General features: G+C 42.4%; 4 protein-coding genes across 5 annotated transcripts; 2 read left to right on the plus strand and 2 right to left on the minus strand.

Moving 5' to 3' along the window:
• Window positions 1-9,845: 9,845 nt before the first annotated feature.
• garre1 (granule associated Rac and RHOG effector 1) lies at window positions 9,846-29,100 on the plus strand. 2 transcript variants are annotated; one of them, XM_070908049.1, is made up of 14 exons: window positions 9,846-10,349; window positions 17,558-17,770; window positions 18,451-18,591; window positions 18,837-18,932; window positions 19,286-19,447; window positions 19,755-19,913; window positions 21,710-21,807; window positions 22,753-22,878; window positions 23,270-24,396; window positions 26,128-26,293; window positions 27,108-27,245; window positions 27,589-27,664; window positions 28,283-28,516; window positions 28,562-29,100. In XM_070908049.1, exons 1-14 carry the CDS (start codon window positions 9,846-9,848, stop codon window positions 28,676-28,678), a joined length of 3,357 nt encoding a protein of 1,118 aa, XP_070764150.1. In that variant the 3' UTR covers window positions 28,679-29,100. The 2 variants fall into 2 exon arrangements, with proteins under 2 accessions (XP_070764150.1, XP_070764157.1); XM_070908056.1 differs by having other exon boundaries at window positions 28,565-29,100.
• Window positions 29,101-30,692: 1,592 nt separating this feature from the next.
• Window positions 30,693-31,881, minus strand: ss18l2 (ss18, like 2). Its single transcript, XM_070909077.1, has 4 exons — window positions 31,746-31,881; window positions 31,339-31,415; window positions 31,067-31,151; window positions 30,693-30,958 (listed from the first exon to the last, which is right to left on the minus strand). Exons 1-4 carry the CDS (start codon window positions 31,812-31,814, stop codon window positions 30,899-30,901), a joined length of 291 nt encoding a protein of 96 aa, XP_070765178.1. The 5' UTR covers window positions 31,815-31,881; the 3' UTR covers window positions 30,693-30,898.
• Window positions 31,882-32,961: 1,080 nt separating this feature from the next.
• On the minus strand, window positions 32,962-40,846 carry lsm14ab (LSM14A mRNA processing body assembly factor b). Its single transcript, XM_070903098.1, has 10 exons — window positions 40,576-40,846; window positions 39,566-39,729; window positions 38,834-38,984; window positions 37,772-37,966; window positions 37,496-37,576; window positions 36,659-36,835; window positions 36,238-36,394; window positions 35,678-35,704; window positions 35,111-35,351; window positions 32,962-35,019 (listed from the first exon to the last, which is right to left on the minus strand). The coding sequence occupies exons 1-10, from the start codon at window positions 40,697-40,699 to the stop codon at window positions 34,996-34,998; spliced, it is 1,341 nt and encodes a 446-aa protein (XP_070759199.1). The 5' UTR covers window positions 40,700-40,846; the 3' UTR covers window positions 32,962-34,995.
• Window positions 40,847-41,514: 668 nt separating this feature from the next.
• Window positions 41,515-118,606, plus strand: LOC139283797 (transcription initiation factor TFIID subunit 4-like). The gene is made up of 15 exons (XM_070903838.1): window positions 41,515-42,880; window positions 44,881-45,029; window positions 52,304-52,453; window positions 53,975-54,127; window positions 54,930-55,052; window positions 55,623-55,712; window positions 56,658-56,867; window positions 61,418-61,493; window positions 62,584-62,698; window positions 68,965-69,134; window positions 74,288-74,418; window positions 77,396-77,521; window positions 81,656-81,712; window positions 95,121-95,243; window positions 118,330-118,606. The coding sequence occupies exons 1-15, from the start codon at window positions 41,515-41,517 to the stop codon at window positions 118,501-118,503; spliced, it is 3,213 nt and encodes a 1,070-aa protein (XP_070759939.1). The 3' UTR covers window positions 118,504-118,606.
• Window positions 118,607-124,327: the final 5,721 nt, after the last annotated feature.

Genomic DNA, 124,327 nt, shown 5'->3' on the forward strand with positions numbered 1-124,327 from the left:
GGTATGGATTTGTTTTTGCTGCCTCATAAAGCAAAATGATGTTATGGAATCGTATGGATGTTGAATGGGGGGCCAGTACAGTTTTGACTGACATTAAAATCTTTTTAACATGTCATTTCAGACTTTGAAGGAGGCATTCATGTTAAAGTCATTGCCTTCCTTTTGTTGAGTTGTGCAGACTTGTACAGCTTTCATTGAAACAACCCTGAACGTACGATATCTGCCACAGCTGTGTCACTATGGAAATACGTGCTTTGCTCTGCAAAATTCCTGTCTCTGTGTAAACTCATTCTTCGCAATAGCTTATTCAACTGTGTGCCTGAATGGTCATCACAGTTAGTGGACTAAGGCTCCAGTTGTTGTTTTTCTTTCTCTTTTTTTGTTGTTGTTAGTGTTTGTCAACATGTGACCAACATGACCAGGAGTGACACTTTACCATAGTCTAACACTGAATCCGGATGCATGTGTGAGGAAGTCGACTTACAGTCACAAGATTACTGTTTGCGCTTGCCTGGGGTGGAGTACAGGCCTGGCCTGTGCTTTACTGGCTCTGTCTCCACAGACCTGAATGACATTTCCTTCAACAAAGGAGCTTTCTAGTGTTTCTCTTGCTGCACAGTTTTAGATTATACAGATGAGTGAGATGAGGAGTCTCTGCTGGGGGAAGGGGTGAGTTAACCCAGGCCATGGTGTTATTAGAACCTGAGAATTCTAATGTTTAGTATATTGATTTTGTTTTACCTTCTTTCAGATTGGACAGACAGATTAATTGATTTTTTTGTTCTTTTTAGTGTGTGTCTGTGGCCACTAGCAATTTAATCTCTGAAGTTTGAGATTTTCACAAAGTTACCTTCCTCAAGATGATCTCAAAGAAACAACAGGTTATAGGAAGGAAGCTAAATGTTACCTTCGGTTTGTAGCTTCTGCTAGGCCACCGCCTTACAGAAATATTCTTAGTCATTTATTGCTTGGTTATACTTACTTCAGTGTATCTCAGAGATCTCTCAGCATTTTCATGCTCCGGTACGCCTTCATGACACACAAACTTCCACGACAGGGCTCAGTCATAAAGCTTGGTAGTTAATGTGTAGAATCAAGTGAAGGAAGTGTTTTTTTTTAATGGCAGTGATGCTTTGTGAGTGAAATATTTTTAAACTATGAGGCTATTGTAACCTTTTTTGGACACATTGGCTTGGAGCCACTTTAGTCTAAGTTGTGTGACTTAGTATACTGTATTTTGAAGTACATGGACATGAAATTAGACATCATGACAGAAATAATATTTACAGGATAAGCCAGATACCGTTCATCAAAAATAAGAATAATATTGTTCTGTGGAAATGAATGCCATGTTGTCCACCTCTGCCCTAAGAGTTAGAAGCAAAGGATGGTTTGGATACAGTTCAGTCATTGCGTTAGATAATATCCACCTACAACAAGTTTTGCCGGCCCATGCATCAGAGAGATGCTGGCTTGTTTGACTTTGTATTGTGTGACAGGATTTTCATTTGAATGCACAAAACTAACAACACTATTTGCACTGGTGTGCGGCAGAGACAGGGGGGTCTGTTTTTCTGTAACAGGGGGTGTTTCAGCTCCACATCTAGTCCACTGCTGTTTCATCCACTGCTTGGTTAGCATGGCTTGTTTTGTACACTTAAACCAAATAGGCCATTTTTAAGGCAGAATTGAATAAGATGCAGCTAGTGGGTTCACAGATAAGGGGGACAGGGCTTGTAGTATGGGAAATCTCACCCTTGTCTCCTGGGAAACCAGTTTAGCCTTAGTTTGTGGTCAGCTATTTGTCCCTCCGTCAAATGTTCCCAGTTAGATGCATGAATGCTCGTACACTAGAGATGATCAAATAGAACAAGAATCAAGGTTACCACAAAACTCTAATATAATGTGATACTTGTCTCTCTCAATCCCTGCATGAAATATTTTGCTTGTGCTTTTCCACGAGGAGGTCGGAAGTCAAGGTCAGCTACCCAAAAGTGAAAAGTGGTGCTGATAGAGCTTTGATATGCTGTTCAAGGGCACTTTAGCAGTGGCTTGAACCAGGCTCCACTGTTTTAACTGTGTATGATTCCTTATTCCACCACCCTACTCTACCCTGTTGATATCATACCTGTTAATGTACGCTACACATACTCTCTTCAGGTAGTCAGGAGACCTTTCTTTCTCTTCTGTGCAGAAGGTTGTTGGTTTCTGTGACTTGTAGTTACTTGAAGTACTTTTTGGCTTGATTCTCTGGTGTTAAAAAATACCGAAACAGTTTTGCTGTTTTGCGTGACCAAGCCTGAATTTCTGACTTCTATTGCACCTACATATCCTGTCTCATTGTGCCTAAAGTAGAAGAATAAATTTTTACTCTTGTCCTGGCTAAAAATACAGCACCCTGGTGGCTGGCATGCAGCACAGCCTGCATGCTCAGTATATAGCCTGCTCAATATAGGCTGAGGGAAGCATTTTCATCCCCACAGGTTGCCACCAGCCTTTCATGAATGGAACTGACGTCAGAGCCTTTCATCACTGCGCTCACTTGTTGAAACCCACTGGTTGGACACGCTAAACACACTCTATTGTACGCTGCTATTCTGGAGAGGATATCTGAGCTAATTCTGTTTGCTTACAGTGGAATACTGAAAGGCATGTATGCTTTGTGCAAAGGCATCAAATCAGACGGAACTTCGTATTTAGTGGCATTCATGTGTCCATTTAGAAGTCCATTATCATCTTGTTTCCCCTGGTGAGACATAAATGAATTGGTAAATTAGTTGTATTTTCTTTCTTAGGGTGTTGGAACATATTATTTGACAAAGGCACATGTTGAAATGTGTGTTTGCTTATGTGACACAGACCTGTGGGGCCCTCAAGTATGTCCTTTGTTAGAGTGGCTCGTCTGCTATTTTTATTGGAGCCATAAGCTACTTACAATGTCTGTTATGACGGCACAGGTTAGCCTAATATTATCCAGCCTGTTCAGCCTCTTGACTGATATGAGTATTAGTTTTTGTCCTAACTTACTCAACAGTGGGTTGCTTCAGCAACGGGGAAAGTTTCACTACTGCTTTAGAAAGAGTAGAATCTGCCAAAAAATACAAATCTAGCAGAATTGGCTATGATTTCACAGAAAAGTGTATATGCACAGCTTTTTATGATAACTTGAGTATCAAAGTAAATGTATTTTTGGTTCCAAACCCTCATAACAAAAATGGGACCAAAACAGGATTAGTTGTGGGAACAAAACCAAACATTACCCTCAAACGACCAAAACCTGCAGCTGCCTACAAAATAATTCCAGGAGAAACACTATATTGATGGCAGAAAATCTATTCTTGCAGTTAATATTAAATCTTAGCCAAGACCCTTTATTTTTCTCCTCCTCTCACTAAGTCATGCAGCTGCATGTGCGAGAGTGTGTTTTTTCTGTGTGTTGGTATGAGGAGACCAAGGCCTGCCACAATACTTTCCTTGTGTTCTGTGGGCAAGAGGAGCCTGGCTCAGCTCCTGTCACACAGTTGGTCACGGCACTTGTCCTGTCATTTGGACTGACCTCCTCGACCTGTCTGCTGATTCTCAGACTTTACTGTAGCTTATCTGCTCTGAGGAATGTCTTCAGTGAAGCTTCTACTACCAAATAAACGCTCTGAGTCTCGCTTTCCAAAACTCAATTAATTCCTTTATATATATATATATATATATATATATATATATATATATATATTTATTTTACACAATGACATGATATTTTGAGGAGGTGTTTTTCAGTGTAGGGTTGGTTTTCCTGACCTGCTTTTTTGTGCTCATCTGAACCCACATTAAGAGGGTTCTGGGGAAATGCATTCCTGTGCTTCATTGGCAACAGATGTAGGGGAGAACATTTTTTTTTCTTTGAGCTGAACCTTTTGGAGTGTCTAAAAACAGTGCGGTGTGGACCGTAGGGCAGCTGTTTTGCCCATGGAGGCTGAAATAGACTTCATGAGAGAGCTAATGTCGGGCCTGTGGCTGGAGAGTCAGAGGGCCTGTGTTTGCCTCACACTGGCAGATGGATAAGGAGCTGTCAGCATGGGTAACAGCTGCCCCATCCACCGCTATTAAGCTACCTAGCTGTGATGTGACAGTCGCACAAATAGGGCTGCAGATCCAAAAGTAACTGCTATTGATATAATGAGTGTCAGTATCCTGAAGGTTACAGAAGTGGGCTTGTGACCAGAAGGTTGACTGGTTTATTCTGTCAAATCTTTTGGGAAATGTGTGTGGGGAAAGTGAATGAAATAAAAGGCAAATGCTTCTCAACAGCTGGTGTGAAGGTGCCTTTGAGCAATGGTACTTACATGCTCGAGTGGAGCTGCTCAGTGGCCAGTGGTAGAAGAGTGCAGATGTACTGGGCACGGTCTCAGGTGTAAATATGTTTCTCATAATGACAGCAAAGTAGGTTGTTGTGGAGAAGTTGTATGTACGCTCCGTGTAGTAAAACAAAAACAACATTCAGAGTTGTTTTGGGGCATCTTGGAGCTTGTTGCTAGAATGCTACCACTTTAAAAATGCCCCCCTAGTTGTCTGTTGATAGCCACAGTTGTTTGCCCGGAGGTTTGCCCAGACAGGTAAATCATACTTGGTACTATGATTTACTACATGCCCCTACCCAGCGGCGTACTTGGTTTGACGTTTTTGTTGCTGGCGACAGGGAGCTTGCTCCAGGAAACCTTAACCCCCTTCCTGTTGAGGCAAAGCAGCTGACATGTACGGTGAGTGGGGAAGCAGAGCTAACATTAGCCCGAAGCAGCCCCTGCTGGAGGAAGGACATTAAAGTGGGCTGGCACAACTCCAGTGCATCCGGAGGGACTCTCCTATCACATGTGTTTGTTTGGGTGCAATCTGTAATACAGTGTGCCCTGCAACGAGAGGCTGGGAGCCAGCAGGCCTCATTAATATTGATGCCACGTCTGCTTCTCTTGTGATAACCTCTGCTTACTGAGTTTTGCGGTCAGGAAGGAAATGTAGACCACAAACACTCTCTAATAACATTACATAGATAAATTATTTCTGCCTGGAACAACCGTGTAACAAAGCAAGTAGCCCACAATTTTATCCCCCAAAAAATCTGGCTTTGTTGTTCAGGCTGAATGGACTGTGACTCACTGCACTTCATCAGTTCCCACTTTTGTTATTCACTCTGAGGAGCGTGGAGCCATAAACTACATCAAACCAAGATGAGGTTTTCACTCTCAGACAAGTCCAAATCCACAGAACTAGTTGAAACCACATGCCATGTCTCAATACCATATTATGTACTAATATCATATAGTACAAGAACAAAAAAGCTAAATGTTTTTTCAAAGATTAAATATTTAACTTTTGATCTTTCAAACCACCTTTCTAAAGCTGTCTCACCACTGGCCACACAATTAGTTTGAATTATTTCCAGCTGTGAGCAGGTCCTCCATGATGCACATATTGTATTTCATTACTCTTCCCTGTTATTTAGTTCATCACTGTGAAAGTGTGAGAATTAGGGTGGTTAGCCTCAGGCTAGCTAAGCTCAGGTTTCCTGTTTACCTCGCAGAAGCTAATATCCTATTAACTGTGTCAACTAGCAGGCATTGTGGGGCACCTGGCAGGTTCTCGCTGTGGCTATAATCCCTGGGATGTAGAGGTCTGCACTGTTGTACTAGTTAGCTTCTCTGAAATTGCCACTGAGTAACAGGTAAACAGTTTGCACCCAGCAAGGGCTTCAAAATGGAAAACTTAAACTACTTAACGAGCTGGTAACATGCTGTACCTTGAATTTATCTGCCCAGTTTGTTGGTTGATGGCGTATTTTTGTGCACAGTGCAGAAAACCTTCTTTTTTTTTTTTACTCCTGATTGTCACTAAAAGGCTGAGAGGTGAAGGTGGACAACTGCCAAATGTTGATCTGTGGTGTGCTATTCCATTGAGGATTTTATAGCACAGCTACAGTGATGATTGGTAGCAGATTGAGTCCATTGGTAATTGCTTACAGAGGGAAACACAAGGGGATGAATCAGGGCAGCCTGGTGTGACTGAATGAATGGAACTGATGGTGGAAACACAGAATTTTATATGGTTATGACTTTGAGAAAGAAACTGTATTTAATGTCATGGCTGACCCACTTGACAAGGTCTGTATCTGTGGCAATACTGATCTGGCATATTGGATCCCTAGTATATAGAAAGATCTTGAAAAAAAGTTTACTACAGTAAGCCAACACCCAACCTCTGATGTGATTTTATAATTGAACTAGTTCACACAGCAGCTTTTATTTTGTAGAAATCACCAAGCTTTGTTTAGAAAAACACTGGGGTGAACGTAGCTGAGCTTTGGAAGATGTAAACAAGCTACGGTGGCAGTTGTTGTTGCAGAGCCCATGAGCAAGATGAAATCCCATTGGCTTTCGTGTATTGCATGCTTATGTCTGTGTAAATAGATAACCCTCTTAATATTAATATCTTGGATATTAACACCTTGTCTGTAGTTTAAGGGTTAAAAAATAAAGGGGAAGCACATCTCACTAGCTTCGCTTGGCTCTGTCTTTCCACACACGGCCAGGGACAGATGAGGGTGGGCTGAGTTTTTGCCGGGCGTACCCCTCTGTTTGTGAAAGGAAGTGAGGTTTGAAGGTCAGGAGAGTGTTGGTGGGGATGCATAATGGAAGCCACGCATTTAAGGCCACGACGCAACTGCTTAGCGTACAATGACGGCAGGCTGGGTAGCGTTGTCTAGTCCTTTCCACAAGTTGCTTCCTGACTTATCCCAAAACACAGAAGCTTTCAGCATGGTGCTACAAGATAACAGAGTCTGAATGTTCCACAGAATGATAGCCATGCTGTGTCGGGGGCTGTGTATCTAACAGATTAGTCTGTCATGTTGATGTTTGGTGTCCCATTGAGTGTAATATCATCATGACTGCGCTATGTAGAGCCCTAGTGGCACTGAAGTTGATACAGACAAAGGACCAGGTTTAGTGATGGTCTGTTTTCTTTGAAAAGCTACACTACCAGCCTAAAGTGTAACACAGACTCAGAATATTGTGTTCAGTTCCCCTTTAAATTAAATGTTTTTTTTTTGTTTTTTTTTTTACCTAAAAGTTATTATAGACATGTTTTTCCCCTTTTCCAATGTATGTTTATTTTGGATGGTTGGAAATGGAAAGAAGGCAAACAAACTGACACCGATTTTAAAGTTCGTGTCAACTTTATTGACACAGGCAGTTTTTTTGTAGTTTGCATTTTACCTTTTTAGGTAATTGCAGATCAGTAGTAGTATTTTGTCCCCAACTGTGTTTAGTGTTAAACATGTCTTTCTGAAATCTGCAGTCACCAGCTGACCTTTGGCTGTCTTAGAGTTAGATTATACTTGTAGTAAGAGAAGTGAGGCCAAATTCCCCTTGATGTTGACAATGTAAAATATTATATTCATAATCAAGTGAAAAGGCCAGAGGGAAAAGGACAAGTCATATAATGCTTGGTTACTGAATGAGAGTATTGTGACTCCTACTATGTGTAGCTCAACAGACCCTGCAGTGTCTTCCAACAGTGGCTTCTTGCAGGAATTTCTCTCTGCAGCTGTGTTCAGCTAAACCAGACACTGCCAGAGATTCTTTTCAGAGTCGCTCTGTGTGAGGTATGGTGTTAGTAATCGTCTAGAAATGTACAACTTTCAACCACAGCTCTTTACCAAACTGCAATATAATATCACCAAGTTTGGAGAAATGTGGCTAAATATTGTCCTTCCATTCAGAGCAGGAAATTAACTTTATATCTGTCACTATAACAGTTGATGCATCCCAAAATATTATAGATGTCACAATTTATAGTTGGGGTTTGATGTTATCACTGTATTGATGTCTGCAACTGAGCAAAACTAAAACAAGTAATTGTGTAGCTTGCACTTTCTAGTGTAAAAAACTGGAGTAAAGTCTGTTAGATATCAGTCACTCTAAAGTTTTTCTCCTTTTTATATAGTTACACCTGCGCAATAGTAGAATTGAAGGGGATGTGTTTGAGACTTCTCTAAACCACATTTGTAACTTCAACTTAGTTTGTTACTGATTATGTTGGCCTTGGTGCAGCATGTTACATGTACGTGGAGGGCTCTGCTACAACGATTGTCTTGTCTTGCATGTTTTTGTCCGCTACAGTATACACATCTGCTTTGTTAACCACTTGTTCTGTGTTCTCCTTTGAGAAAAAATCAGAAACCAAAAGGGAGAAATTTATATTGAGTTATTTCACACTGGAATTTAAATAGTAAAGATTTTCTGGTGACCGTGAGGTTGTGACTGCATACCACAGATCAGCCCAAAGAAAATAAAATGGTGCCATTTCTGGCCAATGGTCAACCCCAGTAGATCAACACAGAGTTTGACCACACTTATAAATGTGATGACTCGAGCTCCAACATGTTGGTCTTGTGTTCTCAAGTGGTATAATATAATAATAATAATAATAATAATATGATTATATAAATGACAAATATGCATATCGTTTCTCAGAAAGCTTTTATTAGATTCATGATGCATGTTATCCGATTTTTGTATTGCGAAATAATTCCTATTGTGAACTTTCTCACTTCTGCTTCAGTCAGCCAATAAGATTTTTATACTGGAAAATGAATTATTGCGAGACCTAGGCATGTTCAGGCTTGTCATCAAAACTTTAATGAAAACCTTACATACAGTGATTTGCCAATCATTTTATGAAAATCTTACAAGTGAAGTAGCTGCATATCTATTGGTCATGTTTTGAACTGCAATTTGTTTTGGGGTGTAACAGTAAAGCAGTTGAAAAGAAGCTCATCCTTCCTCTTTGACATGATGTTGACCCTCCTCTTCTGTGTCTCTGCCCTTTCCTCCCTTAGGAAATGACCTAGAGGCCTTACAGATACATTTGTGCTTTTGTCGCTCTAATCTGCATCCGCGGAGAACGGCGAGATCTGGAAGCACACTTGTTTCCGCGGTGAGTAATATCTACCTCAGCCAGCAGACAGGGGAGAAACCAGGAAGCTGCTGGAGACTTCAGGCAGACAAGAGCGATCAGCTGGCCACTTGCTCACTGTCTGCAGAGTCCTGCTTTGTGAAGAGGATTTGAGACGGACTGGATCTGTCTGCCCTCCGCCTCCCACAGCTCCTCTACCAGCCAGCGCACAAGAACCAATACCACATCCTCTGATTCCAGCATTTATTTACTTTTTTTTTTTTTACTACTGTCATTTGTCCTCCGTGCTGTTGACCAGTGTATCATTTTCCTTGGATTCATTTTTCACTTTTGCTCTCAGCTTTTAAAAGGTTTTTCTACTTTTATTAGTGCAGACTGGTATTGGTTTATATATGTACATACGTGTGCGTATATACTCTATATACTGTATGAAGAAGGATTTTTTTTTTTTCCAATTCTGAAGGAAAGTTAATGCACTTTAAAACTTGGCCGTAGTATCACTTTAATTAAATCAAGGAGTGTTTTTGACTTTTCCTCCCCTATTGTTATGATCATTTTGTTTGAAGCTGGAAACAGAGAATCTGGAGGTGTGTCTGTGCTGTTTTTTAAGCTGGGCCTGAAGTATCTGCAGCAGGGCTGCATGTAAGCATTTCACTCAGCCTGCCAGTCTTTTTGATCGCCCACCGACCTCACCCAAGTCTGTGCTGCCTCTCTACAAGGCACACTGAGATGAGCCTCTGGCAGGTGGAATCCTTGAGCTGTCTTTTTACGTAACTTGAACAGTTTCAGGACCGTTGGGGTTGGTGTTTTTGTAAAGAGGACAAGAGCACTTTGCGGGGAAAGACGAACTAAAAACAGCAGCTTCCGGTGCTGTTGCACCACTTATGTATTGTTGTAGTGCGCAGGAAAGTAAAATGGACTACAAGCGTCGCTTTTTGCTCGGCGGGTCCAAGCAGAAAGTGCAACAGCACCAGCAGTACCAGATGCCTGAGCTGAGCCGGACCCTGAGCGCCTCCCTGGCCTCCTCTTGCTCGGCCTCTTCGCCCATAGGCACCGGGGTGGGCATGCCTGGCAGCTGCCACCCACCTCCTTCTGGCGCCACTACCGCGGTTGCAGACATCCAGCAAGGCATCTCCAAATATTTGGATGCCCTCAACGTGTTCTGCCGGGCCAGCGCCTTCCTCACAGACCTGTTCAGCAGTGTGTTCAGGAACTCTCACTATTCCAAAGCAGCTATGCAACTGAAGGACGTGCAGGAACACGTCATGGAGGCGGCCAGCAGGCTGACTGCAGCAATAAAGCCTGAGATCGCCAAGATGCTGATGGAGCTGAGCGCCGGGGCCGCCAACTTCAAAGACCAGAACGACTTCAGCCTGCAGGATGTTGAGGTAGGTGCTCACACAGAATCACACACCATCTCACTATAAACACTTGTATGTCACAAGTATGTCTTATTGTGTTGACTTAAGTAAAATGAAAAAAAAAAAGAAAAAGTTATTGACATTCAAGTGTACTGTTTGCTCTCTTGGAAATAATTAGTTAAACTCACAACCTGAGGCGGTATAGTTAAGCACCACATACTTCATCATATTGATTCACTCATGACTTGTCTTCTAGCAGTAGTGCTAAGATGGTTAGCTGGCTCCGTGAATCAGTGTTTCCTGGCTGCAATAGGATTCTCACGCCCAGTGTTAAGCTGGTGTCAGGATCTGAGGGTGAGGTGTGAAAAACACTGAGGATGTGAGAAGAAAAGTCATCTTTTGTCACACCATCTTTCCACAGCACTGAATTTGCTGATGTGTAAAATGTAAAACATTGTGGCTGAGGTGTTTTTCATGTGAGGATTCGGAGACTGATAAACCAAATCACCAAAAGGCTCAGCTGTGATGTAGGAATCATTTACTCTCTCTGTCTCAAATTCATTTTCTATGTCCCTCTCTTCTACACCGTTGTTTTTGTCCATTTGTCTTTTGTCACACCTGATCAACCGAGAGAGTTTTAGCTTTCCCTAACAGTCAAGAGGCGCACACACACGCACACACCTGTGTGTGACCATTAATCCCAGACTGGTTAATCTGCGGTTGTCACCGTTCACACAAGAGCTGGGTCTGCTTCTGCTTTGTATCTCATCTTGTATAAATATATCCGCCCAGCAGAGTTGAGGACTCTATGAAAGGGGAAAGAAAAGAACATGAACATAGAGAGGAACAGACCTTATGGCTGAGAAAAGTAATCCTGTAGTTGTTATAGAAACCCCTGTTCACCCTTTACTACTAAATCTAGGCTGCAACAGACCCACTTTAAACCCAGGTCAGAGGGTTCGTGAAGCCTGGTTGGATAATGCATGTTGACACTGTCAGACCTCAAACGTTGGTTCATTTCAGGTTACAGCATCAGTCTGAAATGGGCACCTGCAAAAGATCTGGACACAATGATTCAAACATTAAGAGGTGCTCTTTCTTTGTAGTAATAATGAGTGATTGGTAATTGTGATGTAAAATCTCAATTACAGTATTTATTTGAGTAATTCCAATTGGCATTTTTTCTATAATTGTGCTTCCCTAAGAGACATGTGGTGCCATTAGCATCGAATAGCTGTATTTTCAGCTGTACACCACACCCAAGCAGCCCCCAGCCTAAACCCCATCCTTCCTTCATGGTTACTACATATACACATTTATCCTCCATGTATTACACAGCTGTGAGCCTGTGGAACTCCCTGTGTGGCTCTTCACCCCCTACCCCACAGATTAGGAGAAGACGTCTTTAGCTGTTGTCTTGTGGCAGAAAATGTAGAGACTCACAATTAACTGATTGTAATTTCATTGTGACTTGAGTTTGGTAGTTAATGGGATTTTTTTATTCAGTGATAACATTTAAAAGACAGAAAAGTTCACGACAGATATTTGCTGCATATGGAAGTGAATAGTGTAAGATGCGAAGACAACAAAACACATTTTTACATTGTACACATTTTAACATGGGAAAGCTCCTCCTCTTCTGGCCTAAAATCTTACCTCCATCTTGCCTCAAGTTTATTTGTTTGCTTAAATTTAGACTCCCTTTGTTGATTCCTCTTTGCTACACCTGTATTTCTCTATTTCACCCGTCAGTCTTCATATTAGCTACTTAGTACAGAATTATGAATGCTTTTAAGACTTTAGACAAAGAAAGCTTTCCATTATATCTGATTCTGTGGCATCTGTGACAAAACTGTAGCAAACTCTGTATAGGTGAAACACTACAATATAAAGCAGAAATAATGCGGATTATCAGTGTTTCCATAATCCTTTAGCATGTAGCAGGGAATGGGTACATGGCTGTGGCGAAGACACTGGAGGACCTCAGTGGATGTGGCTAAGCCCTAAACAGGAAACACTTTTGCACCGCAGTCAGTAAATCTGACTCTCTGTGGTCTTGGATATGCACAGATGAATATTAGAGGAAGCCCAAGTCTGTGAAAGTTTAGACCGCATGGCTTGGCACTCACACTTGCTGTCTGGCCCCGGGCATAAAGGGTACATTTGTTAAAGCAGAGAAGGAAAAGCATTAATACTTTACTTTACAATGGCCTTATTTGAGTGTGTTAGTTGTATTAACCTCCAAGAAAACACTGCAGGTACACAATAATATTATGTTGGTAGAGTGAATGTGCCAGTTACATGAGAACAAAAATAGTGGGGTTAAATGGCACAGTAAGTGGGTTCTTTTGATTCCCATAAGACGTTTGTATTCATAGCACAGAACATGATGACAGTAAAAGTAATATAAATCGTAAAACAAGTGCTGATAGTGAAGAAGTGAAAAATATCAGTTAAAGCTGATGAAGTGATCAAAATGTTGTTCACGTGCCCCTATAATTAACTTAATCTGCAACAGGCTTTATGATTTTGCGATGAGTCATCTGTGGCCTAGGTTTTAACTCAAGTAGAGCTTTGCTTTTTGAATAAATATCGGCTCTACTGTTTTTGTTTTTGGTTGAAGAAAGTTCTGTAAACTTGTTTAGACCTAGCTTGTAGTAAGTGCTGCTAATTGAGCCTGTCCCTTATGATGTGATGTATTTGTGACTGTAAAAGGGATTTTTCCTTTGTCTGCATGAGTCGAGGAATGCTGTTTGGCAGCTTGATGTATTATGAGGTCTTCAAAAAGAACCAAATGCATTTCTGAGTTAGGGGAGTTGTGGTATGTGAAGCTCCCCCCCATTGTTCCTTCTCCTCTTTCTTTCTTTTGCCCCCGCCCCCCTTTTTTCCTTTGCTTTTTGTTTTCTTTTTTATAAAGAGCCCCCAAAAGTTCAGGTCAGTGCAGTCTGCAAAAAAAACATTTTTTTTTTCCAAAACAGAGCCTGGCTCCCTGGCTGCTCAGGGTCACCCCACTGCCAAATATGCATGGAAATGTCACGATTTGTTTAGAGGCCATTTGCCGAGCTTGTAAGTTTAAACCACAGAGAGAAAACCAGAGGCAGACGGAGACGTCCCCACGACCAGAGAGACCTTCATGGCTTCTCTAGTCAGACAACTGCATAAGCTCTCCCAGCCAACCCCAGTGCACACTTGAAAAACAACCCCTTGGTCTTCAGCTGTTAAAAACACTCTTGGTGTTTTGCTTTTTTTTTTTTAATACAGTTGCTGGTTTCTTGATGTAATGTGGTCATATCATATGAGGGCTTCATCTAATTGCAGTGACACATATGATGTATTTATTGTTGGAGTTATTTTCATTGGGGTTTTTGACTTGTGTATTGTGGAAAGAGACAAAATTGGAAAGGAAAAGACATGAAAAGCCCTTGTGAGAAGAGGCTATGATTTTGAACACAGTTAAGGCAACAGACAAGGACAACATTTAACATAGTTGATGACTTTGATTTCAACGTATGAGCTTTCCACCTCTCTGCTTCTGACCAACCTCATGAACATTTGTATGGCAGCCACTCCACTGGGCACCTTTTTTAGGTACGTGTTTTACCCCGACCATTAAATCCTTTTAAAGAAGAGACCCCCTTTAACCAAATTAAGATATTTAATTTCTAGATTTTTTTTACACTTGCTCATTCATCATATCCAGAATGGCCTCATAGTGCCACAGTAAAAGTATTTTCAGTTTGTAGTGTATCAACATATGTGACCAGTTCTGAGGAATTCAGGGCTCAAGACAATTGTGACCTTCCTTTTTCTCTAGAATGATTGTGTAAAAGGGAATACCCAGAAAAAATAAAAATAAGAAGTAGTGAGCCAGCAAAAGACAAAGATGTACCATTGAAATTAACCAACCATGGTAGGCTTTTTTCACACTACATCAGACAGCGGTGCAACATGACCTTACCATCTGGTTATTATAACAGCCTCACACTCCCTTTCCCTAGAAGAGGTCTAGATCTCAGGAACACCCCTCTTCCTAGATTCGGTGCACTGGTGCAGGTGTTCTCAGAAAATACAAGTATAAATGTTGATTGATTCACGTTTCGCCTTGTTTGGGCTTGAGAGGGGCCCAACGTTGGCTTGGCTCCGCTGCACTCGTATTTCTCATATTTTCCATGACTGTGTGGGATACTGCACAGCCAATCACATGTGTTATCCATTATCTTGTGCTGTAGCCATGGCCTCATTTTTTCTCCCTCACTTGGTTATTGTAGACAACTTTGTAACACTTTGAGTTTGATCTCATTGTCAGCTGGTGTTCATTGGTCTTCATTAGGATACACTTCAGGTGATATGAGTTTGCATTATTTGGCTGTATGTGTTGTGTCCGAGCTTCATTATCAGGCTATATGTGTCTTCTGGTGTTTGTCTACTTTGCCTACACATTTAAATCCCCTTTAACTGACTGAGTTCTGATTAGTTGCTCAACGTCAACAGCTGGAGCTGGAGTTTCTCGTCTTGTGCACACTGGATCTGGGCCTGTGTTTATCAAGCCTCCCAGAGTAAGCTTGGAGTAGGTACGATGGGTCTAAGGACATAGACTTGCATTTTACAGCTGTTGTTTTTATTAGTCATGCTAGTGGCATGGCTCTAGTGATGGTTATGTCGGTCGGTCTGTGTTGGTTGGTCCGCCACTTTGGTCCTGACTGAAATGTCTCGACAACTATGTGATGGATTTCCGTGAAATGTCAAATATTGACTTTGGTGATACTTTTGATTTTTATTTAAATATCTCGACAACTATTGGATGGATTGCTGTGAAATTTGTCCAATATGTGGTTTATTAAGATAGTAAACATGATGCCTGCTAAACAACAACATTGTAGCATCATCATTGTGAGCATGCTGACGATGGTATTAAACTCAAAGCACCACTGCTCCTAAATAGAGCCTCACAGAGCTGTTAGTGTAGCTGTACACTCTTAGTCTTGTTTCTTTTGAATCCAACACACAATATTTTCATATTGGTAGCATAATAAGGAACTGCTGAAATAAAACCACATGATATTTTGACCTTATCACCCATCACTAGTCAGGATCTTTTCCCTTGCATATGTGATGATCTGTGTTTTGGGATTGGCTCTCCCTGCTATCACAAGCAAGAGAAAAACTTCATAATTCTACCTTTTGTTTATCCACTGACTCAGCAAACATGTTTATTAGTGTAATCACATGTACAGAGTACCATCAATGTCGTCATTACATTTTCTGCCAGACAAGGCACTGTTTCTCCTGTCTCTAGTTGCATTTCAGTACTACTTTGTTTTAGCAAACACGCGCCCCTTGTTAGCTAACTCATAGTGGATATACCGAACTGCAACACAATACTGAGAGAAACAAGAGAATAGAAATGTTAGGAGCGATAATACACAACAAAGTGATCAGTAATGGACCAGTTTGTGGCTAAAAATGATAAGTCGAGTGGTATTCCCTCCTATGAGTCCATTTTTTTTGTATGTTGGGACCCCTCAGAGTGCATGTTTGTGCTTTATATGATCCCAATTTAACTAAGAGAGAAGGGGAATGACATACAACAAAAGTCTCTGGCCAAATTGGCCATGTTGTGATTCCAGTATATTGTATGTGTCTTAACCACTAGGCCACCGGGGCCTCCCAGTATCCGTTAGTTTGATGGAAGTGGAGGTGTCATGGTTTTTAGTCATTTCCGCACTTTAGTCTTGGTTGTGTGTGGTGTTGAAGAAGGAAAGTTGCTGTGTCCCGTTGTTCCTGTCTACCATCAGAAAGCAGCAGCATATTTCTGTCTTTACAGCTCAGCCTCCCCCTTGAGATATTTTCAGCAGGTACCTGAAAAAGAAAACCCTGTGACCGTGGCGGACCCTGTGGTGTCCTGTTTCTCTTATTTTGCAAACCGGACAACAAACCGCCTCTAAAAGTGAACTATTCTCTCACCGAACAAACACACACTCAAACACACATACAGTCAATTCTGTAGGTGTGTGCGAAGTGTCACCCTGAAATATTTGTTGTTTGTATGAATGTTTAATCAATGTTCTAATATTATAATTTATTATATTCTTATGTAATTTTTCTGCTTTTTCTTGATTAGATTAGAAAATAAAACTTGAAAATTTGCAATGTACTACTTGATTTGAGCAAATTACTACTCAATTTAAAGAAAGTTAAGAAATCAACAGAGCCAGTGTGATAAGGGAGATGAGTCTATGTAGGTAAAAAATGCTTGATAAACCTGTGATAAATATTGAATAAACTGTGACAAAGGCAATGAGAAAGCTGTAAGTACGCTATTGAACCACAAATCCATATCTTGGCAAGGATTGTGTTTTTCAAGTAGTTTCCGTTCCCCTGGGATGCTACTGTTTTTGTTTTTTTTTGTCTACCGAGAAAAATTTTGTACTTTTTTCCCCACATTAGAAGTGAAAAGAGATGCAAGGATTAATAAACGGAGGTAGATGGATCTATAGCATGAAACATTGCTATCCTGGCTGCAATTTTCCAGTCTTTTAGTACATACACAAAACTTTCCTCTCATAGACACACACACACTGACCATACATATTCAATTCAACATATTCTGTCACCACTGTCTCTTGCTTGTAAATACAAATACACATTGCACTCATTCTCAGATGTTTGATATCTGTTTACAGCACACAATTTACCACGAATGCAAACACACGCACAAGTTTAGTTTAGCTAAAATCTGCCCTATCGAGATGTTTTATTTTGAAAGATGTTTTTGTGAATGGAGAAAGTAGATTATGTTGTTACTTGGCATATACCACAACGGCTGCACGTCCCGTCGAGCCTCTGTTCTTAAGGTATGGAAAAGGAAACGATAACGAGCTTGAGTTTTGCATTTTCTTTTTAGCTTCTTTGTTGCTTTTTGGGTGAACAGGCCTGGAAATGTACAATATATCAGAGGTAGGGATAACTTGTTAGTGAGGCAGCCAGTCATTATTTCGAGGTCCTGTTTATATTGGAAAACAGTATTTTGTAGGTGAACGAGCACAAGAAGTTGGTTATTGAGAGTGTTAACCAATCGCTGTGGCATGTGGACATACATGTTAGTTTCCAAGCCTGCGGGCATCCATGTTGTTTGGTGTCTCAAACATCCAGACTGACTTACTCAAGCATGTTGATGATGGATGTCCCTCAGAATGAGGTATGTTGTAACAGTAATCTCTGTCATGTCTCTCCAGGTGCTGGGTCGGTGCTTCCTCACGGTGATGCAGGTCCATTTCCAGTTTCTATCGCAGGCTTTGCAGAAGGTCCAGCCCGTGGCTCAGTCCTGCCTGGCAGAGGCTCTTGCCCAGGCCCAGGAGCGCTGCGCCAACGCCCGCTCCCAAAGCTCCGACCTCGGGCCTCTAACAGAGCTGGAGGAAGCCTCCCGCTCATGGAAAGGTGCAGCTCAGGTATGCAGCAACAGGGCGCCCCAGGACCCGTCTTGGTCTGGGCCTTGGAAATATGGGGTTTCTCTGTGTGAGGTGAAAAGTGGACTTGTTAAACATTCCTGAGAAATGCCAGCCATTTATGATTTCCAGCCTCAATTTCCTATTTCCTCATTTTTGGGCTGCAGTTTGTCTGTGAACCTGAAATGTTATGTTCTGCACCCCTCTAAACCCCAACCCATGTAAAGGAGGCAGTTTTGTAAGAGGACTTAACTAATCCTCAGGCTAATCAGTCCCAGTGGCCTATTTTGAGCTTTGTTGTATAAAGTGAGGCAGAGAGGAGAATAGTGGGTTGATTGATCTGTTAAGCCCTGGCATGCAGAGTGTTAGCCCTGGAGGGGACTAGGCCTGGATAGATTCTGGTAGAATGTGCTGGGGGGGCGTTTAGGCAGAGGGAGGCTGCCAGGAGTCTTTTTCAGAAGCTACACGCATGCTTTTTATCATCTAAAAAGTTGTATTTCCCAGTGTTTGACATCTATTTTGTACAAACTTTTATGATTTCATACGACTTTTGCAGTATTCTAAGAAACCTCTCCCCTAAAACACCCTTTTTTGGTGTTTCTGGCATTTCTCTGTGAGATCGTGTTGTAGTTGGGTTGATGTTCCTGCTGTCACTCTGACCCAGTACTCTGCTGTGCCCTCAGGCCATGGCGAGGCTGAGAGAGAGGGGCCGGGACGGCTGCCTGGCAGGCATCCAGGTTCAGCAGCTCTTCTGCTCCAACAACACCACCATCCCTGAGCACCAGCTGAAGGAGCTCAACATGAAGATCGACCATGCTTTACAGGCACAGTAACACCCTAAAGACCAGGGCAGGGACTGTTATTACAGTCGCTTGTAGATTTAGAAAAATCCTGAGATGTTTTAAGAATGAAATGGGTTCCCACTTTTGCATTCAAAGTAAACAAAGTTTTTTTAAGTAACACCTTACCTTTATATAGATTAATGAAATTGCAGTACCAGGGAAGTGTAACATCAAAACAGATTGTTCTTAATGATGAAAGCAATGTTGATGGCATGTTTTCTCTCCAGGCCTACAAAGCAGCACTGGAGAGCCTGGGCCATAGTGAGTACGCACTGAAGGCCGGCTTTCATCTTAACCCCAAAGCTGTGGAGGCAGCCTTACAGGTGGGTTCCCTCCTAAAAAAGAAAAAGTCAATAGATATCTCTAAAGATTGATAGAATGATGAGTAGAGAGGGGTGATCTACAATCATGTGATAGGACAATACATTTTAATTTATTGATACTTTAAATTTGACATATTCTCCATATGGGAACTGGTTTTCTTTTACTCTTGTTTAATTATAATATTGCACTGTTTATATATTAGGTTATATGATATGATTACGTGTGTGTGTGTGTGTGTGTGTGTGTGTGTGTGTGTGTGTGTGTGTGTGTGTGTGTGTGTGTGTGTGTGTGTGTGTGTGTGTGTGTGTGTGTGTGTGTGTGTGTGTGTGTGTGTGTGTGTGTGTGTGTGTAGAGCTGCTGCAGTGAGGCGGAGGCCCAGCAGGCAGGCAGGATGCAGACCACCTCCCAGCCCATCCAGTGCGAGCTGCCCACCATTCCTGTACAGATCGGCTCACATTTCCTCAAAGGAGTGTCCTTCAACGAGTCAGCGGCTGAAAACCTCAAACTGAAAACGGTATGGTCCCTGACTCGACTGGCCAGCTTCTTACTACTTCTATTGGTTACCCAAGTTGCCCTGACAGTTACAAAAAAGGACTACCCCGTTTTCTTTCACAATTTTGTTCTGTGTCGCTTTCAAAGGCAGCCACGTTTTCTGGGTCAGTAGTTTAAAGACATTTTCACTGTTTGGAGTGATAACCTCAGCAGATACATGGACTAGTGAAAGCTGTATTTGCTTTTTTTAGTAGCATCTGTAGTGTAACATCAGCAGACAGTGATGGTGGACTGCTTTGTTGATGGCCCACCCTGTTCTGTCTCCTCAGCACACGATGCTGCAGCTCATTAAGGAGGCGCTGGGCCAGAACGGAGTGACCCCCAGGGACGACTCTCCCGTCACCGAGGTCCTCAACCAAGTCTGCCCATCCAGTTGGAGAGGAGCCTGCAAGACGGCTGTCCAGCTGCTGTTTGCCCAGGCTGGTCTGGTGAGTAGACATGTGAAAGACCAGGGTTGCTACAGTACAGCTGTCATTTATTGTATTAATAGTATGATTTTTCACAAATTTTCAAGTATTTGTAAATAAAAATGAGAGAAAAAGGAAATAAAAGGTTTTTTTTCTTTACTACAGATCATGCTCTGGATTTTCCTTTCTACTTTTTTTTTATTTTTTTATGAACAAATGTTCCAATGTGAAAAATGCACCAGAAACACTAACGACATCTCAGATAGTTTTTCTCTGTTCTTGTAACAGTCTTTCATAAAGGTGTACTTTTGTGTTTGTGTGAGAGATATTACGCTACACAATAAAAAACACTCCTCATTCAGTATTTTGTTCTTCCTAACATCCGTCACCACGGTGTGGTTGATACTACAGAGCAGTGGAAAGGAGGCAGCATGCTGACGTGAACAGGCCTGTTGTACTTCACTGACACTTCTGCTTAAGTTACTGAGTCCTCTCCTTTTGTGCATCTGTGGGTTTGGCAACTTGCATCCCATTGTTTGTCAGATTTGTAATGGAGATGAGGAGATCTGTCCGCTTGCTTTGAGGCAGCCGAGAGGTGTAAACAAACACCAGAGAGACACAAAAGGGAAGAAACATTCCTGCAGCATCTGGGTGAAGGATGGGCTCGCCTGGGCGGGTTTGCAAGCAGACCCCCCCCCCCCGTTGAAAAGGAGAGTCATGGGTTGGGAGGATCAGCAGCAAGACTCTCCTCAGAGTAACACCAGTGTGTTTATGCTCCGGTGTTTATTTCCTCTGTGTGGTCTGCCCTGTTTTTGTGTGTCAAGCCGAGGGAGTGTTCCCATCCAGCCCTGCTAGCCCCGTGCTAACTGTAAAACAATCCCTGGATGATGGATGAGCGCTTTGCATTGGCTCCTTATCTGAGCCTATGGCCACTGAGTCCAGAATAGATCGCACAGCAGCGTATGATGGACACACACGCTCACACACATAGTATCTTCCCCACGCTTACATTTACATACTCATACACACTCTGTCATGCACTATTCATACCTCCCCACGCTCAGTCTTTCTCCTCCCTATTTTCTTTCTTTTACCCTCATGCAACACACACAGTAAGAATCATCCCATCTGTTCCGCTGTCATTCCTGGGTACATTATTCACCAGCGACTCCCTTTTTCCTGCCAGTCATGGCATTCGGAGTCCAGCAAAGAAGTTGACCTTGTATATTTTGCTGCTGTTCCTCCTCCTCCTCCTCCTCCTCGCTCCCAATAACCTTGTTGTATGTGTTCCAACATGGCTGACAGGCTGTTTGTGTGTATGCGTGACTCTCTCACATGGGCAGTCCGGGTTTCCGAGGATACACCTGCTTTTATAATAACAATAGGGTAACTTCCTGCAATACAGGAAATGGACTCCTCCCACCTTCCCTCCCTCTTTGTGACCCAGCTGCGTGGGTCTCGAGGAGCCAAGGCCACTTTCAAAGAACTCGCAAATACATTTGACCAGCAGCAGCAGGAAGGAAGGCTAGCCTGTTTGTTGTCACTGGCTGATTGAATACATTCAGCTTCCTCACCTTGAACCACCTCTCTCTGCTTGGTGGGAAATGAATGTCCAGTGAAAAAAGTATTTTGCTTTTTGCTGTCAGTTTTCTTGAGTTGTGTTACACTGGGAGAAATTGATCCCTCCCACTATCGTATACTATAACCTTTTGTGGATTGCTTGCACAAGTAGAATTCACAATAAGGAAATAAATGGCTGTGAAGAAAATCTTTCTGTCTGGAGATGGTCATGCAGGTGTGTTTCTGTGTCCCAACAGGTGGTTGTTGATACAGCTCAGATTGAAAACAAGGAGGCCTATGCTCCACAGATCACTCTTGAGGGTTCCAAGGTGGTGGTCCAGGTTCCTTCTACATGGTAAGTACATCAAGACACTTTGTTTTTAAAGAAGTAGATGTCCAACTGTGCCCCAATTGTATTGTTTGTCTCAGACAATTAAATGTTTTTTTTTTTTTTTATGAGAAATATGAAACTTATGCAAATGTCATTATTATCCAGGTACAGTTACATATACCAATATTTCATCATGTGGTTTTGTGCATCCAACAGGATGCAAGTGTAGCAGAGTGAACAGACGTTATAAGAAGTTATATATGTAATTCTAATGTACACAGTCAGAGATGGGTGGTTTACACTGAAAGGCTTCCCCTAAAGAGGATATGAAACTGTCGCCATCTTAGGTTCACAACACAATGAAGAGGAATGGAGAATCTGGTTAATACACTGGATTTATTAGACTAAGTACACAAAGCTGTTCAGCACCTTTTAAATATAGTGTTAACCTACTTCAGTAGTATATTATTAAACTGTGGTACTGGCATTAGCACATCTTGAAATAGAAATGTACGCGTAATGGGTAGCTCTGTGCTGGGTTATTGCCATATTTGTACAGTTATATAGCCTACATACATTCATGATGAAGAGCTGCCCATTAAAACAGCATTATACCTCGTACCTCTCTTGGAGCAGTTAAGTTGGACATACTGGCAGATCTTGCAGCAGGTTATTGGAGAAAAGCGAAAGCATTTGTCTTCATTTTAGTCGCTATTTGTGGTTGGACAGTGTGAAGTTTGAATTAGCATCCAGGTAAAGAGGTGTGTGTTTGATTTCTAACTCTGAGCAGCTGAGATGTGGACGGGCAGTGAGCCACAATGAATACACTAAATCAGTCTGTGAGCTGTTTTTGGCTCTTCTTTTCTTGTTTATGAATATCAAATGTCACATATTCATCTCTTCAGCAAATGCACTTAGTTCATGTCCTATCCTGCCATGTTGTGCGTGTGTGTTTCTGTACATGTTCAGGTGTCTGAAGGAGGACCCAGCGACGATGTCCTTGCTCCAGCGGAGCTTGGACCCGGAGAAGACACTTGGTCTGGTGGACGTACTCTACACAGCAGTGTTTGACATCAACAGGTGGAAGGAGAGAAAGTGAGTGAATGTTAGATAACAATAAATAACCTCTTAATTTGCCAACAAGTCCCTTTACCAGGTAGCTCTCTGTACAGGTGGTCGGTGTACTATCTGTTGAGATTTAGGTGGTTAAAGGGAACCCAAACTAACCGGTGCGTTTACCTGGTTAGTTTGGTACATTTGGGCTGGTGTGAAAGCTGTCAATTGAACCCTGGTGCGGACCAAACCACCGGGCCAGGCAGCTTGAAAAGGAGGGTATTGCCATTGCTTCCAAGCAGACTCTGGTGCGGTTTGTTTGTGCTGTGAAAGCAAATGGACCAGCACCCCATGTCAAGTGAATTCAGATTACTGTATTAAGTAGTTTTAATACTAAATAATTAAATACTTGTTTTTCTCTTCCCTTCAAAAGAGATCAAGCCTTGCCCACTATTCAGATACAGCTGCAGCGGGAGAGCCCAGACTACAGTGGCCAGACAGACCTGCCTCCAGGCACCAGCTCCAAGACCTCCAGTGGATTGCCCAAAACAATATCCAAGCTGACTTCAAAGTTTACCAAGAAGGTCTCATCCAGCTCTAATAGTGGGGGCAGTTACTCCATCCCTAGCACCCCGTCTCGCAGCATGCTGACAACCAGTAGCTCTGAGGATAAGGCCAAGAGCCTGTGCCACAGTGACGGGAGGCTGCAGAGCATCCTGCAGATGAGCAGCCTGTCCTGCGCCCCTGACTCTACCTTGCAAGGCCAGCTGGCCAACGGCTTGGTGTCCGAGGACCAGGGGATGAACCTGCCGACTGACCAAGAGATGCAGGATGTCATCGACTTTCTCTCAGGATTCAACATGGGCAAGTCCCAGCAGGCTTCGCCCTTGGTCAAGAGGAGGAACTCTGTGGCGTCTGCAAACCCCGCTGAGCTGAAGCCCCCGAGTGGACCTCCGTCAACTTCCCAATCTATCTCTCACAATCCTCTACAGCCCCCAGCTCAGACCCTGCCCCAGCCTCAGCCTCATCCCCAGCCTCCAACATCTGTGCAGAAGCAACAGCCTCAGCCACAACCACAGCCACCTCCTCCTCCGCAGCAACCCCAGCAGCCCCAGCAGCCTCAGCAGCAGCAGCCCCCTCCTCCACCTCAACAGCCCTCCCCACAGGCCCTGCAGTACTACCAGCACCTCCTGCAGCCCATCAGTCAACAGCAGCCACCTCCTCCTCAGCTTCCTCCTCAGCAGACCCCACCCCAGGTCCTGCCACAGCAAAGAGTGGCAAGCAAGTGGCTCGGCACCTCTGGGCAACAGCCTCCACCTCAAGGCCCCCCAGCAGGGCTGTCACCCCTGGGTCCAATCGGGCAGTGGGGCTCTCCTGGCCTGCCAGATCTGAGCTCAGATCTTTACAGTCTGGGTCTGGTCAGCACCTACATGGACAGTGTCATGTCAGAGATGCTGGGTCAGAAGCCACAGGGGCCCCGCAACAACACTTGGCCCAACAGGGACCAGAGTGAAGGAGTGTTCGGAGTCCTGGGAGACACGCTTCCCTTTGACCCAGCAGGTGAGATCCACTCACCTCAACAGGTTCATTAAAAGAACAGTACCCCCCCAAAACAAAGAAATGTTTGCTCCACATGCACAAATGTGGTCCGTATCACATGCATGCGCCTGGTTTTTATGTGCGTGGGTTTTGAGACTAATCAAACGGCATAAAGGACCTGGTGAGTCAGTCGTCTTTAAAACTTTCGCAGTAAAGAGAGCGCGAGGGCAGATAACCTTCAAAATGTACAAACAGCTCATGCAACGTAGTTATTGTTTTCAGTTTACACCCAAAAATCTTGGAAGTTTTGCCAAATTTAAATACCTATTGTTCATTTAAATAGCTTGCAAGAAGGCTATAAGGGCGAACTGACTGTGTGTTTGGTCATCCCGCAGCTTTAAAAGAGTCGCAGCTGACACCAGATGAGATGATTTTGGTTGACTGTGGCTCAATAATGTTTTTTTTTTCTTGTCGTCAGTCACATTGAGTTTGGGATTCACGTAATACTAAATTAGGTAGTGTCATTGGAAAAAGTGCATTTCATTCATTTTCTCTGAATCATCATCCCCTGTATTGGATCTTGTACTTCTTTCAGGAAAGGTGTAAAAGGCTCCAAGCACCGTTTTCATAAAGTTGTGGCCTGTCATCTCTTTTGTCATGAAGAGATGCCCAAACAGGAGTGTTGGTCTGGACCTCCCCTGCTTCTCAGTCAGACTGTTATGTCAGCAGTGTGTGTGTGTGTGTGTGTGTGTGTGTGTGTGTGTGTGTGGGGGGGGGGGGGGCAGGCCAGGCCAGGAGCTCTGCTGACACCATTGTTTCATTATCAAACAAACCGTCAGAGAAGCAGCTTAGCAATGTTTTTATGACTTGCAATGCAGTTATTAGTTAGTCATAATACCAGGAGACTAATGTTCAAAACAGGGTTGGGGTTCCATCCAGTCCAGTTGAAACCATTAAGATGCTTGCAGTGGGTGTCCAGCTGACACATTAAAAGTTGCTCATCTAAATTCAAATCTTGATTGTCCCATAAAATAATATTTGTGTGCAGTCTTCAGTTGATAAAAACATTAAGGGAATACTATATAAAGATTATTATCCTGCACAAGGCAATGTCATTGCATTAAAGTAAAGCAGTGTAATGGTGTGGGGGGGATAAATGGTGTCCCTGCTTATTTTTGTCTTTGCTCTCTTGACATCCCTTCAGAGTGCTTTGGCCAAAGTTCCAGGAAATAATCAGGATTGTCACAAGCTTGCCAAGTCCGCATTACATACAAAAACATGTTTGTTTATTAGGCTTTATTCAGTGCATTCAGTACGTCAGACATCATGAAAAAGTGTGCTAAATGTCAGTACTCAATGCTGCTAGTGAGTGTATGATAAATTATCTATGTGATAATATCTGTATACCATCGTGTAACCATTAGAGATATAGACCACTTTGGACCCTGATCAGAGTAACACAATCAATGTGGGTCAGATAGTATGAGCAGCTGTTTTCCCCTGCATGTAGCTACGACTGTAAGTTGACGGTTTATGCTGATTTGAGCTTGTGTCGGTTGCTATTTTTACAGTGCAGCAGACTCTTTTGATTGCAGTCGAGGCCTATTGTGCAGAGTTGACTTTCGCCCATTGTGGTTTTCTGCTATGGTCGACAGTCTGGCTAAACAGATTGAGCTCCAGGGAGCCAAAGAGAAAAGCTGAGGGTGTCAGAAACTCATAGATGTGTTTATCCTCCCTTTTTTGCATGCGCAGTTGGCTCTGATCCGGAGTTTGCACGTTACGTTGCCGGTGTCAGTCAGGCCATGCAGCATAAACGGCAGGTGCAGCACATCCGTCGCCCCAGCAACCCGCGCAGCAACTGGCCAATGCCTGATGAGCAGCACAGGACTTGGTCCCACCCAGAGTACTACAGTGAGGGGTAGGTATCTGTGCATGACATCTCCTTCATCACTGATCCACTGCTATACAGAAGAAAATAACATTCCCAAGGGTTCCCTGCCTTACAAATCTGATCTGGAATATGAATAACAAGATACATGCACAGACACACATGTATAAAATCCCTGAGCCATGTTTTAGGATTTGTTTTGGGCAACAGTATTGTGCTGAACTGTTGCAGGGTTATTTAAAGCTTAGTTTCATCATAGTGCACTGTAGTGGTGAGCAATGTTTTGATTAAATTATTAATGTGGCACACATCATCGATATATGAGGCATTTACCACGTCAATCATGACTGCTGTCATTTAATTCAGCCCACAAGTGTGAGACTACACCATCTTCCTTAGCGACTAATCTGAGAAAGTAGGCAGACGTAAACAAGCGGCCATTACTGTAGTGGCATCTCACTTGTAAACCCAGTGTAAGAATGTTGTAGTTTAAGGAAAGGATTTCACTTAATAACTTTTATACAGCGCTTGCCATGAAATCGGACCAAGAGATCCTGTAGATGCTGCCATTTGATGATATATAATCATCAAATGCTACTGAATCAACAGTTAATGTAACCAAGATGTCCAAAACCTAAACTTTTCAACCAAACGAAGGCCACTAATAGATGTCTTGTAAATCACCAAAGTATAAAGCAGAGAAGTCAACTTTTGCAATTTCACACAGATATAGATTTGTGTCATCAAGGAGTTCAGACATCATCTAATAAATTTTAACCTATGAATACCTTTTAAATACCGAGTATAACGGGAACAGTGCTAACACCTCTGGTTGTATCCTCAGGGAGGCTGTAAACAGCAGCTGGTCAGCCAATCAGGGAGACTCTGCCAGCTCCAGCGATGAGACGTCCTCAGCCAACGGTGACAGTCTGTTCTCCATGTTTTCTGGGCCGGACCTTGTAGCGGCAGTTAAACAAAGGAGGTAAGTCCCAAACCCATCAATCATCTCATTTTCTGTCTTTCTAATGTCAAAGACAACATTCAAACTGCACTGAAAGTTATCATACAATGCAATCAACTGAATTTCTTTAGTTTTTGTTATGTCAACCAAATTGTCTTTTTTCACATCCCTTTTTAATACACACTTGTTAATATTTATTGCATAAAAGAGGATGTGCGAGTTTGGCTGCTCTTCATACCTACCGTCTCTCCATTTTACTCATCATCACAGTAGAAATGCCTGCTGCAGCTCGGCTGTGTGAGAAACACTCTAGCTGTAAAGAAAGTGAGTGCTGTTAAGGTTCAATGTTAATGTCTGTTCTCAGAAAACACAGCTGTGGTGAGCCGGAGGTGTGCACCCTGCCCTCACCACCACTTCATCATATTGGCGATGATAACCAGGTAAAGTATGAGCCCCCCCAGTGTTTAGAGCTAGTGTTGACATCCTGCAAACATCCTGCAAACATCCTGCAAACATCCTGCAAACTTTCTGCAAACATTCTGCAAAGAGACATTTTCCTTCATTGTTCAAGGCATTTCTGAGTTGTCTTGAACTTTTAGTTATGATGATTTTTTTTTTTTACTGGAAAAATGAAACCAAAATCTTAGCTTACACTTTGTTTATATGACTAGCTCAGCAGAGGAACAGTTTTAACTTTACATAGGGTAACTTCAATGGTCACTGATGTGATCAAACTGTCTTTCTTGGCACAACAAAGTGTTGCAAAATGAAATTAGGTTGTAAGTTGATTTTTTTTTTACATTCGGAATTATTTTTCCTGTGTGAGATGCATAGCTTGTTTTTCGTGTCACATTGTGCTAGTCTGTGGCTGCATTTTACCAAATGTATAAACTCACACGACAACCAATTAAATAACTGTAGGACACCTCTGGAATGCTTTCACAAATTAACCCAAAGACTGTTATGAGAAATTTTGGATTGGTAAGATCTTGTTGTGACTTTTTGATTGGATATCGACCTTTTCAAATGTGCTGATTGCCGCCCGCTGTGTTCCACAGGACAGCAAAACTAAAACCTGGCCTCCCAAAGCGCCATGGCAGCACTCCACCCACACCCACACCCACACCCACACCCACACCAACACCATGCCCAATCCCAGCTCTTCCTTGTACCAGATGAACATCCCTCCTTCATCCCAGTGGAGCGACTCCATGCAGATGCTGCAGTCTCCCGTGTGGTCCACTGCCAGCGACTGCTCCCCCTCTACCGGCATCTCCTCCGGTTTTCCCTTCGCCCAGCAGCAGCAACAGCAGCAACAACAGCAGCAGCAGCAGCAGCAGCAGCAGCAGCAACAGCAACAACAGCAACAGCAGCAACACAAACCCATGACCAAGGGCTTTAAATCCTTCCCCCTCAAACATGAGCACAGGCCCTCCTACCTTCACCAGTACTGATCGCAGTCTAATGTCAAACAAGTCAGCGGTGAAGTGCCGCAGAGGGCCTGTAGCTCTGTTAGATGAGCCACTGAGTGGGCTGAGCTGCAGCCATTACAGTCCACACCCACTGAATTGGAAGATTTCAAAGCCCTCAGAGGCAAAATTAAGTATACACACTGGCTCAACATTTTTGTATCAATATTTTTCCATGTTAAACATCCCCATTTGGAAAAGAGACGTATTTTGAAGTTTTTTGAACTGCCATGTTTTAACTCCGAAAGGTGCATGTGTCATGCTGGCAGCAGTTAGCCTAGTGGTTGTTTCTCTGTCTGTTGAGCTGACGTCTCCTCAGACAAGAGCTGGAGACGTGCACGGCCGTCACCCACTTGCTTCTGCGGCTGCTGTGTCTGTCTGTGTGTCTGTCTGTGTGTCTGTCTGTGTGTGTGTCTGTGTGTGTGTGTGTGTGTGTGTGTGTGTGTGTGTATATATAAAGGAGGGGGATTACAAGGGGGCAGGGGCTTGAAATGCTCTCATTTTGCCCATAATAAATATACTGTGTCTACATAGCTGTAACTGCCAAATCTCACGCAAGATGACTCAGAATACAGCTACCATCTACTGTTTCATAGCTTGTAAAATACTGAAGTTGAAATATAAATATTTAGTTCTTTTTATTCAGAGGCTTTGAGCAGGCTCAGCATAAATATAGTAAGTCACTGCAGAGGTGTAATTTGAGAGAAATACACTACTTTTTCAACAACTGACCAGAGTTAAGAATTATAGCAGTAACAATGTGCCATGTTGGTATTGATAGCACTTGCAGAATATTATTTCCAACCAAAGCGTTGTTCAGAAGATGAATGGTGCTGAAGAGATAAGAGGCGGTCTGAGATTATAGAGTAACGGTGAAGTTCCACGCCCTATTGGATGAGGGCATTAGGGAACATCTTCACACCTGGAAGCGCATTCGTTTCCTCCTCTCTAATTGGCGGTTGTTTGCTCCAGATTGACACTAACTCCCATAAACCTAACGTTTCTTCTGTTTAATAATACAATATTTTTCTTGTACAATTATTGACAGTATTAATCTTATTTTTGTATTTTCTTACATGTTATACCATTACTGTATGTTAGTATTCTTGTAGGCATATTACATAAAACATTATTTTCCACCTCCCAATATGTGAAAAAGCACATTTTTTTCCTACAGAGATGAACTACACCATCCATCTATAAAGGTTACCAAATATGCCATGCTAAACACTAAAACATTGTGTGATGAGGGTGTTTTCGAGCCCTTGTTTCTTTCAGTTTCTATGGCAATGGGCTGTATTTAAAAGCCCAGAATGTTATCTTTTTGTGATGTTTGCGGATGCCAATGTTGCCTGTATTTATGAAATGACACCATGTTTTCAGAAAACTAACATACTTAACATGTTTACAGAGAATTGTTTGCTGTATATACATATAAATATATATCTTTTTATAGTTACTGTGCTTTGCACAATCAAGATATAGGGTTTGTTGCTTTTTGTCTGTGTTCTCTCCCTAACTGTTGCAGCCTTTTTTAAAGACATCCTTACAGACCTTGGACTGTAACTGTTAGCTTCTCAGCTGTGTCAAATGGTTTACTAGTGGCTTCTACATAAGAAAAAAATAGTAATAAAAACATGTTGCCCTGATAGAAGATATGAAGGGGACTGCTTGGCTTATGTTGCTTATTGTTCTCGAGCTGGCAACTGAATCTTTCCAAGTGTACCAGCAATGCAAAAAATGAATAAAAATGACTAGCAATTCGAAATGCTGTCTTTGTAGTTTTTCTGCAGAAAAGTTGATTGCTTTCCTCCTTGAATGTAAAGATGTTTGAACTGTCCTCAGCTCCTGCTGAAAAATATCCATTTAACTGGGAATCCCGTCCACTGATAAAATGTGGCCTCTGAACTGATGGATTTCAAAAACTGACACCAAAAACAACTTTCAAATATAAAAAGTATTTTTAATGTACATTTCATTTTATGTAATACAACTCCGATGACACAAAAGTGACATTTTGAATTCACAGAATTTTTCAACATTAAAATTCAATTCAGCATTATTGAACTGAAACAACAGCTATCATGGAATGGGTAACATCGCTGAAAACAATAGCTATAATAAATATATTTTGCTGTGATGTAAAAATCCTTCTTAACCACATTAATGTCAAAGAGTTGACTCCACTGAGAGAAGCTGCCAGCATCATTTCCCTTCATGCCCGTTCACAGTTGGAGTAGAGGCTGAGGTTGCATTGGGTGTGGACTGGAAACAGAAACAATAACAGTGTATAAAGAATAAGCGACTGGTCAACGAAACACGTAACTGTGTTAACTGCAGTATTTACTCATGAATTGTATGGTTAGTCTTTACATTTGAAGAGGAAGGCATGTTGTCCGGGCTGGCATCAGCTATAGTTGCCAGGTAGACTATGTTGCGGTGCAGGATCTGTTGGTATCTGTTGGAAAAGCACAAAAAAAACCCCAAAACAAAGCAGTTCATAATACCCAGTGGAAAAGAGAAGCACATGCTCGTGTACGCAGAACACAACTCAAAACAGTGTGCAGACACATGCTGCACCACTGCAAATGCATTATGCATTACCAGTTAACTGTATTACTGGATTAAGGATTGTTTTGACTTACTGTACACACTCCACTGCCCGTCCTTTCTGCATGTATTCAGTGATGCATCTAATTAACTGGTCGTTCTCATCCAGCAACTGGGACAGACGAAACAAAAAATGAACCAACTTGACTAACACACAGCAGCTAATAAAATTACATTTTATAGCAGGCTTTAACCATCGGTTATCGAAACAATAAAGCCACTGCGTGCAACACCAAGCATTTTCAGTACTAAATGAATGGTGGTGGTCGGCATGCATGAAGCCAAGATGATTGGAAACAAAGAGTGAATGAAAGGACAAACTCGTGAAGTAACGCTAACTAACTAGTGGCTAACAGCTAACGCTCGAGCCATGTACGAGAACGAGAGCTAACAGCTCGGGCTAGTTGGTCGCTTCGTTAAATATCCTTTTCGGGTGTCTTACCCTCTGTATTGTTTCTTGGTTAATCTTCGCCTTTCCTCGTAGTTTCTTTGGCACAAAGACAATTGACATTTTTGTGTAGTCGCAGTTGGTTTGCCACTTGTTTGTTTACAACAGAATGCTTCTTCTTTTGCACCTCGTCGTCTTCTTCTTCTCTCTTATAGATCGACCGCCGTGTCATTCTTGTTGTATTACCGCCATCTTCTGGGGAGTTGCAGAAAAGCAACACTGAACAAAAAAAACCATACTTGCTTGTTCCATGTTTCCTTTATAGGTGTCGCCTGTTATTTAAGGATAGTTATAATCAAATGTTAACATGGGGAAACTATCAAATCAAAACTCAATGGATGTTTTTTCATATTGTAGATTCTTTTATTTAACCTACCCTGTCCCAACTTCACTCTGTTCATTGTCCACAGAAGATTAATCCTAGTGTTTCAGGTGACCCCCCCCTGGCCAAAATATTACATATACTCTGGAAATACACTTAGCAGCACACCCTATCCCCAGAGGATAACTTTTTACATTTTGAAGACTCTGAACTGTCCACTTGTGCCACCCTCAGGCCAAAATGTCAAAACTGACCAAGGACCAGCTGTGACCCCTCATAGGACCTGAGACTATTATGACTGTACTCCATTTAGGTGAGCTAGTTGCAGGCTGGCATGCCTTACTGGGACAGTTATGACAAGTCAAAAAATCCTGGTTAGAGATTTCTTGGTCACTCTGGCTGAGCACAGTGGTGGCAGCATCATGCTGTGGGGCTGCTTTTCAGCAGCAGGGACTGTGGGACTGGTCAGGGTTGAGGGAAGGCTGAACAGAGCAAAGTGCAGAGAAATCCTTAATCAGCTTCCAACAGGACTATAACCTAATCGAACATTTCTGGAGAGACCTGAAAATGGCTGTCCACCGACGGTCCCTTATCCAACCTGACAGAGCTGGAAAGGATCTGCAGAGAAGAATGGCAGAAAATCCCCAAATCCAGGTGTGCCAAGCTTTTCGCGTCATACCCAAGAAAACTCCAGACTGTAATTGCTGCCAAACGGTCTGAATACTTACGTTGATGTGATATTTCAGTTTAGTCTTAAATCTGCAAACATTTCAAGTGTAGATTGATGACAATTTTAGCATAAGGCTGCAACATAATGTGGAAAGGGAAGTTAACATTTCTGTGAAAATTCAGGAACATATGAATTAAAAAACAAACATCAGACATGGATATTGTTCAACTCTTTATTTTACGTAAAAACTCAATTTTGCTGATATTCTCAAGAAAACAATTCCTGGTGTACAATTCCAGACTGACTGGAAGGAGTAACAAACATATGAAAACATCAGTTTTTAATAGTTGAGTAATACTTTTAGTCTCAAATTCAATATCGCTGGTCATCGTGAAAGCCCATATAAAGTGATGGTTCCTACGGCCCTCATGCAGTGATCAGCAATCTGTGCAATATCCAGTTAAACAGCACGTTTTCGACTGGGCTGCTTTGCTTCTAGACAACCACAGCTACTGAGAAGGATCTAGTTTCACCTTGTAGTGCTATCAATACTTTTGTCAAAAGGTAACCTTTAAGTTAAAGGGAGAGCTGTAAAAAATTGACCACTTTGAAGGCAAAAGTACTCTGACGTCCCTAAAGTACTAACAAATGAGAATAAAATATCCCACCTCCCCCCCAACACACTGGCACCACATCCAGTTGTTGTCCCTTTTGTTCACAAGTCAGTAAAAAAAGAAATTCACTCCAGAGAACAATCACATTGACAACAATGCAACAAGAGGAGCTACAAACAAGCCAGAGGGCTGATGATGATCAGAAATGTTGCCATGTGTATTGAACAGACGTTTCGAGACATCATTCAGTCCATTTACAATTACAATTTCCCATTTTCAGTAAACAATCCATACAACACTGCAAGTGCTTTGATTAGCAGTGGAAACAGCGGACTGTGGAAAAAAACAATGCTGATGACAACTAAGACAACTCAAAGGATGCTGACAACAAATAGAACATGCTTTAACAGATGGCTCAGTATGTTCTGGACATATGAAGGTAGATTCAACAGGTACTAAGATGAGAAAGACAGGTACTAAGATGAGAAAAACAGGTACTAAGATGAGAAAAAAATGTACTTATGGACTGTCAATTATTTTAGCTCAAGCTAATGCTTACATGTTCTTTTTGGCAAAACAGTGGAGCATTTTTTATCCAAATCTAATTCTGACTGAATGAACCCAAGGTTTTCCTCTCCTAAGAACTCTAAAGGCATTCGCCGTAATGGATGTTCCTCTTTCACAGCCACAAATCATGGGAATGCTCTTTGATCAGTCAACTACATAAAAACAGACCCGGTCAAAAAAAATCTACAGTCAAATACTTCTAAAGCTAATGCTGTAAACCCCATATATCAATATCAAAAAGGCTGGTTCCTACTGATTGCCTGCCATCATTAACGGGCCTGTGGACGTCCAGCTACAAACGTAAAGCAGAAACAGAATTCATCTGATGTGGGAGGTTTGAGGGGTCAAAGTATGATGTAACTAGTCTAAACACTGAATGCACATTTCTAAAAACTAAAAGTCTGTCTGGCAAGCCACAGTATGCAGAGGGGCACCAAGCAGAAGATGAGCTAGATATACATTCATTCATTACAATTTTCAGTTCAGATTTTGTTTCTTTCAGTTGGCTTTGAGCTCACTACTTCATTGAAAATGAATGGATGTCCGAAAGAAAAAAAAAAGCAACAACTTTCCCTGCAAACTGGGTAAAAATACTGAACACATGGCAACCAAACTAAATACGTCTGAGCAGAGAAACATACGGTGCAACAGGCAATGCAGTGAATTTTGGTGCCAACATACGTCATAATATCAAAAACTGAAAGAAAATAAAAAATAAAGCTATGGATCACATGAACTGTAATCCACTCACAGTATCAGCTTTCAATATCAAAGACACCTTCAGTAAGAAATTAACTTGATTGATGCAAAAATACAGAATTACTCCAAAGCAAGGTATTTACACATGTTCTTGTCAATCTGATGACTGGGCCAAAAAACAAAAAGCCTAATTCTCAGAGTGGAGAAAAGGGAGCTGCACTCTCACCCCCTGATGTAAAGCAGTCAGCTGGTGCTGGTGACTGAGAGGATGTCTTCATTCTTTCTGTCAAATGTTGAGACCAAACTATTTCTTCAACAGGAATCATTTCATGATGGGGGGCTACAATTCTCTGTGGATCCACTGCTGCAGTACTATGCAGCCACCTTGTTATCCTTCTGGAAAAACAACAACAACAAAAGTTTACATCAGCCATCAATCTTCATCTTCTTCCACATACTGCAAGGAAGTGTCTACTGATAGATTTACCCTGTATTCAAAATCGGAGAAATCCCGGCCTCCTCTGCCACCTCTGAACCCGTCTCTGAACCCAGGTGGAGCACCCCGGGGTGGCCCGAAGGAACCTCTGCTCAGCGGTCGCCCTCTGCCTCCACGGGGCCCCATGAATCCGCGGCCACGGAAACCACCTCTTCCTCGATTGTGCCTCAGAGGGATGCCGAATGTCTCAGAATTCATTCGCCGCTCTTCTGCCCAGGTCGACCGCCGCTCCCTGACACACACAGATGATCAGGATCCATGTTTTTGAGTAACACACATAAAATATGAGACATACAGGGGAGGCTCAAAAATCCAAATATGTGTAATGTTCCGCTCTGTGTCCGTGTAACATGTAAGAGCCTTGATAGTATACTTAAGAAATTTAAAAAGTAAATAAAACACTGAATTAATGTTGCCATGATCAAGTCAAAATCCTAAAAGTGTTTAGTGTGTATTCACATTCTTATTCTATAACTTTATAATAACTTTCATTCCGATGTTTGGTGCCATTCAGCTGCGGTGCCTCCCTCTACACAGCAAAGAAAATGTGTGACTTACTTTGAAAATCCTCTCTCACCCCCTTTACTGAAAGAGATGAAAACAAATGTGTTTCAGTGTATTCATAGAGTACAATTCACATGTTTAAATACACATATTAAAGCTGATGTTTGTTGTATAAAGAGACATAGGGAGTTTAGAGACAATAACACTTTCAAAAACGGAGCCCCCTGATTTGTTTCAATAACACTGACGGAAGCGTTGGCAAAAAAAAATGCAAGGTAGTCTGGCAAAAAGTTGATCCTGACTTAACTTTTGTTGCAGCGCAGTCCTGCGTCATCTGGCAAAACACTGTGTTGGCAAATCACTCGAGCAAACACGTGTCCAGGCAGAATAACATAACTTTTTTTTCACAATTATAAAATCCCATCTGCAGTCTGATGAGCTTTCAAACTGGACTACCTGTTTCGTATACAACCTTTTTTTTTTTTTTTTTTTTTTTTAAATGGGTAACTGTACCGAGACAGACCCATGCAAGTCTGAACATTTAAGCTAATGAATTTAGCCCACCAGTGTCTTACAAATGAACAACAATTTTAATAGTGGACATATTGAGGTACCTTAAATCACCACAGGACAGGTTATCAAAGAAGGACTTGGACTTGTCATAGTAGGTGTTAATCACAGCCGCCTCCTCCTCCTCAGTGGTCCCCTCATTAGGCAGATGTTCTGAGTCACCAGTCTCTTCTCCATTCACCGCCTTTTCAGTCTTGTCATCTGTAGTTATATTGAAGGAATTTGTGTAAACCATTCAAGACATTAAAGACTGGGTCACCTAATAACATTATGGTGGCAGTCAGGGCAGGGCAAAGGGACTAGTATCGCAGTATCACTGTAGGCAATTACACTGTCAGAATGCATTGATGGTGATTGGATAAACCAAATTCAAACAGACCTTTAAAAATAGCAACAATTGCACCATTTAGTTCTGGCAGGTTTCCTGTCGTTGCCCTTTAGGACTCGAGTATGTTGAAGCCATACCTTTCAGTTTGAGCTTGTTCTGGAGCTCTTTGTCAATCTCATCTTTGTTGAACTGGGCGTTGGCAGTTTCAAAATCAAAGTCTTCTTCAAACTTCATGGGGCCATCCCTACGTACATTTACTCTGCCTCTGCTGCGGTTTCCTCTTCCACGGCCACGGCGGTTGGACTGAGCACCAGCTGAGAAATAACAAGGGAAAACTGAAATCCAGCAATGCGCCAACAAGCATCATCTAGGCAGACTGTGCAGTAGTTGGGACAGTGCTGCGTTAGCTTTATACAATTAGCACATTATATTTAAAATGAAACCATGCCTTTAAGATTTAAGTGCAGACTATCTGCTTTAATTTGAGGATATTAACAGTGTACGAACTGATGCCCTTTCAATATCTCATCCCCCAATGGGTGCACAAGTTCACATGAACTCAATATAATATTTGGTTGCAAATCTTTTGCAGTCAGTGACTGGCTGTAGTCTACAACCCTTAGACATCAGAGGACAACCGGTGGCATTCTTAGTAATGTTCAGCCAGACCTGTAGTCTGGTCTGCAAAGACCTCTAAAGCAGATTGTCAGCACTTTAACCTCATTGTTCCACCACATTCAATCCAATGTGCTAGAGCACAGAAACCGACAAGTGAACATCATGTCAAAATATGTTTAGATTGCACTGTAGATACCTGAGGTGATGAAGATGACAATAAAATGATTTAATCACAGTAAAACCTGTGTCCTCAACAAGTTCAAATTAATACAACTAATGAAAACAAACATTTTAGTGGTTTTAGTGAATTATGTGTGTTAATGGATATCATTAAGTAATGGTGTAAAACTACTCACCAGCTTGACGATAGTTGGGATCCCGGTTTTCATGAGCACCGTGTTCATTTTCTGGCTGTGACACCTTCTGAACCTCAGGAGCTGAACAGCAAAACACACTGTTTACCCTCAGTTTAACTCAAGGTTACGACTCAAACAAAGCACTACATGCATGAGCACACAATGGTTAAACAACTTGATTAAAAAAATACTTTGACTACTTCAGACACAGTCTAGATTCAACAAACGTTTATCTTTGTGGAGATGAACCATTACAAGCCTAGCAGGTAACCTCACCTTTTCTCTGCTCCAGGAGGTCTGGGGGCTTCTGGCTGCCAGCAGTGGTACCTGTGGGTCTGGGAGCTGCCGCCCCTGTCTGACTCCTTGGCCCTACAGGTGCAGGTGGCGCTGGGGCAGCTGATGGTGGGGCCTGCTCCAGGGCGGGACTTTGTTTTTTGGACTTTAAAGGGTCCCGCTGGGGACTAGTGCGCCCTGCAGAAATCAGAAAAGTGAGATTCAAACTATATGATGTTCATAAATGCAGAGGCAGCATGGTTTGTCTTACAGCAGCTGACAGAGGCAACAAGAATTTGATGAAACACCATGACATACAACACGTGATATGAATGTGGCAAAATACCTGGAAATAATTCATGGAACTCTGAGCAGGAAGGTATTTCTAGTTTATTGGCAATGGACAACACTGACATTGAATATCTAATAAGGCCAATGTCTGCTCAATGTATTTGTAAAGCAATCTAATAGTTTGACAACAAAGACAGAAATGCAATCTATATATTTAGTAAGAAAATCCTTGACATATGCTGTTATATATGCCTCCTTCTTTAAGTTTCAGCAGAACACTTTATTGGAAATATGTTGTATAATTATCTCCACTAATCCCAGTTCAACACATAATGGGTTCAGGTATACAGCAGGAAACTCAAAAGATGTCATGCTGCTGTGCTCTGTTCAAATCAACATGAATCAGGCGTTGCTCCCAATTTGCCTGAGAAACAGATGGCTTGCTTACAAGGCCTGTTTCAAAATTGATCAATTGTTTGAGTAGTCATTAGACTTTTTTTTATTTTTTTATAGATGATATTTGTGCTTCCATTGATTCACACAAGCATTAACATGTTACGCTAATGAAGTTCAGTGGGATGAGCTACAGCTTGCTAGTTTTGAGTTCTCACAGTTAACAATTTGTTGCCTTTAGTTTTGTTTATTTTACCTTAGTTAAGATCAATCATATCATTGTGTGCAACCAGGAACCATTTTCACAGCTCTCTCTTGTGATGCATCCTGTGAATCCATACAGTGAGCAGACACTTATTTTGAACAAGAACTTGTCCTTACCTCCTGCTCCAGCAGATCCAAACTGCTGAGCTGCAAGGGGTGTAACACCGAACTGGCTGTAGCCGGGGGCAGGCGCCCTACTGTATGGACCATAGGACCCAGCCGACTGGAATGATGTTGCTGCTGAAGCATCGCTGGATCCAATTGATGACTAAAAAAAAAAAACACAGTAAACTGAAAACCCATGACAACATTGACTGTCAAAGACAGCACTATCACACAAATTCACAGGGGATAATAACCTTTTTTTAATCCATTAATTTCAGACCACTGGCACGGATAAAATCATAATGCATTAGACATGAATGTGCAATTGTAGTTCTGAAATATTAATGATTCCAGCCCTGATACTTACTGAGAGACTAATCAAATGGAATCAAAATTACTGTTGTTAGATACACCTGTGCCTTTTCTGCTGTGACAAGTCAAAATGTGTGCCATGAAAAGGGTATTTTTGAGCCTGAGCAAGTATATATACACATTATTATAGTCATAACCCTACTATTAATAACACGACATAGCAGCGATGGCTCTCCTCTACTCAAATATCCCAGTAAGCCATGACAGCGGGACAGTGAGCCAACAAGCCCAATGCATGAACCCCAAAGAAATGACATTGAGATTGTAATTAACCAAATGTCCATTGGGTTTTTATTAAATATACAGAATATGTGACAAACTGCCATACATACAGCCACTTCATAGTACAAAAATGCATACAAATCAACTTACTTGGACTATGGCAGGGTCCTGAGGCAGGGAGCTAGTGGCTTTGGGTGGCTCACAAACTGTTAGGTCTTTTATATCACTTCCTCGGAAGATGATGTACTCAAACACTTCGTCCCGGGGTGGAATAGGCCTATCAGTGGGCCGGTCCTCAGTGCCGAAAGAGCGAACTGTTGGGAAAATTCAAATGACTTTAGACTATCAAGTATTTTAATTGAGGCTGAGTAGATTTGTGCTTTGTTGTATATCCTCACACTGCAAAATATATACACATTTAACAGTTATTGTATATCACAATATTGTGTACTTTTTAATACTATGAATAGTGATATACAATTGTATTGTTAAAATGTATTGCATTTCATCTCAATCTATTCTTATCAAGGAAATGTTCATAGTTCAACAAAAAAACTACTGTAAATGCGCCACAGTTTGACTAGAAGGTTAATTTTCATCCATTCTTCCTTGCCAGGTGTTAAAAAGGCATCCAACAATACTATGCAATAACCATGCCAAATTTCCCTCAGAGTGACTGTTGAAGAACCAACTATTACTTAACAAAACAAATTGACTAGTCATTTGTCAGATTTGTAGGGTTAGGCTAAATGCTTGACGTTATAGAGAATTAAAATGAGTTTGTTATCTGAGATCACTAAACACACGTTCAACATAAAGACTCAAATTGTAACTTAGCTGATAACCCATACTTTAAACATACACAAGACATGTTTGATAGTAACAAGGGATTTACTACCTATTATACGGTATGCCTCTGAGTAACGTTATTCAGCAGTAAGGGCCACATATTTAACGTTAGCCCAAACACAAGGTAAACAAAGGAGTATTAACTACTGCACCACTTATGCTAGCTACTACCGCTAGTTGGCTACAAAGCTAGCTAGCTAATATAGCTAGCTGCGCTGAAATGAATTTGTTTTCCATCCGTTAACACTACTGTAAGCTATGGTATAACTCTTTCTGGGTACTGTAGTCCACCTCTTGGTTACTTAACTTACCTTTAGCAAGAGCTACTGTCGAGTTTTCAGTGTCAATGGTGTACAAAATTCCTTCATAGCGAATTTCGGCCTTGGAGATTAGGCTAATTTTGCTGCCAATGTACGGCGTCCCTCCTCCGCTCATGTTTGTCCTCTGTCTTTAATAACGCACTTACTTCCACTGAATCTGTTTTCTGTCAAACGAGAGGTCAGATGTGTTATTTTCAGAGCTGTAGTTTTAAAGCTACATTACATGAATAAGTAAGTTACACCGTGAGTCAGACTCGCTCGTTTCTGATCTGATTTCTACCACGACATGGCCGTTTTCATTTTACTTCGCCCGCCGCTAAGGATGTTGGGAGAAAGGCTGTGCCTTATTCATTTAAAGTTGCCTCCTCTTCCTCCTACTGCTACCCTTTCCTATAAGTGACAAAGAGTTGGCTGAGACATAGTAAACTCAGTAATAATAAGATTGTACATGCAGTTCATCGTTCATTTGTACGATTATTTGAAGGAAGAAGATGAGTCAAATTATCATAGGATGCTTAATAGAGGTTTGAGATGCAGCCATTCTATCATATCGCGATATTACACAGGCTTGTCTTTTCTCCACCCTGCCCCATAATGCCAGGTAATACATTTTCAGACGTAGAAAATGTATATATGCCGCATAATTTGTTTTTGACACATCAAATTTCCCGATGTTTCATTATAACCCCTGCAATTTAGACACCTACAAAGTATGTCACGGGTGCCACATATTCTACTTTGGAATTGGTAATTAAACTAATACAACAGTTCTTCATTATACCTCATTAAATTAGACTCGAAGAAAAATCATGAAAAATACAACTAGGATGCCCCCCTCATCTAATGACGTCAGATTCATTCCCACAATGCCTAGTAACACGCAGGCGCACTGTACAAAAAAAAATAGAAGACAGCTATCTGTGATCAGAGATGGCGGGCGCCTCCGACCCCCTGGAAGATATGCTCTTTTCAGAGGTGGATGAAAAAGCTGTGAGCGACCTAGTGGGCTCATTGGAGTCACAGCTTGCTGGCCAGAGCAACCCAGCAGGTAAAACAGACGAAAACGGAGGCGCTGGCTCAGTGGCCCCCGTTAACCATCACTTAGGAAAAACGCTACCAGCTCCAGTGGGCACCACAACACTGGAACAACAACAACAAGGACGGCGTAATAAACCTGAGATGCGCCAGGAGATCAACTCTAAAGACGCTAACCCTGACAAAACTGTCACGTCTCCTCCTCTGGGCTGTACCCCTTCCTTTGGCGAGCCTTCCACCACTTCGGCTGCCGGTGTGAACGCCACTAGCAGCGGTTCGCAATCACATGGAGCATCCATCACAACACTGACTGCATCTGGTCTGTCAACTTTGGCATCTACGCCAGCCAGCATCAGCACCACATCCAGCCGGGGGTCTAAGGTTACCCCGGGCACAGGTGAGACGTCGACAGAAGCAAACCCGCCGAGAAAACGCATAACCACACCACGGAGGAGCGCTTCGGCTCGGATAAAGAGTTTGAACGGCGCATCTGTAGCGACGAGGAGGAACAGCACCACGGCGGTGGCTGAAAACGTTAGCCCCGTGGAGCCCAGTGCAACTACACCAAACTCTACTCGACCGGCGACAGCCTCTATCAACACTTCGACTTTCACCTTGTCTAAAGCTAGCCTCCCTGTAGGTCAGTCGGCTATTGCGCTCGACCGGGGGACTCCTACCATTGCTTTGCATAGACTCCCGAGTCATATTGTAGCGAGCATAGCCCAGAACGGCAACGGCACCAGTGTGTCGGCCTTGGTCCAGCAGGGCGCTCGCGTAGGACCCGTCACCTCTTCAGCTTCACAGGAGAACCACAGCAAAACGGTCACAGACACTGGGGCTTCCAAAACAGACGATTGCCAGTCCAAAATTGTAATGTCAAGCCAGTCTTGTGGTGTCAATTCTGTAATAAACACTGTCTCCCCAACACCCTCTGTTGTCACACCAACAACAACTACAGCAGCAGCTACAACAACCACAACAGTCACCCAGCCTGTGAGCTCTGCCGCAGCTGCTGCCTGTGTTACAGGGGGGGCAACAGGTTCTGTATGTGGAACTGGTCAAACTACATCAGTGACCACCGCTGTCAGCATGGTCAGGCCCATGGCCCCCTCTCCAACACCCGCTGTGGCCACCTCTGCACAGTCTCAACCCCGTCCTGGACTTACAGCGCCTCAAAGGATCGTAGCCCCCCAGCTGATTGTCAGACCACCTCAACAGCAGACGACCATTCAGCTGCCCCCCGGGTTTACCATCCCGCCTGGTAAGGTTTGCAGGAGGGGGAGGAGAGCAGCAAGAAGGTGCCATTTACGCCTGTGTTAATATAACCTTACCTGAGACTGATGGTACAGTGTTTGTTTGACTGTCTTCAGTATGAGGAGGTTGTGTGTGTGACATCCTGTTCTTGTACCCTGTTTGTCTGAATGTGTTGGGGAAGCTTTCCAAGTTACCCTGCGTACATATTGAATATGCCATAGGATGGTGCCTGCTCCTGAGGTAAAATATACCTTTTCATATATGCTTTTATTCATAGTAGCTGTACTGTGAGTTTAAGCATGGGTGGCCCCATGGGGAGTCAAACACTACACCCAGCAGTGTTAGCTCTAGGATGTGCCCCCTGAGCCGTGCAAATGATTACATTTACAGCAAGCATCCTTAACAGCACCATAACATGACATTAACACCACAATTGTGAGATTAATAATAATAATAATAATAATAATAATAATTAAGACAAAATGTACATGAAGATTGCAGTGAAACTGTGTCAAATGAAATGTATCTGTACATTTTAATAATGCTTAAGTGTTTGACTTAAGTCTCTATAAGACATCAAACTTGTGATTTTTTGCTCACAGGAAAAACTCTGTAAGGACTGTAATGTGGCCATGCTGTCGCATGTATAGCCCATACTCATATAGACCTCATGAGTTCACTCTCAGGAGAAGACAGGGCTCTTTCCAATGAAATCATGTAATGTGGCCACCAATGTATTCACACACCATATGCCCTTAACAAAATGCCACATCCATATTCAGGCATTTGAAGTTTTTCATCTGCAACATAGTGTGGTGAAAGGCAGCTACTCTTATGACTGTCATGTTTCAAACTTAGTATTTTTCCTAATAGCCTTTCCAAGAATAATAATTGATTGTACCTGGCAAAGGAATATCAAAAATGCCGGGGAATATGTCTTTACGTCAATGCAAACACATCAGCAACTTGACATGTCCACTAATAGTGCATACAGACAGTTAAATATGCACTGTGGCTAGTACAGTCCTACAGTACCAAGAGTCCTTCAAAGTGTACAGAATCCCATTAGATGATTCAAGACAACATTATGGTGGAACTACTTTCTGAAAAGTGACACATGGTTAAAATACAGTGGCTTTTACTTTTTGATTAACATTACTGCTGCCCAAGAAAAGGCAACTTAATAAGTGGAGACCTGTTGCCCTCCACACAGAATTTGTTTTTGTGTTGTTCTTTGGTTACTGTAAGTAAAGTTGGGAATGCACATGGAAATGTTTTTGGGCAACTCAAGATGGGGAAGCAGTTTTGTTTTTAATCACTACAGTGCCTTGTTGTTAGAAAACAAACTAACTAGATTTTGTTTTATCCTGTAGGTCACTTTATTTCTGGAAACTCTGAGAATTACTGATCTACATTGTTCCAAGATTATAAATCATATCAAAGTCCTTATGTAACTCAGATTGTAAACATTTACGGTTTCCCAAATAAACTAGGAGAAGAGTGTTTCCCCCCCACCTGTTAAAAAACCAAATCAGGTTGGGGAATTTCCCACAGATCTGCCAAATGGTGCAACATTTTGGTATCCCTAATTTTGCTACCCCATTTGTCAGGTAGCTAATCTCTATGAAGCTCCTATTCTGTCATTTAGTAAGAATCGCAGGTGACACAGTAGACAGTGGTCAGGAGGGTTTCCTCACCTCAGGGATGACCTGACATGGGCCACTTCACAAGCGTGGCATTATGATACGGCAGTCCTTTCCTTTTAGAAAGAGTCCATGTAATTAGCTCATGATCACAGCTTCAACTTAATTCCTAAACCCTAGGCTGTCATTTGTGCCTTTCTCTGATATCCAGCACGGTGTAGCTCTGTTCTGGGAATGTTAATTTGAGGAAGTTTCATTGTAAGCAGTGTTGTAGTGCAATGAAATGAAACAGTTAACCCATGGTTAGGTCTGTTTCAACCTTGGTAGTGTTTTCCTCTGATGAATGTTCCCTGTGATTCTTCAGGGATGGTGTTGGTACGCACAGAGTTGGGCCAGCTCGTGATGGTTCCTCAGCAGGCTTTGGCTCAAGCTCAGGCTCAGGCACAGAACAACATCTCTCCACGACCTGCCACCCCCACGACAGGAGCGTCCTTCAGAGTAACAACTCCACAGGTGAGACTCTGCTCATGGTAGCTGCCACCTGTAGACTTTCAGTAGTATGACCACAGCACACAGTGTTACTGCACCATGGTGTTTCTTTACAGCTCCTTAACCTGGAACAATGGGTTTTGTTTCATTTTTGTTCCCAACCACAAAACAGACAATGGATCATCTGATTTGTGTGTCCACACGTACATCACACACAATAGGCTTTACTCGTGAAACATTGCTATGCAGAGATTTAATCTTAACTTGAGGATTTTAATTTGGATAAGAAAACATCAGTGTTCTGTGCCTGTTTCTGAATTAGATGTGGGGTTATTTTATTTTTCTCATACTCATATTTTCTTTTTGCAAATAAGAGACTAATGAAATTGACGGTAACGACTTAATAGTCCATTACTGTTAAGTGCACGTATAATATGAAAAACAAAATTTGCTCTATATAACCATTATTTACTATCTTTACTGTGATAAATACATCAAAATTCTGATTTAATATTGACTTCACATCAACACTGAATAAATGTAGCCATTGTTTTTTACAGCATTCGGAACATTCACAAGTGTTCACTCTGCGTAAACTCCATTGACGCAAGCCCACCTGGCAAAAATATATCAGACGTGCAGAGACAATTCCTTCTGGTGTAACCAGAACAAACAAAGGATCAGAAATGAAACATGGTTTATGTAGCAGATACGATTCATTAAAAGAAATGAAAGGGTCAGCTCAGATTCTGTGGATTAGCACAAAGCATTATATGTGAATAATTATTTGGGCTCGGTATTGGCAGATACTCAATATTATAGGACTGTGAATTAGATCAGGGCCAAAGACACTTTATCATCACATCCTACGCACATAACATATTTAAAAAAACAACTCTGTGAAAAATGCATTGTCAGAAAGCTGCAATCAGGGAAGTTTTTTCTTAACTCAGGAAAAGCGGACATTTTGGAGATACATGGTTTTCACTGGACTGTTATGTGGATTGGATTCTTGTGGGACACCATGTTTAAAGTTTGAAGATGAGGAAGAGTTATTATCCAGGACAACAGGAAATTGTTTGATCACACTATGGACAGCTCCTGGTGCTGAAATTCAAGGTTGGAGGTTTACCTTTATTGGTTTTATACAACACAGAATTGCACATTGAAAGGTTGTTGTAGTCCCCTCCACGCTACATACACAGAACATGTATAAACAGATATTCAAATATTTGAATTATGATATAATTTAACAATGAAATAGAATATGATATATATAAGTATATAAAGTTTGCACTAAAGGAAGAAACAAAAAGGAGAATGAAATTAAACTTGTAAATAAAATTTGATGAACAGAAAAGAAAGATGGACAGTATAATGAAAAATACATTTAAACAGGTTAGAATCATATACGTACACATACATGTCAGCCAATGGGGCACCCACAGATGGGCTGGGCAAAGTCATTTTAAGACATTTCAGTGAAATGCAACGTCACATTTCATCTTCATTTTTTATGGACACAAAAGTGATTCAGTCCAGCCAAACTTCTCAATTAATTCGTTTTTATAGTGGTGTTTAATGAGTTATTAAGTATTTACAAATCTCATATGTATATGGTTTTATTATTGTTCTCTATTATTGTTTTTACATTTTATTTTCACTCTTACATTTCAAATACACTTGCGGTGTGTGTATACAACACTCTGTGAAGTGGTTTTGGAGTAGGCCACATTGAATGGGTGCATTTGGGTTAGGACCTCCTAACCTTGAGCTTGAGTGCTGCCCCTTGGATGGACTTCTCGTGTTTGTGGACCAGGTACGATGCCACCCATGTCCATTGTTGGACACTCCCCTTCATGATTGGCCTGAATCCACGTGGCCATGTGCCCAGCCCATCTGTGTGTGGTTGCCCCACTGGCTGACATGTATGTGTATGTGTATGTATATGATTGGTTGTCTTTTACATTTTTTCCAACCTTTTTTTTTTTTTTTTTTACTTCATACCCATTATATTGTTTGAGTGTTGTGTGATGTGGTGTGTTTTGTGAAGACCCTGATGAAGGCCACAAGTCAAAACGCGTTGGTCTGACAATAAAGTTGTTCTTTGTACTACAAGTGTTGCTGGAGTTTTGACCTCTTGAGACTTTTTCCCTTCTCCACGCACCTTGGAAGTAGGTGAAGTTGTGTCCGAAATCCTTACTCTGCTTCTGCAACCTTTGCTGGTACTTTACTGAAGTTGGCGCTGCAGAAGGGCTGCCTTTCATATGATACTAGTTCATGTGCAATTTCAGGCATCTAGTGATAGTATGGAAAGCACCAGTTCCTGGTTATTCATTTGTATTCTATGCAATGCAAAGGGCATCAACCTCAGACCTCCTTGTATGAGAGCAACCATGACTGAAAGTGTGACACTGTACAGGCACACGTCCTGCATGCTTCAGTCCTTCCAGCTCTGCAGAATATCTCTCAATGTTAACGCCACAGCTGGTGACCTTTGTCAACACTAATCCCACTTATTAAATTGGAGAAACCTTGATCTAATTATGTGTGGATACACACCTCATTAAGTGAACAGCTTTAGACCCTAATTGGGATGTGATTAATATGTGAAACTGTGCAGTTATAAAGAATGAATATTCTTGATTATTTTACGTATAGATCAAACTGAGATTAATAGGTGAATTAATGTCTCAAGGCTCCTTAATGACTCCATGGGGTCCTCATCAAAATTTAAAGAGCCACTGAATCATTAATTGGAATTTGCTTATTATCACCTGTGGATACATCATTCATGTAAAAACCTGAGCTTGTGCTGCTGGATCCACACCTTTGGAACTTAATTGGCTTTAATGATGAGGTGACTAGATAGTTTGTCTCTCACAGTTTCTCTGTAAATCAAGTGGGACCGCTGAAATGATACGGATAAATATTTCTTCTGATGAGAGCATCTGAACCTCTCGTGACTTCTGTCTTTCTTATTGACCTCAGAACATACAACACTGACATAACAGAAGGGTTGATATGTTCACATCGGCATGTTTATAGTAGGCATACGTTTTCATGATATAAAAAACATTCTGTGACTTAAATATTAATTTTGTCTGCAAGGCGTTTAAAACTGATTTGTTATGATACATTTGATTCCTTTCAAATACATTGCATTGCATTTAATCCTGTTTGCTATATTGTGAATTGGGATTGAGCATTGTTGTTCAGTTCACTGCAACAGTTGAGATAATGTCAATTAATCTACAGTATTGTCTTGATAAATTGATGAATTGATGAGTCATTATTCATCCAGATATTTAGTTCACTCTCACGCAAGATGAAGAAAACCAGAAAATATTTAAATTTGCAGAGCTGGAACCAGTGAGTTTTTGGAATTTTTGCTTAAAAATATATAAACACTTACAGTAATAGATGGTTAAAATTGCTCCAGAATAATTTTCTGTCAATTGTCTAATCAATTAATGGACTAATGATTTTAGCCCTAATGTCAGGTTAAGTTGTCAGTTACAGAAAAAGTGCAAAATACACCTAGAATCCCAACTCAGAATGTTTTGAATACTCAACTTTGACCTGGGTTAAGTTTTAAAGTGTCAACAGTTAACTGGGAGGAAATGTTGGCATTTGTTTGTGCTATTGGCTGCTATAATAAAGTCAGTGATTTTACAAACTGCTTGAGACAGAAGCTCGCTATTCTTAAAAGGCTAAGTGCAATTTTTTTTCTCCAAAAGTTACCAACTAATTTCTTCCAACACACTCTTTGTGCAGGCCTCTCAAGGCTGGAGTAAAGAGGCCCTCTAAAGATCTGAGGCGCCTGTTCATCATATCACTAACTGCGAGGACAAAAGACTGACACTAGAGGGCAGCATTTCTTTTTTTTTTTCAATTGGGTCAGACTTTCCGCTGTGTTTCTACTTTGCACTTATGAATTCAACTGTTTCTTCTTTCTCTAACATTTTGTACTCAGGGCTACAGTAAGACTCTGTTCATCCTATTTTATGAGTATTACAAACAGTATCTATGAATGCAAAAAGGAAACAGATTAAAATGTGGCATTAGTAGTATCAAATCTGACAATACAGCCCACAGTATCAAGCACATGCATGTATAGCAGTGTGAAGTGGATTATTGTGGGTGTGCCATACTAGTGTTTGGTATACCCATCATACAGCAGTAGTATTACACTCTGCTGTATAGTGGGTAGTTTTATGTTCTCAGGCAGTATTACACGACAGACTGAGCTGTCAGAGGCAGAGTAACACATTTCAAAACTGTGGTGAAAAGTGTTTTTTTATTATTAAAGGAAGACTCCACCCTTTGTTACTCTGATACTTCCTGCTGAGACGTCCCATTGGCAGGTGTAAATGTCCTTCTCCCAGACAGAAGTCCGCATCAGTTACACAACAGCACCCCCCGCCTCTGTACTTGTCGCCAGCCACCCTGTATCCATCCTGATATGAACCCCTTTCAAAAGAGAGTTGCAGATTGTCATCGCCTCTCACAGTCACGCTGATGACAAATTAGTGGGCCGCGGCGTTGCCATCTCGACAGGAAAAACAGTAGCGGGGAAATGAAAGGGAATGGTGTTTATTCCCAGAGCTCAACCCCTCTGTCGGCCTGTCACTCTTCCCGTGACCCTGAGGGGAGAAACGGAAGGCATCCTGAGCTTCCTTCCTTCCATACCTGTTAAATCATTCATCATCCAACTGCCTGATTATTTTAAAAAGCTAACAAGGCTTTGGTTCTTGCGTGTGTTTGTGTGTGTGTCTGTCTGTGTGTGGGAGAAGGAAAGAGAGTGAGCAAGAGAGAGGCATCGCTAGCGGTGGGATGCACCCCGTGGCTCTTACCAACCCCCTTTGCCCCCACCACCGCCCCCATCCCCTCTCCCCTCATCCCTCATACACCCGCTTCCCCCCCGACTCATCAGTACAACATTCTTTTGCATCCTACAAAACTTTTAGTGGAGGGAAAACTCCCTCCTCCTCTGTCTTATCCTTCTTCTTCTGCTCTACTCTTTGTCGTGACCTTTCATTTTAGAGTGATGGTGAAAATGGGTGATAATGATGATTAGAGGACATGCAGCTGATTTTGATGAATTTGTAGACAGTGTTGTTTTTGTCTTTTTTTTGGCATTCATGTGTCTGTTTGTGTGTTTTCATTTGTGTGCAAGACAAGTGTAGTATATCATATGCTTGAATGTGTGTGTGTGTGTGTGTGTGTGTCTATTCCCTTTGTTGTCTGTGTGTCAGTGCTTGTGTGTGAATGCTTCGGCCTGTTTGTGAATGGACGGCTGTGTGCCAGAGGTCGGGGCAGAGGCCCTCTTGGGTTGTCTTGGCCCATAGACAGGATAGCAGCCAGGAAGTGTGTATGAGTGTGGTGCATTTTTCTGTATGTGTGTATGTGTGTGTGTGTGTGTGTGTGTGTGATGAGCCACTTGGCATCACCGTGGTTTTGTGGCGGTTGGCACTCACCGCCAAGCCATCCCATTTGCTCTTGTGCCTTTAATATGCTAATAAACAAACCTGAGTTATGACAAATCTCAGCCACCTATACGTATCTTTTTTATAAATACTGTTAATCTTTTTTGTTTCATAGTCCACGCTGTTTATTATTTGTGTTTGCACAGTCTTTATTCATATAGAGAACCTGCAGTGTTTCCATACTATTCCACTTTGAATACATATCTCTGAGTATATTGTTCCAATGCACTACTGGAAAATGTACTTTCCTTTGTATACATACTCAAACCTAACTATGCACATTTTGGTACTCAGGTTGAAAGAGATAACCAAATAAAAATGTCACACCGAGAATCAACCCTAGACATCTTGCTTATTTAGCGCATGAATTAACAATGAAATGAAAAATGCGTTTATTGTCTGTAATGTCATGACTTCATTCGTTTCTGCCCTCATGAGTAGTAGTGTTAGTGGCCGGTAGTAAAGGAAATTCTCCTGGAGAAAAAGTAAAACACCACTGGAGCATAGCAATGCAGTGGTGGTCAGACCTGATATAGATGCAATAATGAAAATGTGGCAGTCAGTAAAAGGTTGACTGACTGCTGTGACCGACTGTTGGGAGTTTATTGTTTTGGTTATAAAATGTTTATATAATGTTAAAATGTATCTGCAATGTAGAGTTGATGGGCCTTTGCTGTAACATCCAAATCAGGTCTCTTATCCTAAACAGCATCAGGAATAGACACATAGGCATATTTTCTGGTGGAGTTGGGTCTTTGCAGATGGTTTCTTGTGCTAATTGCTTTATTAGTGCATTAGTCATACCAATTATTATGTTGTCTGCAGATTCATTCAAACAAATGGAAGTTAGATGAGCTGATTTATCACTGGGAAAATAGTGATCCAAGCCACTTTATTCAACCTCTACAAACGAATCATCTTATGTCTGTATTACATAGTAAAACACTGAGGCCTTAAACGCAAAATTCTGTCATGACAATGGTTAACAGTTATCATGAGAGAGTTGCCAAAGGCCTCAAGAGTCAGTACGTACCCGTCCGTTTGGACATATATATAAAACCATGCTAAATCATGCTAAAATCATGCTTTGTAAAGTTTTCTGTTATTTTTCAGCATTTAGCCGAAAAGAAGCAGCCTTGCATGTACACAGCCAATCAGCTGCTGCTTCCTCTGCCTAGTAAACCACCAAGTTCCTTATAGACTTGACCTGTGGGTCAAATTGTGCTAAAAGTCAATGCCGAAAATCATTTACAGTGATTTTTCCACTTTGTTTTCCAGCAAAGCAAGTGGCTTTCAAAGTTTTCCCTATCAGTAAAACCATCCCTACATTAGGTTCTGTATAGGAAAATGTCTGATTGGTCTTGTTGGTATGTGGACACACATGTCCACGAGACCCCAGTAGTACCCACTGCTGCCTGACCAAAGATGCTCTTCTCTGATTCAGTCTTCAACGCCACCAACATGCTGCCCCCTTCTTTCTTCTTTCCTGCTGTCATGACCTTTCCTCATCTGTCTGCAAGGCACGCTACTGCTCTTTTCTTCCTCTGTTGCTCCGTTTCTCTCATGCTGTCCCAGTCTTTTCTCTGCCCTCCGTTCACTTCCTCTTCATTCTTTCTTTCATCTCAGAAACTGGCATCGACTCACCTTTGCTGTTTTTCTTTCTTTGTGTGTTTTGAGGTGCCTTGTATTCATTTATCTCCCCTGTTTCCGCTCCCTCACCCACTTTCTTTGATATCTTTCTGCTCTGTTTCCCTGTTTGTCTCTGTCTTCTGTCTGCCTCTGTGTGTTGCTCTCTTTTCTTTCCTGCAGTCTCCTGTGACCTCTCAGACCACCAGGCAGTGTTCTTTGACCCCGGCCAAGATGGTACCGTCTGCCTCTCCCACTCCTTCCAGCCCTGTCCTCCAGACCTCCTCCTCTTCCTCTTCTTCCTCCTCCTCCTCCTGCCCTGCACTCCGCCCAGTGAGATAACCCTCCTTACTCGCCTATTTTTCAGTCTTCTGCCTCACATTTTCTTCCTTTAGCATCCCTGACGAGTGATGCCAGGAAACAGTGTCGTGGCTTAGTGGTAGTCTAGAGGTTACACAGTAGGTTGCGGTCCAGGTTGGAGAATCTGGGTGGGGCTAAAATGAAGATGAGACCTGTTTCCTACACCTCAGTTTTTGTCAGAAGAGAAAAGGCGACCCCAATACTGTGCCATATGTTTGAAAAAAATCATTTAAAAATGATGGAAGATGATAGAAACGTTTGTTGTTGGCTAACACACACACACACACACACACACACACACACACACACATATGTTTGTAATTAACCATGACAGCTACATTATTGTTATAATTTCTAATTATCCTAAGCATTTACAAAGTGGCTGCTGGATGTAATCATTCAATTTTTAAAGATACAGTAATGAACAACGAGTAACTTTTCCTGCAAAATATATCTATAGAATGAATAAATCCATTTATTTTCAAACATTATCTTGCAAGCAAGTTATTTGTTTGCAGAGAAAAATAGCTGAAACAAGTGTAGCTGCTGGGTATCGCTGCCCTGGCTACACATCATAACATCCTGTGCTGTACACTGGCACTGGTGGAGATAATATTTTAAGTTAACCTCTCCCATTTCTAAGGAACGGAGGCTCTGGAGGCTCTGATCAGACCCAGTGTTTTACTATCAAAATACTGTGTGTAGAGATTGTATCTAGATCCAGTTGTGATGCAGTGCAGATTGTATTTCCCTGCTCATACTGTGTTTGAATGAATCTGAGGAGAAACAGTGATCTTTAAACAGAAAACATTCTGTATACTCTACATTTGTGCTGGGAGTAGAGCCTTGTCTAGGCTTCAGACTTCTGTATTTTGGCTCACACTACACTTTACAACTACATCACATATGTGTACGTACATGTGGCCTTGCCCCCGTCCATATGTCGTTTGAGCAATCAGACCCTTATGTGTCCTCTATGCATTTTTGGGTGCATTCACACCTGTATTTAGAACTGTCCACTTATGATTACATCACATAAGATGTATTTTATTGCCAAGTGTGAACAGGCCCGGAGAGATTTCAAAGAGGTGATGAGGGCTTTAGAGTGAGAGACTGCTGATGGCACCTCATCTGTTGAGCAAAATGTGTGTTTTGGATGTGAGATATTTTCTAGTCATTCATCCCCTCACGTATCATGAGAAAGTAGACAATAGGTGGCTAATGTTTGGAATGACCAGCAATAAATCTTGATGGGAGGTTTCACTTGTCAGGTAGGTGACTATTAAGAAAAGCTTTGATGGCCTCCTGTCTTTCCCAGCCTCTGTCTTGTCACCACCCCCCCCCCTCCTCCTTGTCTGTTAAGCGATGTCCACCGAAGTCAGGACACCAGATGTGACAGGAGCGCTGTGGCGCCTGCCTCCTGTTCTCTGTGGCCTTGCTGCGAGCGAGGCGTCACGTCCTGTTTATCTCTCTGTCTCTTCCTTGCTCTTCCAGAAGGGCCCCGTGGCGCCGGCCGTGGCTGTGACGGCTCCGCAGCAGACCCCCGTGGTTATGGCCCCCCAGGCCCCGGCCCAGGCTGCCTCCCAGCCAGTACAGCCTTCGCAGACGGGCATCGCCGCGGCCCCCGGAGCTCCTGTCGTGTCCCAGGTCAGTTCTCTCTGCCGCCCTGCCCCCCCTCCTCACCGCCCACACTCCACCCTCAAGGGCGCAGGCACTGTCACAGCTGCCAGCAGGCTGGCTGTGTCACAAGCTCATCCCCAGACCCACAGCCTCACCGCCTCACACAGCTGGCCATGCACCAAGAGTCTCACACATGCCCACACACGTTCGCACTACATTCACACAAGTGCATACCAACCCAAGGACATACAGACGCAGACATAAAGGCACAGACCTGCCATGAACACATATATGTATACACATTCAGGGACTTCTAGATACAGCCATAGATGCAAACACACAATTCACACAGAGATACAGAATCTCACACAAAGACTCTCACATCTCCTTATAAGCAGGCCAGAGAGTTTGTCGCCACTGGCAGTTTGAGTGGACAGGTGCCATGTCTCATTTGGCTACAAAGATGACTGGGCAGCATGCTAAGTGTGCACTATGCTCTGATTTGTCACTGATGCTTGTCAGCTTCTTTATCAGTCCAAGTGATTTCATTCTGTACCATCTTTAAATATTAATAATAGAAATGCAGCACAAATACAAGGCCACGTCTTCTCTGCGGGATTTGACCCAACACCTTTCTTTTAACATCAAACTCTGGTCCTTTATTGGCACTCATCCCAGACAAATAACAGAAGAAAATAATTTCTTTAAATGTCGATTAGAAATAAGATCTGTGATCCTAAGTCAGTCGGTAATTTATAGCTCGAGCTGCCAGTTGTTTTTTTTGTTTTTTTTGCACAGAAGGTAAATAATGTTCTCTTATCTTCTGCAGGAAATGCAAGAGAATGTCAAGAAGTGTAAGAATTTCCTGGCCACACTTATCAAGCTGGCGTCCCACAATTCTCCGTCCCCTGAGACTTCCAAGAACGTCAAGGCCCTGGTTCAGGACCTGCTGGTGAGCTTCAGAAACCAACAAAGAAACAAACACTGTTCTTATGGACATCATGGAAGTATTGTGTGTGTGTGTGTGTGTGTGTAGTTAAGAATGTTTTGGACACTATCAATTACATTAGTCCAGAACATGTTCACTCATGTTTCAGCAATTTCTTTAGACTAGCTTTTTGAAGCTAAATTTACAGAAACTGCCAGTTTCCTGACAGGTGCTTCTTTTCTATAGCTGGACTATTGTAAGACCAAATTTCTTACACATCTGATTGACTGGATCGTTTCTTTTCAAGTGTGACACTTTAATGTGTTGTTGTATTGAATATTCGAAACCTGTAGATGGCAGCATGAAACTCTTTCCAAAACCCTCCTCTCTCTATCATGAGTTTTCATCTTATACACAGTTATGCATTAATGAGCAGCACCCTGAGGTGCCAGGATGGGAGTTGTTGAGTGGTTGATCAGCAGCTCCGGTGATGAGATTTCATCTCGTTGTGTTCAAGTCACCGTGGTGTACTTACCTTTCTGTCTGGCTTCTCTTGTAAAGTGATGTTTGTACTTTTACCCTTCATCTTAACAGGATGCCAAGATTGAACCGGAGGAGTTCACCAGCCGGCTGCAGACTGAGCTTAAGTCGTCTCCGCAGCCTTACCTGGTGCCCTTTCTCAAGGTGTGCTTCTTCTAAACCTCTCTAAGCTAGCTTTAAAACTTCCTACACTGACTGAAGCAATTATTCCCTGAACTGGATCCCTTACTCTGACCCCTAAACTGCTCCTGAAGCCAGTTCCCTAAACTGGTGGCTTTAAATGGCCTTTCCACCCACTTCTTCTAAATTGGCTCCCTAACAATTAACCCCAAGCTTGCCATCTACACCTGTCTCATAAAGTAGTACTCTTTACCGGGCCCCTTAGCTGCTTTCTAAATTGACCCCTAACATAAAATTGCCTCCTGAACTGCTCCCTAACCTGCCCCTTAAATCATCCCCTAACCTGGCTCCTTAAGATGGCCCTCTCGTATATTTTCCTAAACTGACCCCCTAAAGTAGTCCTTTCCCTGGCAGCAGGGCCAGTGATGGCTAGGCCTGACAGTAGAATGATACACACACACACACACACACCCCTCTGGCCTGACTTCTGACTGTGTGTGACAGTGGCCCCCGCAGCCGTCCCTGCCAGTAGCCAGCAGGTTTCTCCAGCCATCCGCGATGAGCGTCACATCAAGGCGCCCGACCACCCAACCCGGCCACAAACACATGTTGTCATGCAATGTTAGGTCGCCTACGTCAAAAATCTGCCTGAAATAGTCTGTACGGAGCAACGTCAGCTCCTCAGCTCGGCTGTGACAGCGGGTTATCAGAAATGGCTGATGGACATGTTTCATGTATGGCGTATACAATATTATCCATACCGTAGGTTCATTATCCAGAAATCAAATCAACCAGTGTCACTGTAGAAGTGAATGTTTTTTTTCAACATATAAAACCACACGAATCATTGTGTGTACAGGTATTGTCTCATGTCTCAGCAGATGTTTTGCAGCTGTGTGTTGTATTTTCTCACGCATGTTTGCTTTTCTCTTTGAATATAAACTCTGGCCTCTCTCTGCCCGTCAACAGAAAAGCCTCCCGGCCCTGAGGCTGTCTTTGCTGAATAATCAACAGTCCCTGATCCAGCCCCCGCAGCAGGGAGTCAAACCAGCACCCTGCGGCACCCCTCCTGCCATCGTGGCTGGGCCAGCTGTCCGCGTACGCCACCCTAACAGCGTCAGCACCACCACGGCTGCCAGTGCTCTGCCTGCTGGGACGCTCGGACATGCAGCTGCCATGGTATGTACGGAGCGGACCAGCTGGAATAGAGTCCAGTGCAGACACAGTTATCACATTGTTTACATTTACAGTTTATATGTGAATTGAATTGAAGTCCAGAGTGACTCACACCGATAGTGATAGCACGAGTAGAATAAACTTCAACTGTTCTCGGGTCACTAACGTTATAGTTACATTAAGTAAATGTGTGCCTGTATGTACAACTCTATCATTACAGTGAAGTACATCATGTTATATGTTACAGAGCAGTTATTGAATGTGTAAATGTGCAATGTGTGTGAGGATGGAGAGGGTAAGAGCCATAGTGGTCAGGTAATAGATGTGACAAATATTTACCCACAATATTCCTACATTCAATAGAAAAGTGCTAGAATGTGATGGATGCAGACCTGCGGGGGGTGGTGTGTGTATGTGTGTGTGTGTGTGTGTGTCGATGGGCCTTATACAAGGCTGAATTATCAGGCTGGAAAGTGTCACTGTGCCATGGCTGGGAGTCACACAGCCAACAGTGAGTTAGAGTCACACCCAGCTCACAGACTCGCTGAGGAATCACTCTCTGTTTAAAACAGGAGAAGTTTCAGGAAAGAAGGACGGGGCTTAGTTATCTAAACAAGATCATTATTGTAAACTTACATATTCACACCTTAGTGATGCTCAGTTTGACTAAACTGTTCTACTGGCCACTGATCAGAACAGATGGTGGTCGAGCACTTGGCTCAAGGGCACCTTGAACAGCTGATTAGAAGTAGTTGACGCAGGAACTTTACTGTTTACAGAACTTTATGCAAGGTGATATATAAATAAAGTTTTAGGCCAACAAAATGTCTTGACCTGCTATTAAGTATAGCAGAAAAAGATAATTTAATTATAATGGCCACACAATCATTGCAGCTCTACCCCAATCATAATTATGATTTTGTTATATATTTTGAAAAAATGTACTTCAATTATTCTGCTTTTCTAATTCTATATATCATCATTTTAATAATTGGATTTGAAAATGTTCAACTTTATGGTGGTAGTATCAGAGAGAAAGAGTGGCAGACAGCAATACACAGCACTGTCCTCCTGCTCTTACACATTTGACCTGGACACACTGAGATGAAAGGGTTAAATACGGCACGTAGACTGCAACAATTTCGTCTGGATTGTCTCATTTTTCTACAAACAAAAACTCATGCCATCAGAATAACTTATTTTATTATTATTATTATTTTATCTTATATTTTATTCACATCCAAGTTCTACACATTTGGGCTATAAGGACACTTTCTCCTGTTTTTTTTCTCCTGGGTTTATAGCCTTTCTATCCTCTGGTTAAAAAAACACACTCTACTCAATAACCTACTTAGGCATGTCATGGGTCCTACATATTCTACATATGCAGTATTGTATAGCGACTCTGACGTTTTTTTATTGATTTATTTATTCAAGTGTCCTGCGCCAAATGATGCCTGGCCCATAAGGGCTTACAAGATGCTGATTCCTAACAATGAAACTCATCCTCAACAACACCAAGATCACAAGAAACACATAAACGCTGTTCTTTAGGAATATCTTTATATTTGCCAGCGGTAACCAACTCTTAACTGAGCGCACAGGGGCCTCTGCCTTCTCTCTAAATTCAATTGTATATATGGTTCTGTGTAGTAATCTTCTTTGACCAAATCTCCTCCATCCATTGTTCCATAGATCTTTAATAGTTTTTGTTTGACTATATTCATGTTACACTGCAAATTGTTCCTGAAAAAGAAATCTAAGTCAGAAAGAGAAAACACTGTGGCGACCAAGTTTAAGATCTTTTTGGTCAGCTTTTCCTCTGGTAACTGGACCAGTAGTACCCAAGGTTGTGAGCAGGTCATCCAGTGATGGTGTGGGGGGAGGGTTACAGCTGAAGTTAGGCCAAGTAACCTGCAGGGTCCAGCACTGGACACCAACAGCCTCTCTCGACTCACAGCAGTGTCGCATTACCATGCGGGTGTGTGGGTCTACATTGTAAATGACGTGTTCACACAGAGCACAGGCCGTCTATGGATGGGTCAAGTGAGGTCAGACTCAGATTGGTCTGGTCCAGGCAGAGGGATGGGCGAGCTAGAGGGTGCTCTCTTTCTCTTTTGCATTTCCCTCTCAGTCTTTCTCTCACTCCTTCCCTCTCTTCTTTTTCTCACCATTTTCCTCACTAGTTTTTTTCTCTCACTTGCTTTCTCTCTTTCCCCCCTCTGCTCCCTCTCCATCTCTTTCCAACAGTTTCTCTCACTGTATCAAACCCTGCATCGCTCTCTCATCTCACTCCCTCCCTCCCTCCCTCTTCCCGTTAACCGTTGAAGGGTGAAGCGAGGTAACTAGGTCAGCCCCGGGTCAATTTTAAAGCAATGTGGCGGCCGCAGTCTATGTCCAGAACATGCCTCTGGTCTCTCTCTCTCTCTCTCTCTCTCTCTCTCTCTCTCTCTCTCTCTCTCTGTCTCCATCTTTCTCTCACTCTGTCTCTCACACACACACACACACACACACACACACACACACACACACACGCATAAAACACCAACATAAGCTATCACACAAAACATTAGTAAATGATCGCCCCTGGCACATCAACAGTCTGAAACCAGACAGCTAGTTGAATTAGGCTAAAAAAAATCTGCTCTTACCACAGTTGTATGGGTATAACATTTCTTATAGTAGTTTGGAAAATTCTTAAATTTAAATGTAATAAATGTATTGTAAAGTGTAGCTATAGTCACTTATAGTCTATAGATGTGGAGTTATATAATGAAATGTTTCTTCTATAATTACACTTACTGCACAAGGGTATACAATTATGCGTACTGATTTTCAAAATATTATTTTAAAAAGGAAAATACATTGTAACTGGAGACAGCAAGACAGGGTTTGGGTGTAATGTGATTACGGCTTGCTTTGTATTGCAAGAGATCTCAGGTACGACTATGTCTTTTTCAAAACAGAAAATCAAATACATTTGTATATAAAGTGAATGGACTTGGACATGAATGGAGAGAAGAAATTAGGCCACATCACTATTTATCAGTTTATTCTTCATTGCAACCATGTGTATAAATGTCCACATGTATAGCCTTATTACATGTGGACATATGTATGTTAAGAGGCAACAGTTATATTTTCAACCCTGTTCTTCAAGTAATATAACAATATCAGAAGTCCTGGGGAGCCAACAAAGCAAAATATAAATAGCTGCAACCTCATAGGCTACAGTACATGTGTGCAGCCATTGACTGTTAGCCATAGTTAAGCTGCAGTGTATATGTGTGCTAACATGTTACATGTAACATTTGAAATATTAGTAAGATAACTGTAAACAAACAAGGTAATTGCAGACATGATTTGCCGCCACCTCCAGCCTTAAATTCAGTTTTTCTGGGTTTGGATTTCTGTGCCATGACTTTACAGCACCAACATATATTGCTTTACACAGAAAGAGCATGCAGTCCTTACAGCTAGTGCTAATAGTTAAGAGTTTCATTGAAGAAGCAGTGGTCTTTTCGTAGAATACTATCGCTATTGATACCACCAGCATTCAAAATATACTGAATATATATGTATATATATGTATGTATGTATATATATATATATAGATATATATGTGTGTTTGAAAGACAAATTATTTTGAAATGAAAGACCAGCAGTGAGTTCACTTTCAGTGTCTTCCCTTTTACCCTCTGATTCCCAAACTTTCTACCTGACTTTTTTCCTTTTAACTGGTTCGCTGGCTGGCCAGAGGTGCTAGCTATCTCTGCCTGTGCTGAGTGTATTTTTTTCCCCTCCCACTCTCGCAGGCCCCTGCAGTGGATCTCTGGGAAAAATGGCCTCTGTCTTTTTTCAGTAGCTTGAACAGTAATATAGCATGTGTCAGGGAATGGAAAACAAGGCTAAAAAATATGCAGCAAGAAGCAAACTGGTAGGAATGGATGGCTGAGCCCGAGGCCGGGCCTGTGGCTGCTACCAAGGAAGGAAGTGACTCTAATAGCCCAGCACAGCTCCCCCAACCCCTCCCTGCTCCCCTTCTTCTACCACTACTACTTCTCCTTCTTCTAAACTACTTTTTCACTGCAGTCTTGACTTCCTATTGCCTTTGTCTTATCTGGAAATGCAGGCAAATGTAGGTCATGTACAGTGACAGAAATCCATCCTCCTTGTGCATTTAAATTGATCTCCACAGTCCCACTACAGCGTGTATGGATTGTAGAATCCATCATCCTTGTATCTATTCTGCATCTATCCTACATTACTACCGTAGATATTTTTTGATATGTTACAGTAGAATAGAAATCAGTACACAAAACTCAAGTGGCTCTCGGCCAGCTTGTCTTCTTGCAACTAACTAAGTCTGAAAGGGGAGCAAAAGTTTATTTCCCCCCGAACGATTCCTCTTGGGGATGATGCAAAAGTGGGGAAGTGGTGCAGCGGGCATTCACTTTCGTATTTTTTAATCTCCCCTCTCACTTACGAACTGTTTAATTCTTTGAAATGCTACTTTAAAGTACTTAATCTCTATTTGTTTTTGGCCTCCTCAGGGTATCAAGACAGCAGGCGCTGTCGGTGGCCAGGTCCGAATGCCCGTGGTGATCACGCAGTCTGTCAGAGCACAAGGTAGGACATCTGCAGGCCTTCTTCGGCCACGTTTGATTAAATCTCCTGGACCCAATCACATGCACAGTATCTGCCGTTTTTAATTCTAGGCATTCTTTGGTTCACGTCTTTCTCAGAAAAAGATATTTTGAAATTGTGCAAGTATAAAGTAAGTTCAGTGAATTTCTGGTGAGTTTGAGTTTTCCATCCTCTGTGTCTCCCAGTAAGGCTGCACGCTCGGCCAGACGTTTCAAGATTTTCTAACTCGGCCTGACCTTCTGGTGAAATAAAGAGCCGGTGAAATAAGTTAAACAAAGATAGCCATTAGTGAGACTCTAAATGTTCTCTCAGTAGGCTGTAAGATGTGTAAACAGGCAGGAGCCACAGAGAGAACAGATGTTTTTTTCCTGTCTGGTTATAAAGCCTTCTCAAACATTTGCGCTGCTGCTTACTCACTCTGATTCACAAACACTCTTCCCACAGAAGCCCACAAATATCGCCCCAACACCAACCGGGCGTAACGCTCCCCTAAGAGAGCTGTGTGCTTTCAGGTGGTGTGTGTAATGTGTGTACGTGTTTGTACCTGTTTTTGCTTGTGTGCGTGTGTGTTAGTGTGTGTGTGTGTATGATCGGAGGTGCATACAAATTTGATCTGCCCCCTTCCCCAAGATTGCCTGCAGTGAAAGATCTGTAGGTTGTTTTATGCCCATAAATTGGAATGCGGGGATAGTTCTAAAAATACTTTTCTGTGCCTCTTGGCTAGGAACATGCCTGTTAAAATCAAGTTTAAATTCACTCTGGCAGTCCTTGTGCCTCTCTGGAAAACGTGTCTCGGAGCAGGATGCGGTTTAGGAGTGTAAGGAGAGCCGGTGAAGCGCAGTGGTATTGACAGAGCGACGCTCTCCGCACCAACCTGGGGAGAGCGACAGTACCGCTCCCCCGCCCCCCCTCCATCTACCCCTGCGAGGATGACAGACACAGTTGAAGGTAGTCGTTAGACAGGAGGATATTTGACGCAGATAGAAAGGGACACTTCAATGATAACATTACTCCTTTTCTGTTTTGGTTAGTGTTTTCTTCTTTGTTTTTTTTTTCCTCCTTTGCTTAACAGGCACAATGGGGAAGGGAGCCATCATCCAAGCAGGCAAAAGTCCCGTGGGCTTGGCTGTTCAGATCTCTGGGAATCAGAAAAACAAGCTCAACGACCCCGGAGGAGGTTCTTTCAGGTACATCTCTTCTCGCCAGGAGACCGACTGTAGAGCGCCTGTTGTTCCTGGCAGCCGTCACATGGGGGCAGCATTTCACTAAGATGCCTCCTCATGACTACAGGCTACACTCTCAGCTAAGGCTATGAGTGTTTATTCCAGTTGCCTGGCCACCTGGCCGCCTGCCTGCTCCGGCTGCCGGGCCGGTTGATCGGTGGTCCTTTCTCTCTGTGCCCACCACATAGCAACACACTGCCAGCCAATAGATCACCCTCGTGATCGCCCTCCTTGTGTCAGTGTCACAACTCATCGACAGGATTGCAAATGAGCCAAATCTTAATTTAGAAATAAGGTAATTGTGTCCAGATGGTTGGAATTTCTGGATGTGGTTCTGAAAATACCTTTTGGTTAAGTCAAACATACGGTCTTTAGCCCGCAGCCTTGCTCTCTCTCCCTGGTCTTGTCTCTGCTTCAGCTGGGCTTTTGTCTCAAAACATAAAAGGTTCATCGCCCACATGGTGCCCTTTGTGGTCCATGTTCTGTGTGAGTCTTTGTGTATTTGTGTTTGTCTGTGTGTGTGCAGCATATACGTGCAAGTGTGTGTGTATATGTTTGCATATATGCCTCTGTTTCTCTGTGTTTGTTTGTGTTTGTGTCCCTGCTTGGGTGCACATGAACATGTGTGTATATCCTAAAAATCTAAGAACGTTGTTTATGTGTGTCTGTCAAATGTGTGTATGCATGTATTGACAGGAGCAGGGGTTTAGGATTGCCCTGGTGTGACCGGGCCGGGGCAAGAAGAGTCTGGGTCACATGGGCCAATGGGTTCATGGTAATGGCTCCCGTCTCCTGAGGGGAAAGGCAGCGCCCGGGGCTCTGATTGATAAACCAATAAATCTTTAGCTGCGTTGGTAATTAAGCTGTCAGGCTCGCTTGTTACTGACAACCTTTTTCCCCCTGCGGTGATCGCAGTGGCCCTCCACACACAAACGCACTGGTTTCAACATAAGCCCAATAACGCATAGCACCACTGTCACGCAATAAGCATGTCACTGACAGTTTGTAGCATATTTTCCTTTTATCCAGGTCAGGTGAGTCTGTGTGGTCTCCACTTATGTGTTAAACAAGCTACACTCTGCGTGGCCCCTAAACACCATTCTTGCCTCTGTCCATGTGTTTGTCTCTACATGCAGGTAGTTTACACTCTTGCAGAACATCAAAAAGGAGGTTGCTGAGGCTGATTTTGATTTTAATGTAATATGAGGACGGACCTCTGTTGACATCTTTATCTCTATTTGTTTTGAGTTTTTCCATCAGTGTTAGGCATTTCTCTTGGAAACTGCTATATAAATGAACTTTTACTATAATCTTTATAGTATAAACTACTAACAGTGTGCATTAAACGCTTTATTTGTTGAGGTTTCAGCTGAGCCTTAGTTGGTTACTGATGCCTGAAACCTCTCAGTCTCATTCACTGTTTATTGTTTGCTGTCGTTTTTCTTACCCGAGGATATAAACATGTTGGAACAGAGCCCAGTGCTATGAGGCGATCCGTCGGACGCCATTGTGTCTTCAGAAACCTGCAACATGAACATAATGACTTGACCTGTGAACAGAGGTGGCCGCAGTGTTTCCTCTAAATCACAATGGGAAAAGAAAATAGAAGTTGGATTTGCTCAACAAGTTGTTCAAACTTGTTCTCCTAAGTTTGGCCTTCAACACTCACAACATGCCATTAGCGTAATATAGTCAAATCAGGTCAGATTTGTTCTATATTATAATTTAAATCTACAAAGGCTTCAGATAGGAGAGGAGCAAACCTCCATAAAAAGTGTGAAAAAGATCATTGAAATAAAAACTACAGAGCATGGCCGACCTGGTCAGTCAGCATCCACCAGCCTCTCACCCATGCAGCCTTCTCTGCAGCTGTAGTCGGGGACTGATGTGTGTATGGCTGTCACTCCGAGCCACTGGTCCCAGCGGGCCAGCTGTAGCACAAACACACACACATACACACTGCAGGGCTTGTGGGGTTTCCAGTGCAGCTACAGCCTTCTGTGTAAGTGCTTGTGTATATGTGTGTGTGTAGTTTACAGTACAGAGTGAAAGCAGCTGTCTCTGTGCCCCCCCTCCCCATCTCTCTGTAAACACTCGACATCCGTTGTAATCACAGGCGTGCCAGCCGACTCCCTCAGCCCTCTGCCAACCTCCGAGCTCAGCCCCCCGAATCCAACCCGGTCCTACATGGTGGACACACATAAACACACAAACACTTGCATACTTGCATAGGAAATGACACACACAGATCCACATGCAAAATAAGGAACAAACACCAATCACTGTTGCCAGTGGATTTAATAGTACACCAGTCCTTTTCCATAATTTACCAGCAAAGTGAGTTCATTCTGTCCTTGTGGTTACATCCTTTGTTGCTCTGTAAATTGCTATGTGATGTGCCTTTTTTGTTAAAAAAAAGGCTTTATAAATACATCTGACTCAATTAGAACTTAAAAGTGACCTCCCAAAAAATGTTGATGCAGAGACTTGGAAACACAGCAGCCACATGATTCCATTATGTTCAGATTGGGTGCTGTGCCACTATTAAGATGCTCCAAAACATCCATAAAGAAAATGGTGGCTCGCCGAAACACTGTAAGGGAAAACAGGAAAGTCAGGAAGCGCTAATATATTTTTGTTGATGGCCACATTGAATCAAGGTATTTTGACATACAGTGCACCTTCATCAGAACACCATCCACATTACATCGAGCCTGTTTTAAAAATGTTTCTGAATAATTACAGCTTGAGCGTGGGTGGTCCATCGAATGTAGCAACATTTAGCTTGTTGCTGGGTTTATTGGCCCCTCTTGTGCCACCAGTGCTGTCATCCATTTGGGTCATGAACACATAGCCCATCAGCTGCCCAGTGAACCCCGAGCTGCTTTGTGGAGAATATACCTCCAGTGGTCCGTGTATCTCAGTGTGGGTGCAACAAACCTGCATGGCCTGGGCGTTAGTCACAGGGATCAATCAGGGCCCCCTGCCTGGGCACAGGGACCTTTATCTACATGGGGTTGGGGGGGGGGGGTGGGGGGGGGGAGATCTGGATGCACCCCCATCCACACGCTCACACACACTAAATTGCAATCCTCTCACCACCTATGGCGTGCCCTCTCTGAAACACAAGCTTGATATGTAAACGACATGCATATGTATTCATGTGACCGCCGGCTCCATATCCCCAAGCCAACCCAAACCAATAACTGAGAGGCTGCTCTTTAGCTTCTGTGAAAGCTAATTACATCTCTGCTTTATTAGTGCAGAGATATAGCTGGGAATATTTTGCATTTCATATCTCATTCCCTCCTTTTAATGTCAGACCTGTCTTTGGCATTCTCATTTGATATGAGCCCCGGCGATCTGAAATACCTAGAAATCAGACCGTTCAAGAAAAAGAAACACTCATAATATTAGCAGTGTTCTTGGATACTGGGTGATGTTTTATGTACCTATACAGTGGTTGCCAGTGTAGTAATATCCATGCCTTATATTACTGCGGACATTTTTTGTACGTTACCCAATAGATTTGTGTAGTTTTTTGTGCATCAGCACTAGTTATACTTGCACTCTAAATTCTGACTGGTGAAAATGAAGCAACACTTACTTCTATAGCTTCATGTAAGCTAAGCTTATTGTTTAATATATAGATACAGATCACTAGAGGCCACATAACAAAATTATGAATTCACTTTTATGTTTGTTTTTTTATAGAGGCAGATTGATAAGCATATGATATTCGCTAAATAGACTAATGCCACATACTGTAACATGTACAGTATTACTCAAGCAGGAGATACGCTTGTTAATACAGTTAATAGACTTTCTTGGAGTGTGTTAAACCTGTTACACTAAAGATGTAGTGAAGTTAACTTTCTCATTAGTATTTGTCTCATTATTTGAAGAAAGTGATTAAATTACTTAGCTACCAAGCTAGCTATGCTTGAGATTTCAATTTACAACCCCTGAGGTGAGTAATCTGTCCGACCAGGTCACATCTGACAGAAAGAATAAATTACAACTTAAATATTTAAGTGTATATAAATAGTATGTATGATTTATATAAAAGTCACATAACCTATTTTACAGAGATAATCTAATTTTGTTCAACAGACATACAGGTATGTTGCAAAGCATCTTCATATATTCTCAGACGCAGGGAGTTTATCATATTGTTAAATGGTAACCTAACTGTATTTGTCCACAGTGTGTTTCATTTGTTGTCACCATTTCTTAACATGTGAAAAAGGAAAATATTTATTACAGCACCATGGTGTACTTCAGTAAGGCAAAACCATGTGCTGTACTACTGGCTTCGTTAAAAAAAAATGCAGTTATATCCTTTGGCGGTGGTTGTAGGGTTTGCTCCTATTCACACAGCTGGTTGTCAATACAGTGTTACACAAATGATAAGGTCATCTACCTGATGGGTACATATAACCTGACTACATATATAGTTTTTAGCTGTGGAAGTAGCAGCATTTCTTCTTTACCTGAGTGAACATGGCCTCGGGCATGTTTCTTTTTTAGGACAGGTCAAGTTATCCATGAGGACGTGATGAAGAAAGGTGCACAGCCTGAGGTGCAGCACAGGGTATAATCCTTTGTATCCATGCTTGTGTTGTTGTGTGGATTCTCTCTGTGAAGGCATAATTAGTGCTGGAGGAGAGAAGGTAGAGGTGTGTGAGGTTCAGGGAGATGCTCTAATCGTCTTTGTCAACCTCCTGCTGTGGTGTCAAGTTTCATATCGGCTCTCTGTGGCCGCACCAAGGAGCAGGAGGGCCTCGGCGGGGTGGAGTTGGCTGACGGTGTGTGTGTGCCCGCACGCGGCCGCATATACACGAAAGTACAGCAATGCACGCACGAGCTCTGTCGCAACCAACATCGTTGGCATGAACGTAAATGACTGTGGAGGTGAGCCAGTGAGTGGCGAGAGGCCACTCTGTGTGTGTTCTGTGGTTCTTTGTTCCCTCCGTCAAAGCCACTCAGAAAATCCGCTGCTCGCTCTGGGCAAGTCCTGTAAGCACAACACGTCACTGCTCAGCTAATTCAGGCCAGAATCACAGTCATTACTTGCCAAGTACAATAATTGTAGGGGAATTTGTCTCGGTGACAACTCACAAAGAAAGTTACAGCCCTGAAAGGATGTGGGGACCTCATTGACTGTCAAATGTAATAACCCAGACACAAATTCTGTGTGTTTATCCCCTTACGTCTCTGCTAATATGTAATATCATGGGAACAATGTGAAATTAGGCCTGTAAGAAATGACCAGCACATCAAGAAAGTACAAAGAAAAGTGCGACAAAGCGGTGTGCAAATAGAGTTTCTTGACATTAGAATATAGCCAGATTCATCAGAGCCCCGTGCCAATCCTCAGGAGCATCCTTACCAAGCTAAGCTCCAAACGCTCCAGTCCAAACGCTCTTCATCTCCCTGCCTCACAGAGCGCCGACACAAATAGACCCTGGAATGGGAATTCGGTGCCATTATGACCAAAGCGTAGCAGTCTGTAACAAAACCAATGCATATTGTCATCCAAGGAAATATTCATGAATAAAAGCAGGATCTCTGAACATATTTTGTTAGTGTTGATATTAAGTAAGGGTAAGGGTTTGTGTACAAAGCTATTCCTCCACGCGCAGACTGAATTCTTTTTCTGCAGTGGATCGAGCAGAATTGTGCCTTTTCTCTTTTGGAATTTTTGCTTTTTTTCTTAAATTTTGTAAAGACCATTTCCCGCTGCGCTACAGCCTTTGTTTCTGCTAACAGTGGAGGGTGTAGACAGAAGGAGACAGTGTAGATAAACCAACCAGCAGGAGTCGCTAGTGCTTCCTCCTTAGTGGCCTTTCCCCTGCACTATCCGGGCACCCTAATCAGTGTGCAAGCTTCACTGACTTTAACTCAGTGAACTTCACCTTTAGTTGATCCTGAACAGAAAAAAACCTTGTCCCTCTCCTGTACGTCTATTTTGGAGTGTCAACATGTGTTAAAACTTCACAATCAGATCACATGTGCCACAATGCAATGCATGTTTTTCTGTTCAGGGGGGTTCATAAAAGATTTTTTTACTTAGTCAATATTTGCAAATATCATTGAATCCTAACCTCCAATAAATCACTTAATACACACAGACAGTGCCTTTTCTTGTAGAGTAGATCATTTAGTTGGAATTTAAATGGATTTTAAACTAGAAGTGTTTTGCTAATCTCCCATTTCTCATGTTGCAGGGATGATGATGACATCAATGACGTGGCCTCCATGGCCGGGGTGAACCTGAATGAGGAGAGCGCAAGAATACTCGCCACCAACTCTGAACTAGTAGGAACGCAGATCCGCTCATGTAAAGACGAGGCCTTTCTCCACCCAGGACTGCTCCATCGACGGATTCTGGAAACAGGTACGATAAGTGTGCCTTGTCCATCTTGCAGTGTTGAGAATGATAAACATTTAACTCTTAAATGTTCTTAGCTTCGGTTAGAGAATGCTAGCCGCTCAGACACCAAGTGGTTATATAATGACAGCAGGAAAAATCCTAATGTTATATCAATTTGCCACTCCACTCTCAACAACAACCCAAAGCTGAGAATCCAGGCTGTAGTGATGAAATCACTATTTGTTGTCCTTTGTGTTAGGAACATGTTGTTTCTGTATTTATGGTGTCATCACTAAAGACAGTTATGATTTTCTCTCCTTCAGTGGTTCAGGCTGAGCCTTTTCTTGTTTGGCCTCGGTTTAAATTTGATACACTTAACAATTCTTTCACCTCCTTTAATGAATTCTTCAGTGGCTGTCTGAACTCACTGGACCCCAGGCACACACATAAATACTTTATGGGTTTGTCTTTTGAAGGCTGGCTGTCAGATTGTCCTCTGGACTAAAGGAACAGAGTTTAGAGGAATGAGACTTGGCAGTGAGATTTTGATTCTTTCTCTCTTTTTAGTGGATCTTGACACTCCAATAGCACACAGTATTGCGTGTGCTAATCGATACAGGCGGAGAGGTCTAGGTTTGTTTGCAGCAGCACATGAGAGTGATAGTGTCTTCATTACCTCTTTTTGCTACTGGCAATTTTATTGCTTGAAATATACTTTAGGCTCTCCCTGCACAGTGAAACCTGTGAAAACGTATAATGAGCGTTATTACTCAGAATAAAACTGTGCCTAGCATCTTGCTCCTGTGCATCAGATCAAAAAACACACAACGTAATTCCACGTGACGGGGAGTCTAGCGCCCTCATCTTGTTCTATCTCAATTAAAGTATCTTTAGTGCAGCACGGAGGCCTGCAGGTCATGTTTCGTTACGTGGACTCTTGGCATGGTTGTTATTCCGTCACCTTGGGGCAGAGGGCTTGTTTAAAAATATAAATCTTTCCTCAGGGGGGGCACGCAGCATGATACAGGGCAGGAGGCTAGGGAGCCCCCTGCTGGGGAAGTGGCACTTATGCAGCTTTGTTGTGTCAGTGATTGGCCTCTCCACGCTCTCAGCTGACAGCAGTCCGAGGGAGGCTCCCCCGGCCTGCCAGCTCCACTCAATCAGAAAGCCTCGGCTGCTCCTCTTTACTGTACAAGCACCAAGTTCAACTCTGCTTTGCCTTCTCATGTACTGTTGAACATCCCGCTAAAACTTCACTGTGACCTTTCCTGCCCTCTGGTTGCCCCCGCAAAAAGATGGGTTCCTTTCTTTTCTTTGCTACTTTATTATTTTTAAGTCAGGAGAGACGTCCTGATTCCCCATCCTTTCCTCCCTTTATTTATTTTCATCTTTTTTCTTTTTTAAATTCCTGGGGAGGATGTCGGTTGCCTCCTTCTATCCCCTTCTTTATTTTCCTCTGTATGGCTCTCCGTGTCTCGTTTCCTCTCCCTATCTTATTTATCCCCTCCAAACAAACACTTGTGCTGCCCTCCTCTCTCAAACCTCTCTCTCCCTCCCCCTCAAAACTCTTCAGGCTGGTCCTTGAGCTGGGGAGGATGGGGGGGGGCAGTTATGTTTGTGAAGCTGCAAAACAGCACCCCACCCCCCATCTCAGGAACCAGAACACAGGCACAGCTGGATCTCTCTAGAAAAGCTCCTCAAAGTAATGATAGTCCACTGATACCTTAAAGGTCCACACACACACACACACACACTTGGAGGACCGACGGGACATCGGTACATAGAGCACATATGCAACATGCAACAGGAACACACAAGTTCTTAAAGGGTAATTCCGGGATTTTGGACCCTATTTTTACATATACATACTACTACTGATCTACTGGACCAATTCCAAAACTTTTTGTACCAATTAGTTATTTATTATGATTGGATAATATGTGTTCTCAAGAGTAATTTCCTGCAACTTGAACATGATTCGCTTTCAAAACAAAGGCAGTGCCTCATGCCGCGCTCACATCATGTCAGTTTTACCATGAAAGTAGCATGACCTGCTACTGAAGAAAACATTGGTCAACACAAACATGTCAGCCTTCCGATTGTAAGACATGAGCTCTAATATTTCTCTCTTGGCGTCATAGCGGAGTGTGAAGCTTGTTAGCTTCAGTAAATAGCACATCACAGCCCAGGAATGATGCAGTCACTTACGTCTCGCTTGAGCTTTTTTGAGAATGAATCATTAGAACAGACAGTGCCACTAAATAATCAGATTGTTATGGATAGCAAGCAGATTTGAACTCAGTCTTTTCTTCCACCATGCTGCTGCATTTTTATGTTACGTCCACTGTTAGATTACTTGAGTATTAGTACGATATGAATCTTTTTTGGTCTCCTCTTTTTGTTTTTTTAAATCTTTCTTGAATGCAGTTCCAGTTGACAAGTTCAGAAAAATCAATGTATGCACAAACCCCTAAATAAAAACAGTAATATAGAATATAAAAAAAATTAAAACAAAAAGTCTCAACAAACAAAAAGATTTTTTTAAGCTGTCAAGGTTGACGCATCCTAAATGTTGCATGGATGTCAGGAATATTGCACTGGCAGATGGTTGTTGGTCCCTATTTTTAAAGAAGGGGACTGGAGGAGACATCAAACTTCTCAGGGAAGGTTATGTTGGGGAGCTTGAAAGGAGACAGGCTGGTTAAGAAGTCTCTGGTTAATAGCATCTCTACTATTTGAGGATGGAGTGATACTTGTTGCTTTACTGGACCTTGACTCCTGATGTGCAGTAGAAATGATTTCAGTTGTCGTGATCAGGATGAAGATCAGTCAAGAGATCATGAAAGGATGAATTTCTCAGTTCAGGTGAGGGGGAGCAGCTGCCCCAAGTTGGGTTATTATGCATTTGTGGGCGAAAAGAATGAATCACATAGTCGCAGGTTTTATAGCTACAAAGATGGGTCATTCACGACCTTTTCCATGTTCACTGCCAGCTACTTTTTCGGGGGGGATCCTTGTTGCTATGGATACGATTCAGTGCTATACTAAACAGATACTCAATTTACCCTGCCTCAGTGCAGATTGTGTCTCTCCATTGGATTTCTTTGTGTTGTCTGTTGTGTTAAAAGTGATGAGCAGACAGCTGCAGCATAAGAACATATAGTGTGATCTAACATTAGCCAATTTTGTATGATGTGAAGAGCCTGCATATGCAAAAAGGATGTGGATGTGTATGCAGATAGCGAATGGGCGTGTAGTTCTCCATACTACATTGGGTATCTGAGTGCACTGTCTGCGTGAGCTCTTCCTGTGAGTTTTAAGCCATCTCTGTGTCTTTATATTCCTTGAAAGAGGAATTATAAAGATGTAGATATAGAGATAGAGATCTCAAACGTACAAAGAATCTACAGCCACATTAGCAGCTCTGTGAGGCTGTATTTCTCCACAGCTGTGCTTTGAGCTAAATGCTCAGCTAAACGTCAGCATGTTAACCTGCTCACAATGACAATGCGAACATTCTAATGTTTAGCAGGTATATTATTTACCATGTTCACCATCTGAGTTTATTGTGTTAGTATGCTAATATTTGCTAATTAGCACTAAACACAAAGTACAGTTTAGGCTGATGAACGTAACTAGTTTTGCTGTAATTTGGACATGTACACATTTTTATCTGATGGTGGCGCTAGATGAAAAGTCAGGGGGTCACCAAAGTGATTACAATCATGAAGGAGACAATGTCTGTACCAAATTTCATGCCAATTTATCCATTAGTTCTCGAGGAATTTCACCAAAAACCACAATTGTGAACCTCATGGTGGCGCTAGAGGAAGAGTCCGAGGATTACAAAATTCATAAGGACACATTCTCTGGAAACCATGGATATCTCCACCAAATTTGATGACTTTCCATCCAATAGTTAGCTGAGAGTTCAGTCTGAACCAAAGGGGTGGACCGACCAACCCACTGACTGACATTGCCATCCCCAGAGCCACGTCGCTTGCATGGGAAAAAAATGTAAAATGTCCACATGAATGGAGATGTTACAGTGTTTGGTGCAGGTTATTCCTATCATCTGTCTTTCATGTAGAAATTAAATAAAATATTAAAGCTGTCCAGTTCATTAGTCTGTTTCTAGCTGTGTTATAGGCCTTTTTTCCCTAAGGGAATAATAGTGATCTGTATCAGTGCATGTTGAAGCAGCTGAGCAGTTGTTTTTGCTCACAGAAATGTGGCTTAGTTAAGTCTTAAACTTTCTCTGAAATATTAATGTCCCTGAAAGATCTTATTTTTTAGGAAGCAGAAGCCTGTTAGTGTTTTTCTTTGACCTTGTGACATTGCCACATGTATTGCCACTGTAATTATAAGGCTAACAGAGCTCCCTCCATCCATTTCAAAGCTTGAGCGGGTGAGGAGTATATGTATTGTTCAGCTGATTTAAATAATTGGTGTGGTTTACTTAAAAGGCTGCCAGAGAGAAAATTATGGTAATGGAATAATTTAAAAGGAAGTTGGAAAGAGATAGTAACCCTACCAAAGTCTGTCCTGCTCTCTTTTGTTATGACTTCAGATGAGTTTTGCTCCAAGGAAACTAAATTATCCTTCTCTTATGGAAAGAGATGGTCAATGTCGTTTACACACTTGAAGGAGCTTAGCTAGTAAAGCCACTCTGGATTTTGCACTAAGACTGTGAAACAAATTAACTTTTAACTGTGTGATGAGTCCTATTTCTGGGAGTTAATTGCACGTACTAATCCAGACAGTTGTTCTGCGTGAATGTGTGTATGAGTACAGTAGGTGTGTATATGTGTATGAAAGTTGTGGTCTTCTGTTGGTGTGTTTTTAGTTGTTTGGTTGTGTGTGTTTCTGTAGTGAAACAATTACCTTCTAAGTGCTTAGCTGTTGTTTTTCTTGAAAGGGCTAATGGTGGAAGCTAGTGAAACGATGATAAAACAATCACTTTCAACCTGTTTATCCCTTTAGTAAATTAAAAGATAGAGAAAAGATTATATTGTATAGTTCCCAGATGGTAAAGTGGAGGATCAACATTTGAATTGCACCAGTCAGCGAGATGAATGAGAGATCAGGAGGTGTTGAATTAATATCAATGATATACTGATCGCAAAAGTTTCATCTTGTCCTAAATGTGTGTGTGTGTGTGTGTGTATCCTTCACAGCTAAGAAGTTTGGTGTCACAGAGGTCCCTATGGAGGCGGTGACATTCATCTCACACGCCACACAGTCCCGACTTCGTACTGTGGTAGAAAAAGTTTCTACTATCGCACAGCACCGACTGGACTCCTGTAAGGTAGGAAGGATGCAAACACACACATACCCACACACACACACACACACACACACACACACACATACCTAAACACACACACAGATAGCCACAAAGTAGAGTTGTCCAGAGTTTGATTGATTGACACACATACAGACAAATTAGTGTTGAATTCAGACGCGCAGGGCCGGATAAAGTTGAAAATGATGAAAACATTTAGGGAAATGTCATTACCTTCAATTAATGCCGTTGATTTATTATAATTGACTCACTTCACCCTCTCTGCTGCTTGTACTTCTTCGGGTGGCTGCGGCTCATCCCCGACTCCTCCTGTCCACATGTCAAAGTGTCCTTGAGCAAGACCCGATGGGTAGGCCAGCGCCTTACACGGCAGCTCGGCCGCCATCAGTGTGTGAGTTAACGTGTTAGTTCGCATTCGTTCGAACTTGATTGGGTCATATAAAACAACATCAGTTTAAATACTTGTGATTTATATTTCCGCTTTCAAATCGTAGAAAGTGTCATTAAGAGCATCAATAAATATAAGTATCATTAACCAGTAACAAAACTGATAAAATCCTAATGACAGCCATGCAGCCAGTATAGCCCTGTTTATCTGAGCGTTCTCACGACACTGGAAACGCCATTCTGTTTGGATTAACAACAGAGGGGAGATCTGCGGGGCCGAACAAACCATGTGATGTCTAACTGTCTTCATGAACCTCTGTTATTGTTATTGTAAAAATGGGTGGCAAGTATATAGGCAGACCATTATGTAGAGAAATATACAGTAAATATTGGATCAAAAGTCGGGAGGGGGGATATTAAATCACTTGAGTTGGGAAAGAAACTTAATCTGGACATTCAATCACACACGTACTTAAACACACAAACACTGGAATATGGACGTGCTTCCATGCGCCAACGTTCCCGCACAGACACACAGTGGCATGCAAACAAATGCACTTTATTCCTGTCTCACACATAAACTCACAGACGAAAATGCAAGTGTACTACTAATGTAAACACATAAAAGTTAATATGGGAAATCTTTTTTGCCCTTAAGTTGATAAACAGGAGAGCTCAGACTTTTCAGTCAGTCAGCCAAAACTTGGGGTATAAAAGAACTTGTAAGGGCTCGTCTGCGTACACCTGCGTACTGTTCTCGTTATTGGGGACTTTATCCCTCGTAGCCCGTGAATGCAACTATATAACCACATTTAATTGGTGTACATTAAAGCACAAATCCATCTCGACTACAAGCCTACATCTTGGCATTGTTGGGAGAACTGGGGGAAACTTTGAAAATGTGTGAGGGAGAGGAGGAGGGAGGAAGAGCATCGCTACAGCTGTCCCCATCTTGTTTTGCACGTCTTCTTCCATTCCTTCGTTCCTTTTCCTTTTTTGTGGTTTTGTAAATGAGGTGTGTGTGTGAGGGAGGCATGAAGCTCTGTGAAGCCACTCTGTTGACATCAGCGAAAAAAAAAAGAAAAAAAAAAAAGAAGAGAAAAGACCAAAAGACAAAGCGGCCTTAAAGAGCAACCGGGCTTCGGCAGCGGCGGCAGGAGCTACGGCAAGAGTGCAGGCTCAGCGCTGCAACAAAGGGGAGGGAGGCTGGATGAGAGAGAGAGAGAGAAAGAGGGTGTGTGTGTGTGTGTGAGGGGGGGGTGTGCTGGCGATGAGACTCCTCTGATGTGTCTTTGTGCTTGGTGCCACCCAGCTTCTCTCATCCACTCATGGAAACACACACACACACACACACACACACACAAGGAGTGATATAGAAATCAAGTGCAAGAGGAGAACAGAGCTGCATAGGAGACACGCAGACACACGCACACAAACATGTGAAATAAGCAATTATCCTATTAACTTTTGATGACCTACAAAAGTTGTTTTCACACTTGCCTTTCCATTTCCCAAGTGGGAGGTGATGCGCCACATGCAAAGAAGAGAGGCGTAGTCTGTAAATAAAAAAAGTTAGTGTGTTCAAGTCTGTTGCTGTGATCAAACGGGTGGTGTTCCAGATGAGCCGTGTCTTAAAGTTGGTTTAACCAAATGTGCAGTTAATGATGAAGGTATTTTTTATGCTTATCAGCAGTGCATGCCTGACTTATTTATTGTAATTTTTTTAATTGTAATTATGGGTTTTAATGGTGGTAGTACAAAGTCTTGAAGAATACTTGTCACCCTCTCAAACATTCTCACATAATAATGCACAGTTATTCATTATCACTCTCAACTTATAATGACGACTGACCCATATGCATATTCTCAAGCATACTTAATAATGATCGGCCACATCTTGTAAAACTTTTGGCCATTTGCTCTATCTGGCGTTCAGTCCTCTCTGTCTCATGTTGTGCCTCCTCTTAGCACGACAGTGTTTCTGTATGTTGTCAAAACAGAAAGTGACCTGGTTAGTTCCATTCACTGAATCGTGCTGAAACGAGTCGTAGATTCATCAGTGAGGGACAGAAAATTGATTGACAACAATTTTATAATCGCTAACTCTTTTTTTGGGGTCATTTTTCAAGCGAAATGGCTAAACAAGATCGCTGGTTCCAGGTTCTTAATGTTGGGATTGTCTGTTTTTTTCTCTGTTCTATCATTTTAAATTGAGTATTGTGCCGGGCAGAATTCACAATGTTCTGATGTATAATACAATAAATGATATTCCAAACAAAAACATTTAAGGATTAATCAATAATGAAAATAATCATTAGTTGCAGACTGGACTGTAGAACAACAATCTTATCAGAACTGATTACTCATCTGCTGTTCAGCACTAGATGACTCTAATTATTGTGGCTACATAAAGAGATTGGTGGAGAGTACGTGACTCATCTTGCATCGTTTTGAGATAGTACGTATAGATGGACTGAGGGCCGCCCTGAAGTTCTGAAATGTGTGCCCAGAGCTTTAGAAGCAGCCGTTGAAGGGACTCGCTTTTTTTCCAACTGTTGCCGTCGCAGTGATTTTCTCTTTATCTCCTTGTCAGGATGATGAGTGCTATGAGCAGTCTGCAGACGTTCGCTCTCAGCTTCGCTTCTTCGAGCAGCTGGAGAGAATCGAGAAGCAGAGGAAGGACGAGCAGGAGAGAGAGATCCTGTTGAAAGCCGCTAAAGTAAGTTACTGTCATCCTCACCTCACCATCCTACAATGTGTGTGTGTGTGTTTGTGTGTCAGAGAGAGTTGCTATGTCCCCACGCAACAGCGTGTTTTTGTGTACTGCTGTGTGTATGTACACGCATGTTGCTCCTGCGCAGGCCCTGACAGATGAATTAGAGTGTGACACCAGTGGATGAAGTGACCTCCCTGTGTCCTCCCAGGCTTCTGGCCCCAGGGCGCCTCTGTCCTGGCTCTTCCTCCCCGGACACAGCGAGGAGGGGGGGGGCTCGTACACTACGCAGCCCACATGCACCATGCAGCCGTCACACACTCACCTACCCCATGTACAACCTGCAAAACATCCCTCTATCACGAGCCTTGACAGCTCAGGGGAAACAGAGCATCAGTTTTAAAAAAAGAGATCCAGTGTGAGATTGTATCAGTCTATCTATCAATACACTATATACAGCTTTTACATATGTTGTTCTAAACATCTGGTGTCAAGCACCAGGAAGTATTGCATTTTTCCAACAGCAGTAACATATAAGCTGCATTAGTAATCATGACCAGAGATGGTTGCTTTGTTTAAACTGTATGAACAGAAATTCCAAGGAAAAAGCCTCATAATACTGTCTGCACTGCTGGATGTAGAAGAGGTCTTTAGAAACAGCACAAATACATTACAGCAATAACCTTTTAGTACCAAATCTATTGCAAAAAAGGCTATAAAATTACAGATGTCACAGCTTACAACTTTAAGCAATAAGCCATAATATCATTAACTTTTCCCAAACACCACATATCTAAGGTGGCAATTAGAAAAAACAACAGTTTGGGATACTGTGTTATACAAATACTTTTCACTGAATCTTGAATAATGATAAAGTTTTATTCATGGGCCTGTAATTAGTATATATTTAGTAAAGAGAAATCTAATTGCCAGTTTTTGTTTCAACAGTTACCAGCTGCTAGCGCCTACATTACCAATTCAGAGAAAATTTTAAACTCTAGAGCAAGCTTCATATCCAATATTAATTACTTACTTACTATCACTGGGATCCTGCTTTAGGAGGAAGTACAGCTGGTGTGGACCCTTCCCAATATAGAAGGTGTAGTCTGAATAGTCTACAGTGAAAAAGCTCGTGACACAACAAAACATATAGAACAGGAATACCTGCACTAACTTTGCATGAAAGTATTAAAACGACTTATTTCCAACAGAGTCCTTGCATTGACACCTGTCCACTATTCTGATCCCAGCCCTGTTTATCAGTAAAAAAAAGGTCTTCAAATTTGGAAAGATCACCACTGACCAAAAAAAAAAGAGAGAGAATCTTTTGCAAATGAAAATGGCCCGTGGTGCAACATTAGCAGAAAGCTAGGTTAATTTAATTAATTTTGAATGGAGCCAATGTCCCACAGTAAAGATTCTCATTGCAGCACACCTCACCGTCTTAATTGCATTATTACGCTCTGGTCCTGCCATGCAGGATATTAGAAAATCCTCGAGTTGATGAATACTGGCCACCAAACCTTATGACCTGTCTGTCTTTTCTTTTAGGAGAGACCAGATAGCCTCACTCCTGGTTGTGAAAAAAGACATTGCCTCAGCAGGAAACGACACTGTGAAGTGCGTTGTTAAAAAAACGACGCTTTTATATCCTCTGTCAGTGCCCAGTTCTACATGGTTGAACAGTGTAATCTCTTTTTTTTTTTTTAACTGTGAACAGTTCTCTTCATTAACAGGATTAGTGAAGAACTTTTGCAGATTTAGCCAAGTTCTTGTTGGAAGGGCTTAGCCTGCGGCTTTTTGGATTGCATGAGCAGCGTCGAGGATAGTTTGACTTTACCTCAGAGCCATGTCTATGGCTTTTTGGCCCCTGTTGCCATGGTGTTTCAGTTCAAGGAGAAGTTTGGAAAGCAAATCTTTGCCTAATGATTGTACGATGTACACCACCACATTGCCTGATAACATACTGGCATTTTTTCTACTATTTAACCATGTATGCTGCGACTTTTTCTATATTATTGTATGGACACAAGCATATTTAACACACCTGTTGTACCTCTAATGCCTGCAGTCAAGTTAACTGATTTAAAGGAAACAGGGAAAATCCATCCTAAAACACTGTTCTACCTCAAAACTCCATGATGTTATGCAGCCAGAAGACAAATTACATAAATAGCTCATCTCACTTTTTCTCATACAACACTACTGCTCTCATGTCTAAAAACAGATGTAAAGTGAAAAGCTTGATATTGATTATTGGCTAGTTGAAAGTGTCTCTCACTTTTCAGCAATTTGTAAAACAAATGAGAAAAACCACATAGATGAATAAATGTATCAGCGATTACAGCAAGAGGAGTGATAGGAATAGAAGTTTCACCCACTGAACTTAATATTTGGAAGAATATATTGACAGATTATTCATATCAAGTTAACTTCACTCTTTCCACATGCAACCCCACAGCAAAATAAAACCGTCAGTACAACCCTCTGGGGGTTTAAAAAGTAAAAGAGGACAAAACTAGTCAAGGTAAAAAAATAAAACCAAAACAAAAAACGACAACACGCCATCCCAAAATAACTCCTGGAATATGATCAACATCACATATTGTAGTTTTTTCTTTATTATTTATGTACAGTACGCTCCACTCTGCCAAACACAACAAAGCTTGTCAGCGTCTACTACCCAGTGCTCTTCTCTCCTCTGTTCTCTCCTATAAGTGGGAAAACCAGGGCAGCTGACAGAGGAGATGTAAAGCATGCCAGTGGCACCGCTGCCCTCTGTAAACAGTCCATCTGTACCAACCCCTCCCACTCCTCCGCCCCTCCGCCACCCTGCCTGCCTGCCTGCCTGCCTCTCTCCTGCTCGAGCGCCCGCTAATTTGACCTCTTGAATAAGAAACCCAGTAAAATAATCCCCTCCACCCCCGTCTGCTCTCCTCCTTCCTTCACAACAAGCCCTCCCCTCCTGTACTCTATGCCGTCCAGTTAAAATATGACTCAAGTCTTGAGGGATGCTCCGGCCAACCGGAGGGCAAACACATTAGTCTTAGTTGGGATACCGACCAGTACGTGAACCGCCTGATATATTTAAAGCCAATTAGCAGGAAGGCTAGGAGGAGCAGCTCTCCATCCATAAGGCGGAGAAGATGAGCAGAGGAAGGGGAGGAAGGGAGGTAGAGGGTCGAGGTCATCACTCTGAGTGATTTGGGATTGGAAGGAGAAATTAAATATGAAACCAAAATAGATATTGAAACTCTGTGATGTACAGAGTGTATTGTAAAATATATTCAAGGGAGATTTTATTGTTTGATATACCTTTTGAAATGTGTCTGTGAATAAAAGAAAGGTATTAAACTACATACAGGACTGATGCTCTAGAAGAATATTTGCCAAAAGACATATTGGACAACAAGGGAGATTTATGTTTGCACAAATGTAAGTGGACCTGACCTCAGCAAAACTAAAACACGCATAGATTATATCCAGATCCACAAAATAGCAGCACGCAGTTAGTGTGTAGCACCATAATCTGCCTGTATTGCCTGCAGTGGTCAGCCGTACGTGGACATTTGGCTGTGTGGTGAAGGATTCCCAGGGACAAGTACATTCACCCAGATCTTGGCTGCTGATTAAAATAGAAGTGCTGTGTTGTTACGCCAGGGACACACACACACACACACACACACACACACACACACACACACACACACACACACACACACAGCAACGGATAGCCACACTGGCTCATAGTGACACACACACACAGCCACAGCCACTGATACTCACCAACATCCTTTGCCCTGTGTGTGTGTGTGTGTGTGTGTGTGTGTGTGTGTGTGTGTGAGACTGTGTGTGTGTGTGTGTGCTGGCTCGTGCAGAATTTTTAATAACCTCTTTTGATTAGAATCCCCCTCCAGCGGCTTATTTAGGGCTGGATTTGGAGCGGGTTTAAAGGCCACCGGCCCCCGGGGGGCGCTCCATTGCACTTCTCTGAATTCAAATACGATGTCCTTGACACCTCTGTATCCTGTTCCCATTTTGCACTATTTTTGCTGCAGCAGCAACAGATGAGTAGCGAAGGGGGGGTGGGCTCCTTAAACCAGCTGTTAACCTGTGTTTTTCCCCCCCTTTACTCCACAGAGTCGCTCCAGGCAAGAGGACCCAGAGCAAGCTCGACTGAAACAGAAAGCTAAGGAGGTAAGCTGCTGCGGAGATCATTACCCTTGACATTTCCCCGACTCCAACGTATTAATTTTTCATGCCTCACTACATATGTAATGCCATTTAAAGTCGGACTTAAAAAAGTTTGAGGAATTATTCGTGCCGATTGATGCCCATGTGTGGAAAATGATTTTCTGCGCACCAAAGACACCCTCCACCTCCCCCCTTCTTTTTCTTTTCCTTTTCTTCGTCTATTTCAGCCTCTTCATCTTACACCAGTTTGAATTTTGACTAACTGCTGTTCATTGAGCCCTTTTTTGGTAGATGGGCTATCAGGGGAAGGACACACAGCCATAACTGTAATAGGTTTGTTCTGCATTCATTTTCTCATCTCCATCCTTTTTGTTAATTATATTTGTTAATGCCATTTTGTTGTAACACAAAACTGCAATATTTGTCTCAGCCTACTTGCTACGTTATGGCTTAATAGAGAACAAAAAAACATTTCATTTTCTTTTCTCTTTGGAAAAGAGTCAAATTGCAACAATAGTTCAGTAAGAGCATAAAAGAAAAGCAAGTGGATGGTGAATGAGGGTTTCAGATGTACCAATTCATGCTCTACATTAACTTTTACTACTACAAAGGAGTAAAAAGAGTTATTTCCTTCTTCAAGTAATAGGCCGAGGCACAGCACGTAGTGTTAACAAATTGGGAAATGTTTTACTGATGTAGTGCACTTCTGTTGGCAGTGCGTTGCTATATCCTCCTCTTTTTGAGTGCAGGTCTTGTATATGGTAAAAAAGTCCCAGCGGAACTCAGAAAGTAGACCACTCTTCTTTTAGCGGTTGGTTAATGTTGTTTACGCAAGCGAAATAGTTCTGTCACAGAGGAAGTTTGCATTTGTTTTTTTTTTCTTTGTTTACTCCAGAATAACTTCACTGGGTGCTTTCAGTCCTGGGCTCGCTAACAAGGATCAAGAGGATTGTGTGGAGCTTCCATAGAGTAGTCTGAGTAGGCAGAAGGATAAAACAAGCACCACTCACCTGTTGTTGTTGTTGTTGTTGTTGTTGTAGAACTTCAGGAGCAGACGTAGTTTCTTCTAAGTCATTTGCTCTTTTGAAAAAAGCCTTTTATTCATCTAGGTAAAGTTTACTGAGCATGTGTGCACTTTTCTCACTGACACCCTAATTTATACTCACACAGCTCTACAATTTTACAGCTCCCCAGTGCAACCACTGTCTTTAATGTTGGCCACTCAGCCATGTACATTTAACTGTAAATTCCTTGCTCAAGGGCAACTCAGTGTTGTTGTTTGGCCAAAGTATTTAATTTGTAGGATTTTCCTAGCCAGTCTGTGATGTTGAACTTGTGACCTTCAAGTGACGAGCCCACTCCTCTTACCTCTGGCTACTGGCAGCGCTCTGTCTTTTCTCTGCGTCTCTCCTGGACATTTCTTTTTAGCAACATCGAGCCCTGCCGCAGTTTAGAACATTCACACTAGATCTCAGCCTACCCATAAGCCCCACATATGCAAATGAAGCAGCGTAATAGGCAGCGCGATAGGTTTGCCCCAGGGGCCATGTGATCAAAGTGGATCTCCTCCCTGTTAAGTGGCAGTCCGCTCGTCATCTGGATACGGCCAGATTAGTGCCTCGTGAGGAGACGCTGCCTGCACGTATGCACATTTTTATTTTCATCTAGAATTTTAAGAAGGTGGTTTGGAAATTGTTACTTTATGTAATGCTTTCTCCCGCTAGATAGAGACGAGGAAGACTCCCAACCCCCCCCCCCCCCCCCCCCCCCCCCACCTACCCACACACACACACACACACAAAACCCCTCTTCCACCCTCCCTCACCTCTTTCTTTTTTGCTTAATGGCCGTCGTTTCTCAGCCCCCGTGCCTCTCCGGTTTTCATCACCTGAGCTGGCTGTTTGTGTCACTGCAGAGTCTGTCGGCAGCTCACACATCTGTGCAAATTTCATCAGGATAATGAGCCCAAGCTACTCTTCCAGGCGACGGGCAGACGAGCCAGCCTCTCTTTAAGCCGCTCTCCTGATCACGCACACACACACACACACACACACACACACACACATACACACACACACACACAAAGCAACCTCCACCACCAAACAATCATCATTTTGGGGAGATGGAATTACAGCGTGTTATATACTTGAACCAAGTGTTGGCGCGTAAATTGAGCTGGCACATGATTTGTTTTTAAAAAGGCAGGTGCAGCGTCTTGTGAACTACTACTGTTGCAGGCCTGAGTCCAGTGACCAGGTATTAACCCATGACCAGCAAATGAATGGTATGAATGGGCGAGCTCAGGTTGATATACAGCACAGAGGCCAAAATCTCAAATTGACCTCAAAGGGCTTTACAATCTGTACAACATGCAACACCTCCATCCGTAGACCCTACTTTAGATAAGGACAAACTCCACAATAAAAGGAGAGACACCTCAGGAAGAGGGACAGAGAAGGGATCCCTCTTCCAATGTGTATCCATGATCCTTCATCATACCCTGGTTTTAGGGTAGATCCACACAGGCCACATAGTAGGTGCTTGAATGGCTACAGTTAACCTACTGGCACTGCTCATAGTCTCTCTTTTAGCCTGATAGCATAACAGTATTATTAGTTCTCGCCTTTTCACAGTCCATAAACGTTAATATGGTATCAATAAGGGCAGGTTAGCAAAAAATACGAAATAAAAATTTAGATTAAATAGATTGTTACCTCACAATCTAAAACGTGTTGTTTGGAGGAACCAATATCAATATCAGTCAATATATCAATGGGATCCACCACCTTTCCTGCATCGTTCAGTCTGTCACTTTAACTCAGAGCTAAGATTGACCACTGCTGGCCAGATTGCCATGAATTTGGTGTTCATGTTCCCCAGAGGATGAATCCTAATGTTTTTGTCATCTCTTGATCTTTCTTTTACTGCTTCTAAATAGGCATGTTGCCATGCACATTCATGCTCCCCAGTAGATGAAACCGTTCTATTGTGGACAATCCATGAGCATTCTGCTTGTGCCACCCACAAGCCAACTCTGGAAACAACTTATCTAATATTATTACAGGCAAATGAAGTTGCCATGAGGTTTACAGAGAGCAGATCCATGCTCCCAAGGGGAAAAAACCTTTGGTTTTTAATGCTGCTTTAACTACGATATTAGAAATACCCCAAAAATTCCAAAATTGACAGTAGAGATGTGTTTTTTGTTCAATAGTTTTGAATTGAGGGGTAATGAATATTGTAGGCTCTAGGTGTCACTAGCAGGGCTTTAGGATTTTAGTTTTGTATATTTATGTCGTTATGCTTCGAATTGTGTATCTGTATTTGAACCAACAACCTAACCCACGACCTTGTCACCGGCAGAGCGGGCTGGTCAAATGGATGCTGGCAGAGGTTTTCCATAAGAGAGAGGCAGAGCAGTCTAGCACCTCTGTTTCCTCCATTCACTACTATTTGGCCGAAAGGTCAGATGGCCTATTTCAGAAATGCCCCCAGTGAAAATCAATGGGCAAATCGTGGAGCTCAGTTCCTGTTTGTTGTTGTTGTTGGTGGTGGGTCTGTGTGTTCTGTCTGTTCCATCACTGAGGCAGGAGGCCAGGCAATGCCTAGTCATTGAGAGTGAGAGAATGAGAGTGAGAGAGAGAGAGGGAAGGAGACAGAGAGACAGAGACAAAGAGACAGAGAGAGAAAAGGAGACTTGCGGTGGGAGGGAAAGAGAGGGGAGGCAGAGAGAGATAGAGAGGGAGTTAAGGCCAGTAGAGATACATCACAATGTCAGACACACAGACACACTGCAGCCACAGATTCATCATCGCAACCGCGTCTGCAGGCACAACTGGACACAGGAAACGAGTGAACTGGAGAAGAGGAGTGGAGCAAGGACAGGCGAAGAGAGACGAGGGAAGAGGGGAAAGACAAATTGGCTACTACAGCTGGCCAAAATCTGGCCAAAAGCTCCTGTTGTGGCCCGTTCAGCTGGTAAAGCAAACCACGTCAAGCCAAGAACACTAATATTTCCACTGCATGGCATCGTTAATATGAGTTGGTTAACCCAACCGTCATAAACTACTGCTCTTTTCCCAGTCTTCCACATAACTTGCAGCAAGACTCCACTTCTAGCTTAGAGTGATTCCAGAAGACTTGTGTGAACTCAAACAGGAATCTCAAAGGTTTTTGTTAAAATCATTTTCGTTTCATTTTCTTCTTCAGGCATTGAGAGATATTCTTGTTGCCCATTTTGACGCACCAGCATTGCTTGAAATGTCTCGAACCTCTGCCGAATTAATTCTGCCCTACCTCAACTTTGAACTTTGCATGGCTCCAATTAAAAGCCCGCAGTTGTACATCCTTCTTTGCTGTATGTACAAACATATATGTTAGAATCTATTAGCCGAATTAGACTAATACTCGTGTGACACATGCACAGCCATGGTCAAATTTAGCATATTTTGCCTAATTTCTCACATAATACAGAATTGTGCATGGTATTTAAATCACAACCCTTTGCTCAGCCAGTATGCACCAGGCCTTAATGCACATGTACATGTTTCTTGATTGGCCTGGCATCCTCCACAAGTGACCAGGTCACGGAGAGACTGGAATCCACCCACACTGAAAGCCCCGTCAGCCAGAGCCTCACACTTCTCCAGAGAGGAGAGGCTCTTGTGTGTCAGAGGACAATGTAGCAGCCCCTTAGTTTTTATTAGGCCAGTTATATCTGCGAGTTCATAGGCTCTCATCCTCTGGCCCTCCACAAACTGCTCTGCTCAAAGAGGCGCTCTCCCCCATAAGGCAGGCCCCAGGGCATAAAGCCTGCTACCCTCCTCCACGTTCTCTCCCTTTCTGTGCTGACTTTCAAAGAGAATTCCTGCTGTTTTGTGTGTCCCAATTCATAGTTGTTATATTCTTGTCTTCTGGCCTCACAGATGCACAATACCTTAATATGAAAAGAAAAGCAGCAGCAGCAGCAGCATTCATGGTCAGCTCGTGGGATTGTGAGCAGAAGAACATCATGCTCATGTTCTGCTCAAGTGGAAGGATCATGTGTTTTTAAACCTGTTTCTTTTCAACAAATTAGGTTACGCATTACTTTAGCAGGTGTCCTTTCTTTCAATATAAATTCAACAGGGTTTCTATGTTTTTTTAAATATCATACAAACGGTTGATGTGGATAATTTAATTATCACATAAGAAAGGTCTGTTTTGTAGGTCCTCAAGATGTGCGGGCTACTAAATAGTACACTAACCCTATTTTTATTTGTTGCTTTGTTGTCGGTAGTCTCAACTTCAGTTTTTTTTTTCACCTCAAGACATATTACAAGAAAAAAGTAGCAGGCTTTAAAAGTACCTTTGGTGTTCCTGTGTGTTTTCGAATATTACAAAGTGCTGTAATGAGAAGGAAAACAACAAAAAAGGAGATTTTTTTTTTTTGCCTCAGAGGGAGATAGCGACTCGTCTCCTCGCTGTACAAGCCTGTAGGTTCACTTTTCTCTTTGTGCGCCAGAGCACTCCTTGGGACTCGAGCGACAGGGGAATTGGGCATGCTGAGCTACGCTGGTGGCGAGGTGCCAGCCTCCTGTGCCTGGGATATAAGTGAGAGGGAGGCAGGAGGCAGGACACGTTTCAATTAGGCAACAAACACCGCACACAGAGGATGGGGAGAGGGTGAAAAAAAACACCTCAACCTCACCAGCTAACTTCTCCCTTCTGACCTCTCCCAAAAACACACTTCCCTGAACCACTCTGCCCCACCTTTTCTCTTCGTTTCCATTTAAAATCTGAGGTGTCATTTTTGTGGAATTCATATGGGAAGGACAGTACCGGAGGTCTTTGTGAGGTGATGCTAAGTGTGCCAGCTCGGCCTGCATGTTTCCATTAGATTGTCATGTTGGCTAATTAGAGAGCGGCAGCATGATTCACCTTGTTAATTAGGAGGACTTGCACACCATGTGCCTGGGGGCGGTGTGGGGAAGAGGAGCCCAGCCTCAGAGCCTGCTAGTCGCCTGCTGCCTATGAAGATTCCCCTTCTCATCTACCTTTCACTCCTTTTTTTTTGATTTGGAAATGAATAAATCATTGAGATCGTCCTCTCTCGGAGTGTGAATATCTGAGTTCTCATCTTTTCCTGGATGCAAATTAGGCGTGATCAATAGAAGGTGACGAGCGGCGAATCTAAATGTAAAAAAAAAGAGAGAGACAGGGGGAGAGAAGACTGCTAGACGAAGCACGCCAGCATAGAATGAGACAAAGCGAGAGAACATTTAAAGTAGGAAATTTCCCCTTAGATAAGCAGTATTTTTAATGATCACCCCTCTCCTCCTGACACTCCGATGTAACACCGTCAGAATCTGCTTAACACTGATTTCTGGCTCCTTCATTAAACACTGTTCCTCGGCAATATGTGCAGCGCAAATGTTATTATTTATAAAAATAATACTTACTCCGAAGTAAAGGCATCAAGTCTGTTAGACACATTCAATTTATCCATATATCTCACACAGTATCCCTCGACACGGTTTAATTCCTGCAAATAAGTTGCAGATGAAGAGGAACCGCAGGGTCATGATAGTGACACTCACATAATGACCTTAGCTCCAGGGACGGCTGAGGGCTCTGAATAATTGGTCCTTGGCCCTGGAAACACTTCTGACATACTCAGCTTCAGAGGAAATGGAACACTCTGAGCCAAGACTATTAGCGCATGCATGTATTTTGAATTCATCTCCATAGGTAAAATAATACAATCACAAACGGATTTACTTGAATATTTAAGGAGATTTGTGTGTGTGGAAAAAGATGATGAAACAGAATTTAAAAGCATTATTTTTTAATACTCTTATTCAATCTTGACTGATTTATTATCTGTTGTTCAAGAAGATTGGTATTGGTACAATAGTGCAAACACAAATTGTTTTAAGTGCCGTGTCTGATAAATACAAAAAGTTTCAAATACATACTGGTACACGTGGCTTTAAAACAACATACTGTACTGAATCTGTGCCCATGACTCTACTGTATACTGTATATATTCAACATTGAATACAATACAGTGCAACTTTACACCTTTAAGGCCAATTAGACATGACTCGCAGTACAGCATGTATTACCATGCATTAGACATGTATTTTCATACACAGTATATCTTCAGTTGTAAAATATTTTCTCTTGGGGAACGCTGCCACATGTAATTATTGAGTTCTGTTGATGAAGTCATACAAGTCTCTCTCCAGATTTAACACAAAGACTTGCCTACATTAGCAGTTTGAGGCTGAACTCGTCTCTTTGTAGTCTCTGAGTGCAGATGGAGAAGTGAAACCTGATTGGTTACTGCAAATGGCCCCTCTCCCTGCAGCAAACTAACTGCCAGGCACTTCACATGAAGAAAGGCCTCAAGATGCAGCTCCCAGATGTTCACGTAATGTCGGCCATGTGGGTGTCAGGTGAATGAAATCCATGGAGTACAGACAAAACACATGCATAAAATGTCAACACACTCCTGAAGTAGGGGGGAAACTCACACACAAGGAGGTGCACTGTTTTTGATACCAGCATTTGAAATTGGTATTTGATGAGGCTGGGTAAAAATATCTCTCATCTGACAAAGTCTACTGGACCCTCATTCATGAAACGTGTACATGCAGATATTCAAATAGTGAATAAAATACAATTAATGTGAAGACAAGAGTTTACAGCTGTGCTCTGTGAGGCTGCACGTAGGCACAGCTAACATGAGCATGCTAATATGCTCACAATGACAATACTAATGCTGATGCTATGCAGGTATATTGTTGTATAGTGTTGTTTATGTGTCTCCTTAGTTAAACATGTTAGCGTGCTAATATTTGATAATTAGCACAAAGTCCAGCTGAGGTTGATGGGAATGTCATTAGCATATGCATGTATTTGGTCATAAACCAAAGTATTGGACCAATTGAAACTTTGACCTGATGATGGCACTAGATGGAAAAGTCAGAAGTTCACCCATCCAATAGTTGTCGAGAAATTTCACTCAAAACCATAAATGTGAATCTCGTGGTGCCGCTGGAGGTAAAGTCAGGGGATCAACAAAGTCATGAGGATTCACCCCCTGGGTACCGTGAATGTCTGTGCACAATTTCTAAATCTAACAGTTGTTGAGACCAACCAACAGACTGACATTGCCATTTTTGATGTTGGAAGGTGCATGGCATAAAATCTGCAGAATTTTGCTTTTATTTGCTTGAAATCGAGAGGTGACAGTAAATGAAGGAAGACAACATGCATTAAAGGTTCTGGTTGGACCGGTGTTGTCTTAAACCACAAGGCTACCAGGACCACCCAAGACTAACATACTTTACAGTAAATAACAGAAATATGATGCTGGTACTGAAGCTGCCTGTCCTGCTCCTGTAGCTCTTACATACCTGGCAGCAGACAAACGTTTGTAGGTTTCTGGTTGTAAATCAAGCCACTGATTTACATTGCTGAGACTGAATATCATTATAACTGGTGTTCATTTAACACGGTGCTAGTGTTAAAGTACTAGTGTTTATAGACCACACCAGTAGAGTTACTTTGAAGCTGTAGATTTTTCTGTGTATGAATGTAAAATCATGATACTGTCATTCTTTCATGAGATGTTTTGTTACCAAGAACAAAAATGTTTTGATGTCAGTGTTTTAATACATTACGTTTACATTGCCGTATCGTGTATCAAAACATTTTGATGTATTTTAATTATTGTATTAATATCTACACACCATTACACAAATATCGGTGTAATATCAGTGCAGCAGATGTCAGCAGCCAGGTGACCTTCTTCAGTGCATTCATTGCACTTCGTATACAGTACGTCTCAAAAATCATTTTAAATGTGTTTAGTTATTCATTTAGATGCAGCTTCATTCTTGTCAACATACTCCAATAAACACTTTCCATTGTAACCTATAGCTCAACCTATAGGCTAACAGGGGGGCATTCACCAAAAGTGGCATATGTTATGTCTATATGATCCCTGCTGAGCTTTCTATGGGGGAGAGTAAGAGACAGACCAACTCAAAAACCCATGGTCTGGCTTTTATACTATGGTCTTTGCAGGGCAGAGAGCCCTCTAGCTTCCTTCACAGCCCTGTAGCTGCTTGTGACGTCAAGCAGAGCGTGTTCTGCTCTACCAAGGACATCTGTCTGTAAGCGTCTGGGGGGCCGCAAGCAGCCCCCCAGGCCAGGAGGAGGAAGGGAGGGAGGATGGAGAGAAAAGGCTTTGTTAAAAACAGCAGAGATGGAGAACGGCAGGTTGGCCATCATGGCTCCTGCAGCCCATCCTCCTCTTCACTCCAAGCGTATCAGACCGCTCTAAGGTTCTTGCTGTATTTTGGACATTTTTGCATCATAAGGGAAGATACTGCTCATTCTTCTGTGTTGAGAAAAAGCCCTGTTATTTCTTATTTTGGCCTTGATGGACATTTTTATCAGTCTATTAAGGGTAAAGAGCTTGAAGTTGGTCAAGAAGGAAACAAAAAAAACACAATAGTAAGACAGACAAATGGATCTCATTATTTTCAGTTGCACACATTCGGCACAATCCATGCATGTTTTCTTATTCTCTCATTTGTAATAATGTAAATAACAATGAAGTGAATCTATAAAATGAAAGAATCTGATTTCATCCAAGCTACCTAAATCAATATTAATACATAAATAAATAGTGAATTAGTGTAAACCCATATTAAGAAATGGATATATTTAGAAATACTTGATTTGAATGCAGTGAACGTAATTCACATTTGCAAAAACAAAGGAGGGCCGTAATAAGTTCAGTCAACAAGGCAATGACAACCATTAGGAATGAAAACATTACTAATGTATAGCATTATTTAGCTTTGATTTTACACCTTTTAGTGTGTTAGCAACAGCTGTATTGATTCAGCCGCTGTGTGTTAAACTCCTGAACCAGCCTTCTATGCTGCTGATAAATATTAACTTCCACTGCCCTCAAACTAGAGGTCTTAGTCTTATTTGAATATGATTTTGGGAGAATCTTCCAGGACATAACCCCACGACACGAATAATCTGATGAATACATGAAATTTGATATCCAGGGCCTGGATTTTTCAAGCATATTCAATTCAGATTTATAGCTGGAAAAAAAGATGTTGTATTTCTGGGGCGAGTTGTGGGTAATTTCGTGTTATATTTTTTACTGTCATAAAACATGGGACAGTGTCATTTATTCTCGCAGGAGAGCTTTAACTTCAGAGAGTGTGTGTGGAAGTTTTATCTCAACGGCGTATTTTTGTCTTTAATCAAACTTTCAGCGCAGATTAAGAGCGAGTCTGAGAGCCTCGATGAGCCCTAATCTGATTAATATCAGATTCAGAGCTTCAGTGTTTGCTCTTGTGCATTGTGCCATCATAGTGTTAACTAACACACATTTTCAGTAGCAGGGCACTCAACATCTCTAAGAGAGCTTTGTGCAACTGCGACAAGTGTTTCCCCAGAAATGCACGTTCGTGTTTGCATACACTTCCCATTTCCCCACACTGACCGTAACACCATCGCCTGACTAAAACCTCCTTCTAACAAAGCTGTAGATTGATTCTGTCGGGTATCTTGAAAATGTTCTACATCTCCTGACCTTTGTTAATAATTTGACTTTACAAGTTCCAGTTCCCTGCTTTAAAAGGGCATACAGGCAGACTGGAAGCACTGGTATTTACGTGACTTTAGAACAGTAGATATTTATGCGGTACCATTGATCGGACCTGGCAAATGTATGCATCCTGCCAGCTGGTTATTCTTCCAGTGTGGGATGAATCTTTGGAGTGACCTTTGCAGTTTTTGCCCATGATTGTACCTATTGCTTCACATTGCGGAAAGGGTAGTTCAGAAGGTAGAGAGAGATTCTTGTACTTGTAGGTCACAGGTTTGATTTCCTTACACCAACAGTACCAATCTGCAAAATTAATAACAGGTGAGAGTGGTGGCACGTTTTGAGAGATTGGTGGCATTCTTAACAGGAGACTTGCTTAACACCAAAAATAATATACAGAGTGAATAGTGACCAGAGAATGGTACCAATACCCTCATGACTAAATCAACAAACCCTGTACAGTTCAGGACAGTTGATGACACCAATCTAAGGACTGAAACTGTATCCACATTCCTTTGTAGTTACTGCTACTACTTCATATCATTTGTGCACCTGCATGTGTCTAGATGAACATACTTTATGTAAATGTTTGAATTAAATGTCATTCAAACAACTCCTAAGGGGAAAAAAACAAATGTATGAAAGCCTGGCCCAACTCTGGCTTGTATCAGTTGGTCGTTAAAGGAAGGTAGGCTCGGCGTAGTGGCACCAGATTGAAATCAGAAATCAGTCTCCCTGTGTCATGGCGGCTTCTTTACTGACGGGAAACGCAGACTGGAGGGTTGCAGATGGTAAAATGAAGTCTTCATTTATCATACAGTCATAAATCTGAAAATGCAGGCAGTTGCTGTGGGCGCTGGGAGCCCATGCCTGGTGCCAACTGCCAGGCGGAGATGCCGGCATCCTGGTGCCATCAGTGAGATAGCGGACCTCTCTCTCTCTCTCTCTCTCTCTCTCTTCCTCTTCTGCTCTATCGCTCTTTCCCAGATCACTTTGCATAGGGATTCTTTAAGGTCAGGCCTGGAGAGATTTGTGTGTTGTTTGTGGCAAAGCCTAATAAGGTTAGCATTGATAACATTAATGCTACATTTACCATGTGGACAGGGGCAATAGTCATCTCCACGCTTCGCCTCATCCAGCCACGATCCCCAGTTTCTGACTCCATTATACCCTCTCTCTCCATTTGCATAGCGTTAAGAGCCTGATTCCCTACTCCACATTGCCTGAAATGACTTCATGTACATATACATACTATTGCTACTAATTAGTATTTGTGCTGCAGTATATACACTTTCACCACTATCCCTTTTATAAAATGACAAATAAATGTGGTTTAGATATTCAGCTGCTTGGTACTACTGCTATTATTTCCCCTACTTTGTGTTGTCAGCGTGTTTGAATCTTTCAACAGTTCCGCCGTGCTAAATGTGAAGTGGCAACACCCTAAAGGGCATGCCTTGCCAGCGGGGTTTTAGGAAAAAATCAGAGACAACTGCATACACATTTTGGATCAGACTTTATACACCAAAGCAACCTTTTACAGAGCGCCATCTGAAAGTAACAAGAAATTTTCCCCCGATCAGACAACATACATGCCTCACACAAACACCAGCGCCCAGTGAACGCATGCTGAGAGATAACATAAAAGAACATGAAAGACATGAAAGCGCACATTGATTGTCCCTGTTCGCTTCAACCCAGGCCTCTCTCCCCCAGCGGGCAGGCACGCAGGCAAGCTGGTGGGTAGGCATTCCCTGTGCTGTGGCCAAGATTGATAGGCACGTGTGTGTGTGTGTGTGTGTGTGTGTGTGTGTGTGTGTGTGTGTGTGTGTGTGTGTGTACTGTGTTTGCATGTTGGAGGGAGTGCTGACATCCTCTGTGCCATGGCCCCAGGCTCTCACACATCCACCCAATAGAAAGGGCAGCTCCCAGCAACGCTGGGTTCCCCCTCAGCCCTTCGGGTAGACATGACATTACCTTGGGCAGTGCCTCCCCACAACCTCCCCCTTATACATCACAAACTGCAAAAATCACAATGGGACCATGTGACTACACACACACACACACACACACACACACACACACACACACACACACACACACACGATCTTTCACAAGAGCTCTGTTAATGGCTGACAACAGGCTTCCATTTTGTTCAGCTCAGGAGAGATTATACAATATATGAATGGACAGATAGAAGTAAAAAGAGGGATATCTTTCTCCTTTACACCCACATATTTTAATTTCTACATTTGATCCTACTCTTGTCTCATTGCTCACTCATTCTCACCAGCTCTTACAGCTCTAAGTTTTGGTTGCGAATGCTGCTAAAATCTGAAATTTCACTTGTGTGTCTACAAGTAATTGTCATGGTGCACCTTTATGTGGTTAACATACACAGAGCAAAGAAAGGAGTGTTTTAGAAGTTGGGAACATCAGTGTTACCAAGTTAAAAAGCTACCTTAGTGCACTTCTGTATCACAGATGGTTGTTTTTGGTGGCAATGTTTGTTATGTGACTGAGCCTCTATTATCTTCAAAGCCACATACAAGACATTTTAAAGATTTGTACTTTACTCAAAGGTTGTAAATATTGGTGTAAAATTCACTTCTTGTTTAGAGACATTAAATGTACATGTCAGGGTGGCATTGGACTCACTGGTGCATATTGATACCTTGCACATGACGTACTTATCAATCCAAACAGATGCATGTGATACTGGGGCAACACTACACCGTGTACAGGGTACGGTTATTTTCTAAATCTTTGTGTTGTCTTCACCAGATGCAACAACAGGAACTGGCCCAGATGAGGCAGCGAGATGCCAACCTCACAGCACTAGCCGCCATTGGACCCCGCAAAAAACGTAAAGTGGATTCACCAGGGGCCACCCCATCAGGGACAGAGGTAAGAACGACACTCACTTAATGGCTATATTATCACATTTTATGTCATATATTGACACATATTGGCCTAATTAATCATTTAGGCTTTGAAGTCAGATCTCTTACCACCCTACTGATGATACTTTTACATTACATTACTACCAACTTGGCACTCTATAAGAAGTACAAGATAATATTTTTTCTCAGTTTTTTTTACCTTGCAGTGTGTTTTTTGTTGAGACAGCTTTCAGTGGTAATTTTCATGTTCCTGTCATCCCTGACGGTGGTAAGTTCAAACATGGAGGGTTGCTAGATATGCAAAAAAATGAGTCACTGAATATTTATCTGCAAGACAGTGAATAAGAAATAGAAATCTATAACTGCAGGTAAAGCAGTGGTTTCCAGTTCTAGCTGCTGGTCGGATAGTTGTTACTCCTCTTAAGCAAGATGCTTTGTTTTAACGCAGGGTATTCTACTGAATCTAATTACTGTGCTGTTGTTCAGAGACTCTAGGTCGCACATCAGTCACTTTCCACAAAATGCTCCAAACTTTTCATGTGTCCATAGGTCAAGGTCTATGGTAGTCAGAAACCCGACACTTGGGAGATGTGAGACTTTTTTATTATTAACATAAGGGCAGCGACCGACATTGATCCTAGAACAATGAATCAATAATATACAGTAGGCTGTGGTATTGAAGTGAGAGTAAAATCACAGTTAGTTTGCTGGCTGCACAATAAACAGTCAGCTTTTTGTTTATTTATTCCCTGATCATTTTGCATACTTTATGTGTGTTTATCTACTGTAGTGTTCTGCCTGTTGTATCTATCTGCCTAATAGCTACTGTCATAGCTGTTGAATTCTTATATATCAGTGTTCAACAGCACATTTCGTTACACCATTTTGTGCGATTCAGAAACAAGTTTAGCGCCTCAGTGCAGGCAGCCTGGCTTTGTCATTCCTTGCCATTTGAACACTCAAACCAATGATTAATTTCTTTACAAGAAATCGTAGTTTACTTTATATTTCTATACAGGCACAGCCTGTGTATGCTGTTGTCTTGGCCTCCACTTCTGTCACTGCTGATGCAATAACATTTGGCCTCTTTTGGTGGAAGATGTGATCATATCAGTGTCCACTCTTGGGACTTCCTTTCTAACCAATCAGCTTCTATTTAAATGCTTTTTCAAGTTCATTTAAATTCACACATAAATCTCACCAAAATTAGTTATGTAATACATTTGAAATGAAGTCAAGATGTCAGAATGCATAAGAAGACATAAAAATGGAGATTGGAAATAAAAATAAAACTCCCGGAGGGAGTGTGACCCTAACCTCTCTAAGAGCTTTCTCTTTGGCTGGCTCTTCAGCTGTCAAGTAGGAAACACTGACAGTTTGACATATTATAGGCTATGCTGTTTACTGAGATAAACAGAATGTGAGTGGATACATATTATAAGACTGTAACTACACAAAAATATTTGTTTTCCATTTTTCCAATTGTAAATGGATAAATAACTGTTTATTGGTTGATTGATTCTGTCGCATATTTGTATTTACATGGAATTGCATGTTGTGCCAATAGATTGATAGGATTCTAATAGGATTCAAGTTTATTTATAAGAACATTTGAGAACAACACTTACTTAGCAAGGTGCCGTGCACTGCACAATACATACGCAAAGCCACAAATCAAGATACAAATAGCTAATCATTAAAATCAGAAGCAGAAGAATAGACATGGGTTTAGAGCAATGGATACAATAGGGGAAAAATAGGAGCATACTGTAATTTAAGCACCCAAATAAAATATAGAATGAGCAATATTAGAGATAAGCATAGCCAAAAAATAAGTACTTGGGCTGCGGCATCTGTAATTACAGCGATACTGTCTAGGCGACTAAGTGAAATTATTGAAATTGATGATAGCAACTCAGATGAGAGGAAACAGATGTACGTGTGCATATTTAGATTTTGCAGAGTGGCCACAGATAACAGACTGAGTGAGAGGTCAGTTCCAGTTGGGCATCGAACTGATAGTGCCGAGGTTGTGTGGTGAGGGAGCTGTGAAGTGCACTGGTGGGTTGACGACACTGTGTGCGGCCCTCTGAACCATTGTTCTCATGTTTATTCATCTACAAAGTGGATGAAGATGAACAAATCTGAAATCTCCGATTAGAGTCATGAGCCAATACCTTTCTGGAGGCACCAGGGAGTGGGTTTGTTTTGTGGACAGGGTTCTTTGTTGGCCTCCCTCCCCCCACGGCTTTACTTTTTGGAGTCATTGTATTCTTAATACATCACACACATCCTCTTCATGCTTAAAACCTGTTAAGAATTGGCCAAGTTTAGGAATCTGTCTCATAACCCACTTTCCACATTTTAAGTTGAACGTGACGTGACATGTAGATGGTAGGAGATATGTGTGTATGTTACATGGAGCATGGTGACATACTCCCATGTGACTTGCCTAGTCTGTTCTTAATTAAGATGAACTGTGTTTTTTGTAAGAAGCCGTCTCCTGTTTGAGGTTCCATAAGCAATGACTTGAGTATCATATTTCTCCAGCACTGGGTCATACATGAAGTCATGCACAGTTGCTGTACCAAGTCACATTTTCCCTTAGGCAGCAGGGGAAACATTTGAATTCCACATATTCATCTGTAAATATGATGAATCTAAAACAAGCCTGAATTTTGAATGTCAATTGGTCATTTTAATAACCTGCTTATCGAGTTGCATCTTCACATCCTTCGCTTAGCAGCAATATGCTGCAGAGGAGCATAGTAATGCACCCGGTAAAAAAGCATAAATAACAAAATAAAAGCATTACTTCTGGTCCTTGAGTGCAGTGCCAACCTCTTTCAGAATGTTTTACCCTGATGGGTATTAGCCCGCGACCTTCTGCCGCATTCAAAAAAAGCTGCTTTCTCAAACTGCTTTCCCAAATGCAGTTATACAACATAAACATGAATATACATTATGCTGGAGTTGTTGTTCTTTTTCTCTTATTTTATCCCCTTTTTAATGTCCTGTTCATGTTTAATTAGAGGGGCATAATGAAGTGAAGTCACAGTGCCCCTCCTCTGGAGTGATTGCAGAGAGGGCGGAGGAGGAATCTTAACTTATATTCACTTCGTTTTCACCTCCTCACATTTCTTCATTTCACATGGGCTGGAAGCGCCTGCAGCGTTCTCTTTCCCTTCTCCAGAGCAAAGTGAATGTGACTTTTCTAAGGGGGTCACAGGATGCCTGGAGGCCTGTGGGTGTTACTGGACTGTTGCCTGCTCTTAGCTTCACTGAGGGGCTTGTCATAGATTTCATCTCCACAGAAATGAGCCGGGGGGCCCTGGCCAGGAGCACAAGCAGCCAACGTTATGAAGGGCCCATGCTGATTATTTCCCTCTGACATCGCATCCTGAGCTTTCCGCATTAATCCCAGACAAAGGCAGCCCTTCAGTGCTGTGCCAGAGCTCAAATTAGGAGCCAGATAATGGCCTTGTTGAGATCCTGCTCTGTTCACCGAGAGGCAGAGCTCCTGTTGAAATCCTCCTCTTCAATATTCCTTCCCTCCTACTTGTTCTTTTCCTCATCAGACCACCTTTCCACCATGTTCAGACTGTGACGGAATTCGGGTGACACAATTTTGCTCCATCCCCCCCAACCCAACCCCCTCCGCCCCCATTCACCCACCTTTAATTTGATGGTGGCTTGGCCGGGCTTGGGCCTGTGCCTGGATGTGGATCGCCACGGGCTGTGAAAGTGATAGCCAGTCAAGACTGGAGTGTCTGTCTCCAGCCTGATCTAGTCTGCAGGAGGGAACAAAGGGGGCCTTACAGGGCTCCGCAGGGTGGATTAGTTCCAAGCAGCCAATGGCTGGGGCTGCTGGCTGGCTCGTTGGAAGAGGGCCTGCTGTGGCTGTGGCCCCAGCGGTGGGTCACTGCACAGACAGGGGCCGCACAGGCACACACACACACACCGCAAAACCCCCCTCCAGCTCAATAGTCCCCATCCTACAGCCCTAACCCTCCAATCAGCACACACAGGCGTTTGAAGTACAGCACATACGTCAAGGGTGAGCTACCTTGAAGAAGGTGGAGGGATGAAGTGCAGTGACAAAGGGCAGCTGAAGGAGGATGGAAATGCCCTCAAAACATTAGCTTGAAGATGTGGACACTAATACTACAATACCTGATTAAAATGAGACGTTCATATAGAAGCTGATTTTTGATGTATTTTGCTATGTATTAGCTATCTATACAGTGCTGCTGCGACTGAACAATATGTGAGGTGGTAACAGCTTATACATAGGTGGATTGTACACCATGTTCAGCTCTTTGCTTCTCTGCAGTCACACCAGTATTTGTATATTGCACAGAGAAAAGATCAAATGGATTTTGGCTCATTGAATTGGGGATAGAGAACAGTCTGTCAAATAGAGCTTTATTCACAGTGATTATTCCATCACACCCTCTATATTCTGTCCTTTCACACGTTTAACGTTATTTGAACGCTTTACTGTTTCATTTCCCCTTATTGATTTCTGTGTGTTATGATCTCCTCTCCCTATTTAGTGCATCTTGACTAAACTGCGAGTTGCTAGCTTATGAAAGACAGAGACGCCTCAGTGCATCTAAGGTTAGCATTAGAGGTTCTGCGATGTAAAATGTGCCTCAGCGCACCATGTCCTGCAGTGTTAAACATGCTCAGAGCTTTAAAACATCCTTGACACATTTACGAGCTTGTAGTTATCATCCCGCCACTGAGGCCATTTATCACATCAAAGGAAGGAGCTTTTGTTTGTTGACGTAAAAGCGACAATAGCAGCTAAATTGCCTCGGTTTGTGCAGCCACACCGCCTTTCTCGTATCTGTCTCGGCCAGGCGCAATGTGAGGGACAAAGGTAGGCGAGCGCTTTAATAGTGAGCACAGTCTATTTTTCCATTTGAATTCATTTCACCTTCTTTCTTTGAGGCTGTAGATCAGAAAGAAGGAGTGAGGCAATAGAGTGAGAGGCATGGGGAGAGAGGGGGAAAAGCACAAGGAAAACTGATGCCCTTTCCTCCAGCTAAATTAACAGGAATCACGTGGAAAACAATCTGAGTCTCCAATGAAGGAGGGAGGAGGGGGGGGGGACCATTAAAATTAGCCCCAAGCTATGGACTGCACCCAATATCACTAAAGCTGCACTCACTACAGATGTGGAGGCTGGCTTACAGGCAAACTATGCTCTGTTCTATAGCTACAATTAAAATCAACCTCGCTGCCAAAAAATAGGAGGGGGAAAGAGGGGGTAGAAAGGCAGACATGGAACATCAAAGACAGATTGAAATGTGTAGTCAGTAATAAGAGTGGTCTCCAAGCCCTGAGGTTCTCCACGGTCCCCTTGTTAATGAGAAATTTTGACCTCTGGTTTGTAAGTTAAACTTGTAATCTCGGTTAATGAAGTAAATCAATCCCAACTCGGGAGTGTTCAGTGTCTCTCCCTTTGCCTTCTCCCCGCCAACCTCCCCTCTGTCCTTCTCTCTTGTGCTTTTCTTCTTCTCCTTCTCCTCCTCCTCCCGCGTCCCTCCCAGTGTGCCGCCTGGGAGTAAAACGGCCAGGTCTTCAACCAGACAAACAGGAAACTCGCAGAGCACGAGGGTTCCGGAGCTGAGGGGAGGGGGGGGCGAGGGGGGCGTAAGGACTCAGAGGACTAGGACCAACCAGGCTGTTTGGTTAAGAAGGAGATAGGCCAACTGAATGGAGGAGGAAATCACTTGCTCCTCCTCCCCCTCTCCTCTTCCTTTCCATCTTTTTCCCCCCTTCGATCTGTTGGGGATAGTGTTTGGTTAAAAAAGTCATGCCTGCTTGTTGGTCAAGAAGAAGAAGTGGCAGTAATGTGTATGTATACAGTACTCACTACAGCCTCCTCCTGTTTACTGTTTACTACCACAGCATCCCATCACTTTCCTCTTACTCCTCTCCATCCTCTCCATGTCCAAACCATACACACAGTGGGCAAGACAGCTAACTTGACCTTCTTTTCTTAAACATGTGGAGCTACACTTTTGCTCTTAACCACATGGAGGTTTCTCTTAAATGCACTGGTTGCACTGACATTAACCCCAATTAGCCGTTATATTTATTCATTTATTTCACCACTGCAGTAATACAGGGTGGGATCTGAAATAGAATGCAATGTCTTTAGCATGACTTATATCAGGCTGTAATGAAGCATAAGGATTCCTGTGTGTGTTCCCCCTCTCTACATACTACATAAATATGATTAAAGAGGGCACAGAGAGGCTGCTATTGGTTTCATAATGTCAAGAAGATTGAAATATTAGTTTGACTTTACCTCTCAAGGCAATTCTGTGTTTCCAGCGAGGACACAAAGGAGACAGAGTCGAGTCCTCAGAATGGTTACAGGGGCTCCTTGGCCGGATGCCATGCGTTCTTAGAGCTTTAACACAGTGCACTTTGCCAACTTTCCCTTTCCTTGCACAATGCGGAGCACAGTGGTACCCACCAGTGGTTATTGCACTATGGACTGTGGGTTAAAGCATTTAAAATGCAGCTATAGCAGTAGCATGAAAAGATAAGTACATTTATTTTTTTCTTCAGTTATGTGGAATACATTTATCCATTCCCATTTAGTTCTATATTGAAATGCGCAAAATATGAAACACACATAAATGGAACTATGTATGACCTGAAATACCTGAAAAACACAATGACAATGTTAACATGCTGATTTTTAGCAGGTATAATGTTTACCATGTTCACCATCTTAGTTTAGCGTGCTAGCATGCTAACATTTACTAATTAGCACTAAACACAAAGTACAGCTGAGGCTGATGGGAATGTCATAAGTTGTGCAGGTATTTCCAAGGGTAAATAATGGACGGGAGCACACTGACTAATTTACAACCTACCAATAATGCAAATCAGAGTCAAAAAGGTATTTGGTCAGAAACCAAAGCATTGGACAAAATGACCAAAGTGATTACAATTCTTCCTGAGGGAGACATAAATTCATATATTTGGGTCTACCAACAGTTGAAAATGTGGTTCAGCGTGTTTGTATTTAAGAGAATCTCTGAATAGCCTGTTTGTTCCACTGTCTCTGCTTTTTCTCTTAACCAGTCACTTTATGTGTGTGGCTTGCACTGATGTCTCTCCACCATAAAGCAGACGTGAAAAGCGTAAAAAGAATAATTTACTTTCTGACATGTTTGTATCTTGCTCTCTGCACATTAATTGAAATATTTATAGAACGAGATGTCTTGAATATAACTGTCAACTCAGCACCACTGGCTTTAATGTCTTCATTCATTGAAAGGAGCTTAAAGAGCCCTCCAAGATCAGTAACACAGACACACATACATGGGCTGTCCACGGTCCATCACCAGGTCATTCAGGTTCAATTTTCTGTGAGTCAGACTTAAAGAAATAAGACAGTAATTTAACATTCTCAGTGACGAAGAGAGGATTCCTACATATTAAAGGAAGATCCACCATATACCTATCAGATCATATAATGAAATATATAATTCACTGATTCGATAAAGTTGGATTGCACAGTATTTGTGATACATCAGTGGGTATTAATGAATAGTACTGTTGCTCCATCTATACTAGAAAATCAATCTGCATCACTACAATAAATCTCAAGTCACCCTCAAGAGAGAAAACAGTGCACACTTACACTGACGCCTTGACAGCATTTGGAAACCTTTTCATGTAGATAGCTAAATGGGATATATAGTGTGTGTGTGTAAATATGACTTCTGGGAACAGGTTTGGGACCACTTTTGGTTTTGTCTTATAATTTGACCATCCTGATCGTACAGGGAATGTACTGAACTGTCACACATAGGTAGAGGTGGGCAGTGTGGCTCGGGCTTTAGACAATGTGAAGTTCTGGATGGCCTTGTGGTCCATGCAGTGATCTACGGTTTCACCCTCCGACTAAGACTGCTATGCCTATCCACTACAGGATGAGAATGTAAGGGCTCAGTCTCCAAAAATCCATCGTGACTGTACATTTTGGAAATTATTTTAAATATAGTTGATGCAGCCCGTTTTCGATGTTTCATTTCTGAAAATTCCTAAATCTACCTAATCTAACTATTTATGTATGTACATAAATGTACACACTAGTGTTAACACTGTAATCTCGCTATTTAGATAAGAGCCTTCTATATATCCATATTCATGGCAAAGTAGTGATCCCCCTCGTTTCTGCCTTTAAAACTTTGCCCTGAAATAATGGTTAAATATACAGTTTTGACAACAAAGTTGAGCCCCAGGCACTTAAGAGATACCCATCTTAAAGAAATTAATTACCTCCCTTGTTAATCTTGATATAATTAAATTTCTGAAGAATGAAATTTGCTGCCTTTTTTTTCCCCTCTCCGCCTCGCTGCTATGGAGGCGAGCCGATAATGGCTGGCTCTCTAGCTAGCCTGCTGGCCAGGGACATGGGGACAGCCTAACATCCTGGGCCCCATGCTGTGCTATACCGCACTGTACAAACCCACTCTCCTCATCCTACGCCTTCACCACTCACAGGGATAGGCAGAGAAAATGCCTCAATCACTGCTTTGCCATTCTGCGCTCGCTTGTGTTTCTTCCATCCTGGAGGAGATGGAAACTCTGGGCCTCCAAATTCTTAGTCTTAACATGTGATAATGTTGAACGACTTGAGAGTTTTAGCGCGCGGGCGCTGCTAATGAAGTTGTCAACACGGAGCCTCTGAAACTTGCATGGTGGAGCCCTGGAGACCCCGGAGAGTTCTTTCTGTTATGGCTCACTTAAGAAACTCCTGTGTCTTTGTGTGACTTACTGTCGTTTCTTTATAGGACCTCCTGCGATGCTGTTAGATTTAACCCTGATTGCCTTGTGCAGAACAGCACCGTGGCATTACCAGGGAGCAGTGCAATTTCTTGTCGCTATGTATTTAAGTTTGTTTTTCCTTTGACTATAAGTTTTATGTCAGCTCCATTGTCAGCTGTCAAGGTTTGAGCCTGGGGAAAGAAAAAGCTGGAAAAGATCTTTCATTAGGTGCTGGCAGGGGGGCAGAAGAATGCCAAGGAGGGCGGAGGAGAGGTGGTAATATGTATGGAGTAGGCAAAATACTACAACTAGATGGCAGAAATGCCAACATAGAGAGTAGTTTGAGTTTCCGGGATCTGATTCAGGACTTTTCATTGTGGAGGTGTACATTATGCATCCTGTAAGCAGCAGCTTTCTGCTTAAAACTCAACACTAAATAAGGAGCACCATCTTTACATTTACTGCATCATAGCTTATCTCTAGAATTTTCCACACTGTCTAATAATGTCATTAATTATGTATGTGTTCATTGGAAGTCAGCCCTCATATTATAATTTCAATAATACTGTAGAAATGTTAAAAGGTTGAATATTTATTGTGATTATCAAAATGTATAACCTCCTGCAAATAACCCGGCTACAGATGACAACTTAATTGTATGGCAGGAATGTTAACTGCAAATGTATATTTGTTTTGATAAGTCATGGGGACTTATTGAGGTTAAATTCAGATTATGACTAGTAAATATATTGTCAACTGGTTCAGCTGCTGGTGATAAATCAGTCAGTGAGTTGATCATTCCCACGCCTAAAAAGTACTGCTGTTAACTACCCCCATTATTCCACTACAGGGCCCAGAAGCGGCTTTTTCTCTTAGACTCCCATGGGGAGAGGCCCTGTTTTGGCTTCCAGTTACACTTGAGCTACCCCTCATAACTTGGGCCAACCGCCAGCTAGTTTACTCAACAGAGATGGTCCATGTAAATGAATTGTTAAAATAAAACAGTTCTAATCCGTCCTTCAGTCTAAGGACCATTTATTTCATTGTTTGTGCTAAAATATTGTTGTGATAAAGTGTCCTCTATTTTGTCTTTTAACAGGAAAACAGAACATCTAAAATTAGCTTCAGAAAATGGTGAAAGAGAACAAACAAGGCGATCCATTAGTGAGGATGGGTTATTGGCTGACTTGCCTCTTCTCATGGCGGCCCATTAAAAGTGGTAATGTCTGCCTGCAGCAGTGCCTGGGGAAGAAGAAGGAGGCCATGGAAGGCATATTTCACATGCATCAGACACTGGAATTAAATAGACCAATGTTCCCTAAAAAGACTGAAGTACATCTCTTTCTGATGTGCGTCCCGGGCAAAAATTCATTGATCTTAGAATGTCCCTTGGCAATTATAAAATATTAAATCCAAGTCGCACTTTTCAGCTCGGCTTAATTTTTTTTTCCTCGCTTTTCACTGCTTTCCATTTGACCAATTTAGAAAAAAAGTTAGAAATGGATGGCCATGAAAAAAAAAGGCACTGATAATAAAGACTGTGCCCACTTTTAGATATCTTTTGTTATGTTTCTGTATTGTTTTTGTGGAACATCTCAGATCATTAAATGGGATGAGGTCCCAGCAAAGCAAAGAGTGCCTAAAACATATCTTATTACAGTATCAGAGCAGTAAGCCAGGACCATAAATGACTGGGATTACACAAGGGACTGAAATTTGTATGATACCTTTATTCCTGAGCACAAGGTCCTCTGTACCGCTGGTGCTTGTTTCAGCACTCTTGGGATGACAAATATTTGTCAGCTGCTTTCCATTAGGTCTGTGGCCCCGGTGCTCGCCTCCCTAGCCCCTTTATGTCCCTCAGAGATTACAGAGGGGTCTACAGTTAATTGCCCAAATCATTAAATTTAACATATATCTCAATAAATATAATCAGCCAGCTGTTTGACAAGGTACACAGTTCATTAAGTCCCCTTGCTTGTTTGTCGTTTCCCTAATTAAGATTTAGAATCGATCATTGAGTGTGTAATGTACAGTGTAGCTCAGCTTGCACGGGGAGTCACTCTGCTCAAACGAAAAGGAATGGCATCCGCTTGCTAAAGCTTTACCATTTAGCACACTGACTGCAATGGGAATTAGACATCCTGTGCTAATTAGGGAGGCCAATTAACTGTGAAATTCAGGCGTTTTTGACAAATAATCTCAGCAGAATTCAGACATCACCATGCACATGAATGTTATCAGTCCTGAATGGAGAGAGGATAAAGGCTATTGGCTCCAGCGCTGTGTTAGATACTTGCTTATGGTGCTGGATATGTTGTGTGTTCCCAGTGGTGCGTTGTTCATGTCAGTTAGCATGCAGTCTAACCTAATGTCGCCCATGTTTACTGAATAGGGACACTTTTATGTACATGTCCTCTAAAATCCATATATATGATGCCATGCTGTATATTTAGTACAATTAAACAGTAGGTTAGATTTGACGTGACTGTTGTTCAGTGTGCTAAACCATTACATGATAACAGAGGAAACAGTTGACTCTGAAATATAGCAGCGTAGGGAGAGAAATAGAATTGTACTAAACACTGATTGCGGCTATTTTGGAGCAGGGTGTCACCAGGTCTGGCTCCGGTCCGGCCTCTAAGCATCAACATTGCGGTTGGCCATGTTTGGCAGGACAGCTGCCCAGCACTTGACTTCCATTCGCTTTTCCCCGAAACAAAGAATTGGCATCACCAGAGAACCTCAATGTTTCCGTGTCTCTCATTCCCGTTTTGATTCATGATCACATGTATTTTTTAGATTGCATAAATTATGTATTTGTTGGACTAATGAACGCCCTCCACTGAGAGAACTTTGGGAGAGTTGTGAATAGCTGGATGTGGCCTCTATCACCCGCATCAGTGTTCTGATTACATGTCATGGCAGTTCTGAGCCGTAGATGTGGTTTGGCTGAAAAAGACCTGCCTGGCCCTCTGGAGCGATTTTATATATACACATACAACAAGGTCCAGAGAGCCACAAAATGTAAACATACCTCCTGGGCTGGCCTGTGTCACTACACACCACTGCTTTGTTGTGTGTTTGTGTATATGTGTGTATTGAGGTGTGTGCAGCTATTCATGTGTGTGGTCTGACTCGTTGACAACCATAAAACAGGCCCCTGCTGTCTTTATCACCTGTCCGACCTATCCCAACTGCTTTGTTCCTGCAATACGTAGAAACACATTTAACTGTGCTTGCGTTGGCGCTTTCTGTTCAGTCGGAGTCTTAATAGAAAGGCGCCATTACACCATGGAAGGCAATGGCTGTGGGTGTATGCTGAAGCTGTTTGGATACCAGGCAGCGCCGGAGGTGTGTTTGATGGGCGCCAGTGGGCAACTCCTGCAGCTGCCCGCCTCAGGTGCAGGAAGAATTGAGTACTTCCTTTTACAAGATGTGTAATTATTATGGCAGACAAGGGTGTGGATTTAAACCAAGTCAATATGTAGATAAGCGTTTTGTGTACACACGCACACACACACACACACAGCTGCCTGGAAAATGATGCTGTTGTAGGTGGTATAATAAAACAGGTTGCCAAAATGCTGTGCAGGTAGGAAGGAAGCCTTCTGGGCCTGTGGAAGAGGAACCTGATGGGAGGAAGGAGGCCTCCAGGAAAGTGCCAGAAAAGCTGTAATGAGAAACTCCTTAACCAAGTCCAAATTTTGTGATGCTGCATGCCACAATTACCCCCCAACCCACCTAGACTACTAATTGACAGTGTGTTATATGATTTAAATTTTGACGTTAAATGTACCAAACTGTGGAATCAGTAGATGTATTTGTCTATCTTATTTTTATGAGCAGAACTAGTAGTAGTAGTAGTAGTAGTACTAGTATAAGTGGTATATTTAGATTCAAGTTGAATTGACATATCCAAATGCCCAAAATGGTAAAGGAAACATTTATTTCTAAGTAGCTATAAAAACTCTGTGAGCCTCTCACCCTGACAGCTTGTTGGATGAAAAACAATGTCACTGGGGGTCACAAATGTTCACAGAGGCACTCCACTAACAAGAATCCGCCAGTAAAGTTTCGGTTCGTCTTTCTGGGCCATCTATATAAAACATGAAACTCTTCTCTTTCCCCAGAAGAGCCGGGATTTTAATCAGACCTGCTCTTCAGACAGCCGTTTCCCTGTCTCTTATACTTAGCGGGCGTCACATCAGGTGCATGGGGACCAGTGACAGCAGTGCTGGAACTGAGCCTGTGATGGCTAAATTATGTCAAAAATGGCCCCATTTATGTCAATTTGAGATCAAGGACCAATTCATAGTGTGAACCTCCGCCGTAAATGTGCTTTCTAATCTCCTCCATCTGCATATCTACTGTGGCCCCTTGGTGCGTTCCATTTCTTGTAAGTGAAACGTCTCACTGCTCATATGAGGATTTCTGTGAAGACTGACAGTTCAGCATACAGCACATGTCTGCAGAGCGGCGGGATCCGTCGTGCTGCCTTTTCGTCTCTCATCTCATTCTCAAGTCAGCTTCTGTTAGTGCTTGGATTCTGTGTTATTCAGTGACATGCTATTTTGCTAGCCTACTCTTTTTCCTAATTAGGCCATTTGCAGGATGCGTTCCCCTTAGTGTGGTCATTTATGTTCGATACCAGTCTGAACTGATACGCTTTTGTTAACTGGTTGTTCCTATTTGGAACGTTTCGCAAAGACATCAAAGGGCGGACCACAAGCCTCATTTGGCAACTTCTCCCAGCTATCCATCGGCTGCAAAACACCCCGGTGCCTTGATTATTAACTCAGTCACCACCCTCTCATTCAACTTGAATTAAAAATTAAAAACCAGCAGAAATGACAGTGCCACACCATTGAAAATAAAGTGTGCAAAACCAACAAGGGCTCATTAGCGAATAGTTCTGAAGACAAGCATTCTGACTTGAGACTCATTACACTTCTCCTATTTTAACTCTAATTGGGTTCATTTTATATATGAAACGCCTTGAATATTTAATGTTGAAAAAGTTCTACTTCTGATACTTTATGTAGCCAAAGATACTTGGCCTGCGCTAATTGTCCAGGTTATCAAGCAAGCTGTTAGCCATTTCTCTATTCTTTGTGCTCGTCTCCATAGAAAATAACAGAGAGGAAAGACATTGAACGCATCGTTTGGTGGATTGTTGATTGGATTTGATCACAACAGCAAGAAAATCATCTGGATTGTTGTTATATTAGCTGGTGTGCTGCTGTTGTACTATTGGGATTGTAGACAATTTCTATTCATTTAATAGATTATATAATAACCAATATATGATCAAAATGTTGTTTTCCCACAATCCTATATGGTGTTGCCAACTTATGCTACAAAGACCCAGCTAATAAAGCCTTTGTAGTATTTAACAAGTTGCTCAGCTAGCCAGGCTTAGAGCATTTTAATTAAACAGATTAAAAACAATGTTATGGTTTCTTCATCTGGTTGCCTTCACACAATCTTTTGTTTCTCTCAGGTTGAAAAGAAAGAGAGGGGGGGGGGGGGCAAGATTGTGTTTCCAGGCAGGAAAGTTTGAAGTTCTTTGTTTGGGAGCGAGGTTCCGGGTGCAGCACACTGTTTAGCTTGGTGACCCTGTGACTGTCTTCTGAGGAATTGTATGAGCAGCCCTGCAGAATAGTGCTCCAGGGTCAGCTTTCATCTTAGCAGTAACCTGTAGACTTTGAAACTCAGGGCGATGGAATTGCAGCTTTGTCAGTACACTACTAATTAGAAAATTCCTGACCTCGAGCAAGATGTTTTAATTATGTGTTGTGTCAACGAGTTTGCAGATTTAATCCACCGTTGATACACACTCAAGTGTGCAAACTGTGTCGCACATTGTAGTAGATCAAGTGGAATGGTGAAGGGGCTTTTTGCTCCGTCTTTCTCTGCCCCATATAACCTTACGCCTTCCCTGCACCATGTTTGTTAAGAGCCATCACATGCTTAAGTAGCCAAATTAGACGTGGAGTTAATGTGTTAGCTCGTGAAAAAGCTGGTCTGATTTGCCTTGGTTTGAGGGAGGCTGAACAATGTGACAGTATTGTGCTGGGTGTGAGCTCTCTGTTGCAGTGAGTCAGTGTGAGGGAAGGCAGGAAGGGGTTAAACAGAAATTGAGCGGGGATGCTGGGGGCAGCAGTGCTGCAGAACATAGCAGTGTTCGTGCGAAGGCAAGTCATTTCCCGAAACACTGCAGACACATGGCCTGCGGCGCTCTAAAACCTTTGGAGACCAAAATGGCTTGCAGGAGTTAGAAGTAATAAGGTGTTTTTTTGCCTTCTTTCTCCTTGACTGAAATTCTGCACGGTTGCTATGCATTGCCATGGAGCTATGTAGCTGTTTTTATGGTTTATGTGGGTATTAAGATGCTCTGCAACTGGCCATTTTTTAGATTTGTTGTTCTTTAGCTGTGAAGCAAATGGAAGTTGTTTGTTTTGAAAGTAATTCCCTCATTTTTTTTGCCATGATCAGAATGCTAGAACTCACTCTTATCCCTTTGTATTTTTGCCCTTTAGTCTTTCAGTTTTTCTTTCTGCTGTTAACAAAATGACAAATTAACAAAAGCTTGTATGAGACGGGGAAAAACAGATATAGCAAATGTGTTTCACTCTGCTCCATTTTTTTTCAAACGCACAGTGACAACTGCAGCCTCTTGTGTAGGCTTTTCACAGAGTAGGAACCTGTGATAGGAACAAAGGCCGCCTGTGTCGGTGCATGAACATAAAGCTGTGGCATTAGTCCATCCTGACCTCTCTGATTATCATTGGGCTGAACACAAAACCCTTTTCATCCTCTCCCCTGGTTCTGTTAATCTTGGCTGCCTTGTCTGCTTCAAAGAGAGGCTCCAGCATATAATCTGGGTATGTACATCTGTGAATTATTATTCTAATTCTTTATACGTTTATTAGAGCTGAATAAACTCCACATCAAATACATCACTCGGGCAATGTCAGAAAGCCCCGGGCAAATCAGCCGACATCTGTTAACTCTTTCAAAATGGCCTCATCCAGCATGTCTGTGGGCGTAGAGGAGCGAGAAAAAGGAGAGGCGAGAGAGGGAGAGAGAAAGTCTCTGTTGCTGATTAATGGCGGCCGTAGGAGAGGCGTTTCAGGCCGAGTGTGGAGATGAAGCGGGGCTGCACTCCCACGGCTGGGCTCCACACTGTAAACACTGTGAAGGGACAAGGCAGCGTTCCCTGACTGAAATGCAGCGTGGAGGAGAACATGTGGGAAAGCTTTGCGTCCTGGCACATAGTCAGTCAACCAGGCAGTCAGTCAGTCGGTCCTTCAGTCAGTAGATTAGTCAGCCAGTCAGCCAGTCAGCCAGCTAGTCAGTGAGTCAGTCAGGCCCTCAGCCAGTCTGCCAAACAGCCAGTTCTTCAGTAAGTCCGTCAGTCAGCAAATCAGTGAGTCCCTCAGTCAGCCAGTGTTTAAGCCAGTTTGTCCGTCAGTCAGTCAGGTCGGACTACCTGAGTACCTGCAAGCCACTTTAAAGGTTCTACCAGCCAATTGCACTTAGCAAATCCAACTGGACCACCAAATCATGGCTGGCAATCTGCCGCAGTGGCCAGCATCACGCACAAAATTCATCAATATTAGACAAGTGGCTGCAGTTAATTTCCACCCTGGCTTCAACTTTTAAAAATACACCACCTGGTTCGGCTTTTGCTTCACCTCTTTGTTTGGCTTGTCAACACTCTGTCTCTGTTGTGCTATATATGTCCTCCTTGCCTGAAGCATAGACATCAGAGTTTAAACAGATTTTTCAGCATCAAAGTAATAACAACAAAAGAGTAATGTTGCATCATGAACAGCTTATCTGTTTCTCAACCAACATCGGGCCAGTCTTTATCTCAACATGAATGCTGAGCCCCCCCCCAGTTTTGGTTAACACAGTATGTTAGCCAGGGTGTCATCACATACCGGTACATACAGTACACGTGTGTGTGTGTGTGTGTGTGTGTGTGTGTGTGTGTGTGTGTTCTCTTACCATGCAGCCCCTGCTGTACTTCTGCTGTGAGGAGTAGAGTGCTGAGGCAGCAGGTTGGCCTGTGCAGGGCCGATCAGCTCTGTGTGCCTGGCAAAGTGGGCCATTAACCCACCGCCCTGAGGTGTGACCTGGGCCAAATCCAATATTGGCTCCAGCATCAAGGCACAGGTGCCACTCAGGGTTCAAAGCCACAGATCAGCAAGAACCCCATCACCGCTCCTGCCCCCAACCCCCTTTCCCTTCTCAAACAATAAAGGACTGAATGTAAATTCCTCAAGACACCTACAAGCATCGCTGCTGCCGCTGCACAATTGTAGTCGGGGAGTCAAAAGCAGAGAGAGTGAGTGAGAAAGCGAGAGAGAGAGGGTGAAAACATACATTATTAATCAAAAGTAAATTTAGCAAAATGGGAATTAATTTTAGCCCTCTCAAGCTTGAAGTGAACGTTGCTGGTCATTAGAGGGCCGAGAACATGACCTACTGACTTTGTCCTTCTATTAAAAAAGTCCGATTTTTCTGCCTAGTACAACAAGTATCATAGATGTATTAAACAATGGAGGCGGTGTCCAAACATGGAGGCCTAGTCATTCCAACAGCACATGACAACACTAAGAGGTTCAAACTGTACTACTACTTCTGAGTGTGTGTGATGTTCAGGAGCATTTCTTCATACTTTAACAGCCATTTCTTTTTTTATCGATGTGTATGGGAACAAGCTTTTATGGATCTCACGGCATCGTGTGACCTACAGTTCAGACTATAGACACTATGCTAAAATACATGTACATACAAGTACTGCTGTTGCAAGTACTTACAAGAGCATCAAATTTGTATTAGGCCGTGGGTGAAAATAGTCCCCAACAAATACGCCTTTACTCCGGTTTGCTAAAACTACAGTTCCCAGCGGTTTTAAGGAAATGACTCGGCCTTTTTTAAAAGATGTATCTTTTAGCAGTAGTAGGGTGACATCTTGAACATGTGGGCTTGGTGATTTTGGACTTTTCATGGAATTTGTAGGCAATAAGAAAAATACAAAATAACTCTAGCCTTATCCTTTTTATGTAATTGTTGTGGATAACCTCTCTATATATTATATTGGCAAGTTCCATCATTTATAAGTAACCTTATTAAAAATGCTTTGATCAAAAAATATCTCGACTATGATACTCTTGACACATCGTTGGAACGTTTATAAGTCTTATGTGAAGTTTATGCACACAAAGAATAATAGAAGTTTCAGTAGGTTATCTGTCTGATTGCCGTGTCAGAATGGACATGAGCGAAATCTGTCATATCTTTCTGTTTTCCCTTAAATCCGTCTTTTATTCTATTGGATTGTTGTCCACATTCTGCACTCTATTATACTAACCAGCTACACAGGGACACTCGTTCTCCCTTTGTGTGCATGAACATGCGTGTGTGGGAAATCATGGAAGAGTGAAATAGTGTGAAATAGTGTGTCTGGCCCATTGGCACGTTGTCATGTATGTCAACAGAATGTGGCTGAAGACCAGAGCCTGCAAAGAGGCCTTATTACAGACAAGCTCCCTCTCCTCTCCTCCCCTCCCCTCTCCCCCCCTCTCCTCCCCTCTCCTCTCCTCCCCTCCCCTCTCCTCCCCTCCCCTCTCCTCTCCTCCCCTCTCCTCTCCTCTCCTCCCCTCTCCTCCCCTCCCCTCTCCTCTCCTCTCCTCTCCTCTCCTCCCCTCCCCTCCCCTCTCCTCCCCTCTCCTCTCCTCTCCTCTCCTCTCCTCTCCTCCCCTCCCCTCTCCTCCCCTCTCCTCTCCTCCCCTCCCCTCTCCTCTCCTCTCCTCTCCTCCCCTCTCCTCTCCTCCCCTCCCCTCTCCTCTCCTCCCCTCCCCTCCCCTCCCCTCTCCTCTCCTCTCCTCTCCTCCCCTCCCCTCCCCTCCCCTCCCCTCTCCTCTCCTCTCCTCAGGTTCTATCCACGGCGCTCTCTCTCCCTGTTTTTCTCTCTGTCCCCGGCTCCAAACAAGTCAAATGTCTGAAGAGATGTATCGAAGTATCCCTGCGCGTTCTGTACGATGGATATGTCATATGACATAATGCCTCCGAGCGCCCATCACAGATAAAATGACAGATGCTGTTTTTTGCCTCATGGATCTTTCTTGGCCAAGCTGATTTTGAGACTTTCAGTTTTGCTCTCCCCTCTCTCTTTCTCTCTCTGCTCTCCTGCATTTTCTCTTCCTCTCACTTTTTCTTTTCATCCACCGTGACCTTACGAAGCCTGCCATTTTGTTTTTCAGTGAATTTCAGACACAATTACTGTGTAATTGCTGGCGACAGGGAAAGCGTGGTTGTTGATGTCTCGCTTTCCTTTTTAACTGACACTCAGCCATCTGCTTTGTTTAGTGTTGGTGTTTACCCCTCCCATCCCCACTCCCTCCTCCACAACATGATTTCCTGCATGTACTGGCGAGACGGATCTGTCTCCATAGATACCAACAACAACATACCGTTGTTTGGGTTGCTAGCATGTGGAGGACATATAAAGACAGAGGGGAGAGGAGAGGCTGCGTTGAGTGAATTCCTGGATGAGCGCTGACCTTTCTGCCTGTATTTGGATCACTTAAGGCTGCCCCTGTCCCTGAAGGGAATGAGGCATTCTGGGAGCCATGGCACACAACCTGGGCAGCGATATCTGGCTACACTCGCTGTCTCCCGCCTCCCCACCATCAACCACTGCGACCACCCCAGCACCGACCGCCTGTGGCTACTACTGCCCATCCGTCCAGGTGGATGGATGGCTTTGATTGGTAAAATCTGTGGCCCTGTCGCCAGGCTTTCTTGTGAGTGGCAGTAATTGGCATGGCAGTAGGCAGGCCCATCTTTCACATGTGGTCAGCCATGATTGACCTGATTAGGCCGGGGTCGCTCCCCAAAGTGAGGGTCTGGTGTGCCCCGGGGAGCTGGCCATACCCACTTGCACCTCGACCTGCGGCCCTCCAAACATGACAACATTACTGACCAGAGACCAGGGCCGGACTGGGATAATAATTCAGGCTGGGAATATAACATCAATTTCCACACATTCACAACAGACCACGTATTCTGTAACTGTTCTGTTGAAATGTTTTTTCTGTTTCCTGTTTATGCCAGTAACACATCTTTTAGTTGTACTACTACACACAAAAACTGCTTCAACAGGCAACCAAAATAGATCTCAAGAGTCACTTGCACTTCCATAATTAGGGCTACAGGAATAAACCTTAATTTTTTGCACTTATGGAGTGTTTGTTTTGCACCTGGCATTTCCTCTGAGCTCTGATTGGACTTTTGTTGATCATCATGAAGCTCTGGTAGCTTTGAGTAACTGGAGGTACTTCCACCTGACAGGAGTACACAGGTCTTTATTTTCTTTGTTAATTCCATGCATACACATCTCCTGATTTCCTACAGTACATAGCACAATTAAGTATTGATATATTAGCTATTTATCCGTTTTTTAAAACACAGAATCAACTCGGGAAAGGTAGTTGTGACATGCTAGCACGTTTTTTTTTTTTTTTTTTAACACTAACATGTCCCATGCTCGTGAACATATCTGTAATTTTGCAGTATTTAGCTGCACAGGGCTTGTCCTCTTAATGTGCTCCTTCTCAGCTCCACCTCTTCTTTCTCTCCTTCTTGCACTCCTGCGCTGTCCATCGTTTCTCCACGCTGTTTGACCATGCACACTCCACACATTAACTGAACTTTGTGTTGATGGTATGTACAGTATGTTCGACCAGTCGCGTGTGATAACAGGCAGAGACGATCAGATTAAAAGCAGGTGGGGGGACCTGACAGTCTACATTCTGAGTGACTAGAGCTGCCCCTGTGTTGTTTTCACTTTGATTTACACATTTGATTTTGCATTTTTAAAGGGAACCTCAAATTCAGCTAGAACCGTCTCTCCCAGTATATTTAAAAAATACAACAGAGGAGTGAGGGAATGACTGTAAAATAATAATGCATGGACATCGACGTAGAGCTGGTAGTCAGAGCAGACTCTGACAGATCATAACAGATCTCACAGTCTTGCCTATTTCGTCACGGTTAGGGAGGGCCCAGAGAATTCGGCTGAACCAAACATTCAAATCCAAGCGGACACATTCGAGCTAATTTTACACACAATATGAATTCTGTTGGAAAAATCACTTGTATTAACATCATTTGTCCGCAAGAATCTATGCAGTTATGTGTACAGTGAAAACTTTAACACTTGCCTGCCACCGTGAACTTTACCGGTGCTCCCAATGGTCAGTCCAGGCCTGCCAGAGACTGTAGATGTGGTTGAGGTAAGTTGGTGAGACCAGTGGCCTGGCTACCCTCACTCATCATCCAGCGTCCAGGGGTCAGAGAGTGTACTGAGGGAAATTTGAGACAAAGCACCATCATACAGTGTACACAAAGACAAGCATATGAGGGGGCGGGTGCTGGAGGGACTTTGGTTTGGTTCTTGTAAATTCATACCCTTCATATGTTTGCAATTAAGGCCTGTCTGTACTGTGTGTTTACAGAGTGGTGCAATCAATGTAATTGTGAGAGGGTGTTCCTGACTGAAATGTCTGTCTTATTTCTCTCTGCCTGGGTTCAAGTGGGCACTTGCTGGATTTGTGTTTCTCATTTCCAAATGTAAATGCATCTCTTGATTTGTATCAGCCTCTGTATACACTCCCTTTTTTATCGTTCTCATTTTTCCTGGATCAAATACAAACAACAAGGGCTCCATTTCAGAGTGGGACGTCAGCTCAGATCTATGTCAGCAGCGTTGTTCATTTAGAGGGAAAATCTGTTCACATTCAGGGCGATGTAAAGAGCCATGGAACGCACAAATTAAAATGATGGTTTCCCTTGCCGTCGGAGCACGTCTTCAATGTTTTTCTCAGTGTTCAGCTAGTTGAAGAAAAAAAAAATCTCTGAACACTCTGCTGCACCTGAAGATCTGGACAATATTAGTACATCTTTTTGATCTCATTCGGGCTCTGCCAGAGGGATTGTTTTTCTTAATTGGAGGTGTATACACGCTGAGAGGCCACAGCATTCCTTACTATTGATACTGTCAATGTGTTTGCCATTCAACAACCATTACTTAATTTATTGGTCATGGGAAACGTAGTATTGCGTACTTCTGAACTGTTACTATGTTTCACCATGGGAACTATGCCTTCGACTGCGCCACAGAGACAAAGATATTTTTCTTAACTAAAGACTAAAGAAGTGAGGACAAATTCCCTGAAAGAGAAAAAGCAAAACACACATCTATAAAGGAGAAAATAAAGTTAATGAAACCCAAACAAAAAAGCTGTCATTTGATGTTTTTGATAAAGAGCTCAATAATTTTATTTTCAGATCAACTAAAAACTCATGTGCATAAAGCGGTTGTACATACATACATACAGGCACTGCCTCAATGAAGTCAGTATGCTCAAGCAATTGAAGTGCAGTGTGTTGCTGAAGGTCACTGCAGTGTTGATGGCTGCTGTTGATTAATATCAAGCACCTTCGCAGGTTGAAAGCTCAAAGTTGGATTATTCCCTCCTGTACCCTGATTAGTTTCAGGATTCCTCCACAGCCTTTTCTGGAATTTAACCTGATGATGGCGCTAGGGGAAAATTTAGGGGATCACCAAAGTTATTACAGTTCATCCTGTGGGGAATGTGTTTTACCAAATGTCATGATAATCCATCCAATAGATGCCCAGACTTTTCATTCAAAACCGCAAATGTGGACCTCATGGTGGTGCAGAAGGAAAAGTCAGGGGGTCAGAAAAGTTATTAGGATTCATCCTCTGGGGAACATGAATGTCTGTAGAAATTCCCATCCCTAGAGCCATGCAGCTAGCACGGCTAAATGATGCTAGGTCCTGGACAATAAATGTTGTCATTATTTGTTGATTACTTGAGCAGCTGTAGAATTGTACATTAATGATCACCTTTAAGCACTGTAAGATCCTTACTTCCAAGAGATTTCTTGCCAGTCAACCAGTTTTAAAACTTTTCCACTGGACATTTTGTTGATGCAGTTTCAGTTTTTGGTGGTGCCTTTTCAGTTGGCATGCTCAGCCATTGAAGATATCACTGTTCACAATAGCTACCTGGCTGTTCTGTTTATTCCAAGCACTGCGTTGTTTCTGTAGTTGGAAACAAACGGGAAGTTGGTTGAATCATTGTCATGTTTATTTTAAGGCAAAAACTGGACTTAAGGAATGTAAAATGTTCTGGAGCCGGTGTGAAGTCCCCCGTCTCACCTTTTGACCCCTCCCTTGTCTCCAGGTTTCGGGCAGCACAGCGGGCTCCCTGGCCAGCTCCTCCACCCCGTCCACCTCATCGCGCCAATACACACGGCAACGCATCACTCGCGTCAACCTCAGGGACTTAATTTTCTACATGGAGCAGGAGAGAGAGACCGCCCACTCCCTCCTTCTTTACCGTGCCCTGCTGAAGTAGCCTCTGCGCCGCTCAGCGCCCACCTCAACCTCCTCCTTCTCTTCCTCCTCCTCCTTCCCAGCCACGTGCCTTCAGATCAGGTCTAATGTTTCAGCTCGGTGTCTCCATATGTACTGTAGTGACGTTTGATGTAGCTTTTAATAGGAAGGAAGAGAGACAGAGAGAGAAAAATTGTACAAAAATAAAACTGTTGTTCCGTGTCTTCTCTGTTTAGATTCACGGTGTGTAGTTAGATCATTCAGTTTAAAGGCCATATGAAATTCTTTGTGCTGAAGTTGAATTTGTTAAAGGAACAAAGTAGGTTTTGTGTCGCAGGACTTGACCCAGAACATGTATGTAGGGTAGGTATTTATTTGACGTCGTTGGCAGTAGCTTCAATGAACCACCTCAAAGTAAAGATTATGAATTGCATTCACACCTCGATACGGCCTATGATATTCCCCACGAGCTATTTGTTGAACATAGTTCAATGAATGTAGTTTAGCTGAACTCAATAACTGAGAGACTTTACCGATTTCTACACTGAGACATCATTTTGAAACATTGAGATTCCAAATAACAGCATCACGTTCAATTTCCTTACTGTATGTGTAAATAGTTCTTTTTGAATTATTTTACAGCATGTATATTTTTATCACATGTAAGCTTTGTAAGAAAAGGAATAACCCATGTGTCAATATTATGAAACCTGAAGTTTTGTAAAACCATGTGCTTTGAATGAGTCAAAATTAGACAGTTTATTCTGTTATTATTCACCTGTAGAGCATTAGACTTCCCATGACCCTTCTGCAAAGGTCACTAAACAAAACCGTGGTCGCACTACGACACCAGTTTCTGATTGGTCACCCTGGTTGAGTGAGTCAGTATTTTTCTTTTTTACCCACACATAATGTGAACATTGTTTTTATGACTAGATGTTTGTAACTTGTGTACTGTCACACTCACTTCTTCAAACACCTACCTGCTTTAGAAAGTAAGTGTTGACTGGTGAGCATAAAAGCTCGGATCAAAACAGACATTCCATGATCTTTTCCTCTCACTGACCTATCTGCACATTAATGACCTTTGAAAAAAAATACATTTCAATTGTTCTCTATTTTGCTGGTGGGCCCCTGGAGCCCCCACCCACTTAATGACTGAATGACAAAGGTTGTCCATGAAGCGGTTTAGTGCACAGCACTTATACTTGTTTGTGTTTTGATCCTAAATGAAATGATCACAGCTGTAAAGTAATATTTAACTGTAGAAGGAAGCAGTTGACTCCAGCCTAAAATTGATTTCTATTTGTTTTTTCCCCATTTTGTTTTTGTCCTTGTGTTACTGATTGAAGAGAGGAATAAGACAAAACGCCTGCTTTTTACATGTCGTATTGCATTGTCGCCTTGTTATTATAATTTCTTTTTTTGTTTACAAATTGTTATTGTATTATGTAATATCGTCCATCATGTTTTTTTCTATTTAACTAAATATCTTGGCCTCTATGCAGCTTTTCTTGTCATATTGAAATTTATTTAAATATGGGTGACATTTGAATCAATTGTTGTGCATTGTACATTTTGACAGCACTTTTTTTTATATCTATTTTACCTGACAACTGAAAGCTGTCACTGTATTATAGCAAAGACTCTTTTAAGTAGTAAACAGTATTGCCAACTTAAAGACACTTATTTTTAACAATTAATATATTTTCTTTTCTTTTCTTTTGGATTGGCTTTTATGCTTAACACATTTTCATAAATTTTATCTCAAAAGTACCATGTTTTAAAAACAAGCACAACAATATCTATTGTGGTGATTTCAGATGATTTTATTAGTGATTTCTATGGTTTCCGGTGGTTTCACAGGAGGACATTTCTACTACTACTACAGCTTTTTATCCAAAATATTAGGACAATATTACAGATGTAAACACATGGGGGAAATAACATTTCAATGTAAGAATGATTTGTAAATATTGTTTACAAAACTATGTGTTTATTAGAACCACGTTATTTTTGGTAAACTCTTGTACATATCTTGAAAATTTCCTGTTTGTGTGAAAAAACAATACTTATGTATTTGTACCTATTTTGTAAAGGAATAAATAAGCTGTTTACTAAACTGAGCAGATGCTGACTTTGTCCATTTCTTCTTTTGTTTTAACAGCATGCACATTAAAACGTCTGTAGGTACTGCAGGAGTCTGAACAGGACTGAAGAAAAGCTTGCGTTTTACGCTAACATGACTTAATAACTAAGCAATATGTTTCTCTCTTTGGAAGGAAAAATAAGCTGTTACAATTTTGCAAGACGGTTTTACCAAAGTCAACTACTAATTCAGCCTGCTTCATTTCCATTTCTAACATTGCACATGCTAAGTACAAACTGAGTCAAGCGCTGCTGCTCAACTATGAAAAGTCCCCCTAGGTTTCTGCTGCTAATTAAGCAGAAGCATTTTTGAAAAGACCAAACTGTTTAACTCAGTGCAAAATATTGGGGTTTGGGAGCATATTGGTTTTTTCAACATCTCAGCCTATTCCTCAGCCCCTCTGGAGCTGTAGACTGCTGGTCTGGATTCAGCCCTGTAGACGACCTTCCCCCTTTGCCATAATGAACGGGGAGCCCACATATGCTTGGGTGCGGTGGGCTGGGGATCATTATCAGGTTTCACCAGTTCAATTACACAGAGATCAACTTACTGAATACAACAACCACATGCATGCTTGCATGTTTCAAGCTGGCATCATCTGCGATAGTCGCCAACAGCACAAGCAAAAGTGTGCTGTTGCACTGCTAAACCTGAGCCTTGTTCTTCCCTTTTTAAGGTTAACATGAGAGCAACGAGACACACATCAGATATACAGTACATCCTTTTATTATCGCAAATATGCAAGAAAAGTCAAACGGAGACACTGTAAATGAACACATGCCCTTTAATACCACAGTCTAATTGTTTTAAACACTTTAAATAATATACATTTGCACCCTTATGATACCCTTTGAAATGTTTTTAATCCATATGTACACAATGTAATGCTTTGAATTCTTTTCATTCTTTTTGTGAAGAGGACTAAGAGGTCTCTTAAAAACATGAGGGTCCCGTAAAACCCCAGAGTCCTGATAATTCAATATACAATAGCTGTACAACTGACCCGCCTCAGAGGTGGAGTGAATGCCACATGAACTGGCTGAAACACTGACCAGTACTTTGTCTGAAAGGGTGGCATGAGTGAACATGTCTATGAAGTTTCCAGTCCTGTCAAATTTGTTGAGCTCTGTAGTTAACCTGCTACTTCGAGTTGAAAGGGGCATCCCGGGTTTGGTTATTGCAGACAGAGAAATCCAAAACTGCAATTTGTGTTCCTTTTTCTCACTTGGTGTGTAGGTTTGAACAGTTATTTATGTTTTTATTCATATGTGCATGACCCCAAAGCTGTTAAAAGCTCACTCTGATTTCAAACTGCCACATCAGTGAGAAAGCATGCCTTCTTTCCTTCCTCTCTGAAAAAAAGAAAACTCTTGCAGATGTGTGGTTTTAGTACAACACAGATCCTTCTTTACCCCTGTTTCCTCAAGAACTAACCCAGATGAGTTGCCACACCTCATATTAGCTGGATGAAAGATCTCGGGATCAGCAGCAGAGTCAAGTTGCCTGGCTGTACAGTATGTTCTGCTCAGATTTGACTCATCAGTTTGTTTGGTTTGTTGCGGTGTGGCCCAGCGAGCCACAGCATTGGAGGGCGTTTTGAAAACCAGGGCATGGGGATGACACAGCAGCAGGGGGTTTCTACTGGCACCACTGAGCTGGGAGCCTTCGGGGAGGCGGAGGGGGGTGAGGAACGCTGCGAAGAGCCCAACATGCCTCGGCACATGAAAGGCCTGGTTGACCATTCCCTTTGAGGCGACTGGATGCATGAAAGGCGCAGGCCACTGGCAGGTCAGAACAAAGATGGGCTTGATTGTGAGAGGGACCCCCAGGGAGGAGCGCGCTGGACCGGGAGCTGCACTTTAACACCGAGCTCATCTTCATCCACTCACTGGCCTTGTTTAATCAGTGGCCGTCCAGAGAGAGCAGATATTAGGACAACATGGTCAGAAGAACTACCACCCACTTTTTAATGAACAACTAGTTTATAAATACAACCCCAGTTAAACTCAAACAACTGCCAGAGCCTGCAAAGATCAGAATGGGTTTCTTTTTTTATCACGTCTTTTGGAATGGAAGAAACAGCATCTGTAAGTTACACACAAATATAAAGCATGAAAACTTGGCCTTTCTTGTTTCGGTCTTTGATCCAGAAATGTTGAGAATAAGACCAAAAGAATGAGAGCAGGATAGAGTAAATGCCGCCCACTCGCCTCTTTGTGAATAACACGCTGATGCTGTGAGTACAGTTCACTTTGGGTTCTGCCATACATACATGTGAAGAACCATTGAAATAATCTCGGCTTAGAAGTGACAATATTGAAACAAACAGACTTTGTCTCTCAAAGTTTGTCTGAAGGTACTGTGAGCTATTCTCAACAAAACTGTCAAGACTGGAGGCCTGGAGGAGCTAATGTTGGTGCTCCTCATACAGTTTTGAATAATGCATTGCATCTTCTTTCGTTATAAACTGTGAGAGAGATGACCTCTTTATGTTTGTACAATCAACAAAATAGGCACCTTGTCTCCTTTGGTACCTAAAATATTTGCTCTGTTGTAAGTTTTGTCTGTTAATGTTCTAGTTTCCTAAAACATGAGAAGATAAACAGCCTGACGGCACAGGGCACCGCGTTCAGACAAGTGTGTGGTGGGAACAGGGCAGGGCAGCTCCGTAGGAAATGTTTAAGTGCAAAGAAACATTAAGCATTTAGAGTACATCTCTTGCTGATCACGAGACATACTGGTAAACGTTACCTTTCCAAGTTGGTCCTCAAATCTTTAACATTCTAACTCAACAAAACTGCAATACACTTAGAACTTGTGCAACTTCAACCTGAATTTCAAATTGACGAACTTCCTTAAACTTCTGCTAAATACCAACAGAGCTTTGTGCTCGTGAGAGAGCATCTGATCAGAGACCCGAGATATGTTTTTAGAGCTAATAAGCAGAAATTCCAGAGCACTTTTTTATGTGTGCGGCACATTTGACTATAAACAGTGTCGAAACATCCAGGTTCTCTTCCATCCCCGTTTGAACAATGGGACTTTTTCCGGCTCTGAATGCATTGCCAGCCAGATCGCTTTAGCCACATAGCCTGCAGACATCTGAGTTTCTGCAGCTACTGCCAAGAAACGCTCCCTCACAAGCTCTCAAAGCCTAATGAATACAACGTTCATACATCCTTCATATTGGAGAAAGGAAAAAAGAGACATTAAAAATAATCCTATTAATAATAATTGTTTACACCATGTCATGATAAGAACAGCAAAAGGAGCAAGAAGAACATACTTTAGAAACAACAATGAAAATTGTAATAAACAATCAGTTTGGCAAACAACGCTGTTTTCCGGCGAGGCCCCGCTGTCTGTAGCGAGGCCCTTGGAGTGAGGTGGGATGGGGTTAGAGGGTCCTGGGGTCTCGGGGATTGGGGTCTTCTGGGGGGATGGGATTATGTCCTCTTCCTGTCATCCTTAACATCGTTCTGTCTGCCAAAGCGTCCTTGTCCCACAGCAGGCCAGACTTGTCACCACTCAGACAAGACATTGGCCCTCGTACAGACTCAGAACTGGATGATACGCCGCTGAAAGATGGGCAGAAGGGTGGGCCGTATGTGTGTGTTGTGGAGTGCATTGGGATTTGGGGGGGGGGGGGGGGGGGGGGCAGTTGTGTCTCTCCAGAAGGGTTAGGACAACTTCATAA

This window comes from Enoplosus armatus, chromosome 1 (genome assembly GCF_043641665.1).
Source record: "Enoplosus armatus isolate fEnoArm2 chromosome 1, fEnoArm2.hap1, whole genome shotgun sequence".
Lineage (NCBI taxonomy): Eukaryota > Metazoa > Chordata > Actinopteri > Centrarchiformes > Enoplosidae > Enoplosus > Enoplosus armatus.

Excerpts from the sequence above, each read along its gene's own strand:
- garre1 (XM_070908049.1), top strand. The coding sequence starts at position 9,846 with ATGTATTGTTGTAGTGCGCAGGAAAGTAAAATGGACTACAAGCGTCGC. Across the intron at positions 10,350-17,557 it reads TCAGCCTGCAGGATGTTGAG|GTGCTGGGTCGGTGCTTCCT; the intron begins GTAGGTGCTCAC and ends ATGTCTCTCCAG. Across the intron at positions 28,517-28,561 it reads TCTCCTCCGGTTTTCCCTTC|CAGCAGCAGCAGCAACAGCA; the intron begins GCCCAGCAGCAG and ends CAGCAGCAGCAG.
- ss18l2 (XM_070909077.1), bottom strand. The coding sequence starts at position 31,814 with ATGTCAATTGTCTTTGTGCCAAAGAAACTACGAGGAAAGGCGAAGATT. Across the intron at positions 31,152-31,338 it reads CGGGCAGTGGAGTGTGTACA|ATACCAACAGATCCTGCACC; the intron begins GTAAGTCAAAAC and ends CTTTTCCAACAG. Across the intron at positions 30,959-31,066 it reads ACATGCCTTCCTCTTCAAAT|TCCACACCCAATGCAACCTC; the intron begins GTAAAGACTAAC and ends TTCTGTTTCCAG.
- lsm14ab (XM_070903098.1), bottom strand. The coding sequence starts at position 40,699 with ATGAGCGGAGGAGGGACGCCGTACATTGGCAGCAAAATTAGCCTAATC. Across the intron at positions 36,836-37,495 it reads TCCCAACTATCGTCAAGCTG|CTGGTGCTCAGTCCAACCGC; the intron begins GTGAGTAGTTTT and ends GTTATTTCTCAG. Across the intron at positions 36,395-36,658 it reads GAACAAGCTCAAACTGAAAG|ATGACAAGACTGAAAAGGCG; the intron begins GTATGGCTTCAA and ends ATATAACTACAG.
- LOC139283797 (XM_070903838.1), top strand. The coding sequence starts at position 41,515 with ATGGCGGGCGCCTCCGACCCCCTGGAAGATATGCTCTTTTCAGAGGTG. Across the intron at positions 54,128-54,929 it reads GAGCTCCTGTCGTGTCCCAG|GAAATGCAAGAGAATGTCAA; the intron begins GTCAGTTCTCTC and ends TATCTTCTGCAG. Across the intron at positions 55,053-55,622 it reads CCCTGGTTCAGGACCTGCTG|GATGCCAAGATTGAACCGGA; the intron begins GTGAGCTTCAGA and ends TCATCTTAACAG.